The sequence below is a fragment of the Dysidea avara genome, chromosome 8, assembly GCF_963678975.1.
Source record: "Dysidea avara chromosome 8, odDysAvar1.4, whole genome shotgun sequence".
Lineage (NCBI taxonomy): Eukaryota > Metazoa > Porifera > Demospongiae > Dictyoceratida > Dysideidae > Dysidea > Dysidea avara.
In genome coordinates, this window is record NC_089279.1 from 6,836,719 (window position 1) to 6,978,121 (window position 141,403).

The following is a 141,403-nucleotide window of genomic DNA, read 5'->3' on the forward strand; positions in this document are numbered from 1 at the left end:
TCACGAGTGTAAGTCAACTCCAGTCTCCAGGTATAGTTAGTATAAGGTGACAAAGTCCTCCCAAATGACTCACTATCACCATTCCTCTTGGGGTTAAACCTTCTCCTCTCTATCCTACACTCTGATTTCTTACAGGTAGTAACCCCACATCCACCAGCCATACTATAGTATAGCCCGTATTTCAGGTCTATCGTACCACTTAATATCTGATCATTTGGTTTAGTCCAGCTCAATGACACTCTATTCTGTACAACATCCATCATGACCACTAAGTTCTGTGGAGCAGGCAGGTCTGGAATATAGCAGTAAATAAACAAAATACACAAAGGCATACTCTATGTATATACCTTTCACAGTGAGGTACACTGACTGTGAGACAGTCTCCTCACCAAACACAGCCACTACACACTGATACCACCCCTCATCAGAATGTAACAATGATGGAATCACCAGTGTGTCAGTATTCTGACCTGTCACTTCACTTGATACACCATCACTGCTACCAACTCGTCTCCAGCTGTATGTTATGGGATAGCTACTGGTGGCAGTACAATGGAGTGACGCTGGCAATGATAAGAAAGTAGTATAGTTTTGTGGTTGAGTGGTGATGACTGGAGAGGGATCTGTGAACACATCACACTATCATACACACTCACACACTTCACTATGACAACCATTAACAACGTACTGACACACACATACTCTTATTAGGAAATATTCTGTTTAGCAATGAATAGGATATAATATTATCAAAAATGCTACCAAATTAGGTCCTACACTACAGCATACACCACCATACTATTTGGCATCTCCTTGATTAGCATTGAGACTAAACAAACTACTTATAGCAATGTTTTTTGGTGGGAGCACTTTGTTTGGAATACATGTGAAACAAGTACGGTGTATGGTTACAAAATACGAATATGTTAGTTGTAGTGTTGACACTCACATTTGACAGTCAGGTCAATTTTTGTTTGATTTTGTGACCATTTGCTGGTCACAGTACAGGTATACCTTCCTGCATCATTGATATTTACATTTGGTACAAGTAGCCTGTTAGTATCTGTACCAACAGCATCAGGCTTTATGCTACTATTACGGGGTCTTGATTTGTCCCAGCTGTATGTCTGTAGCCCCAGTCCAAATGCTGACACAAATGATGTGACATTGTCTCCAACTGTAGCTTTAATCTTGTCAGAAAATGTGACAAGGTATATCGGAGCTGTTAATATGATAAAAAATGTTTCAAGTAATTTTCATACTAGACAAAGTATGCATGTTTACACACATACACTTTATACTACACACACACACACACACACACACACACACACACACACACACACACACACACACACACACACACACACACACACACACACACACACGCATGCACACATGCACACATGCACCCACACAAACACACTCACACACCTACCCATGATTCTAACAGTAGAAAAAGTGTCACTAATTAGCAGTGGTATAAAACAGTTATAACGTCCACTCAAACTTGGTAAGGGTCTCTTCAGTGTCAATGTTGATATTTTCTTGTTGTTCACAACTGAAGTAGTCACATCAGCCACATCTGACATTACCACTGTATCATTGATAGACCACATGATCTCCACTGCAGGTGAGCTAGCTGTACATGTGACGTTAACCCTCTCTCTACCAGTGAATAGTAACACAGTCAATTGAGTTGGCTCAATGGTTAGTTCCACTGATTGTCCCTCATCTACACACATGGATTATAAGAATGTTAACATTCATTACAAATATACACACATCACCAAAATAATGATGAGCATGTAGCTATCAAACATCTGTCATACAATGGTTATTCATAGAAATGTGTGCCTTTACACTTACCCATAGTCTTATATGCATTGTGAGTTAAATAATCTTGGACATTAGGATTCATGTAAAGTTAGCACCATGGAAATGAATGTATGTTTGCATGCAATTATGTACTTCTTCACAAGACTAGGTTACTATTCAAATGCAAACAGTATACGTAGTTTCAGTTAAAATTGATTTGCTACAGTACCTAAAAATGCTGTGGTAGTAGCACTGAAAAGTGTTAAATTTTGACTGCTCCAGTCTAAAAATAGCATCTGTAAGTGTTACCATAGCACTTCAGTTCTATGAGTTAAATAAAAGATGACGCTTGTGTTCAGGACCACAGCTGTACAACAACCTTCACAGTTTACTACATATCTGCAGCAAAGATTCCACCAGTCTTCAAAAATATACTGATCCAAAAAGTGATTTGAACTATTCACAATAACATTGCACTGTTAAAAAGGTGTTACTGAAACACCTTTTGAGGTGTTACATTCCCTGGGTTGTCTGTATACAATTGTATATAGATTGCTAATTGTGTGTTTCTTGTAACAGAAATATTTTGTGACTATATGTGAGATCACATGTTGACCAAAGCAAGGGGAATCACAAAACAAATAATATTTCTGCTTTAAGAAACACACAATTAGCAGTCCATATACACTCAGCGGAACCCATGCAGGGAGTGGTAGCAGGAGCGCTAATGATACAACACCTACTGCTATATAGGACACATTATATAATAGAACAACCCACATCCTAGAGTAGCCTAGTGTAATGACTGAGATACGTGATGTGTGTGTGTGGACGGGGGGGGGGTGGCCGTTTAATGGCTATGTTTTAATCAGTACCTCCTCATGGTGAGTCCTGGGCAGTTCATACAGTTTAGTATGAACTGATTTACAGTCTTGGAGTTTTGTGGTTTTGAGCACAGGGTGCCATGGCATCACTCTTATCATACCAAGACCGTTCCCCTGCAGAGGAATTGCGCTCCTCTCAGGATGAGCGCCTTTAGAGCTAATCAAAAACATCTGTTTTCATGTTGCATATTGGAATGTCATTGTTAGTTGTAGAGGGTTAATTGAAACTGCTAAACAGAAAGCTGAATCGGTTACTGCTAATGAAAGAAAGATTGACCGAGTTATAGAGGAGTTAAAGAAGGTTCTGAGCTGGGTTGAGCTAGGTTCTGAGCTGGGTTCTGAGCTGGGTTCTGAGTTGTCGGTACATAATAAAATAAATCATCTTGCTTCCTCCATTCTCCACAAACAGAGAAAGTGGTTTATTAGCCCTCAGCCAGCCGGAACAAAGAATTTGTCCAAAGAGTATATTTCACCAATGGAATACATAACACTTTAACCACAAAGTTAGCAGCTCTCACACCAATAGTTACAACCAATAACTCTAAGCGTGGTAGCGTAATTTCCTACTTGGTCTTTCCTTTGCCTGAATCAACTGGTACAAATCTCATCTTCGAGAAAACAAGACTAACTCAAACAAAATTCTGATACTGAATACAAAGGTAAACAGCTGCAGCATATGTCTTCTTGGATGCATCGTAAAACACTACAAGCTCACAACAAACAGAATCCTTGATACTTACAACAAAACATGGATATCTTCAATGTAGAGAGTGATCTCAATTTGTGTACAATACTTCTCCATCTCTGGGACAATGTCTCTGGCAATGGCTCATCCCATGTTACATCTTCTTTCCATAACTCTTGAACAAATACCTTACCATATAATGTCACAGGAGTGACTAAGCCCAATGGATCAAAGATTTCAATACTTCTTGCTTTGTGGTTACTGTCCTTGGCTCATTAAGATCAACATTTTTGATCTGTAAACATCATCTCAATGATTCCAAAGAATTCCAAAGGCTCTTACCACATTGCCTACAGTTTGCTCTGAGTCACTATTGGATAAAGTCTCAGCCAAAACAGGATACCACATAAATGTGGCAAAAGTACTGGTCCACGATAAAGGCATTTGTTGGGACTCTCAACCCCCTTCTTAGCTTTCACTGATGCATGGTATACGACTCACAATTTTATCGTGTTCTTTGTAGGGGTCAGATGAGGTAAACAGTACTTCAAAGTATTGTTGTTGGATTTAACAACTTTCGGCTCTATCACACCCAATCTCACTTGATTCTGAATAACATCATCACACTTCAGTAACAAATCCTTATCTCAATCAAAACATCTTGCCAAATATCACAAACTGTTCATAGCAATATAGAAATTCTCTGGAAGGTCGGGATCCTGACATTTCCAAGGCCAGGTAATTTGATATCTCCCATCTGCTGTGCCATAACTAGAAAAGAAGAAGTTGGTTGCTGATTATATGTACCATCTCCAGTTGAATATAAGTAACTCCCAGTCAAACTATAGCCAATTCTAGAAGCAATCCTGATAGTAACGCGGTTTTCTCTGTACCTATAATTGACCAAAAATAATCAGATTCAATTAACAAATCCACAGTACTGGGTTCCACATTCCTTGGGACTGTATCTGCCAACTTGTCTGGTGCTATAGATAACAAAATGTCCATGTCTGATGACTGCAAAGGACCTCTTTGAATAGAGTCAGTTATTTGGTCAACAACATTAGCATGAAGTTGTAAACAACATCTGTCCTTTGTCACAAGGTTGAACTTGACAACATAGTTATTGACATCTTGTGGCTTCCTGGCAGCAAAGGTCAAAACTGACAAGGTTTCTTTATACTGAGGAACCAGCTGTAATTGCTTAGCCAACCTGTCAGTCATGAATGTGCGATGACTATAGCACTATCTAAAAGTACCTTAGCTGAAATTGTTTTAATCCATCCCTCGTCTGTATTGGAACCACAGCAGTTTGAAGTAACACACTCTCTATAGAACTTACTAAAGTCTGGATACTTGTAGAACTGATCAACTGTATACCGTCTTCTTCATTATGAGCTTGACTATCACTCACACTGGCAGGAGAACCAGACACAACGACATTTTCATTCTTAAACTGAGGTGTAATTCTTAAACTTCTGAGGACAGATAGCTTGGTTGTGATGCCTGTGCTTTCCACAGTAATAACAATCATTCTTCTGGGCAAAGGTACAATCCCTGAACATATGACCAGGCTTCAAACAAAGAAAATATCTTCCTTGACTAAGCAGCTGTTGTTTACGATCATTTAACTCCTTGTACTGGTCACATTCATCATTAAAATCCTTTTTGAGAACACACAAGGATTCAAACAATTAGATGTACCCATACCTCTTCCTTTGACATTTGTAGCAAAAGCTTCAACTGATGACCCAGATGTGAGTCTATTATCCTTGTTGTCACTCCAATACCGATGAGGATTCTGATGGCTGCCACTGTATTTTGCTGTCTTAGCTCAACATACCCTTTAACATCAGCAAAAGATCTCTGAGCACTCTCTCGCACTTGTACATATTGGCTTAATAACTTTTGCAACTCCTTAACTGTCCATGCTCTCCCATACTTTTTAACATCCTCAAGAACTTCAAGTGGGAATTTATGGATCACATTTTCACCTTGATCTTCTAGTTGACGAAGAATTCTTTCAATATTTTCACAAACTCTCTTGATATCACTAAATTTGTTTGGGACAGTTGACAGATGCTGAAACTTCGCCTTGACAATAGATTCTTGTTTCCTAAATTTCTCCTTTGAAAGAGCAACTGCTATGTCATAAGTGTACGTAGGTTAGAGACCTAGCACGAGGATCTTTGTGAATTTTAAACATCAAGCAAAGCGAGGTTTTTAAAATCCAAGAAGATCCGAGGGTATGGTCTCTAACCGAATTAGAAAATGTATGTGTTTTATATGTGCATATAGGTGGAGTCATTGTGGGACTGGGTTATATGTTGTTCTGAAATCACCACACACTAATAAAATAATTGCGGAAGACTGAACATGCTATTGTCAAAGTTCTGAAAAGATCAAAGCTCATACTGCTTCCTTTCACAAGTTCACAAGCCTTTATAGACTTGGATCTGGGAAATGGCAGTGATTGATAAGGTAGACCCGGGTTAGCACTTGGGTTAGTGGTAGCCAGTGCTCACAGCAGTGTAAAGAACATATGTGTCAAAGAAGCAGCTTTTGTGGATTTATACAATGGGAACGAATTGTCACAAATTGTGCTTTCGGTAGCGCCACAGTAGTACGAAGAACAGTTCCGATTACGGACCTCACCCACATTACACATAGCGTAAAATAATGTTTCTACAAGGACGCTTATCCATTTAGGCCTTTAGTAAACTCCATCCATTGTTCAATAGAAGATGAAAACAGCCTTAAAACACTCTAGAAACAGATGAGCACTAAACAGAACTTTCCGTGATATTTTTGGACTTCTCTGTTCATCGTAACAAACATATGTACAATGTTAGATTCCTTTAGGCATGCCTATAAAATGAATAAAGTGGTTAACCACATGTTGGCCTGGGAGACTGGTTGCCCATTGCAGGCTATCAGCCTGAATATACTTGGAGGGAGCATTGCAAATCAATGATTGAAAGTGAGATTTGTGATGCTTGAGGTCTTTCTGCTAGCAGGTCTCTAACCATTTTAAGAACCTGCCAGCAGGTCTCTTGGATATTAAAGACTTCATTATCTTCCAAAGATCACAGCTTACTAGGCTAGGGAGGTGCATTTGACTCTCAGCTGATAATTCCAGGCTGGGGTCAACTGAAGGTTGAGGTATTGTTACAGATAAACTTTCTTGTATGGCTGCTCAAAAAATTTCAGACTGGGAAAAGGTCGACAAATAATTGGCTGCATCACGTTTTTGAGTGATGAATGTTATTCTTGTTTGCAACCTGGAAATAATCTCATTTCCATTAAAAATGGCTTCAATAAACCCTTCATCAGCTTGTGAATGTTCTCTCTCTTCAGCAGCCTTTGTGGTTTCGCCCTTTGTATTTTTCAGTACGCCAGTCCAGTCCTTGTTTAGTCTTGCGGTGTCCAACTCCAACATCGAAATATGACTTGAAGTCTGTGGATAAAAGTTTCTACTCTCATTTTGTCGCCGTTGAAGTTGTCTTCCTCTGGTACAGTTTCCAGTAGAACCTCTGCCTCCTCAATGGTTTGCTGTACACAGGACTTCGCTGGTCCAATAAGCTTTCGTATTGGTCCTGACATCTTGAATGGCTATCACACTTTGTCATGAAGAACAAGACGAAAATTCACTGTTCATAGACTGATATTGATGTCAGGACAAAATGAATTACACTGTATACAGCCTTTTATACACATTATTCACATGAGCATTATAATAACAATACAAGTCCAGCTTGAATATTATAATAACAAGTACACCAAAAAAAGAGTAGGGACCATAGCATTTCGATAAGCAGTACTGAAACAAGTTGGAGTAGTCCATGATATTAAATCACAGTAAACAATAAAAAGTGTTATATCCCTACTGTGCTCAAGATACCATATCGGAAATGCACAGAAGGGATATAATACTTCTTATTGTTTTACTGTGATTTAATATCATGGACTACTCCAACTTGTTTCAGTACTTTTTATTGATGTACTATGGTCCCTACTCTAGTTGAAAATTCCAATTTTTTTTGGTGTACTTGTTTGTTGACTTTTTTTGTAAATAATTATTATGACTGGTGAAACCACGAACACCGCATCTGAAATGGTGCCACGCCCCAGCTATGTTAATTAACATATGAAAAGTGAAGTATCTATTATGTTTCGTTGTCAGCTATGTTCAACCCCGTTACACAGCATTTTGAATCTAGAACTGTTCAAAAAGCACTTCTGTAATCTCCGCATAACGAAAGAAATGGTGCCGCATGCCCCAGTTATATCGATTATCATCAGGGATGAAAGGTGAAGTATCCACTATGCTTCGTTGTTGGCTATGTTCAACCCGTTACACAGCAGTACAAATCAGGAACCGTTCAAAAAGCACCTCTGCTATCAAAATAGCCACTATGAAAAATACGGACGATTTCCATTACGAAGGGAAGCCATCACGTGCTACCACCAAATTGACACTTTTTGCTGCCAGCAAAGATGAATGGGACACAAAGGAGGACACTGGTAAATCCATGAAGAATGCATTGTACGCACTGCGGTATGCCAAAAGGCACCTCTCGGGCCGAAGTGATGTCGAACAGGGAAAAAATCAAGTCCGTAGCCTTAGCCGTTATCGAGTTACGCTTGTCTGAAGGCATCAGTCAGTCAGTAGAAAATACCGTTAAATAATTGTTTTCTTTAAAATTCTGTAGCAATTTGTTTAAAGCATTCGGGTCAATCTGAAAGCTTGTTTGGGCTTAGTTTTATTAACCAATACTGCCTCATCGTCATCAGGGGAATTTAAGGCTGTTTTTTTGGGTGATGTCATTTTGTGGGCCATGCCTACTCCTTTGTGGTCCCTACTATACAGTTACTATCGTACTGTATGATAATAATTATAATGTCAATTTATAATGGTTAGTAATCTCCTCAACACTGCGGCTTGTTACTAAGGTGAGTATTTCTATGTGTGAAGACTACTAGAATTTTTTATTTACTCCACATTCTAAATTGTTTGTAGCGACAAGAGAATAAAGCCAAGGAAGAGTCTAGCTCAATAGGATGAGGAGGAATCATCAAGCAAGACAAGTGTTACAAGTGAGGAGCACCCTGCTGATCAAGAAGAGAATTGTTTACAACCAGTGCTTCAGAAAGCAGGAGGTATTACTATCAACCTTGGCACTATATTGTGAGACTGTATCATGGATTGTAACATGTGAACTGTATAGTTCGCAACAATTATACTAGATTGTACACAGTCTACTGAACATGTACTGTTTCTTTGATCAATTATCTTTTAAAAACACTGGTTTTGTTTGACCAATTGACAACTGCACCACAGGTTACTAAATAGTCAGTAACCCCATCCTAGGTTTCTACTGAATTTAGTAACCTCATTAAGCCTCCATGCAGACATCGAACAAAATTATGCATCAATTTTTTAAGTATGACTAGCAGCTGTTCAGAAAATACACTAGAAACACTACAACTGATAGGTGGTTGACTGAGTGTTTACTTGCTGATGATGGTGCTCTCTTAAATTGGCATCAACAAGCTCTGGTGCTGAGGCTGCTGTATGTGCATACCAGCAAGTTAGCAAGAACTTTAGTTTGAGAGCCAGCATACCAAAGACAAAGCACATGGTGACAGGCAGATCCATTGAGGAAGATGATTGAGAGCCAATCATTCTAGAAGTTGATCATGAGGAGTTTCAATATCTTGGGTCACTGACATGACAGCAGCAACAGGTAGAATGGATGTGGATGGCTCAGGCTTCCAAAGCTTTTGGTACTTTAAGGAAGACTTTTTTTATGGACAAAAATCTACATTTGACTATAAAGAAAGAAGACTTGTAATTCCTGTGTTCTGCCTGTGTTGCTATACGGTGCAGAGTGCTGGATCCCTTTGATGAGTTACAATAGAAAAATTGAACTTCCATCATATATGTATGTATTAGGGTGATTCTGGACATCTTTAACAGACAGCAGTGGTCTGAGCACATCACAGACAGAAATGAGAAGGTGAGAAATTTGGAGACAATTGTAGACAAAATTGGTTTGGTCATCTGGCAAGAATGTTAGACAACAAGATGCCAAAAAGTGTTTTGTTTAGTTGGTTGTCTGAGCCCCAACCTACGTGTGGTCCAAGGAAAGGGTGGAGGGATGTTATCCATAAGGCTTAGCCTACACCGAAGTAGCAAGTTGTGCTATGAGGAGGCTACAAGATCCACCTGTAAATGAACACAGCGAGAGGTGCTGTGCAGTGTCAGGTGTGTCTGAGGTGGTTTAAAAGCAAGGCAGTCCATAGGTGCAACTTACTGGCCAGAACTTGTTTTGCTGTCCCTTTTGGGACAAGCATAACCGTCTTTGGCAGCTTATCAACAGGACATGTGTGTGTGTGTGTGTGCGTGTGTGCGTGTGTGCGTGTGTGTGTGTGTGTGTGTGTGTGTGTGTGTGTGTGTGTGTGTGTGTGTGTGTGTGTGTGTGTGTGTGTGTGTGTGTGTGTGTGTGTGTGTGTGCGCGCGCGCGCGCGCATGAGAGTATATCCATAGCACCAATGTTATTACTTATGAATAGTTTCAAATCACCTTTTGGATCAGTGTTCTGACCCCAGATAGTAAACCATGAAAGTTGTTTTTTCATAATTCGTTTGTCCTGAACATTAGCATCATTTCCTTTCATGAGTATGCTAAAACTATATATGTACATACTGTTTAGAGAGTTTGATAATATTACCTTTATATCATAGAAGTTTAATAGATACTTAATTACTATATATGGTTTACAATACCAATGTGTACAACACATGACCTCACTAACATATGAGATGTACATACTGTGTACATACAGGTACCTATTATGGAATCTTTTGTAAGACACCACATGTACACTTTTAATCATAAAAAGTATTGTAAACCATGTAATCAAACAGCTTATATAAAAGGTTCCTTTGTGTATGTACACAGATAAGAACTTGCAGTACTTAGATCAACTCACTTGCTTACAGTATAGAATTTATATGTGCCCTATATGATTCTTGGCTGCATGGTCACAGCACTATTCATCTACTCATTACACCTACAGTATACGTAATGTGAAACTACTGTAGTAGTGGAAAACTATTACAGGCTGCACAGTTCAAGCTTGTATCATAAAGATTTTGTCAATTGTCAATATAAAAGGTTTGTGTGGTATACAACACAGACATTAATTTCACATCACTCACTGAAAGTAGACATCAACATGAAGGTTAATAGTAATGACCCAATCATCTTGTACAACTACAGGATGGGAATGATGACACATACAGTTTACCCTATCATAATTCCCTTTTGTAACTATTAACACAGAAACACCTTATACTATTCACCAAAGACAACCATAATTATCATTATAGGCTGACAAAAAAATAAATCTATTCAGTATTCACAACAGAGTATGGCTATATAATAATAGCGCTCTACTTATGAGAGAAAACCATCAATTATGAAATGGTGAAAAGAGCTACATAAATTACAGAAAGTATGATAGTCCTCGGTCACATGCGACCATGTGTGTGGTCCTAAGGAAGAACATGGCAAGGGTGTGAATATAAAATAAAATATAAAGTAGTTAATACTAGTTACATCCAGCCACTCTTTAATGAATATTTTATTCATATAATGTGCATGTACAGTTTTGTTACAGTCCAGAGCTATTCAGTTACCCGTTAGCCCTGCAATAATTTATAGTTCAGAAACACAATTTCTGAAATACCATGCACAAACTAGAGTTGTACTATGTTCTTAACATAACCCTGCAGCCTCACGGCTGGTTGATTACTAGCTAGGTCTGCCATAGTAGTTACTATAATATGCATATCTGCCCAAGCTACATACTGTATATGCCTCAGTGTATTTCTTACGCCTGAGAGAGTCACTCATGCACTGTTGTACCTCACTGAGTGGCATACATAAGTGACCAGCTCGAGAGAGAACCATCAATGATGATGAAAATAATGTATACATTTATTATACAGTAACTGAAAGTGTGGTGTGTCCTCAGGCACACGCAACCACAACATGGCCATGAAGACCATAAGGTGGGCGTGGCAAGGAGTGAAATTACAACAAAACACACAAAAATAAAGCAACTGAGTATGGCCCCGACTAGACATTGGGTGACCTGCAGTTCGAATCCTGGGGTTGGAGAGATTTTTTCCCTTACTTTGGCCCCTTTTCTGTTACACCTTTTCAGCTCAGTATAAGTCGCTAAGTCTAAGTCCTTGAAATTAGGTTAGGTAATTCTAAGGCTGCAGCACATGTTGCTGTCAGACCTTCAGGGCTGGTCACTGTAAAGCTCTAATAACAATAACAAAAAAAACAAAAAAAAAACAGCGAATAAACAAATAGTCTTATGTTTCTACCGACCACTCAGCACAGTTCCTTGCTAGAAATATTCTTCTAGATGCAGTAACTTAGATAGTCCAGCAGCTTCATCAAGTAACTTTCTACATTGAGACTGCGAGATTGCCGTAGCTTGTTGAATATACTGAGCCTAGAGAATTACACAGTGAGGAGTGATGATTGTAATTCCGGCATGGCCAAGAGCACTACTGAATTTCGATGGTATCATAGTAACAAGGAGTTTCTGACTCGACTTGCGTGCTGGTACTAGCTACGTAGCTAGTTCTAAGCTACTACGTATTTCTCACAAGTTCACAACTATCCGCGGCCGGCCAGTTCAAGCACTTTATTTATTTATTAATACTTTACAAGACTGCACTTAAAAGCGTAACTATTCACTATTTAGACCTGAAGGTCTACCAGTGTCTTACACTGATAACCACTTTAACAAGGTGTTACGTGCATTGCTGATGGACTGACTGAACAGCACTGCAGTATTGCAAAAAAAAAAAAAAAAAAAAAGTTGTTTCAGTCCCTGAGACGCGTAGCTATAGCTAGTTCGCTCACCTTTCCTTAACTAATCCTCGCTGATCCTTGAACAAATTATCAGCTCAGCGTGCTAGCTATCTGTTAATCAGCTCGTAGCACAACTTATCCACGTTCTTATTTTGACAAATAGTGCAAAGAACCTTATTTTGCTAGTACTAGATTTCGAAGCGTGACATCATAGGTTCCCTGGTTTTACTTATATCTATGGCGACACGCGCTATATGATTTTATTTTATTTTTAATAATCAATAATAAAAGAAAAGGTCTTCACACTCAAACAGTGGACAGAGATGCAAACTCTGCCCAATCCTGTGATGATGGAAATTGTAATTAACATAAATTTTTAATAAAAACTTAAAGTCCTTGCCTTGTTCAAAAAGTGGGCAGAGAAGAGAAGCAAACTCTTCCCAATCCTGTGATGATGGAATTTTTGCCATCACGCAGCATTACCATGTTGAACGCACCTTTAAAATTGAATTAATATTTGCGACAACTACCGTGTAGCCTAAATATTTCGAGGGGCAAGGTTGAGCAATGTAAAAATAAAGATTTCACGGATCCTGGCATATGAAAAAATTTTCAGGTATAAACTTTCACCGTTAACTCGAAAAAGTGCCCTCTCTAAATATTTTGGCTATGTGGTACTTAATCACGTGATATATATCTGTATATTCAACTGAATATTGGTACTATGTATACTGTGACCAAATTTCTAGTCGCTCCTAGTGATGTCCCACTTAAACAAAAAAATTAATGGCAAGGCCAACAAGACAATACCATCAACTTCACTATATCTTACCTATCTCATCCACCACAGCATACCAAAACAGCTATTTCTCAAGAACAATCAATGACTGGAACATACGTACTACCAACTGATACAATCGAAATTGCAGATACTGATCTATTTATGACTAGACTCCAATCATATAATTGTATTTGTGTTTATGTGATTCCTGAGCACACCAGCAGGGCTGACTGCTCAGTAAGTAAACAATAATAATAAAATTATGCTCTTTCAGTATGGGGATCCCTCTCACTCAAGCTCAAACCAACAGGATACAATGTCTTCCGGGGCATCCGTATAATTTTCTCCCTTCAGAAATATGATCATGTCTCTCAATACCTTTGTCATGGCTTACAGTAGCTACAGTAGTCTCTGTGCCCTACATATATGCTGCAGAACATACTATAGCTACCCCTTGATCATTTGGAGTACAGCATAGCCATAACGCATGATGTCCACCAACTTTTGCTAACACACCCAGCAGTCGATTATCAACAAACTTCATGCATACTACTTTAGATGTAAGGCTGCAGAATGATGGAATCAATTACTTAAAGAGATCATCACTGATGATTATAAGGATTTTGTGACAATCATTCACGGCCATCTGTGCCAGAGCTCTGCTCACTAATTAAAATAATTATATTACTGTATACTTTTTGTTGAATTATTATTTTGTTATATGCATTCTTTTGCTGTAGTATTTAGTGTATGTTTCAGTGCTTTGTATTCATATGTAGTTGTAGTATTGGGCCGTTATAGGACTCAACGTGACTAGCCTAGATAACTGATCATGACTTGTAAAGCACACATATTTATACAGACAGTACAAGTACAACCATACAATACAGTCATATGATAGACATGTGATGTTTGCACAGGATGCAGGGGTTACGCATGATAGTCATATGTTCATTTCTAATTTAAAAATCAAATCAATCAAATCGCCATCACACAAGGAGCAACATGACATCACGAGTCCACAAGTTATGGCCTTTTGTACGTCATTATGTGAAGAAGGAAGACAGAGAGATAGTTACAATCCCATCATTAAAAATAATTGGTGTTAGCATCATAGCTGTTATTTCTTGGCACCACTGACATCACCATAGCTCTTTTGGTGTGCTGCACCCTTTTTTATATATAGCTTGGGTTGATTTGCTATCACACACTTTTTGTAAAACCAGCCATAGTCAATCCAGCCGACTTTTATTCTTCTTTACTGTAGAAAGCAGGCCTGGTAGGAAGAACACACTGCAAGAGTAGAATAATTTTTGGTTAGAAATATTTTTGTAAATTATTGTGATAAAATATGTCATCATGAACTAAAAGGTTAACTTGTAATATAGCTCAAACAGAACTCTCTAGTTGTAACTCATCACAAACTCTATTGGTTTGGGTGACTATAGTAGTGTATACATCATACTGGGTGACTTGTAATGTACCTGAACTCTACTGGGTGACTGGTAATAGCTGAATTCACTATAGGCCAGCACAGGGAGACTTATAGTATAGCCGAACTCTTTACTGGGTAACATTGGTATTTAAGGAGTTTGGAAATATAAATATTAATTTCATAATGGAGTTATCTTGTAGTACTCAAGGGTATAGCTAGTAGTGATGATAGAGTTCATCAGATATAGATATCGATGTTTGATGGATTGTAACAAATGTAGAAGATGTCAGCAATTCATACCAGTATGTTGTTCTTTGGTAGATCATAAATGATAACTTTGTAGCTCTTCATTGCACTTTGTCAATAATATATCCCTCTACATCCTATAATGAATGTGACCACCATAATTATTGCGGCAGTACAATAAATTTTGATCTGAAGGATTTTCTGGCTTGGGCACATTGTGAGTCCTTTAGGACCTAAATATAGTAAAGGAGCTACTTTTCCCTCCCCTTTAACTATTACTATTTGCACTATATTATTTACTATTCTACAGCTATATTTATCTAAGAGATCACTTGAAAAATCATTTTGAGTTAATGCTGACCAGGAGGCATAAGATTATTTTGTCACAGCCAAACATGAGCAAGTAAAATTATTCTGTACCATCATATATCATTATATTATGGTCTGTTGTGATGAATGATATTTACTTTCAAAGTTATTGAGATGTACAGGCTTTGTCATTGTCACACAGTCCTTATTGCCAAGCACTGCAAGTATTCGTGTACTTTCTGTATATTTATTATTTATTAAATTGTGTACGTTCTGTTGGGAAGTGCATGATGTAAGGTGTTGTGTAATGCAGAAAAGGCTGTCTACTACGTGCATGTGACTGGCTTTATTGGCTGTTCAACTACATTAGCAGCCTTACAAAGGCAGTGACATTTAGTATTTAGTTGAACAATTTTTTATGGTCTATGGGTGACCACACAAAACTTCAAGGTTTAATCTACTGTACTTTAATGTACTAAAAATTTTCTGTTTGTTGGGATGCATGAAGCTTCATATTAATATGTATTTGACTAGAGACAGTGTGTACATTATACAACATTCTTATATTTTGGTACCTACTTTTCATGCATCACCTTGCATGGTGTATGGGTCAAACTAGAAAAGATTCTGAGTATAGCTGTGCATGATAAGCGTTGTGAAGCATGTGACACAATACAATGTGAACTATGGTTTAGCATTGCATGCAGTAGCAAAGTTGTCTGAAGATGTGTTTATGCAAAATTGATGGGGTCATAAGTATTAACTGGTTCTGTGCCAACTGGTTATGGATTAAATCAACAAGTCCTCAATCCAATGATCTCATTGAGGTACTGAATGGATAGTGCCATGGGTCAGTTCATTAAAGTTCTGGCTGATATATAATTATATCCAAAGTCAAATCACTTTTAGAAATAAGTTCAAATTATTTGCTTTTACAATACATGATATACTTGGTACAGATGGTAAAATTACGTGTGCATGTTTATTTGAAGGTCTGTGAGACACCTGGTCCTACAGCCTGTTTTAAAGTTGTTACAGAAAATATGTTATATACTAAAACCTGCAGCATAGGATTTTTCAAGTTGATAAAAAAAAAATCAAGTTGTTACTATACATTAGAGGTAACATCATCACGCTAAGGAGATGTTGTTTGTATTCAATGATGGAATTATTAAGAATAAATTTAGTCACTCTGAAGATTTTCACTTTCAACAAGTAGGGATGCCAGACTTGTGAGCAAAATACACACGTTGCATGCATGCATATGACCTGGGGTGATAAAGGAGTAATAATGAGATTAATAAAGTATCGAAACTATAAACCAAGACCACAGCACATACAGTAGCTAGGTCCAGTAAAATATCAATGTGTTCCAGGCTTGTCCAATGACTGAGTAGTTGATCACTTAAACTACCTCCGGTATATTGTTTACACTAGTCATGATCCACCAGTCCAACACTAACAGCCACATGTTGTACGTATGGATTTTGTATGATTTGGTGATGTTATTGGGGAGGAGCTGACCATCCTGTCCTGCAGCCACCTATGAAATGTGTACTTCATATGTATTTTAATGGATATGGTTGGCTTGGTAGAAAATTTGGTACTTAAAACTTCAAAATGAGTGTCAATATAAAAACAAACACAACAACACACAATCTGTTGATCATCATTATGTCACGGAATTTATACCATGCTAGATGGTTTGTGCTGGTATTGATAGTAATTGAAATGATCATTTTATCATCTATATGGTACAAACACATTTGATGTAGCGTGTTCTTTGAGGTAGTCTCCACCCATTTCTTGGTATTCTAGTCTTGAGATAAAATGGTGTCTGTTGTCTTGGTTGCCTGCCCACCAGCTGGCCCCTCTCCAAGAGTCCAACAACAAATCACCTATGGGATGGTATAACAGTATTGTAATACTGTGTTAAGAGAAATCTAAGTTTGTAAAATGGGATATTAAACATACAGGGTTGAAGCTGGGCCTGGTCATTTGGCTTCGTCCAGCCAGGCCTTATTCACTTTATAAAATATGATTTCAGGTCTGATCTGGATTAGTCTGGCACTGCCGACCCTTTTATGCTGCTCACTTTGATTAGTTGGGAGGCATTTGCTGTAAAAGGGTCTGGTCACAACCACATAATGGACTTGTGCAACTGGAATTTAATGTCTAAATCATGTGGGTTTTGTCATGGTGATGCTGACACCGTAGAATTATGGTTTTGAATCTTGCTATGAGGCTCAGAAGGAAGCAGAATTCCTTTGTTCAGGTTTCAGTCTCGAGTATAGCCAAGCTTTATACAATTTATAATGGCGCACTCCAGTAGGACCATGTATTGTTGCTGTAGATAATTTACGCTCAGGACAATAGCGTCTATGGTGCCCAACTAATCAAAAAGCGAGTGGCATAAAACGGTCGGCAGTGCCAGACTAGACCTGGATTATGCATTGAATCACATGGGTTGATTTGGCCTCGTACCCACTACCCAGATCACTTTTTGTGGAAGGAGAAGGGGTCTGTCTCCACTTAAGGAGAAGACTACTGAGCATAAGACTAGCATTGATTTTTTATCCAGAGGGGTCAATGTTCTTGAGTATATAATAGACAATAAAATAGTTTTTAAAAATGAAGATTCTACAGTAACTGTTGTTGTTTGTTATTGACAACATGCTGAATGTGAGGGTGAAAGCAAATTCACTCATGTAAACCTGCAAGTAAATAGTATACCATTTAACTGATGCATTTAGTGGTGTTACACTATTATTATACTTAAATACTATAACTAAGACAACAAAGTCCTACGCATATAGGGTACACCTGTATAGACGTTATCTGTTTACATAATTTTAAGTTGGTAATGGTTACTAGACACCATGTTTTTGAGGCAAAAATCAATGGGACCTATGCAAGAAAATGAAACTTTTTGCGAATTTGCACAATTGAAGAAAGACTTGGGAGAAACTGCTACAAAGAGTGAGTTAATTATAGTAATAGCCAATCAAAAAGTAGGAATAAAGGGGACAGGGTTAACTCTGCAGTACAAGCCACCAAGCAGCTGGAGTTTAATGGCCCTGTTTCTTCCAGCTGCAAACCGATATTACTAAGCAACGAATAACATAACAAATGCACCATAGCTTTCTTAAACTTGTAACTCACTTTTGCCTTATGCATCCACAAAAATAATCTGTAGTTATATGCATAAAATTTAGTGACTAATACAACATGAAAAATGCTATGAGTCAACCTGTTGCCAGTTTTTCATACAAGAGTACCTATGAAAGTACCAGTTTATGTTTCGTTAATGTAACTATACATTGTTCTTGCAAGATAATCTTCACCAGTAATTAATAGTGCCTGAAATGTAGGATTCTCTACATGCCTCTACTTTAATTACCATGTCAAATCTGGAAATCTGAGTCAGTTGGTCAATGCTAACCCAAACACTAGTATACATACAAGGAAGCCTGCACAAAGCCTGGAACTCAAATCTCTGGGGACCATGCACCTACAGTTGAGATAGCTTAAAAAGTCCAAAATTTTCATTGCATTTAGCACTTTTACAAAATTCCAACTACTCAAATAGAACAGTCATTTGGAACTGATGATGACTGGCCATGGAGTTCCACTGTAGTTTGAAAGGGTGACATTAGATAGTGACCTATCTAGATCAGGTGTCACTATACTAATCAATTTACCAGCTAAGTTAGCATGTTAGTTAACTCTTACCTGCCATTGCAACATGGAACTGGGATTGAAACGGCCTCATTGCCCTCAGCTCCATTCCCAGTCTGTCTCCAAACTGTGGGAACTTTGTGTTACCACCGGTAACAAACACATTCTATACATAAAAGCACAAGTCATAAAACAAGATCACAAGATCTTATTCCTTTACTTACATTAACCAGCTCCTGCTGAATGTGTGTAGGATAACAAGACAACACAAACTGCATAGTTTCAGCCACACCCCCTTGCTCCACCCCCAACATATTAGGCTGATATATCACCTCAGGAACCCTATGGGAAATGTAAAGCTTCTATGAAGTTGACTGACTGATTTATTAGAGTTTTGAATATCAAACAGTATACACACCTGAACTGCTCAATTCCCAGTAATAGTTGATACATACTTTGAGTGTTCATCTTCTCAACTGATGGTGTCAACCTGCAAGGAGATGGTATCTGTCAGCCCCTCTCCCTTATATCAGCCACACTTACCCAGACCCATATTTGGATAACACCTTATCAATTTCAACTAGCTCGGCTTCTTCTTTCTCACTCTCTGAATCTCCAACATCTTTGTTCTGTATGGACACATAACATAGAAACTGTCACTTTTAGGGTGAATGCTCTATTAGAGTAGTCTAGTGAAGTATGGCTGGAAAAACAAAAATAGAGATTATATAAAGAACACACACATTCAGAGGCCTACACTCCCTCTCACTTACTGACTACACACACACTCAATTACAATTTCTCGATAGATATGCCAGTCATCATCATTTTGTCCAAAGGTATCTTCCTTGTCTTTCTTCTTCCTCCCTGCAGCACACCCATAGTTAGTCAACCATTTAGCCACACACCCTACTTACCACCAGTGGACACTTCCTCTGCTAACTGGGATATGATCTTCATCCTCTTGTGAGAGGCAGCACTTCGTCTCTTTGACATTTCCTGTTTTTGTTGCTGTCTGATTTGACGTTGCTCTAACAGTTCCTATTGAAACACAAGATAACCAACAGACACTTTATAGAAGTTGGAAAAGTCATTATAAGTCAATTAGGGGTATACATACTAATGCATGACCTAAGCCCTAGTTAACTGCAGCATGTCTCACAAGTAAAGGTATGGTGTGGGCACTAAAGTCCCACTTGGACCTTTGTGGACAGTTGGCATTCGCTTCCACATGCATGCATGCAAACAACACCCAGTTTTCCAAGTTTATAAAGTACCATTTTTCGCTGACGCAAGATTGCAAGATTTTCTGGAGTCTCCACCTCCTCATCCTTATTATCTTGCCCTATCCCCTGATCACCAGTCTTGTTATTCAGTGACAACTCTAACTTGTCCATGGCTTGTTGTAGTTCCTATAGCAACACATATTAGTGTTATGGCATCATGTGACATTACACTACCTCATGTGATCCAAACCCCATCTTCTCCAGCCCCACCTAAAAAAGATCACTGATGCCAGCTAGTGTAATATTAACTCACCTCATACTCATCAACATCAGTTTCCTTCATGTTGACCAAATCTTTTAGCTCTTCCAGCTGTAACAACAGATTGTTACCCTAGTAATATTGCTATAAGCCCAGATGAATGTATGTTTATTGTTCTAGTAGCTATATACTGAAGGCCATAATTGTAATAGTAACACTACAAGTTTGTGTATGCTTTTAAAACTTCCTGGTTTTATTTAAGGAAATTCTTTTTCTTCACCAAATTAGTCCTGAATATTTGCTAGAATGATTGCAATAGTATTTTCTCTAAAATCAAGATATTCTAATAGAGCAGTCACATAACACCTTAGGGTGAGTTTGAGTATCTTTTATTCCCAGTTTTATGCTATATAGTATGTTTACGTTGAGCTGAATCCTGAAAAACAGCTAAAAATTAAAAGTGGATTTTTTCTCTCAACAGAGTTAACATTTCAGCCAACCAGACGATTATTTGTAACAACAAAGGTGTCAACAACAGACACGTACAGTTTGGCTCCATTACAAGTTCAAAAAAGGGCCGGAATGGACACTATGGTTTCCCCATAGTAAATGCATTGTGAAAATTTTGATTGGTCGTAAATATTATGTCAAACATTTGAACAAAAAGATTTTGAATATTTTTAGCGGGTCAAGCAGTACTACAGATGAGCCAAATTTCAAGATCGTGTGTAATTGCATCCATGAGTTATTAAATGTTTTTGAGGATTCAGCTCAACGTGAACATACTATAGCAGGGTGCACCTTCAATACCATAACTATTTTGAATATTGCCGTAAAATGTGTGAATAACTAATAATTATTCCTGATGTATTTGATACTGGGTAGGCAGTACCACTGATGTTTCCCAGAGGACTAGCTGATTCTTTTTGCCACAGATTATTCCCAAACCTATTCTAGCATAAGGTACACATGTCTAAAACAATTATTCTGCTGTCTCTAAATTCACTGCCTAATGTTTTTAGGTCCAACCTTTAAACAAGTGAAACCCTATCACTGTACCTTATGTTACTATGTGTACAAGTGCACAAAAAATGGAATTTTCAACTAGAGTAGGGACCACAGCACATCGATAAAAAGTAATGAAACAAGTTGGAGTAGTGCACAATATTAAATCACAGTAAAACAATAAGAAGTGTTATGTCCCTACTGTGCTCAAGATACCATAATGGAAATGCACAGTAGGGATATAACACTTTTTTATTGTTTTATTTTGATTTAATATTGTGCATTACTCCAGCTTGTTTCAGTACTTTTATCGATGTGCTGTGGTCCCTACTCTAGTTGTGTAATTGTTTGTTAACATTTTTTGTAAAATAAAATTATTATGATTGGTGACCCCACGCATACCACATCAAAAGAAATGGCGGCACGCACCCCAGCTATCAATTATCGTCTGAAAAGTGAACTATCCATTACGCTTTGTTGTCAGCTATGTTCAACCCGTTACATAGCATTACGAATCAAGAAAAGCATCTCTGCAATCATAGTAGCCACTATGAAAAATACGGTTACAAAGGGAAGCCATCTTGTGCTACTGACAATTGACACCTTTTGCTGTTTGAATGAGACACAAAAGAGGACACTGGTAAGTCCATGAAGAATGCATTGTACTACTGGGGTATGCCAAATGGCACGTGTGTTGATGTCGAACAGGAAAAAATCAAACCAGTAGCCTTAGCTGTTATCGAGTTACGCTTGTCTAAAAGCATTAGTCAGTCAGTCAGTAGAAAATTCTGTTTAATAATTTAAAAAAAATTCCTTGTTGAAAATGTTTCAGGTCAATCTGAAGGCTTGTTTGGACTTAGTGTTAGCTAACCAACACTGCCTCATCGTCATCAGGGCTGGCTTTTGGGTATATATTTTTTTTCATGTGCCACGCCCAAACCTCTGTGGTCCCTACTATCATGCTGTACGATGCCTAGAGCCAAAGCATTCATTTGTACGATAGGAAAAACATATATATGACATAACAGTAGCTATGTATGGCTTACGTACCTTTTCCATTTTCTTCCGTTTGTTAATTTCCCGCAACCTTTCAGCAGCTTTCCTTTTCCTCTGTTTCTCTCTCTCTTCCTTTGTTATTCCATCCTCCCCAACATCTCCTTCAGCGGCTGAAGCTCCAACCTAAACACAAAGTAAAGTAACAACATGTCACTCTATATCCATACTACAAACGACACTAAGAAGGGCATACATACTTTAGAGAATCGTTGACTTCACTTTGGTCCCATGTCAAGGATTTGCTAAGCACACAGTAGGTCATACCTCAGCTAAACAAGTACCTTGATTTCATAAATGGACTTGGCCCAAGCATTTAGTGAAAACATCACAAGAGTGTTAACTCTACAAAGCATAAGTCAAAGTTTTCTTATACCAAAAGTTATACACACTGTCGATGGATTATCCTTTCAATTTAGCATTTGATCACGAGTCATTTGTCACTTTTAATAAATGTCTGTGGGATTGTCTTCATATCTCTTTTGAGTGAAAATTAGACATCTATTTTATTATTCCCATCTACTTGGCAGTACATTCTGCTTGGAGAATGGCATAGTGGTGACCACAATAATAGTTAGGGGAAAATGAATAAGGATGGGTTATTATAACTTCGCTAGGAAAGCCAACGTTAATTTAACAGTAACGTATCCACACATACACAAACGCACACGCATCTATACGCACACACATACACTAAGCGCACGTGCACAAACACACTACACAAATACACACATACATCACACACACACATGGACATACACACACTGTCAGCCACACAAGCCACATAATTATAGTGACAGTTTACTAACCCTACCTGTGGGAAGGAGTACAGTTGGACTATTCTGTTTTCCCCTTCACCTTTACTGTATTTCAACAATTCCTCAGGGTATTCTAAAGCCATGTAAGTGTGGTGTTCAACCAGTTCCTACAGAATACATGATGGTTACCATCACCATGGTGATGGCTCATACCTGAGCACGAGAGATAGTAATTGCATTTTGGAGGTGTGGCTGCTTCAGCTGCATCAACCGTTGCATGTAGTAGGTACAGTGAGCTCCTCCTACACTGATTCTGCAAAAGTACAAAACAAGAATCAGTAATATCAGTACATAGAATACACTGCAGTGGCATGTATATTTCATAGGTTTTCAAATAGAATATCCTAAAAGAAGGCATCACTTACTGTCTCACCTTTTACAATGACTAGCATCTAGTTTATTATCTACTATTGGTAGGATATGAGTTGCTTGGTAACCTGATGTGATCACCAGACCAGTCTTAGCCCCACCCCCTAGTGACATCAAAACAAATGATCCTGATCGGTTGATCATAAAACTTACTACTGGCTTGATTGTAGTGGTAACTGAACAAGGCATCCACCCCATAGGCTACACTGGGGGCTGAGTAGCATTCAAACAGTAACTCTGACATGGCTAGAGTGAGAAAAAATTATTTAGTGTGTGTAGTATGTGTTAGCTAGGGAAGCAAATGTTATATTCATGCTTCACATAATGGGTGAGGTTCAGGTGGGTGCCGGTCCACAACTTCACCTGTGAGACATGGTACAACCACATATGGGATACTAGTCCTGCCCAGTATTGCACAGTGTAGGCATGACCATGTATACTGCAAGTCTATTAATAATTCGTTCTAGCATATTTACATAGATGCAGTATACAGTAGAATTACAATACAAAGTACACACACACACATACGCGTACACACGAAAGCACGCACACACACTTCACCTGATCTACAACAGTTTGGATTACAAGCAGGTTCAGTGATGACTATTGGATGATTTAGTGTGGCTTCTTGACCAAGTCCGAGGTGAGAGAAGGAATGATCTAACAACAGTTCCTAATAAGGGCATGACAGTAGGCACACAAACTCCCACCAATTCTCAGTGACACACCTGACAGCCATAGTGTGTGACAATGTTTTGGTCAAACTGCGTCCTAACCGATGATCTTACCACTTCAATGTTGGTGATGTCATTACCTGCAATCATGATGTCACCCTCGCCCTAATGTTGGCAATATAAAATTATTTTTTGGTCACCAATTCGTCAAAAAATATTACTACAATATATAGATTTTTTTACCTTCCTTCCTCTAGTACGTGCCACACAGTTGTGGAATTTCAGTCTTGGCTCCAACTCCCCACTCCATCCAACACGCATTTGAGAGGAGCCTAAGAACAACCATCATACAATACTTTTAGCTGCAGATGCATAACAAACAGCTACTTACCATTGTCAATAACTATGGCTGCATCTTTTCCTTTAAAATTTAGCTCATAATCGCTGTAGTAAGGGTCTGGTTGTGCCAAGCAGTCACTAAACCTGTAACACCCGTTGCTAGGGTCTGTTGCAGCATCACGTGCGACATTAAAAATTACAGTATAAACTTATTAAAACTCACCTAATGTCGACATCTTATTAGATGCGTATTTATCCAGCCAAGCACCTTTGGCCTATCGGTTGCATTTCCGTGTCTTGCTAGCAATATCAACACCCCATTTCACAATAAGCGCATCACAATAAGCGCATCACAATAAGCGCATCACAATAAGCGCGTGGTACTATATAGATAATACACGCGTTCTATGGTAGCATGCTACTATCCAATCAATCAATCAAGTTTCCGAAAAACGTAATTATTATTATTCATTGAAAACACACATGCCAAAAACAACAGTCACAACATTAAAAAGCAATACACACAAATTTAAGGTGAAAAATTGGACTAGTTTTACATGTGCTGCGTTACACTAAACGCTCATGGGCTGATACTTCACTGGGATAAGATTTTCTCAACACTGCTATTAATGAGTCAATCAATTCCGTTGCATTAACTCTGTCAAAAAACTTGAACATGGCTCGGTAGGTGGCCAAATTACCCATCTTATATCTCCATGCTAGCAATGTCTCTATTTTCTGATCTTCATAATCATCTGGTGAATTGTAAGTGATTAAAATTCTCTCGTCCCTGCCGATACCCAAGTGAATGGCAAACTGTTCCCATTGTATGATAAATGGAGCCAGTGCTCTGAGGTATTCCTCACTGCATGGTTTGTCCAGCACACAATCTGGCAGAACAATAGCATAAGTTGGTGATTCTGTTGGCCGGCTGACCGACACCCCCATAATCTATAAGAACACAATCACAATAAAAATTATACAAAAACCATTAAAAACATTTAACTGACTGAACACCTTCACAATTTATGAGAGAACACAATTACAAGAACTTATCAACAAAAACCATTAAAAATGTTTAACAATAATTCTTACACTAACGTTAGGTCATGTACAGTGCTATCAGTAAACACATGGACAGATGTTATATTCCATTTTCTGAACAAGTCATATGTAACATTATACTAACTTGACTTGCATGCAGAAGTGTGCTAGTAGTCAAAGTAATGTTGGTACAGTATACTAGTGGCTATCTTATTACATTGAAAAGATGCCATACTATTAACTATGATGGCACACAAATTGTCTTGCTGAATGACATGGTAGGGACAAGCCGAGGTGGGCCAAACTATATACGCAATGTTGAAAATTTTCACTCCAGTACAATGGATATAGAAAAAAACAAAATAGATATGGTTGATGGATACTATTGCAACTGGTTTCACTTGTATAATAGAGTAAATTAAATCAACATTATAAAGAAATTATACTTCTGTGTTATCGTTAACAGTCTCAGCAAACAACTACTACTTCCTCACTGAGCATGTTTCACTAGATACAAGACACAAAAATTTTGACAAGAAAAAAAAGTTGATGGAATTTGTCTACTTGTATATTGTAATTCATCAAACGGGGCTTAACCTAACGAAGCTTATTAAATGTGGATCTGTCAACCTTTACTTTCGTTGTTACTGTTTCCTATTGTAGGGTACACCCAAGTCAAAACTTCAGGATGTGTGGCATACTTTAGTTACAATTCTTGGAAAATTCCTTCAAACACTATGAAATCCCCACAAGAGATCAACCTTTTAGTTGATAAAAGCAATTGATTAAGTCATGAAACCATCACGAATTACTAGCAAGACAATGGGTATGACATCATTAGGGTGAGCAAAACTTGCGCCAATGAATTCTTTATAATTAAAGGAATAAAGTCTATGCGAGACAATATCTAGTAACATGCAACACACACACACACACACACACACACACACACACACACACACACACACACACACACACACACACACACACACACACACACACACACACACACACACACACACACACACACACACACACACACACACACACAAGGTTACAACGCAAAAAAAAGCACACAAAAACACCATGCAAAAGTTGCTAACACTTGTTTACAGATGATGCAACGCCACAATGGCGCGTACACCGTGTAAGAGAACTCACGTTGGCGACTCCCCTAGTCGTGTAACTTATACGGTGCTCTTTTTCTGTCACCTTTTTTTACAACTAGCGTAGATCCTATCATTGACAACTCAGGGTTCTCAACCCCGAGGCGTATCAGTTCCCAGTTTAAGCGCCTATAACCGTAATTAAATTTACGCCTGTGCGTGTAATCGAATACATAGCTATTTCTTGGCGCTATGACTCAAACTTCGATGTGTTTACTTCTCCTCTACATTGTTAATGCAGCAACGCTTCCAGATTGGCCGTACGCCGCTGTGTGGAACTGCGCTACTATATTGTGCGTCCATAAAGGTGTCCCTCTGTTCAACGTGACAAAATTTGACATTTTGCAAAACATTAATGATTCACGGATGGGACAGTACATAACCTTGTTCCCTGGGATAGGCAAGATGCCAGTGATTAACAATGGAGAGTACATTAATGGAGGAATACCTCAATTGGGAGATCTAGCAGCTCACGTGAGCAATGCATCACAGGATATACAACGGTTGATCCCAGATGAAGATTATGATGGACTTGCTGTACTTGACTTTGAGACATGGCGGCCACTATTTGAGCACAATTTCGATAGCATGTCAATCTACCAAAAAGCTTCAGTTGATTTAGTAAAGCAGCAATACCCTAATTGGACAGACAACGACCTTATTCTTGCTACTGCTAAAGCACAATGGGATGCTGCAGCTCAATTGTTCATGGAGAGTACTTTAATGGTTGGACATCAATTGAGACCTCGTGCACTATGGGGTTACTACGAGTTTCCACGTTGCTATGGGAACATAGTCGACCTCCAGTGTGACTCAGGTTCACAGGAAAGTAATGACAAACTGATGTGGCTGTACGAGGCAAGCACAGCACTGTTCCCATCACTATATCTCAGTGAGTGTGACACAGTTGTGGTACTAGTTCTGTTACCATAGTATACAGGTGCACTTCATAACAGCACGGGTAGCCACATGCAAGTTGCGTACATGAAGGAAGCACAGAGAGTAGTGTCCCAAAGAAGTGCCCCTATTCCAATCTATCCTTACACACAGTATCTGTATGAACGATCTCAGCTATTTCTGGATGATGTAAGCAACGTACTAGTTTGCCTATGGTTTTGCACTTATTACGTTATCCATTGTATAGGTAGCTAACGGCCTCTCATCATCTCGCTACTCCAGAAGGGATAGGCAGGTCATGGGATATTTATTCCAGGTTATAGGGCCAGTAAGGGATCGCAACGAGTAGCTTAAAAAATGGAATGTTTTACAGTACACAGTCGGTAGCCTGCTCTTCTATGTTGATCACAGATCCATCAATGCATCAAGCAGTTTGCCTGCCTGTAATAGCCTGCCTGTAATAGCAGACAACTTACTTTGAACTATGTACAGTAAATTGCAAGACAGTTGTCTGTTACAATTCTTTTTGCTGGTGATATCACGTGAAAAACAGCCAATCAGATACTTTGTAAGAATTTGAAAAAGTCTGTCCGCCTATCATTGGTTGGTTTTCATGTGAGTCCCATTCAGAATTTTTGTGCGATGACAACCGACATGCAAATCACTGTACGACAACCAGTTTTCCAAAACATGGTCACATGATGCAGGAAATTTTGGGTGTTACATCTTAGCAATAAATATTTTTGATCAATTACTTCACACCAATTGTAGTGGCAACAAAGTGCGTGATATGCAGAGTTCTAGGAATTTTGATTTTGGTGTTTTTTGTCAATTCTGATTGTTGACCAATTTTTACTGTCCATTAAAGTAGGCAAGCTAACAAATACAGTGACACTGGTTTAGTCCTGATCAGTGTTGTAGTGGCTTTCCTTGAAGACCCATGGCTTAGTTTCCACCAGTCATTGATCTGTACTCCCTATGATTTCACAAAGGACACTCTTGAAGTCTCTGTTTGGACATTATACATGATAACATACACACATTCTTTTATGTGAAGCAAATTAGTTTGTATTATAGTTAGGATTCCTATGAACATGTTCTCCAGGACGACTTGCTGCTTAGCTACCTTATCCCTGCTTTATCTGGAGCCAGTGGTGTGGTGATTTGGGGTGGCACAGATACCGTGGCCAATCCTTTCATCTGCGAACAAGCTAAACTGTATGTTGACCAGACTCTGGGCCCAACACTGCAATGGATTACAGAGTGGACACAACAGTGCAGCAGGGATCACTGCAGTGGCAATGGACACTGCGTAACCATCAGTGATTCTTTTAAAATAAACCCTTTTACAGAACCAACTGATGATTTAATATCTTGTGACTGTTATATTAATTACTCTGGGAAGAACTGCTCTATTAAATATGTAAATATCATTTAAAATACAATGAATTTTTATAAATATAAAAGAAAATAGCTGTGGTTACTAAGGACTGTTAGTGTGGCCCATAACCTGGCAACCACATTCATTGCACCAATAAAATTTGAGTTATGATGAAATATGACATCACTTCCTATAGAAAACACAAATCTGTTACTTTATTTCCTTTGATCTTAGGTGAACTCACTTAGAGAAGTAATCTAAGCGTTTTTGCCTGAGCAATTCAGCATCATTACTTGTGGATTGAGATGGCTCTAAAACAAAGTTAGTAAAGGCACGCATGGCTATGTAACAGCAAAAACATGCACACACTAACAGTAAAAACACATTCATAGATTATACACACAGCTCCCACTAAATTGTTAAATAAATTTTGTTGATGAGTAATTCATATTTCATTGATGGCATATGCTTGAAGCAGACATCAAAGAATTCCTCTCTATTCAACATAAATGTACATAACATGTGTAGGACTTTGCCTCCACATAAACTGAAACTATTGAAAAGTATCAAAGAGAACATTCAATAAACCACCTTTGAATACAATAATGGGCTGGTTAGTTGAAAGAAAAATTCCTAACTTTATATTGTTGCAAACACAGTGTGCTTTGGAATACCTTCATTTAAGCTAGCAGATATTGCCAATGCTAACTGTGTATCATAACTGAGATCTGAACGCCCAAGCGCACGGCCAGGTGCATCAAACCCTGATTTGTTCTTAGCCAAGAATGCTGCCATCTCCCTATCAGCTTCTGACACAGGCAAGTCTCCAGCAACAACAAATATAGAATAACCTAAACAGCATCACCAATGCCATCATTATAACAGTACAACAAAGTTTACCATCATTTTGTAGTTGGGCTAAGAAGAGGCTTAAATGTGTATCAGATACTTCCTCAGGAGCTGAACACAATGAGTCCAAGTTGACCCACTAGATTATACACTACATAATGAGGGCACACACACACACACATACAAAGTGGCATACTGTTGAAGCAAATTTTCTTATGGTAAACCAGTGTTCATCGAGATGACAGATGAAAGCCTTCTGTTCCCTACACACACACAAAGAAATAGTACAAGACTTAAGTGATAGTTTTTAAATGACTTACTGAGGGCATTGCTGGGCCTCCTGGGCGGCCTTAGATTGCAGGGGCAGTAACTCCAAGTTCCATACTGTCAAAGCTCTACTAAGTACCTGTTGGTGAAGGGAAGAAGAAAGGCAAAATGTGACAGACAGGCCAACAAAACACGTGTTAAATAATCAAGAATTCAATGATCCAGTTAAAGCCACTAGCTGCAAACAGGGCACAAGAAAGCATGGAAGCTGTATCAAATAATCAAGTATCAGTTTCAACAAAGTGATAGGATTTTGTGGCCAAAGTGACCTTAACTCATCACTTAAATTTACATACCACCAGGGAAATCAAACCTGTGACTTCAGCAGAAAAAATATATTCCGCACATTTCTACATGTGCGCACACTCTATGCCAGGAAATTTTGACAAAAAGAAAATGATGGCCAACTTTAAACATTGATAAGTGCTTCAAAATTATGTTTTTTTTTAAGCTGATGAATTGTGCGTTCATTTTTCCACCAAAATCTCTTGTTGCATAGTACAAGAGGTCTTGTTCAATGGACATCAACACTGCACAATTCACTTATGTCAATACACATACTGCAGGTTACCTGAACTGAGAAGAATCCGCTGTCATCCATGTTTGCTGATGGTTGCTATGCATACAAGGTGTTGATAAGCATTGTATCTGCTACTTGAGTGTTGTACCTGCATGTACTTCAAGAATTCTACTGACTGAGTGTCTCCCTCTGCCATTCTTTCCCGCTCAGCTTCATCCAACTCTCGGGCAAAGTTTGCCAAGTCAATTGGTGTGAAGTAGGGGCCTGTAGTTGTACCATAACATGCTCTATAGTACAGTATATCACGTGCACACCTTGAAGTAATGAATTCAGACAATGTTGCGCGCATAACGACCCATCTTGCTACATTGCATGATAGAAGGCTGTCATTTCTAATTAATGCACAACAAAGTTATTTTAATATCAAAGTGTTTTAAGATATTGTATGTAAAAAGGTACTAACCTTCTCGTGGAAGATTTTATCCATGTAACGCTGTGGACATTGAAGCACAGTGAACACTAAACGCGCCTGATCTTTTACAGCGACAAGGCTATGACGTAATTAAAACTATAGCACGCTTGTTTTCTAAGCAATCGGTTCCTTTGATCTTTCCTTTGTTGTGAACTCTGTAAAATGATTGGCAGCAATTAATTATGATGATCACAACATTCCAGAGCCATTGGCGGATCGTGTTACAATTTATGTTCCGCCAAAGCTGGCGATGTGAGCCGCTTATTAAGGCGAAGGATTGTTACGCTTGTAGATATCGTCCGCAAGATTTGATGAGCAGGAGTTTCGCGAGCCATTCGCTGTGTAAGTCCACCCAGTCGTTCGATAATAATTCTAGCTATATACGAACTTGGTGTATTGAGGGTCGCTTATGTATATTTTGTATGATATTCCGAACGCAGTGTCTATTATTAAGGGTACATGAAACTCCATAGCATTAGTGTTAGTTCAGCTGCAATAACTTATTACGCTAGATATACACACATTGGGGGGGATAAATGTGTATTTTAAAAATGTCAAACAATGCTTTCATATGCGGTTAATGCTACTTAGCTTTAAAACAATGTGCCCCAACCAGTTAAGTAGCTACCCTAACCACTTCAGAAGATATGCAGCGCGAGTTAAGCTAGGGTTGCATTGTGTATTTTAATACTGTGGTAGATATACAATTCACGTATTGTTGTTATGCTTGCAGTGTGTATCAGAGGCACCTATGGGGAAACACCATAGCAAATTTGGTATGTTTGTGTATAATGTGCATACTAATATTGTCCATAGTTTCTGCACACATTAAAACTCAATTTTAGTTTTAAATGTGTCCTCTGTCTCATCTTAAAGGTTTAGATGATCCATCTAAGAACAGTAAAGTACTACCAGGTAATGAGGCATGTAGTGTCATTTCATGTGCCAGTGAACACAGCAGAGACAATGTAACCCTATACAGTCGTGTAACAACCTTATACTATCAAAAGAGATCAAAGCATTGTGCATCACCAATAACACCTTTGAAATGTTACACAAACTAGAATGTAGTGTTGTTATCACCTTCTGTGCCAGGCAATTGACGCTCTGAAATGTGGTTGGAGTTCTGCATAGAAAAAGGGGTTGCCTCATAAAAGACACAGTGTATGTAATCTTGCACATGTGTAGTTTGTGGGTTGTGTCCTTTGACTCGATAGGGATAAAATGTCACTGTGGTTCGAGGGCTTGTAGTGTAGGCCTTTGATGTGTTGCACACGCCTTCACCCTACACCACAATCTTTCAATTTTCGAATGAATGGAAAAGGCATGTATTAGGCTTTATCTCTTAAAACATTTAGTATCCATAGCAGAACTCTTACTAAATGGCATACCATAATGGGGCCTGATCACTCATTTATAATAACAATCTTTGATGTATTATTTGTTATTCTTTCAAGGCTCCAATGTGGGTACTGAAAAGCTTTGAGGGGGCCACACGGCCTTTGTTGTGGGTACATATAGTTCTGTTATGCCACATCTGTACGCAGCTATCTCATTTGTTTTAGGAATGATATGCTTTCCAGCTCGACTGAGAAGAGCAAATAGTGTGGACAGCTTTGTAGTTCCATTGTTACCGGCTGCTCAATCAGTCATGTCAGTAGCAACGACAAACAATGGTCGGTCACTATCTCTGGAGAGCATTCCTTTACTGGATACTGTGCCACTATTAAGAGCAGCAGAACAGCCAAGTGTAGTGACTTCTAATTTATTGAGTAGCTCTTTACAAGATCACGAGCACAGCGACATGAGTAGTACTGACTCGTCATTTTCCGAGACAGAAAAGGAAACGGAGAAAAAGGAATCAACAACTTCAGTTGCAACCGAGGTTAGAAATTTAACAATTAGTCCAAGATATTGTTGTTTTGATAAGTGATTAACTGTGTACGCTGTTTTGTGTTTAGGAAACCATTCAGAGAAGCCAACACAGTTCACCATTCTTTAATCTCTCTGAGCAGGTAATACATCACATTTGTTATAATAGTTATCTACTAATTTGGTTGTGTATACAAATTTGTTTTAAATAGACTATAGAAGCCATTTGAGTGTCATGAAGTATAAGTATATTCATGTATGGTATTTGTTTCCTGTTAGCATAGCCAAATTGTGTGTATTGAGTTGTCTTTGATGTTCGATGGTGTTGGTTTTCACAGGAGTGGAAAGACTTTGTGGAATACGTGTGTAATAGAGTGGAGTCCACTTTGAGAACGGCACTCCTAGAAAAATATCAGACACACCAAAACCATCAGCAAGTTACTGATAGAACAAAAAATGTTAATAAGACGAGGAACAGAGAGCGAGTGTCACATTCCAAATTACGGATTAGTGAAAGAGATGTTGAACAATTTGATGAATTACTTCAGCAAAGACTACAGCAAGTAGCTCAGTCATGTTTTAAAGAAAAAGATGAAGTTGTGAAGACAAAAAGAACTACTTCAAGACCGCGAAGATCAAACAGTCACCATTCTAGTGCACCTCTGACACCGTCTTTGTCGAGACGAAAAAATGAGTGGCACTTGTCGGGGAGATCAAAGTCAGAAGAGGACACATCTCGGTGTGGTAGACAATGTGATGAAGAATTTCAAAGTCGGTTGGAAGAGATAGCTAAACAGTGTGATAGTAGAGGGATAAGGGGCAAAGGGATCACAATGACTGATGTGTCTGAAGCTCCCAAGTTGTTCACTCCAGTGAGACACAGAAAAGGCCACAAAAAGGTACACTCAAAATCCCTAGCAGACCAAATTGATAAGTCTATTGACAACAATGCCCCGGGGATCCCAGAAAATCGGCATAACAGGTCAAAAGCAAAGTGGAAGTCACACAGCATGGGAAGAGATTATGCCAGTAAGTATCCCAATGGACGGCCATTTGTGGTACAGCATAAAGAGGCTGAAATACAGCCAGTTAACAGTATGGTACAACTCCAACAAGAAGTGCATTATTATCATGAACATTTTGAAGTGGGTACATCGGCCAATGGAACTTCCCTACCAAGTGCCACTTGTGACAAGTTCTTTGGTAGTCACTCCCGGACAGGAGCACACCACGACTGTGCATGTTACCCAAACAATTCAGGACGCTTATCACCACAGACAGACATGGCTGTCTGTAATTTTGATCACCGACCATATGTAAGACATTTTCATCGTCATGACCATCATCATTTTCACATACTACATGTCTCAAAGAGAACACAAGTCTAATATTTTCATTTCATTATAGTATAAATTTTAACTGCAGATTTTTTTTTATTTAAAAAACCATATTACATGAGCACAATGATTACAACATTTCAAGTTAGTGGATGGTCTGGGTGATTAGTAAAGAGACCACATCAATGGGTGATAAGCCATATGGAGACGGTGTCAGATAACATTCGACACCTCTAAGAGGAATTGTCACCTCTTTGATGTGTAAAATGTAGTAATTAATGCAGCCCCCTGCTACCACTGATGCTCTGTGGGTACAAAGGTAGCTGCAATGTAAGATCACCTTGTCCAGTCTACTTCTTCCATGTGCATCACTATATAGAACAAGATACTTGTAGGCACTTGTAAGGTACACATTAAAAACCTCAGTACTGATCTTAACAGTGCCTAGTACTTATCACTAATTCACTTAAATTTTGTTGACTAACTTGTATCGTCCGTGGAGAGTATGTGGCAGGCTTTCAACAACAGTGTCCGGTTTAGTACTTGATTGATGTCAAGACCCTGCATAGAGTTAAGGTGCCAGTTACTCAGCCACACCCACTTGAAACTCACCTCTTCTGCAGCAGAGTAGTCAATAGGTAGTAACTTGGAAGTTGTAACTCTATGAAGCTTTAAAAAGTAATGTAACATAATATACCTATAGTTTAAATAACCATACTACCACCCACAGAAAAAAACCTGAGAACATTGTGATAAATTATTCTGTAACAAGCTTTAAAGTTGATAATTACTAGGTCTCTCTATAGGATGGATATTGAGGAAGGTTTTCCTATACATCTAATAGTGGTATTACTAATGTCCCTCAATAGAGATATATTGCAGGCATGAGATGATCCAGTTACATGCACACCTACCTGTACATGGATGGTGTAGTGTGGTAGCTCATGATCTGTCAAATACACAGCCAATTCTATAGTGATTCCAGGGCTGTTCACAGCAACTTGACACTGATTACAAAACAGCTCTCTAATGAGAGAAGACATACAGTGTAAAGATGAAAGTCAATTGATCATATTGTAAGAGTGCCAGCCAACAATGTAGGAAGATTTCAGCACACACAAGTGTGAAAGTGTTTCATCTCTACAAATTGATCAAATTAGCCGAACACCTCACCGTTCCTTTGATTCTTGCAGGTGTCCATTACAGGAATTACACAAAGGAAGATAACTGGCATTGTCTTCATCCACTGCGATGACTGTGCCTGCAGAGTTATGTCACCCGATGTGATTTAAGTTAAGTTAAACTTCTAAACTTTGTACATGTCAATTTGTAGTGTGCCCATGTGTAAAATTGTTTCTTAAGAAGTCACGGGAAATAGTTTGCATGACTAGTGGACGTACCTAACGCTAGATGTATTATTAATACCGCAATAATTCCTAATGCAGTGGTAAAACCCTGATATATAATAATACCACTTCCCAGACACTTGTATCACAGCTGTGTTTAGGACAATATCACTTTTATATATTGGTCTTCCCTCTTCAAAGGTGAGATGTTATTGCAACAAACATAATGTGATTGTAAACTGTGGCCTTAGTACACAGGGATACCTTCTAATGTTTGCTTATTTTAAGAACACCTATAAAATCTATTAACAGCTGAAGTGATGGGGTGGTGATACTGTCCTTATGATAAAAATGAGGCAGGTGATAAGGGAAGTGTTAATTAATTAAGAGTGCTGCACCCATCACTATCAAAGGCTGTCATGCCCTTGAAAGGTATCTCAAGTTATACAATATACATTAATTTATTTCCACGAACCTTTGACAGCTACTAGTTGGCCAACACTGCAATTGGTCTTACTCAGTCTTATTACAATGGGTGATATCCAGTCTTCAACAGTACATAATATCCGCTAGAAGATAAACAATGACATCAAATTTCTATGTCTAGCACGTGTATGTAGTGTGCGTGCGTGCGTGTGTATGTATGCATCCTCACAGGGTAGAGGTTATCAACATCAGTCAGGTTACCATATTGATCAGTGGGTACCACTAGAGTACAGCTATCACAGTAGACAGTGTAGTTACCTGTTACATGGAGGAGAACATGTATGTTCAATGGAGGTGGACCATGTATCAATCATACAAACTACACACACTACACTACATATGGAGGCAATAGTACATGTACCAGTATGTTCACCCCCACACATACAGTATACAGCAAACTGGTGGCTGGAATACACAACGTTACTGTGCTGTGAAAGTGTCAATTGACTTTCAGAAAAAATACTAGACACTCAGTGGTGACTCAATCCCTTGGAAGTGCCTAAGGGGTACTACACTGTGAAACAGAAAGAATGGCAACACATAACATACTATACAATACACTGTTCTATGGGATATGACAATGTACAGTCCATTAGACAGTGTAACAACGACAACCGCACAAGATGGATGGAACACCTCAGACCTAGACATAACCTTCACAGAGACGCAGCAATGCTTAACCATTTTCAAGTTGTTTACAGCATAAAGCTAACTCTAACATTCGCCTTAAATGAATTTCAAAAGCCACTGATAGCCTCCTGGTATTACCTATGCACATACAAATTCATAACCAGGCTAGGGAAAAGACGTCGTATCTACATAATTATGTAGCCCTTACTGCGTGATTTACTCCTGTGGAAATGTGAACCAGTCAACTGTTACTATGGTGAAGGTGTATGGCATTAGGATCGCCTTTGAACATGCTAAATTTATTGATTGTTATTTTGACTCAACTCTGACATGGTGATTAAAAGAAAAGCTGTTGAATTGTTATTGAGCAAGTCCCACTGATAGCCTTTATGTTTTATGACCTCTTATATACTTCAGTGGTACTACCAGTGTGAATTTTCAAATCCATACACAGTGTGTCTACACATACCATACACAGTACAATAACACACAGTGGTACACACACACTCTTCTAGCAGTTGTGCGAAACAGCTCAGCAAACCACAGTGCACCATTCAGGCACTAAAGTCTGTGCAAACATCCTCCTGGGACAAGAAATTCGTGGGAGGACTGTCCAAGTCTCATGACCCCAATACCACTAAATGAGACAAGGACAGTTGTACATTTGCTTCCCATGTTGATGTCAGGTCACTAGGTCCCCATGTGTAAACTAGTGAAGTTTCTTGCTCAAGGTAACAAAACAACACAAGCAATTGGACATCGCAGAGGAACCTTACGACCTTACGACTACCAGGCTGGTGTTCTAACTACTTGACAACACAAACTGGTTGCTATATTCATATCTACTACCACTTTACATAGTTCAGCTACCTACACAATTAGCCCATCACAACAATTGGTATATACTGTTGAATATAGTTACAATATAGATGGAAGATCATAGCAACTAAGTGTTGTAGTATGAAGCCAGTCTAGTCCATGATAATCAGAACACTTCTACACTGTACTAATGCCCAATACTTCCTATTACCTAAGTACATTAACAAATAATCTCAATGACTATATTTTAGAGTAACTGACATATGAAAATGATGCTTGATTACCCTTAAAATTCTTGAGCGTATTGACATACGTACAAGTAAGCAGTATGATGTGGGCAGTTTCTTTTGTTACATACAGGTCTATGGAAAAAAATTGTGAACTTTAAAATTACACCTAGGCACCTTTGTTGTGATCAAGATCTTTTTAATCTATGGGTAAAATTTCCTGACTAGAGTAAACAAGTGGTTGAACGAGCTTGTTGATACATATGGGATATTCAAAGTGGTCAACTTACAGACCTTGGAGTGACCTCAAACAGGGTGATCATCAACCTTGTTGATGCATTCACAACAAAATACAATGATCAAGACACTAATCAGAACTGAATCAAGCAATCAAGATAATCATTAATCAAGTACCGAGGCTAGTATAACTTACACAAAATATTACTACATACTAATATCAAGAAATTGACAAATTTTTGTTGACAAAGTAAACCTAAAGCGTTGCAACATGGTGATGATATGTAGCAAATGATTTACAATATTTTTCTCAATCCGAAAACAGTGATAAAAATATTTACTAACACTCGACTGATTACAATATCACATGACACCACCAAAAGAGTTGTGGTGTCAGATTGGGTGACATAAGGTGAAATGTTATAATACACCTGAGGTGTCAAAACACATGGTCACATTCCTGACCACATTACACATCATAGTTGCCTCAGGTATTGGCCTTTGATCCAAACTGTGAACCTGACTGTGGTGGAACGAGTCATGAATTTGGATTAGTACAAAGCAAAAACTGGTATTATGCCCACTGCTCTGTGGTTACGAATTCAGGACTAGACGAGTATGATGAAACACATCCATTATCACACTACTGTCATTCTCAGTGTTGTGCTCTGCTATAATGTATATTCAAAAAAAAGAAAAAGAAAAAAAGATGGACCTGCTACCACGAATATACATACACATTGTAGCAGAGTGCAACAATGTGTATTCATGGTAGCAGGTCCATCTCGTTTTGATGAACAGATAGGCACAGGGACTAATGAGTCCAGCCTGTTTTGCTTCTTGAACATGTGTCCAGCAATAACTGGAGCGGAGGGTGGTAGCAAGAACAGGCCATTTAGCCGGCCAAAGAAAAAATCATGTGCATGTTACACATGTGTACACGCACGCACGCACGCACGCACGCACGCACGCACGCACACACACACAAACAATAAAAGTGATTCTAATATTCAGCTGTACATGTGTGTACAGTACAAGGCAAAGCCTTCAACAGTCATGCAACCAGCACTGAGGCACCTGTGCATGGCTCAGGTGCTAGGAGTCAGCACAGTAAATCCTGGGCCAGTGGCCCACAGGAGGCTGTCAGAGGTGAATGTGTACCTTGTGTGGGCACTCGAAGTCCTACCTTCACCCATCATGTGAGACATGGACAGTTGGCATTAGCTTCCCTAGTTGACACCAGGTACCGATTGGTGTTAACAGCTGAGTGAGCTGCTTTTCTAATTGTCACCAGTCACCGCCACTTACCTTACCTGTACACTGCTGTGTAGACTGAGTTTCTTTCTTAAGGAAACAATAACAATAGCAACCGGATATAACTGGGTAATGACACACACACACACACACACACACACACACACACACACACACACACACACACACACACACACACACACACACACACACACACACACACACACACACACACACACACACACACACACACACACACACACACACACACACACACACACACACATGTGCATGCACATACATACCTACAGATCAGATGTATATACACCACATAGACGCTGCATTTCACAACCACCAAATATACACAAGCACCCATTACATCACAATACAGGTACAGTAAGATAAAGCTTTACAAAAATAATCACCATCAATAATATTGAGATGCACTGATGATGTAGGTGAAAATTTTGTAATGATATTATTAACTGATCTACACATGTCATAATGGAACTATGTATTGGTATGTATTAGAACTATTTGATAGTGTATTGGCAAGACATCGTATTTAGTGGAGACAACTTGAGACCTCCCTGCTCAACACCATACAATACCCATCATTTATCAACTAAAGCTGGCCTCAAACATGTGCATAAGCTCAATAAAAGTCATGAACGGTGACCACGATCTTTCCCTTTTCTAATACCTACACACTCGAGGATAGCAATAAATATATTTAGCACCATCAGTATTCATCTCTTCAAAATATTGTTTGCATCTTACAAACTGTAATAATACAGAATGTGCTCACATGATAGGAATCAGGACTAAATATTTGCATTTATGTGTTGTGATTGTTGTCAAGAGTATCAAACGGCATATTAACCTATTAAACATGATTGCATAACACAAATACTTCAGATATCATTTGTTTGTTTGTTTGTTTACACTGCCAGTTAATGGCTGCAGTATTAAGTCTACCAAGCAAAACATGGTAGCATTGAAGTGAAATAGATAATGTCAGAGTTCAGCTGGGACAAGCAGGTCACAAAAGTTGTGACAACACAATCACAAGTGTTACAGTTTTCTTGGAGGAGGTACAACACATGTTAAGCATTATTATTATAAAGAATATTCATATTTTGACTTCTAATGTTTAGTCTACCCTTGACAGGGATTGAATACAATTTTCTTCCATTTGTCCTCTGTTTCATGCTGTAAGCTCTTCATCATGTGATGGCATCTCCAATCATTTTGTATACTAATAATCAAACCAATGGGGTTCACTGTACTATTAAGTTATGCATTAGAAAAGCTTTCAATTGGCACCTAGTTTTCATTGATACCCTCCAAAAGTAGCTTTAAAATACTCTATACAAATCCTATTAGTTCACGTGAGTGTGTCGTACCTCCTCTGGACTACTCCAAACACGTATATACAATAACTGTTGAATACTTGATTGAATAACAGCAAACAAAGGCCCATTAACACGTACTATATTTCCACCGTGCTACTTTATGCATTCATTTATCACATACTAATCTGTTGCTCTTGGTCCTCTCGATGCAAGTATTACAGTCACCAAAGGGTCTGGGATTTTTCCAAGTTTCGCTTTCTATATACTCACTCCTTTATGGTATCCACTAAACATTTGCTGTCAATTGCTTCAGTGGTGCATTACTAAAGTTTTTTACAGCTTACCTGAATTACAAGCATCTCTGATTAAGACATAGCTCCCATTAGCTGTTGCTAGGCGATGGTTCAAAACACAACCAGGTTTGACATGGACGGTGGTAACCATGTTACTGCCGCTGGTTGCCACTAGCAACCGACAAATATCTGACTAAATTGGTGAATAAAGAAGAGTCAACAATCCCCACACTTTATGTAGCACCATTTTACCTCATTATTGAAGTGGATCACCATAACGTGTAGTGTAACCCGTGATGGGTGTGGCTGGGCCTGCAAATTGCACCAATGAAAACTGTTACAAAACATAGCTGCAATAAATCACCAGATCTCCTGTGGTCTTGAGAGACATGATCTGCTTAGCTCCTAAAGAATAATAAAAATATCTAATGTGAAAAAGTTGATAGAAACCTTTGGGCCAGCTGTAAGTATCCTGATTATCAAGGTGTTCCAGGTCATCTAGGGGAGCTTAACTAAGTGTCTGGGTTATACAGGTGCACTCAAGTTTCCATCACAAACTGAAATTGAAATAAGAAACTCATGCCATCTAGGAAAACCCTATAACATCACAGTATGGCATTACAAGCATATCTTATACCACCAGTTTGTCAATGAGAACCTTTGTCATCTAACTTTGACAAGCCTCTTGAATTGCTCAAACCTTACAGTACAGAGTTTCCAGCCACAAACAGGTCTAGTGTACCAATACAATTCACCATAGAAAGAGGACAGCCTCTATTTTGCATAGTAGTAGTGTTAGTACAAACTGCAGTGTTTTTAGAGAGGATGTTAAATAAATACTTTGTGTCTATTTTCATACCGTCTTATTTAGTCAGCCACGTGAAGCTGATCCACATCACAAGATACCTACCAGAAATCATTTAAGATGTATGTATGTATGTATGTATGTACGTACGTACGTACGTACATATACATGGGAAATACGTGGTGATTTTGTTGAACATTTTTAGTCTATTTACTCCTCAGGCAGTGTAAGGCAGACCATTTATTAGGTTTTGTTTTCGCATATTTTAGTACAACATATATAGTACCCAATAATAGATAGATAGATCCTTGAAGGGATTTACAATGGTAACTACGGTAATCATGAAATAGATTTTAGACAACAGAGATATGTGGCTAGAGCTGAGTAGCCACATCTGCCGCATATACTGAATATCTCATGAATAAGCTGGGTGGTGTACATTAGTGTGCATGCATCCACAAATTTGAAAAAAACAAGTACTTATCTTATGGCTTCTTGTTGTAGTACAAATATGGTGTGTGTTGTTGTATTCAGTTGTGATGGTTTTCCATTTTAATAAAATTATATTTTCCAAGGAATTGAGTATCTTAGCCAGTTTATCTTTGAAGTTTTACCTCTACATACAGTGATACCTGGAGCTTTTATGAAGTACTAATACCAAGCTAAGAGAGGTTCATTGGAATCTATTAGGCACTCAGTGACCATGTGTGAAACCGTCGACTACTAGGCCTCTTACCAGTACATTCCAATTGTTGCACATTCCCAGTAGTAAACAACTGATAGCAGAATGTCACTCCAGTGGGCTGTAATGAAACAATGTGAATATCAAACAAAAAGTTATGTTTGCGTTCCATTGAGCACTACATAGTCTAACAAATTTAGAATTATTTTGTTTTTAAAACTGAACGTGTAGGCGATCTTCTACACATGTGTGTGGTTACCTGAATTGCCATACCTACCACAATTAGAATGTCGCTACGTGATCTTTCTTTGGTAGCAATGAGACCAAAATTGAAGGTGATAAAATGCTTACTAAATAAGGAACAATCCTATCATACAAATAAAGTAGTCACAGAATATCATATCACATAATTCTTTCTGGTGGTGTAAATATAAAATCCATGCCATATATGTCTAGCATTCATGAAACAGCTGTAGCTGGTATGCATTGTTCACATAGCCAGTGACAGAGAGTAGGTAGTACATCTAAGAACTGTAACAAAGATAAGATCTTCTAGGAAAGACATCCAATATCTATCTTATCCTTCTTATCTACACATGGAATGTCTGTCGGAAACTAAAAATATTTGTAGCAAAAAATATATGCTACATTGCATACATTGAGTAATCCAGAAATCCAGTGGATTTGGTGTTAAAAGTCACGTACATCCCATGAGGAAAGCTTGCAGTGCGAGTACTGTCTCATTGTTTTTAACAAGCCAGCCAGAACTGCCTATAACCATATCATCTAATTGTTATTTATACATGTCTTATTATGGATATGTATTGAGAGTAGATATTCCTGGAAAGTCAATGATTTGCTCTGATTGCTCAATTACAATTGAGTTGTGAATACATAAACAAATTTTCATTTTATGTCAATGATTAATTACCAAACTGTTGACTGGTAAGTTGTTAGTTATGATAGAGTAGTAGTTCAGTAAATGGCTGACGAGACCACCTCACCATAGTGACCATGTCAAGTAGGTCCTAAACACAATGTGTACTTCATGACTCCCCACCTCATTATAGTGACCATGTCACATAGGGGCATCATTGTGAGACCACATTATAATTATATCCATACAGGACTGTGGTCCTGTTCCTTGTACAATACATTACACTCGTGTGTCAAGTGTCTACAGACATTTTCTAACCTTTTCAGCCATTTCTTGTAAAGATGAAATGAGTGAGAAAGTTTCTGGGTTGCTATTGAAATGTTAGAGTTAACACCAGGTGCTGTTAACATACGTTATCTTAGTAGTCCTGGCGACCACTCGTAGGTCAGTGAACCGATGTGTACACCCTTCACCACCAGATACCAGCTGCTTCCTGTAACCAAAGGGAACACAATTAAACAAGAGGGAAAGTCCCATGGATAATGTATGTCTATGGTACAGCCTGAATGCTTTGGGACCAACCAATACTGTCCTCATTATCATGTTATCCTGAATTCCAGGTCTGCAGTTTGCTCACCATTCTTCACTGCAGGTGACCTGTTCACTGTCTGCCAATATTTCTGACCACACACCCTCACCATCCTTCACAAGGATGACCCACCTGTAGTGACATCACATTACATCATCAGTGATCATATGAGCTCACCTGATGCTGGAGCCATCTTGGTGGTAGTTCCTAGCTGACTGTATGAGGTCTTGTGTTAGTGAACTACAGTAATGTGAGCGTGTGATTGGTACACTATACAAACAGTGAAACATTATCTCATAAATATTGATAAGAACAAAACTAACATTCCCTTCTGGTTGCAAACAAACAGTAATTTGTCAAACTTGTCAAAAGGTTTAGTCTTGCTCCAGACTAACTGGTGCCATACAATACAAAAGTTTGGCCATGAATGAACAAAATTATGGTCATAAATCAGACTCAAGAATACCTCTGACTTTCAGATATTCTATATATTTCATGCAACTAGAACTCAATCTGTCTCTTTTTTGTCATCAAGCAATTATGGTGTGTGAGTTCAATGCCCTTGATGATAGAGCACATGCAATGCTGTTGTAAACAAACTGTTAACCAGTAAAGGAGATAATATATGATGTCATATATTTGTTATAAGGCTTCACATTACAGCCAAGTGTTCCTATTGGTGCCGGCACCAGTGGTCTGGGCACCAGTGGTCTGGGATAAGACTACTATATATATATATAATCATTTATGGTAAACGATACACACACTACATGATAAACACTTAACACACCTGCTGGAGAACTGCTTTGCCACTCGATATGAAGTCTTGCGGCAAAAAACCCTCCATACCCTAAGATAACACTGACAGTACTGATAAGGAGCCTGATTGGCTACTCACTTGGCTGTTAATGCAAAACGGCCATATTGTGCCTGCTCTATGGCTTCTAACACTGAAAATGATTTGTTTTTATTTGTCCCATCTTCAGGCTCCTTAGGGGAATCCTTATTCTCTTGCTGCTGTTCATGCTGCAAAAAATGACAATGTACTCTAATAAAACAATCACTACTAAAGGACCATGCATAATGCAAAAAATAAAATCTTGATTATTTGTAGTAACACAAACGAGGTTTTAGTGTGTAAACTAACCTGACACCTTGATAATTGAAATTTTGGTTTTTCACTTCATAAAGAACTTTTGGTTATTTATAAATATTTATTTAGAAGCAAACAAATATTTTCGCAATAAGCAAACAAGTATTTTTTTGTATCATAATTTGAAACATTTGGGTAGAGCTGGGCGCTAGTAAAAAAATATCAAGTATCGAGATATAAATTTTCAAATTGTATCGTGATATTTAGTCTCTACACTATCGTGATGGTTCTAAATGACTACTAAGTAGTTCTATTCATGAACCATATTCTTGTATTTTCACAAGAAAGGAGCAATGATTAGGTGTAAGCAATGTATAAATTAGCAAGTTTGTTCACAAAATTCTCAATTGTACAAGCAGCTAACTACTGATCTGTCATTTAGATACTACCGTGATACATAATAGTTATACGGGCACAATGTGGAGTCTATGAAATTTATAAACCCGAAGGCCCGGGCTGTAGCGCACGAGCGAAGCGAGGGCACTACTAAGGGCCTGAGGGTTTATAAATTTCATAGACTCCACATTGTGCCCGTATAACTGCTTTAGACTCTATTTCACATTACACTCAGATTACTTACCTCATCCACGGCTGTTTCTGCTGTAGGCTTGGCAAAAGCGGCTGGTTTTCTTGCAATGATACTAGCGCCATGGCAACTATGCGTCCTCACGTGACAAAATAATAGTCGCTCGTTAAATTACTGCACGTGAACAATGCATAGCGATCGGATAAACCTAGATTTTGAGCATATGTTATATTGTGCCTGAAGGCATGGAGTATATTAGAAAACAAGGTGGAGTATATGAGATTTATTACCCACCCAAAACAGCTTAAATAGAGTCTAAATATCGTTATCGTGACATTTTCATTACTATCGATCGTCATGTGAAATTTTTGCTATCGCCCACCTCTACATTTGGGCATAACTCACTTGCTCTTGCTTATATCAAAGCATTTCAAAAACAGTTTTGGTGTTTAAACTTTAAATGTTTAGTAAGCTAGCCTGTATAATAAGACACCAATGGTTCTGCAATTCAAACCGTGGTAATCAGTTGCATAAGTTAAAGAACATTCTAGAATGCTCTTATCATGTGTTTGGTACCTATATAGCTATAAGGCACTTCTTGTAACATGCGCTTAAAAATACGGTGTGTTAATTGGGAGGTGATGATCAATAAATTATTAAATCAATTGATGAGGCTCAAGATAAGACTACAGTCTAAGAATTGATTGCAAGAAGAAAATTGGCACTACAAAGACCATGCACTTCAATCGTGGTGAGTTCTATGTACAGTGTAGCTGTATTTATATATGTAACAGTAAGAGATGGGGAGTGTCTTGTTCCCATTTCACTTTAAGAGTTGGCAAGACATTAAATCTTGCCTCATAATAAAATATCACCTAAAATTATTGTGGGAGATTGAACACATACCAAAATACTTTGTGGGACACAAAAATTTGGGATGGTATATATAGTGGAATGGCGGAAACAGCAGAATTGTCGTTTACAGATTATTGACAGCCTTAGAACATCCACTACCAGTTAGCTACTCACTGTTACATATATAAATACAGCTACACTGTACATAGAACTCACCACGATTGAAGTGCATGGTCTTTGTAGTGCCAATTTTCTTCTTGCAATCAATTCTTAGACTGTAGTCTTATCTTGAGCCTCATCAATTGATTTAATAATTTATTGATCATCACCTCCCAATTAACACACCGTATTTTTAAGCGCATGTTACAAGAAGTGCCTTATAGCTATATAGGTACCAAACACATGATAAGAGCATTCTAGAATGTTCTTTAACTTATGCAACTGATTACCACGGTTTGAATTGCAGAACAATTGGTGTTAAATGGTCAGGCTTAGTCTCAGGTGGCCATACTCTATTTTCTCAGGGTGGTATTTACAGATTTTCAATTATAAGCGCTTCCCTTGAAGGCACTTCTAGTAACATGTACTTCAAAATATGAGTGTTGACGATCGATGAGGTTTGAGATATGACCATATGAACTCTAAGAATTGATTATCACAGATGATGTTAAGCTGTAAGAAGACAGAAAATCGGCACTACAAAGACCATGCACTTCAATCATGGTGAGCTCTATGTAGCTGTATTTATAGATGTAACAGTGAGCAGCTAACTGGTGATGGGTGTTCTAAGGCTGTCCATAATCTGTAAATGATGACTCTGGTGTTTCCGTCAATTCCACTGCTTCCACCACTCCACTAAATATACCACCCCCAAAAATTTTACCATGGCAAAGTCAGTGATATTAGAAAGTCATTGTATGAGGCACTTTTGGGGGTTCAACCAACTGCCAAGTTGTGACAGATGCTAGTCTTGTGACCAGACTGCTTTTCCCCCTTTCGTATTTGGGTGGGAAAGAAGGTCTATTGTAATTCCAAGTCTCAAATAGCCATTTTATTCTAAATCTCAGTTACAAACAAGCCATGGAAAACATATTTTCTTGTTCCTTACGCATGCTGCTGACCTAAACACAAAAGGGAAAAAGCGGTCTGGGAACAAGATTAGGTTTCTAGTTGTTGGTGGGAAATAACAAACCTTTGAGATTCCTACTACTAAGCGTTACTACTACTACTACTACTACTATATGGTTCAAACATAAGCACTGAATTAACTGTTGGCTTGTTGAAAAACCTCAATAACAAGGCCACTTGTGTACTTTTATGGCCACGTTCAAGGCTTACGTTAATATAGTCACCTCAGTAATAAAGCTTGACCCATGGGTGACCCTAAAGGATTCACACCATATCAAACAACATCAACACATAAAACATGCTTGTAGGCTGAGCAGGAATATCAGTACATCTTAATAATCAGGGCATATTTAGCTCGTTTACATGGTGTCTAGTAGACTAAGTTCTAATGGACAAGAGTGCAAGAAAAACTAGGAATAGTTTGATTAGGGATCAATAAAAGTAGTGAAACAAGGGAGGTCACCTACACCTGAAGATACACTAGTGGATATTTTAATCTCTATACCCATGACTGAATTAAATGTCAATTAGTATATTTTCAGGTGTAGGCAACCTCCCTTGTTTCATTATTTTCTTTTCTATGATCCCTAATTTAAAATTCCAACACACTTTATTTCTTTTACATCTTTTATACCTTGAGCTGTCCACGAAGAGATTTGGGACACAAAGAGGACAAAGGTAACGTATGCATTACACATACAGCAGTATGTCAAAAGGTACCTGTCGGGCTGAATAGTGAAAAATCAAGTCTGTAGCAGTTACACTTGTCAGTCAGTCAGCAGTCAGTCAGGCAGTAGCTAAATTATTATTTTAAAGTTTGTACCAATCTATTAGAAGCATTTCAGGTCATAATGAAGGTACTTTTGGGCTAGTCTCGTGTCCAGCCAGGCTCGCGCTAATGCACAAACATTGTCTGGTAACAATGCTCGAGTTTCTTGGGCCCGGAAGTGCTATCCAGCTGAAATATTGGCTGGCTAATCAGAATCGAGGAGTTGCATAATCACATGAATGTATTGGAAGTTGATGAAAAAGCAGATTATTTAAAGCCATTTTATTAGAAGTATTCACCTACGTTGATCAAGAAGTTTGTTGTCAAGTTGTGTTTTTCGATCTCACCTTATAAAACCGAAGAGAGGTGACGCGATGTTTCACCAGTAATGAAATACTATCCTCTACCTCATCTACTAATAAGAGATCGCGTCTAGAAAATCGCCCTTTTCTGAGTTTTACTTTATTCCTAGCCATTTTTGAATAGTTTTTCACTGTTTTTAAGCGATTATGCAACTCCTCGATTCTGATTGGCCAGCCAATATTTTGGCTGGATAGCACTTCCGGGCCCAAGAAACTTGAGCATTGTCACTAGACAGTGGTTGTGCACTAGTGTGAGCCTGGCTGGGCACAAGACTACTTTTGGGCTTGGTTATACCTAGCCAATACTGCTAATAGTGGAGCGGCATAGCACGAAAAAAAAAAGGGCATTTCGTGCACTTTGTGATACAATTATGAAATTTTCCACACAAACAGTACTCCTTGTGATAATTATTTTTTGATATAGATCCATCACAAATTTGACCTCTGGTGACCTTTACAGCCATTGAATTCATCATTTTTGTCTTTATCTCCTTGAGGCATTATTTTACACTGTTTAAACATGGTTACAAATTAAAGGTCTTGCTGACTGATTTTTATTTGAAGTCAATAGGTGATTTCATCCCAAAGTTATGATACTTTATATTAGCTGTGAATTTCCATGTCCATCAGGTAATTTACACCCTAAGGACAACAATTTTTACCACTACTTAAAGTAATCATAACTTTGTGGTGGAATGAGCTATTCACTTCAAACAACAGTTGTATTGTTTCTTAGATCAACACCTTTAATTTGAAACTGTGTTTTAACAGTGTAAAATAATGCTTCAGGGAGATAAAGACAAAAATGCTAAATTTTCAATGCAAAAATGGCTATAAAGTTTGCCTAAGGCCAAATATGCAGTGGCTCTAGATTAAAAAATAAATGTCACAAGGATTACTATTTATGTGGAAAGTTTCATAATTGTATCAAAAAGTTCACAGAATGTGTACTATGCCGCTCTACTTACTATAAGGTGCCATGAAGGTAATTATGTGAAGCTGGTTTCTGGTTGTAATTTTTCTTTGTGAGAAAGTACAAACTTCCAATATACAGCTTCTAGCAAACTGTATGATAACAGGTGAGCTAGATGATAAACATCACAATAAACATGATGGCTGATTTATCTACGCATTCAACTTTTTAGCTACGTAAGTTGATTGTATGTTGGCCAGGACTCCTGTGATATACATGGCGGCTAGTAAAGATATCTCATGAAAGGTACGTACATATAGGCATATGTGCAACCAGTGGAATAAATGATATAGTTATATAGCAGCTAGCATATAGGGCAAGATACTCTAATACAACAGTCATTTGATCATGGCAAGCAAAGTGTATGTACAGTAGCTATGTACGGCAGTACTAAAGCATTCAATAATTGTAAACATGTCACACAAACTACACAGTAAATTACTGCCCACTCGGACATTGGTGAGGAAATGTTGCATTAGTATTATACCATAAAATGTGGCCACTGGCCTTATTACGAAGTGTATTCCAAAGTGTTTGCGTGTCCCACATGTTTGCGTTTATCCATATAAGCACCATATATACACCCTTGCTGAGATACTGTTCATGTCTGCAAACCTGCTAGCTGACAAACTGTGGCACCAATCAATGCTGTGTTTCTATATATTAGGGCTGAAACAAACAATACAAATACTTGTTCACTCATTAAGGATTTTGGTGCTTGGATAATAAAATTTATACTCGAGTACTTGTTAAGATCACGTGATCCAGCTCATGTGATGCTTCGCCAGACACTGTGAAGGCTGTGCAAAAATTATTGGTTTAAAAATGAAGTGAAGAACCAAGCGATAAAAGTAGTGAAACAAGAGGTGAATGATGGTATTACAGCATAGCTCTGTGGGAAGTCCCTACATCGGCATGTTGTAACAATAATTTTGTTCAATGCCAAAGTAGGGATTTCCCATCAAGCTATGCTGTAATACCATTATTCATCTCTTGTTTCACTACCTTTTATCACTTGGATCCCAACTTCATTTTTAAATCAATAAACCACATGTAGTTAGTTTGGTTGTTATAGCATACAGCTATACAAGTGTGACTCAGAGTGACTGCTGTATTAGGAGACAAGTTTTTCAAGTCAGCTTTTCACCTACCAGGGTGTGTGTCACTATTTCATATTTTCATTGTGTCAGCATTATGAATACAGCTAGACTAATAATAATAATAATAACAGGATGATTGAATAAATAGATTGGTAAGAGGTGTGGTCTCAGTGCTCTATCATTCTTAATCAACCAAGATCGCATTAATAGGCGTGGTATTGAACTATCGTGAAGTATCTACAGAGCGTAAGCACTTAATAAGTTTGCAATGCCTAAATATGCTGCTCAAAGAGGGAAAATTTATATGGTTCTATTGCATGAAAAAGCAAGATTGAAGATAAAAGGTACAACAAGGCACAGAGGGCACACACTCATCAGAACCCAAAAGACACATCCCACTGGTATAAACGGTGGCTGTGCGCTGCTTCATTGCCTTGCGATGTAGGCAGGCAGACAGGCAAGCAGACGAAAATTCGAGTTTCAGTAATTCTATATCCGGTCTCCTGTAAGTGTTTTCTTGTTATTTGATGTTAGATGGACTAATAATACTCTGTAAGGTGATTTTCATTGCATAAGATGGTTTTTAAAGGCTGCATTTTAGGCGGTACACATCATTTTGGGGCACCCCTACTTAAATAGTACTACTGTACTGTTTGCACATTAACTAGTGGAATACACCATCTGCTGCTCTCATGCAAACTGAACAGCAAATAGCTCCTTTGTAGCTGGGATTCCTTAGATGTTCCAGCATATGTAGTTTGACTAGTTCCAGTTCCCTTACCTCACAGCTATCATTTCTAGAAGGTTTCCTTTGCCTGTCAAAGCTGTATTCTGGTCTCTTTCACCTCTGCTCTGACTGTTCCTATGAACCTGCATTCACAATGTTGTGTTTGTGCTCATTTCCGCAGAGCTCTTGCTGGGAGCTTTCATTCGTGAGTTTGCGCTGTTTGGCCTGTAAATGTACACCATCCAAACAGAGAAGCCTCACTGTTGCTCTTTGATCTACCTCCTTCTTGCTCTAGAAGCACATGTCACTTTCTTCCACTGTCCATGTTTGTGTGTACATAAATACAGCACTCAGGGGTGTTATGAGGTTAATACAGCACATAGCTTCACCTCGTGATGTATTACATGCCAACATGCCTCCTTGTACTGTATTTTCTGTACACATGTGCATCGGTGCTTCAACTATAACATGTGACTGCAATGGAAATCCCACCAAGTACAAGTAGCTGTTCTCAAAAAACACATTAGGTAAACTTGCAATAATGGTGGCTTTTTGGCTAGATGGACTGCATATGGGATGTGCTAAAAATAAATTCATTGGTGCAAGGTGGATGGTGATTAATCTGTAATCTGGTATCAATCAAAGGAACACAGACAGACAGACAGCTAGATAGAATAATGCACTAGTTCTATTTTTAGTGTACATGTATGCCAGTCATGAGACATGAACTGTCTACTTGACATCACATGTAGGACTAGGATTGCTAGCCTAGTGGTTCAAATACAAAGAAAAGAATTTGTAGAAAATTTGTAGAACTGTTTGAATGTATTAGATGAGCTAGACTGTTGCCACAGTCCCCACAAAAACGAAATCTCAGAAATTCCAGTGTACATTTATCATGACATTATTACGTGGGTCATTTTTTACACATTGGGAGTTCTAACAGGTATTAGTTCAACCCTCACAATCCCTTTTGTAAAGAAAATGATTTGTAGAAAATTTGTAGAACTGTTTGAATGTATTAGATGAGCTAGACTGTTGCCACAGTCCCCATAAAAATGAAATCTCAGAAATTCCAGTGTACATTTATCATGACATTATTACGTGGGTCATTTTTTACACATTGGGAGTTCTAACAGGTATTAGTTCAACCCTCACAATCCCTTTTGTAAAGAAAATAATTTGTAGAAAATTTGTAGAACTGTTTGAATGTATTAGATGAGCTAGACTGTTGCCACAGTCCCCATAAAAATGAAATCTCAGAAATTCCAGTGTACATTTATCATGACATTATTATGTAGGCCATTTTTTACACATTGGGAGTTCTAACAGGTATTAGTTCAACCCTCACAATCCCTTTTGTGAAAAATTTTTATAATACAATGGAACCTTTATGAAAAGGATTCTCTAGAATGAATCTCAAGGACAAAATTTGGTCCCAAGAAATTTATGTACTTCCAAAATGTGTCCTGGTACTCTTACAGAAATATTCCAATGTATATTTCTTCCAAAGATAACAGCTATACAGCATATCAAGGTATAGACAAACACACTGACAGACTACCTGATAAAAGCTGGCATTAATGTTAGGTGACAACTGCTCCAAAAATGACACATCTTTATTGTCTGCAATAAAAACACAAGAGTGTATGTGACACAACAATCATTGTTTCATCATCAATCACTGCATGATGTTCAGTAGCATAGCTAGCAGCTATACACAACTTTTGAATGTAGGGAGGGAACATTCACCGATACATACATACATACGGATATACAGCAGAAAATATTTCCTTTGTGTGTGTGGACAAGAAACCTTTTTTTCTCCTGTACAAACACACATAGAAGTGCTTTGAGGCTTTATATATTAAAATTTGTAACTAACACAAAGCCCCAAATATTATCCTATGTTGTAGCTCACTGCTAACCAAATTTCAAACAAACAGCTTCTTAGATAAAATGATCAAAGAGCAAATACTATTCACAAACGACATCATTCTTTCAATATTCACAGCCAATATACCTGGCTGGCCAATGGTGATGGCAACAGATGTAACATCATCCAACAGATAGTCAGTGTAGGTGCCAGCATCATCAGTGAATGGCATACAGAAATGGGTTGAGAGTAGGACCAGATGGGACCCCTGAATTGTGATACTCTGCCTACGTATAAGATTATAGTCATCTCACACACACGCACACAGCTACATACCAAGGGGGACATACAAACACACAACTTCTAGACTGCAACTTCAACACTTTGACAGTTTCAGCATCAAACAATATAGTGATCACTTCACCATTGTGTGGGCGTGTGCTACAGCCCGACTCCTGGATCACATGAGCTTGAGCAATAAACACAGAGTAACTAGCCATCAAACTGATCAACTTCACCCCAAGGGAACCTGCAGGAACAGCTACAGAAAAACACAAATTTACAGGCCATAATAGCTTTATGGTGGTGTTCATCACCTTGGTGATCATGTTGTCGAAACACTTGGTGATACCAGAGTGTCTTCTCAGAGCGTTGCTGTGACAACAGGCGATCTAGTTGCTCGGCTAGGCCACATCTGAAGCCACAGAGATGTAGACAGATAATTTGTATAGCATAATTATATGCAAATGCACACTAACATACACATGGAAACAATATCCATACACAACATACGGTGTACAAATTCATATAGAACGGAGTCTTCACCTAGTAGCTACGTGTGTACCTCTCTACACAAGCCAGCATTACATTGCCCATTTAAGGGTTTCATAAAGTAATCCACTAATTCATCTATTTAATACAGGTAAGGCCAAGAAAGTTTGGACAACGATGGACAAACTTTGTGATGAGGACACAAACACACACACACAAACACACACACACACACACACACACACACACACACCACAAACGTACACCAAAGTGACAACATATGTTAGCAATTACTCAATTACACCCAAATCCAAGTCCACATACTTATAAAATTTTACCGCACTTTGTTGCATCATGCCGCAATTACAAAACCATTACTGAAGATCATAATAAATCCATAAAACAGCTACAATAGAGTTGGCGATCGTCTGGCATGTAGCCTTGGTAAAACTGCACCCTAAATGCTGGATTTTTCCTTTGTACACGACTTAGAAAAATCTTTTGTGCAAAAAGGAACTTGTGTAGAAAGGTATGGATGCAATATAAATAGGAGGTATGATATAATGCTTTTTATCTCCTACGTACCTTACAAATGACACTCTCCGCCTAGCAACTTTACTACACCCACTTGACGACCCCTTCACTGGCGTTGTGCTTTTGCTCTCTGGTGTAGCCATGACAACACCTTTCAGCCAATCGCTGGTCATTATTTGGTTGGCAGTACAGACATCAGGAGAGCTAAAACAATACAATATTGTACACCAATCATTTAGAACATGGGATATCAGCACCTGTTCATTATCTATTGGATAGTTAAGTGACAGATTCCTTGGGGGCAACATAATGTACAAGCAAATAGAAGCCCATTGAAGGAAAAAAGTGGTGACATATGGACTGCATACATGAGGCAAAGCATTTGTGCTTAAAATCACTTATCATATGAAGTGCTTGAATGTGCTTTCAAGTAAGCACTTACACTCCGGAAGTGTTTGTGCTTGTACCATTTTGATAAGGCACTTGTTACCGTACAGCAACCAATCTGATACCAATACAACCCTAGCAGTTACATAGAATTTTCTTAAGTATTGCAGTGCTTACCTGGCCACACTGTTGATGCTTGGGCTATCTTCATCCCTTTCTTGCAACAAAACCTTTGAGTCAGTCCCTTTATTAACACCATTAGCATCCACATCAATGGAATCGTCACAATCATCAACACGACTCTGCTGATCACGACCATCAACATGGTCAAGATCAAAATCATGATGATCTTGATCATCAGCAGTATGGTCAACATTATCATCAAGATCAATATCATCTTCTGATGATGATCCAAACTGATCAATGCTCTCAGCCAACACCTGTGTAATGACAATAGCTTATAACTAGGAACACAGCTCTCTGGCAGCAGAAGAGCTACATACCCAATTACACCATGTAATTAACTGAAACAATTAACTTTATCAGTTGTACAGCAAGACAGCTCTATCCCATGATGCTTTTGGTGTGTTGACTGATGACGAATGAACCTTACTGGGTACTTGTGAGGCTTCAAACCTTCAGCACAGAATATAAATTGCTGAGTCTACCTTTCATCTGATATATTACTAGTAACTTTTATGCCTATCCTGAGCTTGTCCTGACTGCAGTACTTAATGATGGCAGCAAACAAGATAATTGTAGTTGTTATTATCTTCAGTGTATTGGCTACAATGCTTCTGCAGATGTGCTCAGCCGCACCCTACTATCCACCGAAGACATTTACAAATGTCAATCTTCCGGAGATAGATACTGATGATGGATCTGGGAGTGGATCAGGATCAGGAGATGTTTTTTCTGATGACGAAGATTATGGCAAAGAAGCAAGTGGATCGGGACAAGAAAGCAGGGAGCTTACAGCAGAACAAGTGTGGAAGTTGTTCTGGGACATTGTGAACAAGCATGGAATGCTATATACAGATACAAATTAGATAGCTCCTCAATACCACCAGAGACTAGCAGCCTCCTTGTAGCTCCAGTTACATGAATCTGACTTTGTGCGTGTTATAACTGTTACTGTGTCATGAATTTTTATGCTAGAATTATATGTTTAGTATTACTGCAAAGCTATAATTGTATAGATTTTTTTTGCTAAGTATTTCTTAATTTTCATTTTGGAAAGTGTACACAACTAACTATAATATAGACATGGCAATAATGTTAGCCAGGAGGGGAATTTCGAAGGCAGGCAGCTGATATACTATTAAAAGATTCATTATCAGCCATGAGACCAGTTGGTATCCACGTGTATCTCTGTCTTAAACAACCATATTTTTGTTACTACATATTGCACTTAGAACTCACCTTATCATAGGGAGTCACGTGATGGTGAGAAGTGTTGGCAGCGGGACGTTTCCTTTTCCTAGAGACTCCAACTGAGCTGTCGCTATGGCAACTGTCACTGCTGTCTAAAATTGAGTCAACATCATGTTGAAGAGATGATGTTATCTGTGGCCTTTTGCGAGAACTCCTTCGGCTATGCCAAGGTTCAGACTGAAGTGATTGACGTGCAAAGGCGGAAATTCCTTTCTTCCTTCCTTCCATTGTGCTAAAAACTCTTAAATTACTTAGCATTCATTTTGAACCACTCGCACCCATGTCATGGCGTTAATTGTACTGACCAAGGAAACAATACGGACACAGCTGATTATTCTAAATAGTACGCATTACTAAGTGTGGGGAAAACACCTAGAGTAGCGCGAAAATGCGGTAGACGAAGGACCATGCAAATACTCATACAACTAAGCGAACAATGTGAGGAATGGTGTATAGTGGAGCTCCAAGGTATATTAGAAACTAAAGATGGAGTGTCGTTGGCAAATCTTTGGATAGGAGATCTTCACTTTGACGCTGGCGGCCGCCCGCAACTCATAATTGGTCACCATTTGTTAACCGGCTCGTGTGTCAAGCTGGACAAACCGCTGGCTGTAATGAAGAAGATAACAAAGCAGCCATTATTTGGTGAAGACGTAGAGAACTGCACTAGTTATGAAATAATGGCACTTGTGAAAAGGAAAATTATCTTCAAGAACAGACCCAAGCCAATCATTTCAAAGACTGTACCAATAAGGATTTAGAATAGATTTGTGTAATTAGACTGTAATTGTGTAAATAGTTGAAATAAAATGACACCTTGGTGCTAGATGATGAACACTGTTAATGAATGAATCCAAGGTAGTTGCTTATGCTCGTGTCTGTCTTGCTCGTTCTGGCGAGCCTGCAGACTCCATTAAGACAACTTCAAGCTCAATACGATGTGACGGGGAACTGTACGAGTTCTACAAAGTGTATACTGGGGTGGACAACACTGTAAACATTTACCACGAGTCAGTGCAGCCACTTATAAGACAGTTCCTATCAGGTTACAATGTGTGCGTCTTGGTATTCGGTGAGAGTGGATCAGGGAAGTCCTACACATTGGCTGGTACAGTCAATGAAAGAAATGCATTTTTCCCTTTAGCTGTGAATGACATATTCCAAAGCAACACACGTGGTATCAGGATTGAGGCTTATGAGCTGCTAGGAGATGCATTAAAGGATTTACTAAACAGCAACAGCGATCATTTCAACTTAGCTGCCTCGTCCAATACTGTCAGAGTTAACAGGTATGACCACACTGCTGGATTTGTTGAAGGGCTTACCTCCCAGGTTGTTGAAAGTGCTGAGAAGTGTACGAAGGCTTTTAAGACTGCCTGGGAAAATAGAACACTGGACCCGTCAAGTTCCCGAGGATTCAATGCATCTAATCCTCATGCAACAGTCGTCATCTCACTAATTGCTCGAGACAATATAAAGAAATTGTCCAGTCGGCTGACATTTGTCAAGTTACCATGTTCTGATGGTTTGTCAGATCAGCCATTAACCCGTCGTGGTCACCCAAGCCTGTTACGCCCATTACGAAGCTTCAAAAAATTAGTGATGGATCTCTCAGATATTTCCAACCCATTGAATGCAAATTATGTTGACTCAAAATTGACACAAATTCTGCGTGAGGCACTTGGCGGCAACTGCATCAGCTGTGTGTTTGTGACACTAAATCCACTTATTAAAAAGGATGGCCAACTGGAATTGTTATTGAGGTGTGCTCGAAACCTTCAAGACATTACAAACTATCCAATAGTTAACACCAAGGCTGCAGTTGGGCTATTGAAAATGTACTACAAATTGTTAGAGTGGGCAGAGCAAGGAAAAACTGGTAGTGATTTACCTAGTACCCAAACTTTTGACGAGGCTCAAAATTATGCCAAGAAAGCAGAAGACCAGATGGGGGAGATCAGTACACTGAAAAATAGAGTTAAAGAATTGGAGTCAAAGTTGGGACACACAGTTAGCGAGCGTGCTAGTTTAGATAAGAAATTGTTGCAGAGTAAAGAAGAATTGTTAACAGTGAAGCGAGAGTTGTTATCAACACAGAGGCAGGTGATACAACAAGGTACTGACAGTGAAGATGAGATACACAAGAAGACGCAGGAGTTGCTGTTGCTTGAGAAACAAAATTCAGAGTTGATGTCCGATCTATCACGATTGAGGTTGGAGAGTGATACAGTAGTAGGTCGTACAGAGAAACTTCAGGTGCAGAGAGACAAGGCTACTGAAGATTATCTTCAACTTAAACTAAAACATGATGTTTTGTCCCAGGAAGTAAATAATAAGACAGGTGAAAATGATGAGCTTAAAATGCAAATGGTTTCCTTAATTACAACCAAACAAGCTCTCGAACGAGAAATTGAGAGCTACAAAGTGGAGTGTGCTGCACTGAAGGCCAGAATTGATGGCTTCACTTCTGGATATCAAGCTAGTAATCACACAGCTACAAATGGAGCTCATTTTGAAAATGAGAATACCTCATTGAAAGAAAGAGTCCAACAGCTGGAGACTGCACTGGCAAATATTCAGTCTAAACCACAGGCAGAGACTAAAACAGTCATCATTCCTTCTCCTGGAATGGAACAACAGTTGCAAACTTATAGTCAATTGACCCAAAAACTTCAGGAAACAAATCAAATACTTGAACAGAAACATAAACAATTGAGTGAGGTGTACAGATCACGTCTAGAGCGTTACATTCAAGACATCACCAGTCATATTCAACAGCAAACCAGTGTGTCTTACCACCAACACAATGCCACTTTGCTCAACTCCTATGCCACTGAAATGATACAAAGCATGGCAGAATCTTATAACAGCAGAGAAGGTGAACTAGAAACATCTTTGAGGAAGGCACACACACAATTTAATGATTTGCTATCTTATCTCAACCAGGTGGCCACAGAGAATGCCACCCTTAAAAGATTACTAACAAGAAATGGCATCAGTGCAAACACTATGGAGCTACATCCACCAAATCTTGTCCTGAACAAAACACCAGATGTACTGGCGTCCACAAGATCTCTTGATCAAATAAACAGCTCTTTGGACACTGCTCTGAGAAAGCTAAGTCACATTAGCCACGAATCACCATCTAATTTTAAACACCATTTGACTGAGCTATATCGTCAACTTGTTAGGGTAAAAGGACAACTTTTAGTAACAAAATCTCCATTGCTAGCTAACAGCATTGACAGAAGCCATCAAGAAGAAAATTACCAGGTCTTGCAACAGCTGGAACAACAAAATGCATCACTACTTTCAAGATGTAGCATCGCTGAGGCACAAGTACAAGAACTTCAGAAATATATCGCCAAGGTTCTTAATGAGAGAACGATATTAAACAAGTGAATAATAAAGTTATGTATATACATTTTGTAGAATAATACATGAATTACAATACCTATTCTATCCATAGTTACAAGCAGTGTACCACAGAATCCAGTTAACCTACAGAAGAAAGATAAATTATGGGATAAGGGGCTAGTGTATGACTAAAGTACATCAGTATGTACCTAAATAATAGACCTGGTGCCACAGCTATTCATACACTCGTTATAGTACCTAGACATAAATGCTTACCACAAAGAAAGCTGACGAAGTTAACATTCCTTCCTTGAACACATCCCATGCACCTCCATAATCTTCTTCATCCTGTGCTTGATACACAGTAGCGTACAGGTATATGCCAACACCATTAATAGCTAAAAACCTGGAGTTTAAGACCCGTGCAATTAGCGCCACAAAGATTAATTACTTACAAAAGTAATCCTACAATACCGTGGAGTGGAAGTACGCCCCATACGAAGCCGAGGATTACTGCTAGTAGTTGTCTGAGCCAGTGTATAACGTCCATAAACTGATCCTAAAATGAGCAACTCTAAATTTCTCAATAATCGCATTACCGATACTACCTTGTCATCCCACGTTTGACGAGGGCGGATGGCTTTAATCACGATCGATATAAACGAAGGTGGCCGAGCTGTTTTAACTTTCTTCTGCATTTTGACTTCGAGTGAGCATCAATTAGAGCAAGCAACATTTAGTGGTGCGCATTAGTTGGGATAGATTCTAATATTTCAGTTAAATTTATGACATGGCAGATAGTACACAGAACGACAAGACGGAGGAAGCCACAGGCCAGTTAGTCACTCATCCGCCTGCTGCCCTTCTTGAGGGGCTAGGAAGCCAGGGGAAATGTAAAACAGACGAGTACAAAACCTTTGAAGAGCTGCAGGTAGCAGAAGGTCAAACCAACCCAATGATTTTAGCCTGTCAGCAATGTCGCTCCAAAATACTTCGAGCTGGAAAAGCAACTCTGATAGCAAAGGAGGTAATTTAAAGACACCGTACATACTTTAAACTTAAGTTTTGTGCAGGTTTTCTTGCCTCTAGTATCTCAAAAGAAAGCTATAGGCACCCAGCCGGATGGTGAAACTGTAAAGGATTATTGGTTGGTTAATGAAATGATGACATTTGAAAATGTTGGCTTTTCAAATACTGTTGGTACATCCACCAAGTACCTCACTTGTGCTGATTGTGAAATGGGACCACTTGGAATACACGACCTGCAAAACCCTCAAGAATTTCTTGTGGCAGTAAGACGAGTCAAGTATGCTGCAAATTAATTTGACAATAAACACAATGTGTATTTTACTATTTACAATGTAAATTAATATATTTTACACAATTTGTTCTATGTACAAAGTTAATTTAAATTTGCTAGTGCAGTGACATTGGGTATGACACTACTAGTAACAGATTCAGCTACTACAGTGTCTACTGAATCACTATCTGTTGCTTGTGCTTCATCAGAAGTTTTCATGCTCTTGTTTGTGATTGTACTTATACCGTATGAGAATCTATCTGGTGGAACAATTTTTCTTTTTCTACGTGTCCGATAACGTCTTGTTACAAGCTGGGAGTGAGATGATGGTAGACAGTCCCCGTCATTGTGGGAGCAGCATTGAACATCTGGTACTTCAGTCATGTGGGTGCTGCTGTTGCCTTTCTTTTCAATCAGCTGCTGAAGTCGAAGAAATGGTGAGCAGAAATCACAAGACAACACGTGTATGCACACGCACACACACCCACACACCTGAACTACAGTTGGCAAAGGCAAATTTCTGTCAATACCTCCCAAAAGCTCTTTCAATATCCAACACATTTTCTTATACAGTTCTCTTGTTAATGGTTGCACTGATAGACCAACTAAAGACAACTTTCCATTGGACAAGATTTTCTTTACTTCAGTAGACCCAAGCTTGTGTGCATTTTCTAAAACCATCTTGTCAGAATGATCACCAGACCTGCAACTATAGTTATCAAATAACTGTCTGATGAGGCAGTGAGCTGCCTGTATCCTATCACTGACTGGAGAGCAACAAGCTACATAGATCACCGCCTGAAAAATAGACATACTTTACCTGCCAGTTACTTATTCAGAAATACATCATCACTTAGGATAGCAAGTCAATATTATGAACATTATGGAGGACAGGACAATACAACATACCTGAGACTTGAGATAGACCAGTAGTTGACTATATTGTTGTACAGAGATGACATTGGGGTATAGACCATGAAGAAACTCCAGTAGGTATACTGCCTGATAATAGTTCTCTAGGTCACTTGACATCACAATTGCCCCCAGGGTCTGCATGACACGTCTCGTCCGACTGACACAGTGTAGAGACTTGGGAGCATAGAGATCAAGAGAAGCTTCATCATCCTGTGCTACAGGGAAGAGTACAGCAAAGACGAAAATATATCACACGACTGTCATGAATAATATGTGTAGCAAACACAGCTGAAGACAAATAACTCACCACTAGAGCTACAGGCAGGGTTGCTCACTCAACATATGTACATTATTACTTTTCAGGTAGCTAGAGGAATTTTATTGCTCTGAAAAGTCCTTCTACCATCCATGTGATGACGCGATCACACTTTTTGCCATAGACCACAATGCATTTATTCACCAGAATCACATACTTATTGGAACATTTTATGCATATGTTAAGGATTTTTAAAAACACAATATACAAAGATTTTGCAAAACTTTACTACACTTCTTGGCATGTTGTCAGTAAGGGCATCAAGTCTTTGAACTATTTACGTAGATCAATGTTTGGTTGCAGCCGTGCAGCTAAGTGTGCCGCATACAAAGCTATCATCCGGCCAATGCTAGAGTATGCTGCAGTCGTATGGAATCCCCATAATTTGGGAGATATCCAACTACTAGAGTCCCTACAAAAGCGGGCAGCTCGATGGATCTGTGGGAGTTGCTGGAGTCCATCTACCAGCTCTTGGACCATTTCTTCGAATGATTGTTGCTCCCAACTTCACCTTCCTTCTCTCCAGTCAAGACGAAGTTTCCTTTCGGTCAGTTTCCTCAATGACATATATCACCAGCAAACATCTATTACATTTAATAGTCACTGTTCATTTAATTCCATAGCATCTACCAGAAGTCACCATCTTTCACTAGTCCCTCCACAGTCCACCATTAATTCTAGGAGATATTCTTTTTTTGTCAACACAACTTTCTTCTGGAATACTGTGCCATTACATATCCTTGAAGACAGTAATCGAAAGTCTTTCCAGCATCACCTTTATAATTACTTATGTGTCAAGTAACTTCTTAATCACTGTTTTGTGTTTTGTTGTATACTGTTTAGTTTGTAGTGTACTGTAGGTATATGTATATGCATGTTTGTTTGTTGTAGGCGGACACCTTGTACAGGCTTTGCCTTTTGTGTATGCCTTCCTTTTTGGTAAATTGATAATAATAATAATAATAATGTACCACCCATTTATAAACTGTATTTCAGGTTGTTTGATTTTAATTTAAACTCAATACATTTAGCCATAGATACTACTGTCAGTGTAGTTGGCAGAGCTGTTCTAGTCTTGCGTGGCCAGACTGCTCTTTTTCGTGTATTGGGTGGGGGCCGGGAAAAAGGGTCTGGTGCAACTCCAACAGCTGTTTACTTCTGAGCCATCCCCAGACTCTGGAGACACTAATTGAATAACATTGGCCACAAAGGAGGCACTGATTACGCCAGTAAAACAATGAAATATTCATACATTTCTGCTCCAGTTGTGAGTCTTGTTACACGATGAGGATGAACTTTCAAGACACTATAAAAGAGACATCGGAGCAAATTAAGATTCATTTAAAGGATAGACAGATCGAAGCCATCTCGAGTTTACCTACTGACTCACCGGCATCTAGTTCCTTTGTGGCCAATGTTATTTAATTAGCCTCCCCAGTGTCTGGGGACGGCTCAGAAGCAAACAGCTTTTGGAGTTGCACCAGACCCTTTTCCCCCACCCAATACACGAAAAAAAAGCGGTCTGGCTACGCGAGGCTAGAGCTGTTCTTGCATGTGAGACCATGAAGAAATCTCAGACTGAAGTACTCTAATAGAACATACACACCAGTAAACGATCGGACATTTTAGCTGTTACTACGCACACAGAATACCATGATTGCATACTTCTGTTAGTGTCAAGTGCTACTTTTCGAGAAAGAAGCAATTCTGTCACAAGTGCTTCAGCCGTTTCCGCCATTACTTCACCAACCTTAGCATCACGCCAGGAGGACCAGTCCATCTCTGGACACTTGTCCGGATCAGCTGGAGGAAGCACCGTAAACATTGTGCATTAATTAGAAACTTCGCTTACTATTCGTGAACGCATTAGTTTCAGATACACACTCATGTGATTGTTAAATCCCTATTGTCATCTCACTCCGTCGCCTCGCAATTCCTGTCTAAATTAGCTTTCACGTGATTCTATATTGCTAATTAGCAGGACCTGCCTGGGGCATAGGTGATTGCTTGCAACTGTATATATTAAGGTCTTGATATAAAAATCAACAAGTTCTTCATTATTTTGTGTTCCCGATACTGAAACAGCCCTTGAAACAAAGTCACTGGGTAAAACAATAAAATTCACAAAACATAAATATTTTACTAAAATGAGTCATGGCTATAATGCGAGGGGACTTTAAGAGGTCATAGTTCCATTCATGTTCATCTATTTCAAATGTGTCTATCAAGTGATTCTACTACGCCTGTTTGGTTTTGCTCGTAAAGAGGGTGTTCCTCGTGTCTTTTTTCGACCACGGCCATGTGTTAACATGGGAGCTTTTGGTTGGAACTGGTCCGTACTAGATTGTGTAGAGTGTGATGATGGTTGGCAATCCTTGTCATTAACAGTATTGCTGTAGCTTACATCTACATAGTCTGTAAAACAAACGTTTAAGTTTGATCCAATTGATTGTGATGATGGTAAATCTTCTGTCTGACGTGTTGAGCTTGGACCATTCTCATCATGTTGCGGGTGATCTGCTAGGGATGGCTTCTTGTGTGGAGTTTGTTGTTCACTGTTAGATGTGAGGTTGTGTTTCCTTAGGTGATTGTTGATTAGCTGAAGTAGGGAAAGAAAGAGAATAATTAATGTGGTACGTATGTGTGCGCGTGTATGACAACTGCACTACAAACACACACACGCACCTGAACTATAGTTGGTAATGGTAATTTGTTATCAATCCCTTCTAAAAACTCTTTCAATATCCCACACATTTTCTTATACAGTTCTTTTGTTAATGGTTGCACTGATAGACCAGCTAAAGACAACCTTTTCCCATTAGACAACATATTCTTTAGTGTAGCAGATCCAACTTTATGTGCATTCTCTAAAACCATCTTGTTGGTATGATCACCAGACCCACAACTATAGTTATCAAATAATTGGTTGATGAGACCACGAGCTGCTTGTATCCTATCACTGACTGGATAACAACAAGCTACATAGATCACTGCCTGGAATTCAAAGTACATCTTAATATACCAGTTTGAATAACAAGTAGATAATTTTACATTTCACAGTAGTGTACAATAATATACAGTCATCACATGATATAATATATATATAGATATTTTGGTTTGGAAAATTAATTTCAGAAAAGGCTTAACCCAATAATAAAAGATCAAGATACTCTAATAGAGCAGTCATGTATTATAATATAATGACAATTTCATCTTAAGACAATATAGACATTAGCAATGGTGACGTCATTCCCACAGGAAATAATAGTTTTATGTACAGACAATCCTCATTACGGGTCCAGACTTTCTGTGGTCATATCTCGCTAACTCTACTTTGGTTCTTCATTACATCAGGTGAGTATTATCAAATCACGGCTGTACGGAGGCAGTTTGTCTTGAACTTCATCACTATGGTTGCCCAGGCATGGCACCAATAATTTTTGTGGTGCTATTGCTAAGGACCAAGGCAAGGTACAAGATTTGTTTCGACATTAAATGACTCCACAATGACTGAATACTTGAAATTAGGCTGAAACTGACCACCACGGGACCTGTCACCAAGACAAGTCGTACCTGTAACAAGAAATATCCGTAGTGATGTCACCATTGTGAATCCCTATATTATCTATGATTTTATATGAAACAATACAATGTAATTTCATCACTGTAAAGTCAAACTTAGTTTTAATAACATATTGCTCAAGTAGAACCATGTTACCAAGAGTAGATAAAAACTAAAGGTAACTGTTTGTAACACTCATTTAGACAAGGACACCTCTCTCAAGAGTGCTTCATCGTGGCCCAAGCTGTCCAAAATAGAGAATTTGTAATAACCAACATACCTGAGACTTGAGATAGACCAGTAGTTCACTATACTGTTGTATGGAGATGACATTGGGGTATAGGCCATGAAGAAACTCCAGTAGGTATACTGCCTGATAATAGTTCTCTAGGTCACTTGACATCACAATTGCTCCCAGGGTCTGCATGACACGTCTTGTCCGACTGATGTAGTCAGTGGTGGGGGTATAAACATCAGGACAACCTGCATGGAATATAAACATTATATACTAAACTTTAAGATGACAAGTATTTGGGACTACAATGGTAACCATAAAACCTTGCACATAATACATGATCAGAGAAATCATACAGCATGGTAGTACTGTGTATAAATGATCATGAAGGTCTGGGTTTTCTGGCCAAAAACCAACCTCACAATACCCTCATGGTGCCTTGGCAGTATTGGTTAGGTATAACCAAGCGCAAAAGTGCCTTCAGTGTGACCTGAAACACTTCCAATAGGTCAATACAATTTTTATATTAATGGAATTTTCTACGGACTAACTGCCTGATGCCTTTCAGACAAGTATAACTCGATAGCAGCTAAGGCTACGGGCTTGATTTTTTCATGCCCACCATCGCTTCAGCCCTTTTGGCATACTGCAGTACATACAATGCATGCTTCATGGACTTACCTGTATCTTCCCTTGTGTCTCATTTATTTTTGCTGACAACACAAGGAGTTGCATCACATGATGGCTTCCCTACATGAGTTTTCCTCCGTGACTGGATTGATTGCAGAGGTCCTTCCTTTTCATAGTGTTTGTTGTTTGCAATGCTGAGCAACAGGTTGAGCATTGCTGAATATGAATGAAGTGTAATGGCCACTTTGCTATTTCAGTAACTGATAGTTGGGGTACACGTTCAGACAAAAACAGTAAGTTTGCTACCATTCTTTCTTCTAATGCGATATGTGCAGTCATAAAAAAAGTAAACAAACAAGTATGAGGCAAGATTAGGGATCACAGAAATGAACCAAGGGAGGTCATCTACTCCTGAAGGTGTACATTAATCCTTAATTTAGTCATAGGTAATTTAATGTTCACTAAAATATCTTCAGGTGCAGGCAACCTCCGTTGTTTCCTCTTAATACTTGTTGTACATAAGTGATATAGAGTCAATTTCTTGTCAAGCACACATTTGCTGTGGGTCAATATGATGGCATTACCCAAGTCTGTTAGTTAAAATTTAATTAATGACATTGTGGAACGGAGGAGGGATGGGAAATTCTGCTGCTTGACTGACAAAAAATGAATAGGCTGTTATATCCTGTGTTATTAGTTGATGAACCTGCACTTTTAATTGACATTACATTGTTGCTGAGATTGTTGTCCCTAGTTTCATACCCAAACATTTTTTCCCCCTAAATACAAAAGGGGAAAAAAGCAATAATGCAAGGACCTCAACCTGTTAGTTAACCTGTGTACAAGTTGTAATTTCTCTAATAGAACACACAGAGATCAGCTATGTTGTATCTGATATCATATGTGACTGAAATTTAGAAAAACATTCCAAATTGCACATTAGAAAAGGATAGCAAGCAAGTGTATGAAATTTACACAAGATGTGCATCAGTCTATGGACCTTATCCGCAATGACGTCAATTAAAGCACAAAATGGCGGCCGATAGTGTGGACACTTTTGTACAGAGGCTATTGGGAGAGATGGCGATTCGCTATGTTAACGTTTACATACTGCAGTAAGGGGCAAGGTGAGGTATACATACTTAATTACAAGGCAAATGCGCATGATTTTGCGTCGATAGCAAACTTAAGTCTGGCTTCGTCTGGTGGGACTATTTCGCATCGCCACATCACGCTAACTAGCCTTTTACCTTTATTATCCAATAGTTCCATGTCGTGAAATCTGCAAACAAAGCTCATTTTAGTGATTACATATGAAGTTCCCACACTAAACACGGCCATTTTGTCAATTATGACGTCATTGTGGATAAGGTCCATTACCTTTCAGACCACTTCCAGTACTTGTAGCATGTAGAGTTTCCTGCCAAATAAGATAGAAAATGTGAGCAATTGGACAAGCGAAGTAGTATCACAAGTGCTCAAAGGGGAGTGTTTGGTGGGGGAAATGCTGCCCAAATACAAAAGGGAAAAAAGTGGTCTGGATACAAGACTAATTCGAGCTCTCCACACCACCCAGAAAAGACATCTGTTATAACCAGCCTCGAGTAGTTTGAGTATTACTGAGGGTCAAAACTAGTAGTACAATAGTGTAGCTATCCACTAGTGGTGTTAGTTTGATTTTGCCTGATGTGCGATTGGGAACGGTCTTGTAAAATTATAGATAATATACGACGAACGTATAAACGCAAACATTATCTATGGTAAAATATACGTACACGTTCGCGTACACAACACTGAACACATTTACGCGCCTATCGATGTAATGCCCGACTACCACTGATACGGGCTGAGGGTGGGGAAAGGTCGGGGATGGTGGGGGAATTGATCGCTAAATTTCCCCGACATAGTGGAAATTCACTCAGACAGCGAAGATGTGTGCTTTCAGTTTAGAAAAGAGAATCGGGTGCTAGCTATTACGTTTATACTAGAATCCACTCGAACTAACTCATCACTATACCAACACCACACGACCGCACAAATCCCCAGTATTCCCGGGGTCTGCAGGTCGAGACTTGGTCGGGGTTTGTATCGCCAGTACTCCCCCAGTAGGTGGGGAATTGTAATTTTCAGAAATGCAAATCCCCACCTCAGCCCGTATTAGTGATAGTCGGGGATTACATTGATAGGTGCATTAAAACACAATAATGGTTTACCCTTTGAAGTATCACTAGAAGGTAGTGCTACTTTTCGGGAGAGGTGTAGTTCTGTTAGAAGCTTTTTCGCCATTTCCTCCGTAACTTGACCAACTCTGGCATTGCAGGTATCGCGCCAAGCGGTCCACTCCATTGCGCATTAATTAGAACATTCACATCACGTGGTCTGAAAAGAAAGAAGGGGTCACCACCAAGATGGTAAGGCGTTGGTAAATAACGCATATAGTTCTGCTTAGAGCCAATGTATATGCATAACACGTTCTTTCTTCAGCCGCAGAGTCGTACACTAAACATTTCCGAAGAGCAGGAAAAATTGTTGGATGAGGCGCTGTCGGTTGTGCGCAAGAGCTCTTTTGAAATGAAACAATGCTTGGTGAGGAAAGGATTAAGATAAGTAAGTGGTAATTGACACGTTGTGTAGGATAATAACAAGTTGATGGATGGACTTAAACATGCTTCAACCATGTTGAGTGAGCTACGAACATCGCTTCTCTCTCCTAAAAGCTACTATGAATTGTGTATCCTTAACATGTATAAAGTATTGTATACCATTGTTTTGGCCTTTTTGCTAACCTTATGGCAACTATATTCTTTCTTTTTTATTGTTTTGCTTCATGTTGTTGGCCCTTAACTGCAAACTCTAGTTATGTACATTTCTGACCAGTTGCACCATTTGGAGCAGTTCCTTTGTGATGAGTTCTCCAAGGATAATAAACTGCTGGCAGACTTGTACGAGCTGGTACAGTATGCTGGAAACATCGTACCTCGTCTGTAAGTCCAGCTTTTTTTTAACTTAGGAAATTTTTTTCATGTAATTTTCCCCTTGTAGATACTTGTTGGTAACAGTTGGTATGGTGTACATCAAATCCGGTGTTGGGTCAAAGAAAGATATTTTGAAGGATTTAGTTGAGATGTGTCGTGGAGTACAGCACCCACTAAGAGGATTGTTTCTAAGGAATTACCTCCTTCAGTGTACCAGGAATATGTTACCAGACCTAGAGACAGAAAGGTGAAACAGTGTGTGTTGATGTGTTGAGATGTTTTGTGGCTAGTGTTATTATAGATATGCGACTCTTAATAGGGATTGGAAACGGCATTACGCGCCCAGTATACTACCTGTAATTGATGTCACTGGTTAGATATGAGGCGCGTTTCGCTTGTTACCGCTTTAAAGAGCATGAAAGACTAACATTTCTCTTTACTGTAGACATTTAGTAGAATATGAAAGTTCTTGAAGGTTGAGCAATACAAGTTGCTTTGGCAGAAATCACTGACTGGCCTTTCCTACAGAAGAAACTTGTCATATCGTGCCGTTTCGGTATCGCTTCTACACCAAGGTACGTTACTGTAGCAGCTGTGTACGCCTTCTGGTATTGATGATACGTGGCTTTTTAGAACTCCTTTGGTCATTAGAATTGAACAGTATGGTTTGTAAGCCACACCTCTAGTTTAAACACTGCGCATTTCCTTAGTTACAACTTGGCTAGGTGTTGTTGTACCGTCATGTTTCTGTTCTGCTAACTCTGCACAGCTGCTGTCTAGTGTGACTGTTTGTCTTTCAAGCTTTGATCTAATGCCAAAGCTGTGGAACAAAGCTAGTAGGATGGCAGCACACTTCACTCTTAGGTTCTAAATCACTCTCGCAAAACCTTTAAAACTTCATTAGGGGCCAATTAAATTAGTATACGATACAAATTACGGAAACCACCCGTAACATTCGAAACAAGCCCATTTCTGGCGTGTGATGCCGTTTCCAATCCGTATTAGGAGTCATATATGTATGGTGTAATTGGTAGCCGGCCTGTGGAGTTAATAAATTACACATTTGTATTTTAGTGTGCAAGCCAGTATGTATAACAACTACTGTACTCTTTTATATAGTACCGTATAGCGGATTTTTATCGCGCGGGCGTTTTGGGCACTTCGCAATATTAAAATTCACGTCATTACCACGTGGAGCTTTGTTTATCGCGAGGTTTAACCAGGTGCTTGTTTGTACATAACAGTTTTTTGATCATTTGCTCGTTCCTCTACACAACACGGTTTTCTTCACCAAACATCACTGAACACCGCTTCCTTCCCTGTTTCCTGGCAAACTTCAGGCGCCTGCATCAATTCATCATGGATACAAGCATAGATACAAAGAAACACGGCAAAGAGAACAAATTTCACTGCTTTCCATCTCCTACGCGAACATTTATTACGAGTAAAAAGTTCACACGAGGAATTTAATGTCTCAAATTTGTCACCTCGCGAGATTAAGTGTCGCATGACTTTATGTTCGCAAGTAAATTTGTTCGCGAGAAAAACCTGCTATACGGTACGTATTTGTTGAGTCTACAAGTTTTAGTTAGCTAAGAAAAGTAGCAATTCTGAAATTGGTTCTTGTAGATTTTACACACGATTACTGTTTATGCTTGGCATGTAAAAGTTATTGGTTGCATGTTCACTGTACTCACTATTACATTTCTTGCCACCATATCAGCAGTTTAATAATCAGCCAAAATTCTTTGTGATATTCAACAACCTATTTGTCGTGTTGAACACTGAACTATCTCACCTGAAATTCATCTTACAGTGTAAAACATGACTTTATTATGAGAACAAGTGATTTCAGACCTTAGTGTAGCTTGCAGTAGATGTGCTATAAATGTAGTTTGTGGAATGATTTTTCACAAAGTGTCATTTATTATCACCACTTTTTATAGATGCAATGTATCCATAATTTTCAGGATACATTCATATATGGTTCATATTTTCTGGGTTCAGGATACATATATGGTGAAACGGCTTATAATTAGTCACTGCCAAGGCAGATCAGCCATCAAGCAAGTGTTAAATGTCTTCATTTTGAAAGTACAACTGACATAAAAATTGGATAATAACACAACTGACACAAAAACATCTTACTTCAGTTTCTTTATGTAGTTTGTATAATACGTCCCGAGTGTGCAAAAATTGGTGGAATGCTCTCAAATTCACTATTCAGTGCAGTTTATGTGTGTTATCTGCTGCTAGTTTATACATGTTGCCAATTCAATACCATATGCAAAAAACAAGGCTGTTAGCACAATTATCAGTACATGTATGTACCTCTAGTTGAAATACTGGCTAAGTCAACTCTTGCTCCAGCAAGCACTATGCAGAGATTTCCGTAGATGCGTATAGTACACTGCTATTATTCCTCCATGTTGTACCCTACCTCCATGTTGCACTATACAGAGATTTCCATGCATGCATATAGTACACTGCTATTATTCTTCCATGTTGTACCCTCATAAGTTTTGATTGAATTGGAATGTACAAAAGATCTTCATATTTTGTTAGAGGTTTTGCCAGCACAGATCAAATTGTAACATGCAATATTATATCTGTTCACATAAATTCTATTTTCCTGGCATCCAGTGGTCCCAATCAACCTAGACACCATGTATGTAGATAGAAATATTATGTAGTGTGCTACAAATGGAGCACACTACACTAATAGTAGGACCATGAAGGTCGGTGTATTCCCATATCAAAAAATATTTATCCCATAATTCTTGACAACTTTGCATTTACGATCAAGCCCAAACGTGTTTTTCAGAGCAGCCTGAAATGCTTCTAACAAGTTGCAACAATACAAAATTTTATAAAATCAATGGTTTGTTTTTCACTCTTTATGTTGCTTCAGGCTTTGGTGTACTGCAGTGCATGTGTATTATGGACTAAACAGGTGTACGTTTGTAATTCTTTGTGTCCCATACTATTTTGCTGGTAGCACTAAGGTGTCAATTGATGGGGTAGAATGTTGATGGCTTAGAAATTGTCATGCCTTCAACAGTCAGAAGTAAGAAGATTGATTGGAGCGAGCCCCACAAATGGCAGTATCACTCGTACGTCCGACCCATACGTCTGACCATTCCCGAGAGTTTACGTAACGAACACAGACGGCCCCACACTGGTAGTGATCAACTGTACGTATGACCGTATGTCTGACCATTCCCGAGAGTTTACGTAACGAACACAGACAGCCCCACACTAGTGGTGCTCAACTGTACGTACGACTGCACATCTGACCGTTCCCGAGAATTTACGTAACGAACACAGAAAAAAGCCCCACATTACATGGCTTACACTTGTCTCACAACTTATTCTTATATACATTGACATGGACAATGAAGACCGTCTTGGAAGAAGGCTGGGAGAAAACGAAACAGGGCGAGGAGGGAACACTGGCTGGTGAATTCCCGGGTGAATGCTACGTGTGTCACGTTCACGAAAACTTCCTGGCCGTATTTGTGCCACTTGGCTTAGAATTTGTCACGTGGGTTACAACTTCTTATCTACATAGACATGGACAAAGAAGACCGTCTTAGAAGAAGACAGGGAGGGAATGAGACAGGGAAAGGACGGCAGCAAAAATGCCACATGAAGCACAAGCAAGTAGACACCTGATAGATGCCATGCACACTCGCAGAAGAAAGCATGCAGTTGGCCAATGAAACTGCAGAAGACAGGGAGGTAAGTCCTAGCTGACTATGCTTCCACACAGTTGTGTAGCTATTTACTGGCAGGCCACTGAGCCTCCCAACTTGAACTTTTTTCACCTTCCTCCAGCTACCTCTAGAGTAGCCTGAGCATTTCTGTACGTATAGCTACAAACACACATTAAATGCTATTCATGGAAATACAGTTGATGTTGCATCACTTTTTACTCAACTCAGGTTCGCCCCATCATGCTTTTAGCATCTGTCTAGTTAAGCTTCATATACTATTCTCTGTGTGTAGGGCCGAGTAGGCCTGGGCTCTAACTAGATCTAGCTCTAACACTGTATTGAAAGAGTAAACATCACTTTGAACATTTTGATTATATTTGTTTTTGAATTGATGAGATTTGTTATGTTGAATTAAAACCCACAAGTAATTGTTGTAGGTAGTATTATAAACTGAGATGGAAGTTGCAATCAATGTGTATTACAACTGACCTTCCTTTATCATTTATCAATGAAATTTTTATGGAGGTCTTTTATCACAAAATCTTGGTCATAGAGTATGGTACTACAGTGGAAACTGTCTAAGCCGGTCACCTTCGGGCCAAGATTTCTTGGCCTTAATAGGCACGTGGCTGCTTTAGACAGGTAAATTAGTGTATAAACTTCTCACCAGGATAATTTAAAGCTGGTCTTTTTAAAGAGGTGGCCTTTCTATACAGGTGGCCGCTAAGACAGGTTCCACTGTACTTATTTAATTCATGGACTTAGCTTTGTCCTCCCTTCACTACCGCGTAGGAATTAATTGGTAGCAACTCATCATGGCTTTAGTTCTTTAGTTTCTGTGGATTGGCTGCAGAGGCACCTCTTGCACTGTTCTTTGTGTTTAATGGCTGAAACTGAAGTGGAATGGTCACTTTGTGTTTCAGTAATTGATAGCCAGGGGAGACGTTTTTCATACTGTTCTTCATTTTAATGCTGTATAGCTAGGTGAGCCCATACAAATACCCTTCGTCCTGTGATGTCATATCATTACTGAGATACTGTATAGCAGATTTTTTGAGAAGGAAAATTTTTGCAAATTGGCAGCTATCCACAATAATTTTCCCCCTCGAAATGTACAAAATGGCATTGTTGAGTATTACAAGTAGAAGGAAAATTAGGAATTTTAAGGTGGATTAGGGATCAAAGAAAAAAAAAGAAAAGTAGTGAAACAAGGGAATAGCTAAAAAGTGGTGAAACAAGGAAGGTTGCCTATACCTGCAGATATACTAGTGGACACTAAACTTCAGTCTAACCATTGGGTATATCTTGTTTCACCACTTTTTAGCTATTCCCTTGTTTCACTACTTCCTTTATTTTCAGCTTAAAATTTCCAACTTTTCCTTTGTTTACTTTTTTTATTATAACACAATTATGTCAAATGAACCAGCACATACTGTGTTAAAAGAAAAAATGGTGCCAGGAATGCCATAAAAGTTATTTTGTGTGTCCCAACAACCAATTAAAGGAGGTGGCCATTACACTTTGTTTTCAGCTAACCCATTACACAGCATTACAAAGAACAGTACAAGAAGTGTCTCTGTAATCATTCCAGTCACTACGGAGTGACAAGTATAATAGCCAATACAGCTACAGGGTAGCTGTATTGCGCTATCACAAATCGACACCTTGTGTTGTCAGCGAAAAGAACTGGAGCACAAAGGCAAGTCCATGATGTGTGTATTGTATGTACGTACGTACATATGTACGTACTGCAGTTGGCAAAAAAGCAAAGTGACATACGTTAAACATTGAAAAAATCAAGCCCGTAGCTTTATCCATTGTTGAAATATACTTGGCTGAAGGCATCAGTTAGTTAGTCAGTGTAAAATCCTGGTAAATAGAAAGTTTTTAAAATTCCATAGAAATTGTTTGGAAGGGTTTGGGATTGGTCTGAAGACATTTTTGGGCCTTGCCGTGCCTACTGCTGCCAAGCTGTCATGAAGAGGAAATTGAGGCTGGTTTTACAAGAACTCCCTTGAATGGTGGTAATTCACAAAAAAAATCCCCCCTCGAAAAAATCCAGCTGTATGGTAATTTCAATTGACACAATGAACCTCATTTACTCTACTAAATGTATCCTAAAGGTAGACCTGTTAGAATTACTATTGCACTATATTCTATAGGGAGACCTGTTAGAACTACTATTACACTATACTAGGTGTACCCGCGCAAAATGCGCGTGATACTAAGACAATTGTGAGCTATTGTGTGAATACATGAAAGTGTGTCATCCTGTAGGGTGCAGAGTGTGTCATTGTAGGCAGCCTGGTCGGAGTGATAATTCCATGGTAATTTGCCACACCCACTACGAAACTATCCTTTGTTGACTGTTTCATTTTCCCTTGCACTGATGTTGCTAGTCTCCTCCGTTTCAGGTCTGTCTATAGTCCCTGACCTGCTTGTCTACTTGTCGCAGTAGCTATACTTCGTCTAGCTAGGCCTCAGGACGTCTATCTTGTAGTGGACAGCACAGCAGGGTGCAGAGTGTGTATTTCCGGCTAGTCTTCCTTGTGTAGTCTCTGTTCAGTAGCCCGATAGAAATAATCATCGCTCGTAGACTTGCCACACCCACTACGAAACTCTCCTTTGTTGACTGTTTCCATCTCCACTGCAGTGGTGTGCTGGTAATACTCAATTATAGGCTTCCCTGACTCCTGCCCGTCTTCATGTCGCTGTAGTTATACATCGTCTAGCGCACAGCGGTGTAGGCCTCAGGACGTCTATCCTTTGTAATGAGTGCAATAGGGTGCAGATTGTGTATTCCCTATGAATCTTTCATGTGTAGTCATTGTCAAGTAGTCGTGGACTGGCCACACCCACTACAAAACTCTCCTTTTATACTGGCGAGTGTGTTTGCCGGATGATAGCGTACACACCAGATCACATGATCAAATTCGCTGATGTGATTGGTTAAATCATGAAAAAGTGATTGATCCTATCTCACTGTAAGCTTTTAGGTATTAAATTTTAACCATGACGTCATCTGATTTCTATTGGCAACGTGTGTATACCGGGATGCCGTATACGCGTATCGTAAACTTATAATGGCCATTGACAGTGATAAGTATCTTGCAACCAAAGTTAGCACGTAATGATAGACACGAAAACCACCTTATGACACATTGATTTGGACGGGTAGTTGATTTAGCGAGTTTGAAGCTAATCGGGGGAAAAACCTGGGAGGAGTTTGTGTTTGAAAATTTTATGGCCTCGATTTTAACGTTTTTCGTTCTGTCGGCCACAGGGGAGAGAAAAGTCTAGTGTAGGCTGGGGGATGGGGAAGGCTGATAACACGATAAGGGTCTCAAGAAAGTTATGGACGAATTCGCGTCTTCCTCGGGTAGTTACGGTGGTTTAAAGGGTATTTTCCATAGTTCAACGAATCGCCACCAATCATGGAACATGAGATTTGTCTCAAATTGTAGAATTGAATGTTACCGATCCGATTGAAATCCGACCAAGAATACTGATCAGTGCTCGAAAAACACGTGCGTGGGTGAAGAGAATTAATATATAGATTCTATAGGGAGACCTGTTAGAACTACTATTACACTATATTCTATAGGGAGACCTGTTAGAACTACTATTACACTATATCCTATAGGGAGACTTGTTAGAACTACTATTACACTATATTCTATAGGGAGACCTGTTAGAACTACTATTACACTATATTCTATAGGGAGACCTGTTAGAACTACTATTACACTATATCCTATAGGGAGACCTGTTAGAACTACTATTACACTATATTCTATAGGGAGACCTGTTAGAACTACTATTACACTATATCCTATAGGTATACCTGTTAGAACTACTACTAGACAGATGCTAACAGCATCGTGGGGCGAGCCTGAGTGTATATATTTGAAGTATTGATGGCTACTGAAACAATGTGAGGAATTCTGGAATTGCATAAAGAGTTCATACTATTTTATGGCGGAGAGTGTCTAAGAATCAATATAGCCTGTGCAAAATCACTATGTACACATCTGCAAACCTTTCATTGATGGTATGATAGGTGTTGATAAGGTCGGGTCTTTGATCTGCTACTTTAACCACCTCTTTTTACGTCATTGCAGCTCTTCAACGCCGCATATATTTACGGTTTCTATGCCTTCTCCTTTCTGCCTCTTTAGGAGTTTCTGCATCCCTTCAGAGCCTGTACTGCTTCCTCCTACGTCGAAGACGTTCCTCCGTATCCACTGAATAGTTACACGAGGCCAGACATCACTCACATGGCATAACAGTAATCTACACTGATAGCTCTCGTGAAATGAACCATTACACATACCAAATATGGATTAACTCTTCCGTGAAATGAACCATTACACATACCAAATATGGCTAAGCAGTAATCTACGCGTTAAGTCCTCCGTGGAATGGACGATTACACGCACTTGTATGGACTACGCACACCGTATAAGGACAATGGTCTGGAAGCATGTGTAAGGTATCCGCTTTATATCGTAATTTATTGTAAACGTGTTCATTACACCGCTGACTCCCTAGTGTGGGGCTCGCTCAGGCTCGCCCCAATTACACTATATTCTATAGGGAGACCTGTTAGAACTATTATTACGCTATATCCTATAGGGAAACCTGTTAGAAAAACACTTCTTATTGTTTTGCTGTGATTTAATATCGTGCATTACTCCAACTTGTTTCAGTAGTTTTTATCGATGTGCTATGGTCCCTACTCTAGTTGAAATTTTCAATTTTTTTCTGTGTACTTGTTTGTTAACTTTTTTTGTAAATAATTTTGTTACAACTGGTGATCCACTCATACCGCATGTGAAATGGCGCCGCATGCCCAAGCTATATCAATTATTGAAAAGGTGAAGTATCCGTTATGCTTCATTGTCAGCTGTGTTCAACCCGTTACACAACATTTCGGATCAAGAACTGTTCGAAAAGCACCTCTGTAATCCATGCATGCTGAAAGAAATGGTGCCGCGCCCAGTTATATTAATTATCGTCTGAAAAGTGAAGTGACCATTACGCTTCGTTGTCTGTTATGTTCAACCCGTTACACAGCAGTACAAATCAAGAACTGTTCGACAAGCACTTCTGCCTTCAAAATAGCCACTACGAAAAATACGGATGATTTCCATTACGAAGGGAATTAAGCCATCACATGCTATCGCCAAATCAACACGTTTCGCTGTCAGCAAAGATGAATGGGACACAAAGGAGAACACTGGTAAGTCCATGAAGGATGCATTGTACGTACTGCGGTATACCAAAGGCACCAGTCGGGCCGAAGCGACGTTGAACAATGAAAAAGTCAAGCCCGTAGCCTTAGCCGTTATCGAGTTACGTTTGTCTGAAGGCATCAGACAGTCAGTCAGTAGGAAATTCTGTTAAATAAATTATTTTTAAAATTCCGTAGCAGCTTGTTGAAAGCATTTCGGGTTGATCTGAAAGCTTGTTCGGGTTTCGTTTTACCTAACCAATACTGCCTCATCGTCGTCAGGGAAGATTGAGGCTGGTTTTTGGGTGATATTATTCCGTGGGCCATGCCTACTCCTTTGTGGTCCCTACTATACAGTAACTATCGTACTGTATGATAGGGAGACCTGTTAGAGCTACTATTATACTATATCCTGTAGGGAGACCTGTTAGAACTACTATTACATTATATCCTATAGGGAGACCTGTTAGAGCTACTATTATACTATATCCTGTAGGGAGACCTGTTAGAATTACTTTTACACTATATCCTATAGGGAGACCTGTTAGACTGCTATTACACTATCCTATAGGGAGACCTGTTAGAACACTGTTACGTTGTTTTCATCCTACAGTGAACGTGATGGCACAGTGGACAACTCTATCAGTTTTATTCTACTCAATTTCTCTGAGATGAACAAGTTATGGGTGCGGATGCAACATCAGGGACACTCTCGAGAGAAGCAACGTCGTGAGCAAGAGCGACTGGAGCTTCGGATCCTGGTGGGTACCAACCTTGTACGACTGTCTCAACTAGAAGGCATTGATGTTGACAAATACAAGAAGGTGTGTGTAGTGTTGTGTGCAGGCGTAGTTGTGTAGTCAAGAGATGAAAGTCACATACACTTGTCTTGTAGGTGGTATTACACAACTTAATGGAGCAGGTGATAAAGTGTCGTGATGCCATAGCTCAGGACTATCTCATGGAGTGTATCATCCAGGTATATATGATGATGTCATCGAGTGATATTATGTAGTGATGATGTTTTGAAATATATCATTTTATAGTCTATTTGCCGTTGAGTAAATGGTTTCATTTTAGGCATCTGAAATTGAAAATACCATCTTTATGTAACAGTTTTTAAATCAAACAACTTTTGCGTATGGTGTGTGAACTTATCACCTAGTACAAATCCTTACATTGACAGGTTTTTCCAGATGAGTTTCATCTCGGCACTTTGGACATTTTTCTGAAGTCGTGTGCTGAGCTACAACCAGAAGTGAATGTTAAGAATATTGTAATCAGCTTGATCGATCGTCTTGCCAACTATGCTCATCGTACTGACACTGAAGGAATTCCCACATCAATACCACTGTTTGATATCTTCTCACAAGAAGTGTCTTTAGTAATACAGGTGAGTATGGGATGGAGACTTGTGTTTAGCCTCTGTGTGTATGTGTATGCGGCATAACTAATGAACATGTAATAATTGTAATATACAGGAATGAGGGCTTTGCCTGATATGTATGCCTGACTGCCTGAGGGCAGAGGGCATACATATCAGGCAAAGCCCGAATGCCCCATGTTACAGCTAATATGTAACACTTATCAGGCTGATAGCCTGTACAGGGCGATCAATCACCCAAGCCAATATATGAGTGCAGCCACTGGATGTATTATATATGCATACCTAAAATTTTCTATTATGGGTCAGCAGCTAGTACGTTGTGGTTACGTTCGGTTATGATGTATAGACATATCCTAGAGATATCACGAAGAATTTCGGTTACGCGAGTTTAATGTTTTTATGCTATTGAATCGTTTATGGGAGTTTACTAAAGGTCTAGATAGGTAAGCTTGCTTGTAGAGTGGTTACTCAGTGCAGAGTGGTAACTTCATGATGGGGGCGTGTCCGTATTCGAAAACATGTGGAAACAATCAGTGAATAAGCTATAGCACTAGTTCTCACCTTTGCCCTACGTTTTTCAACTAGTAGGATGGCAAGGATAACAAAACGTTCTCCATCTGAGTGGTTTTCAAGGCGAAATCCAAGTCATGCATCCTAATCACTGGAGTATTAATCGATCCCCACAATCAATTTCGGCCTCAACATCTATATAAACACTGCCCAGTTGTAGCCCAGCAACATTTCGTATGTAGCCAGTGCAGCTCCTTTGATCTGAGGTGTGAAAGTGTTACATAGCTTGTTGTTGATGTGTAGGCTTGGCCATGCTTGCATGATAGCTTTTTTTTTGGCTGTGTGTTTATGTACAGTGGGAGTGTGTGTGATTAACATCCAATCATCATTTCCCTCCAGAATCGAGCTGACATTTTACCTGAGGACATAGTAGCACTACAAGTGTCTCTTCTAAACCTCGCCCTGAAGGTCTATCCTGATCGCATTGAATATGTAGACAAAGTGTTACACTACACTACAGACGTCATGCAGCAACGAGAGATCTCTCAGTGAGTTGGTCTGCTGGTATAGTATATGAGCGCAGTACAGTAGAACCACCATTATCTGAACACTTATGTTCAGCCTGTTTATTTAAATACATGTTCATAGAACATACACTGTACACTTTCTCTAATAGAACATACATCTGCTGGTGAAAATAACATTAATCAAGAGTACTCAAGGGTTCAGTTAATCGTGGCCCTACCGTACTGTACTATATTGTAGTGTAGAGAGTGTCTGTATGAAGGAAATTTCACCGTACGTGTATGTACTTTATTATTGGTAACAAATCTGTTATGAGTTTTCTGTGTATTTACAGGTGTATTTACAGGTGTATTTACAGGTGTATTTACAGGTGTATTTACAGGTGTATTTTTATGCATATGAGTATTTTTGTGGGTGTGTAGGTGGGTGCATGCGTGTGTGTAATCTATGTGTGCGTGTACGCATTTGCTTTACAATACATAGGGTGGATAGCAACAGTGCTGCCGGCAAAGAACTTACTAAGCTGCTCAGGATCCCGGTGGAGAATTACGATGACACATTGTGTGTCTTACAACTGGAGTACTACCCGAAGGTGTTACAACTGTTTGACTATCAGGGTCGTAAACAGTTAGCAGTTCACCTGGCCACTACCATAGTGGAGAAGTGCATGTACATAACCACACCAGATGCTGTAAGTGATGATTTTATTTCTGAAGATTATCTTAAAAGTTTTCCAAGTCTTCTGTAAACCCTATGAAACTGTATGGCTAACTGCCAGAAATTTCAGTCCTAAATTTCTATGATCTTGGGATAGTCCTGTACTTTGAAATACAGTGGATCCTTGGGTACCTTAACGTCAAAATGACTCCTCAATTAGAGTGTCTGACCATCCATGTATGTTGTAATAGAAACATTGAATGGTGGCCTGTTAGCTGCAGGTATAGACAACTCATTATTTCTATGATCTCTACACAGATTTAACCCTTAAACCCACATAATCCAGAAAACTGGATTTAATAAAAAATGAATTGAAAACATGCAATACTTTTGCCTATTCACATAGGTGGTTACAAACAGGCATATCTCATGAAACGTTAGTTCGATCGCTTAGAAACACAGATTTTAATGATTGGCAAAGAGTAAGCTATCTAACTGTGTATGAACTTTCAACATACAACAAAGAACTCACCCACTACGATGTGCTGTGTCCTTTCATCTTCGTATTGTCATTGTGACAATAACTTAATCACGTGATATCTATATATCAACTAAATCGCCATCACGTGATATCTATATATCAACTAAATCGCCATCACGTGAGGATCAAAGTGACACCAAGAACAAGTCGATACGATGAAATACGCCGAGTTATAGCCATTTGTACATTGTTATGTGAAGAAGGAAGATGGGAGTGATTGTTCTTTTGCTCTTTCAAAGTGAAGCGGAAAGCTCTGGGTTGGATGAACACGACAAAGTATGGGACCATTTAAACCAAAATTTAACAGTGGTGTTTGTTGTTTTTGGATAGCTTCAACAGTTTCTGTGTTATGGAATTTAGTGTTACAAGGGAAACATGCGATTCAGTTTACTGGATTATGCGTTTTCAGTGCTTGCATTTTATAAACAGCTACAGGTTTAAGGGTTAAAGTGCCTAATATTTCGATTGTATCAATATAGTGACCACAGGTGACATGATGTTGATATTGTATGTGTGTTGTGTTTCAGTCGGAGTCACTGTTCAGCCTGCTGGCACCTCTGATTCAAGACCAGTCTGATCAACCCAAGGAACCTGTATGTTATATCATGTGACCTCATGATGTGACCTTTTCCTTACCAGCCTGACCCTGAGGACTTTTGTGAAGAACAATGGTTGATGGCTAAGTTGATACACTTGATGAAGGCTGATGTTGCTGACCAACAATATGTGGTGGGTGTAGTTGGATTTTCAATGGTGACATCACTATAAGCAATCCTTGTTACGAGTGTGATTTGTCTTGGTTATGTGTCCAGTAGTCAACATGTCATCCTTAATTCTCAATACATTGACCTTCATTTGTATGAAGGCTTAATTAATAAATTGTGGCTCCTTACAGCAACACAATTTATTGGTGCCTTGAAACAGTCAGGATAGATCTGTTACTCAATACCTGGCCTTGGAATGTTCATTGCCCGTGTACAAAACTATTGGATCATATGTGAATGACGTCACTGTTGTGGATATATATGTACATACGTATGTACGCACATACACACTTTAGTACACACGGTGCACAACACTCACTAAAATATAGTTAATACTGTTTCAGATGTTGAATACTGCTCGGAAATTTTTTGGCACTGGAGGTGACCAGAGGATTATATACACTCTACCTCCTCTGGTGTTTGCAGCTTACAGGTTGGTGAAGACTTATCAAGGCTTGCAAGAGGAGGTTAGTGTGATGTCTTTGTGTCCTTGTGTTACCATCACTGCCATGTGGTATGTAGGATGATCGGTGGAAGAAGAAGTCAGAGAAAATATTCAAGTTTTGTAGAGAAACTATATTCGCTCTTATTAAGATTGGACCAGAGATCTGTCTGAGGTTGTTTGTACAAGGAGCCCTGGCAGCTGACCAGATTCAAGATGAGACCATCACATATGAGTTCATCAGTCAGGTATGAACATACACTTGTTGCAGATTTCTAGACTGTTATCTTACAGGCATTTTCACTGTGTGAAGGAGACATTTCAGACAGCAAGGCACAACAAGCAGCCATCATGTTGATAGTGGCTGTTGTAGAACAACTCACTTGCCTGGGAGAAGAAAACCACGAGACATTGAGGACCAACTCTGCCATGGCATGCTCCCGTATGCTAAAGAAGCCAGATCAGTGCAGGGGTGTGGCAATGTGTGCTCACCTGTTCTGGTCCGGTAAAGTTGCATCCTCTGAAGACACTACCGGAGAACAGGTCAGTATGACTGGTAACTAAGTGAAGTACTGACATGAATGAATTTGTGTGTGAAAATTTTAAGATGAATATATAATCTTAGTTGTGACTGAGGCTTGTTTGTGTAGTGTCATGATGGCAAGAGGGTTGGCGAGTGTCTCAAGAAATCAGCTCGTATTGCTAACCAGTGTATGGATGCTTCAGTACAGGCACAACTGCTAGTGGAATTACTCAACAGCTACATGTACTTCTATGAGAAGAATAATGGAGAGGTGTGTATGTTGCGTGTGTGTGTACGTACGTACATGTGTGCATGCATGGTCCACTTCGCTATGCTGTTGTGAGGCAGCATACCTGAAGCACAGACCTGGTATTTACAAGGCTCCAGGTTTGATGCTCCATGATGCCTTGAGCAAGAAACTTCACTCACATTGCTCCAGTCTACCCTTATACACCCTGGTGGAGGCTCTGCACAGTAATAAACACAATATCCAGCTATATAATGGGTACCTGGTGGCCTGGGAAAGCAAATGCCCAAGTGTCCTTGTCTTGCTAGATTAGCCTGGAGCATAGTACATGTAATTGACTGGTGCACAGCTCACTGAACAATAATCGCCATTTTGCATGGTGTTTTCTAGGCTCTGTGTGTGCGTGCGTGCGTGTGTGCAGACATGTGTGTTTGTGATTCCTTGATTTTACGATTCTTAGATATCACCTTCAGTGTTGAAGCAGCTGATTGAGAAGATCAAAGAGACGATCAGTCGTTTAGACAATGATGAAGAGGCAAACATGATTAAGACACATTTTACTAACACAATATCACACATAAAGTTTCTACAGTCATCTGGGGATAGCTCACGTTACGATGGCATTGGAGTATAGTAAAATTTTGAACTATTAGTGACTGTTATTATTTCAGTGTCTACACACACATAAAAATGATGTTTGCTGGATTGTATTTTGGTGTTGTAATTTACTATTAATTTAAAAATGTTTGCTACTTTTTTGTAATTTAGCTAAGGGTATACAATGTTTTATTTGGTGTCTCATAAGAAACATGCTGGTTAAGGTTTGGTACCGGTGACGAGTCCAGGACGATGTAATGATCTTAACCAATTAATCCTATGATGTGTTAGTATTTTTAAATTTTCAAGCCTTGATGTGAGTTACGTATGATTAATAGTAAATCAGTCATTTCTGTTCCCGTTTGGTGTTGGTGTGACCGATTCACTGTTCAAGTACTCCTACACTTGTAGTGGTGACACATCGTCACACTGGTAATTCATTATGTAATTGTGAATGCAGAAGTGTATCAACCTGCCTCCTAATAGATCTCAACTTCAAATTCTCTGTTGTCAGCACCTTACCTAGATAATTAAGCACTCACAGGTATATAATCACCTTATTTCAAAAACAAACTGCCAAGCACAGACAGTTGAGGATTAGGCCCAATAAGCCCTCAAGTAACAACATTTCATCCCCTATAACAATTTTGACACTCTGATTCACTGCAGCCATCAATTTCTTTATCATTCCAAGTTCCTAATCTAGAAGCAGTCAATGTCTTCATTAATTCGGCATCACATTTAGCATGACATATGATTATATGTGCCTACAAAATTATATCCACAGTTGACATCAAAAGTAAACCTCACTTTTAAAAAAAAGATAAAAAATTGGTCCTGTGCAGTGCTCCAAGACTCCTGAACCAACAATTAATAGACCTTTAGAATATATACATATCCTGTAATTAGCAACTAACTTCGAACTCTATATAATTATTATATTGCATTATGTAATCTCAATTCTTAAGGGTTACTGTTACTAACAAACCTTTGAATAATATTAATTGAATGATGTAATAATAAACACCATCAAGTAAGGACAAGTAGTTAATGCCTTTGTAAAAAAAAGGTTTTACATATAACGTTAGTTACAATTATTAATACCAAGGTGTGCAGTGTGTCTGCACTCTATTATCCAGTGTACCAGTTCAATAGCAAGTGTTCAGATAAGAAAATAAAACCCATTATGATATGAGTTCTATTCTCTGAATCTGTTGATCAGGATTCAGATAATTGAGGTCTGATATGTTTGCAAAGTAGCAATAATATTTTGTAAATGAAAGTATATGACTTTTTCAAAGATTCACATCTGAATGCTTCATATTTTGCAATAGGTACTGTTAGAGGAAAGTCAAATCAGACAGCAACAAAATCAGGAGATGTCAAAGAGACAAAGTTCTGCCTCTCACAAGAGGATGAAGATCATATCCCAGTTAGCAGAGGAAGTGTCCACTGGTGGTAAGTAGGGTGTGTGGAGTGGGGCAATGACTGGTGGGGGAGATTAAGATATACATTTAAACGAACAAAGCTTGGCACATCTACTGAGAAATTGAGTAACTGACTATATACCATTTACAAGAGACCTTATACAATTTATATGAACTATGTCACCTAATCCTTCAAATGTGTTATGATGTTCACAACTTTATAATTCACAAGCCAAGTACAATTGTAAACAGGTAACAGGAATTGTTATCTACATTATTGTTACATAATATGCTACCACATGGTAATGGCTATAGTTAAGCTTTGCTTATCACTCCACGGAGCAGCGGACACTTCCAGAGAGCACTGAAGGGTGGCTATACATATAGCTGCTGTCAAAATGCTTATGCAGGGCTTACCCCCTCTAATATACCTGTATAGCTAGCTACAATGTGGCTATTTGCAATCAACTGATCAGCGATACTCTAATAGAACAGTCACCCTAATACAACTGTTAACTTATGTAAGCATTTATTTAATAGTGTTCTGACCAGATCTGCGAAAAGGGGTCCTCCACACACATCCAATTCTATGAACTTGGAGTGCCATAACTTAGTGTTCAAAAAACATAATTATAAGCCTGAAATTTTCTCTGCTATGTTGGTGCTCACATTTAACAAGTCAAGGACTTTTTCTATCTGAAGCTATGAATCATTAATGTTGGTAATTGCATGTGTGTGGAAGACAAATCTGGTCACATTATTTAAAAAGCTAGGATTAATGTCTCAATTCTACTAGATTGATATATATACTCTAATAGAGCAATCACCTTAATGCAACAATCTGATAAAGCTCACCCCTACACTCCTATTGTACAATGTGCTTTGCACACTATGGTGTTCCCTTACTCTACAGCTAAATCTTAGCCTGGCATAACAAAAGGTCTGGCTATATACATCACTGATCCTCCTTCCCCACTTGTAAAGGTTGTTTTCTTCACCTCAGCTTATGTGATTATATCAGAGTGAAAATAGAAAATCAAACCAAACAAGAAGCTGTACTTGACATTCTCTAGTTCTTGTTACATCACCCTATAAAAGTATTATTTTTCTTGACATCTTCAGGGTACAAACAGTATAGGAAATGTACTTGTACTGTATCATTAAGATGGAGAGCTTTAACTGTTTGTTGAGGAGCTTCTACATTAACATCATCAGTGGTAATCTCAAGGTGAACAAGAGAAGTATTTTCCTTCATTGTGGTAGTAATGACATCATAAGTTTCATGGGATTGTCAGTGTTAATTCTGAGTACCTGAAGCTTGTTCCCTTTCGCTAGTTTAGTGATTTAAATTTCATAAAGTACACTTTAGGGCAAACAGTGCTTTATTGCCCATAAAGAGTGCTTTATTGTACCGCAAACAATGCTTTATTGCAATAAAGCACTCTTTGTGGGCAATAAAGCACAGTTGCCCATGTGCTCTAGTGCAGGCTAATAATCCCACGACGCTCATGCCAGTATGACTAATAGGTGTGAGCAATACAAATAATAAAATATCGATACCGATACCAGAATGTCCGATACTTACGTATTGAGTACTTTTTATGAAGAATCGGAAATTTCGATACCTGGTGATTACATGATATTTTGCTTACATTGTGCATGAAAAACTTATCATGTTATGGATGCAAACACTAAAAAAATGAAACATTTCAGCCATATAAACCCCAGGTACCTGGGGTTTATAAATCTATGTTTCAGCCATTACTGTAATATAACACAAACTTTATTCAACCCACCAGTCTTCACTGAGAAATTTTCAGCACTGTGAGGTTCACTAATTGGCTGCTAAGCACAAAAATCACAAGTACTCAGTATCAGTATCGATACTCATCAATACCATGCTTGGAATTGTATCGAAGCAAAATTTTCTGGTATTGCCCAAGCCGGTGAAGGCTGATAGCCTTGCCGCACTGAGTGGTCAATCACCCCAGCCAATACGAGTTCTACCTACTGGATTGCTTTTATAGACATACCAAAATGCTCTGATGATGGGTGGGAGACGGTTAATGTTACTGTTACATTTGTTAATGTAAACGGACAAGTCCTGGAGATATCACGGAAATACTTCACCATGTGTCACAGTAGAATCGATTGTTGGTCAATATGACCCAGTTTAACAACTGGGTGTATCCTGAGGAATGAGTAGAGACTGATCATACTTTAGAACTTGAGCCAGCTGCTGTTTGGATCTTCATAGTTTGTAGGGTAATTTGTATGCATGCATCTACTGTTTCCAAATACAAATTAAACAGGTGACAGACGGACATACACTGCCAGCAGTCAGCAGCTAAACAACCTGGAAGGCAAAAACATAAGTCACAGGCCTGCAGTCAGTGAGGAATTGCAATTGTTAAACTATATAGTTTCAGTGGTGAATGGATTTTTATTAATTTGTGAAAATTCACAGGGAGAGTAAGGCTAAAGAGCCTATAAGAACACCCCCAAACAAATAACGACACACAACACAAAAATATTTACATAACGCAAAAAACAAACAAACAAGAAGTTAGCTATATACATGCAAATGATTAAGTACAGTAGAACGAAAAACCTTATGTGAATTTACATTACATACAGAAGCTGGTAATTTATTCCACAAGAAAATTATATGTACAAAAATAGAGTAACGATATGCATTAATCACCGATGACTTAGTCTAGAATGAGATTTTGTGTTGTTACAATTAAATTTGAAGTGATCATCAAAAGTAATCGAAGTTCGGTGATGCATCAAATCATACAAAAATAACAATGATATGGTGATGAGCCATGTGTAAATGGAAGGCCAAGTAAGTTGAGAAAGGCAGGATCCTGATGATGGTGACCATGTAAATGTAGAAGGGTTAAAGTGACTACCATAAATCCAGCGAGCAGCTCAATTCTGAATAGATTCAAGTTGTTTGAGGTCCTTATTGTAATGAGGCAACCAAACTGGACAGCCATATTGGATTAGCGGAAGAACAAGAGCACAATATGAATGACTTTTAGCAGATTGTGAACAGCAAAATAGTAAACAACGTAGCAGATTAAAAACTTTAGTAGCTTTACTGCAAACAAACTTACAGTGATCTGTCCATGTCAAATGTTGATTAATTTAAACTCCCAAACATTTCACCACATTACCTGACTGAAGGGGTTGACCATAACAAAGGTATGTGAAAGTAGGAGGATAACGCTTGTTGGAGATACAAAGAGCTTCACACTTTGGAAGTTGCAAACGCATTAACCACTTTTGGCACCATTTAAGGAAAACATATAGATTTTCTTGCAGATATAAACAGTCAGCATTTGTAATAATCTGATGGTACAAAGTGAGATCATCAGCAAAAAGCTTTAACTTACATTTAACAAACTATGCCAAGTTATTAAGATACAAAATGAATAGCAGGGGACCAAGAATAGTTCCTTGAGGCACTCCCGAAATCACAGGTAGCCAAGTAAATGAACCATTCAAAACCACACGCTGTCTATAGTCAAAAAACATCTGAACCAGTTCAACAATTTTGAATTTGGTTTTTTAAACTGCTATATTTAGCATAGCCAAGGTTCAACAACTACCCCATACAGCCCGAGATACAGCCGTAATGTCAGTAGGAGTCTCTCATGATTTGATCTTTCACCAAGCAAACGCACACCTCGTACCTCCCAACGTACCTCTTCAGACGTAGTAGGCCAACTAGAATGGTGCTTTCTCTAATTAAAGCCCATGTAATTCAACGTATTTGTAAATATGGTAAGGTTTCCACTCAAAACAGGAAGGTGCTTCATATTGTTGTTTTTGGAGATTTTCACACAGAATTACCTTTAAGATAAAGCAAACAAGTGCTAATTTGTTACTGGAATGTTTGCAGCAGTTGTTATCTGCACAATTTTAACGCATAGGCGGCGGAAAGGGGGGGGGGGGGGGGGGGGGGCTAGGGGGCTGAAGCCCCCCCTCAGAATGATATCACACCGAAATTATCTTTCTTGGAGTGGGGCTGAAAACCGTGATAAGATCGAGATACTCTAATAGAGCAGTCACTCTAATAAAGTAGTCAGTGTGTAGTGAGCTATGTAAGGATTATTATGTAGTTTATCAGCTAAAAATGGTAGCTGATGAGGTGGAAAGCTCTTGTCAGTTGGTTGTGACCTTTTTTTTTTTTTTTTTTTTTTTTTGGTCTCACCTTATTAAACTATAGAAATAAGTCTGGGTCAGCCCAGCCCCCCCTCATATCAACTACTTGCTCCGCCGCTGATTTTAACATATGTAAATATCCAAAAAGTGGTCACGTGACCAAAATCCCTTCATATAGAATTTCCACTTCAAACTAAGACGATACTTCAGTCTTTTTCATTTTTTCTGACAATTTTCATGCAGGCTGACCTTAATATAAGTAAACTAAACAAGTGCTAATATATTATTAAAATTACTTTCAATATCAGTGCAGTTTTAACTGTAAATAGCTACCTAAAAAGTGGTCACGTGGCCAAAAATCCCATTACAGTCATAGACGTGTGCTATAGCACTACAAGGTGTAGAAGTCTTCATTATAAGGCAAGGAAATACACTAATTGTGGCTTTGGTCATCCCAAAATGCAATGATTTTCTAATAAGCTGCCTAATTTAACTATTATGATATTTGTGGTCACGTAACCACTTTTTGTATGTTTTTGTGTGTTAAACTTATGCTGATACCCAATGCTACAAGCATTCTAATATTAAATTAGCAACTGCTTGCTTTATCTTAAAGGTCAGTCTGTGTGAAAATCACCAGAAATAACAAAAGGAAGTACTTTACTATTTTGAGTTGGAAACCCTAAATATGCCAGTTGGTAAAAAAATAAATACCTGAGTGCGACCATAGATGGGTACAGGCGCGGTTTTAGGGGGGTTTCTGGGGTTTCCGGAAACCACTCAGAATTTTTATGATTATTGTAATTAAAGCACACCACGCGACATTTGATTTTACTCCATGTGCCACGTGGCAGAACTGTTAGAAGAAGATGAGAAGCAGTTTGGCGAATACAGAAGCTCAAAAAGCCTGACTGAGGATAGGTAAGTGATCTGTGTATATTACTTGTCTAGGAGAGCTAGACAGTAGCTCAGGCGGCGGAAAGGGGGGGAGGGGCTAGGGGGCTGAACACCCTCTCGGTCTGTTGAGGGGGTCGCGCCGAAATTATCCTTCTTGGAGTGGGGCTGAAAACCTTTGTAAAGATCGAGATACTCTAATAGAGCAGTCACTCTATAAAGTAGTCACAGTATTAGAGCAGTGATTAGTGAGCCATGTAAAAATTTTTATATAGTTTATCAGCTATAAATGTGTAGCTGGTGAGGTGGGCAGCTATTGTCAGCTGGCTGTGACCTTTTTTTTCTTCATTTATCTGCTCCTGGTCAGCTCCCCTCATATCAACTACTTCTTCTGCCACTGCAGTAGTTACCCTTTGCATGGATATCCATGCGTGAGTCCCTATGCCTAGTGAAATAGCAATTACAATTATACAGTGTGGCTTTGTGAAAGAATGTTTTTATAATAGCAAGGCTAGTGACTTCATTAAATATAGTTAGATGCAGCTCATTATAAAGAATTGTGAGTTATCAAATACTGCTAGCTAATTAGAGTAGTGTGTTCAAATGCTCAACCTCAGCGTTAGCAAGTACCAACTACGTAGTCGTGCTTAGTATTGCAAACAACAAAGAATGAGGTGTTTACATTATTACGCTATAGGATATAGTGCTAGCAGTTAATCTTGTGCATGTCTGTAGGTTCTGATGTTTGTGAAGGCAGTCAGGAGAATATGAAGAAGAGATTGTTTGTGTGATCATAGATTCAGATGACAGTTCTGATGAAGACACAATTGAAGTATCTAATGAAGCGACAATTGAAGACATGGGTGCAAACAAGGACTGCATTAATTCTTAAGATTGTTCAAGTACTATTCTACTGCACCACCTTATAAACCCTACTAGACCAAATGATTTTAGTTCATATGTTGGTAAAAGGTTAAGTGATCACAAGTGGCTGAATGCAATTACCAATCATTTTAAGCCAACTAAAGGTACTTGCTTTCCATCACACACAAATATGGGAAAAAGTAATCCTTTCTTTATGCTTGGCTTCATTGGCTTAGCACTGATGAACATCCATCACCATAATAGACATTGACATTGACAAAGTGATAACTATCTTTGCTACAAAACATTCCGGGTGCATGAAAATGGAGAAGATTAATAATTTTTACTTTTATATTGTTGTGTAGCTACGGTACTTTACTACCTCTGTTGTACATGTATCTCTTATAAGAAAATAAGTTGTTTTATTCAGATTGAATAGAATTTTTTACACTTTGTGAGCATAGTGAGATACCTGAAAATGCATTCAGATTCAATCTCAACTGTCATAATTTTTAAAAATTTCCTGGGGGGGGCATGCCCCCAGACCCCCCCTAGAGTGCTCATGCTTCGCATTTCGCTGAGTGCACTTTGTGCACTGTGCGGTGACTCCAGTGTGCCACCCTTAAATCACCTGATTATCAGTGTGCAAATCATACACTATGGTCCATAATTATTTTTGGAAACCACTCAGCAAAATCTCTAGAATCGCCCCTGGATGGGTATATTATCTATGGTGTGACTTTCACCCCGAGTTTCACCCTGCTGCCCTGTTGTACCTAGGCATTTTCGTTGTATAAACTATAGAGGCGTTGAGCGAGCGATAGTGTGACGGCTCAGAGTGTGCCACATCCTTGCAGTCTATTGAGTTAATGGAAGCCGAGTTGGAAGCTTCCTTGCAGGAAAATGTACTACGTAACGTTGTCATCACAGGAAGAGAACTAGGCAGTGGTTCGTATGGTCGGGTTATAGAAGTTAGTGTGAGGGAGAAATTATACGCGGCAAAGGAAATTCATCCCGAACTTCTGAAAGACGTAAGTATTCAGGAATACGAGGCTGCAAAGAAGTCGTTTCTCCAAGAGTGCTTTACTTGCAAGCAAATTCATCACCCTAACATAGTGCAAATGTTGGGAGTGTACTACCCCAAGTTGGATACCGCTGGATTACCATTGCTCGAGCCATTGCTTGTGATGGAACTGATGGATATGAGCCTGACCCAGTTCCTTAAAAATAAGCAGCTGCAGGAAGAGGAGGTTTCTTTTAGTACGAAAATATCTATTCTAGTTGATGTTGCTGCAGGCTTGCAATATCTTCACAGTCAGAATATTCTTCATAGAGATCTTTCTTCTAACAACATTCTTCTTACAAATGATTTAATAGCAAAAATAGCCGACCTTGGAGTGGCAAAGGTTGTTAAGCAGAGTAATTACTCTAAATCAAAGGGATATCTAGCACGAGCACCTGGTACCATATTTTTATGCCACATGAAGCATTGCAAGCAACGTCAGATTACAGCAAACCAGTTGATGTATTCTCACTAGCTTGTGTTACCTTACATGTCATGTCTAGCCAGTGGCCTATGCCAACATCACAAGTAGTACTTGTTGGTAAAAGAATGAAGGTTTATACAGAAGTTGAGAGGCGACAAGATTATCTCAAGTATTGCAAACCACCAGATTTACAAGAGCTAGTGAAGTCATGTCTCCATCATATCCCAAAAAAAACGGCCTGAAATTTCACAGGTTTATATGGAGTTAACAAAAATAAAGGTAATTAGCCATAAAATAGACATTTTATAAGTGTATCATAATGGGGATCGATTTATTCACCCAACCTGATGTCAGCACGTGATTATTTTTATTGTACAGGCGCTTATATATTTCTTTACCATGGTCAGCGTGTTGGCGTGTTTTTCAACAAAACATTACTGGTGAGTGATTGGTGATTGTTTCATTGTGACCATGGCCAGGACTTGTATCTAGTCTGACACGATCACAGCGAGATGACATCTGTTTTGAGATCAGCAAAGTAACCAGATTGAGATAGCCGCTGAGCTGGCTTGATAGCTTCAATATGGAAGGTACATAACTAGTTTATGCGAGGGTTTATGTCACTGGCACAATATGTGTGTACCAAGTATAACCTCATGTAGGGCTGAGGTAATCACTTTCTGAGTTATTTAACTCCAGTGTAGTTTTAGCAGCAATTCTGTCCCCCAAGCAAGAGTAAAATAATGTCCTAAGTAATGCAGTGTCATGCACACTCAACTTATGCAGGTCAGGCAGTGGTGGGGAATTGCAATTATAGTTATTAGACAATTCTTCACAAGTTCAGTCTAGCCACCATAGATAATATAGTACAGGGATTCGCAACAGTGATGTCATTTCCGTAGGAACTAATAGTTTTATGTATGGGCAATCCTCGTTACAGGTTTGATGGTCTTGGTTACGGGCTCAGAATCAGCCTCGCTTCACAAAATATAACCTTCATACAAATCTTCAGTTATTGGGGACTTAGCTGATGCTTAAAAATTCTTGTACCTTGTCACAATCCTTAGTAATAGCACCACAAAAATTATTGGTGCCACCATAGCGAAGAAGTTCCGAGACAAACTGGCTGCAAACTGCAGTGATTTGATAACACTTACTTAATCTAGTAGTGAATAGGAAACTGTCATGGTAAATTCAAGAAGAAATGAAATATAGTTAGTGAGATATGGCCACTCAAAGTCCCTACCCGTAACGAGGATTGTCTGCAGTGATGTCACCGTTAGGAAACTGTCATGGTAAATTCAAGAAGAAATAAAGTATAGTTAGTGAGATATGGCCACTCAAAGTCCCTACCCGTAACGAGGATTGTCTGCAGTGATGTCACCGTTAGGAAACTGTCATGGTAAATTCAAGAAGAAATAAAGTATAGTTAGTGAGATATGGCCACTCAAAGTCCCTACCCGTAACGAGGATTGTCTGCAGTGATGTCACCGTTAGGAAACTGTCATGGTAAATTCAAGAAGAAGTAAAGTATAGTTAGTGAGATATGGCCACTCAAAGTCCCTACCCGTAACGAGGATTGTCTGCAGTGATGTCACCGTTAGGAAACTGTCATGGTAAATTCAAGAAGAAATAAAGTATAGTTATAGTGAGATATGGCCACTCAAAGTCCCTACCCGTAACAAGGATTGTCTGCAGTGATGTCACCGTTAGGAAACTGTCATGGTAAATTCAAGAAGAAATAAAGTATAGTTAGTGAGATATGGCCACTCAAAGTCCCTACCCGTAACGAGGATTGTCTGCAGTGATGTCACCATTGCGAATCCCCACTTGTACTATGTTATCTATGACTACAAATCCTACCTGGAAATCTGATACATGCATGTGCCTCTACCTTGAGGACAACTTAAGTAGAAATATCCATGGCCCAACCTGAAGTATGTGGGGTGTGACAATGTGTGTCCACTCTCTACACACGTACAATTAAGCGTACACCTTACACTGTTATAGCCTAATTGAGTACACTTGACCGTTCGTTGTATTGTAGATCGTAATTACCTTTAGCACCTCCAAGCTACATGTTTGTATAGTATTATATAATTGTACACTACTCATACCATAATGCACAGCTCACACACTTCTTAGTTACAAATTTTAATCCAACAGGTTTCACCATGCAGCAAAGAGGCCTGATGATGGAGTCATTCTTAATGATGACTACCACCTACCGACATTAGTTCACCACCATACAATCCATGCTGGACTCCTTTGCTGAGAGAAGAGCAGACAAAGTTTTCAGCCACCTTGTATGGTTGGTGAGTTTGCTAGTATGCAGTAATTGCAGTGTAACATAGACACTTTAGGATCAACCACCAATGGTGACTTTTGGGCTAGTTTTATGAACTAGAATATCTCTACATTCTGAAGGTGTCCTATTTACAGATTCCACTACACACTAGCAGACATGACATAGTAGGCATACACATACTACACAAGCCATTCATACATGCCCACATGCATGCACACACACACACATACAAAGCAAACATCTATTTCCACGCACTGGGATGCCTGTGCACCTCTCAGACACTTGCATCTTGTACAGCAAATCCTCCTGGGGCAGGACTACTGTCCAGGTCTCACAATCTGTAGTTATATGACCCAACTACCATTAACTGAGCTGCCACTAGAGCTGCCACTAACTGAGGCATGTTATGAACTGTGTTGGCTATGCTGCCTCACAACACACACGCACTTGCATACTATACGCTAACACCATGTAGGTTGTAGATGATACCTCAGTATAATTTAATTTTTTATATTCAATAATGTAAGTCATGAACTGTGTTGTTTCCTTTGATCAACAGAGAGAGTGGAAGATGACTGTACACTACCCTACAACATGAAATCTTTCTCTAGAATAATGACAGTGGTCAAGTCAAACTGCCAAGCAAGTGATCATGTTAGAAGAATACACAAAGCTTCAAGGCAACAACCAGTGATGATTACTATTTATCGACTGCATGTGTAGCACAAGTATGGATAGCCTTATTGGAATGAGAAACACTGGAACAGTAATAGTAACAGAACAATTATGTGTGAACAATGATGAGGTCCAAACAGACTAGCAGAGTGAAATTAGCAAGAGTCTCTGGCCTGAACTGGTTGAAAAATGGGCAGGACTGATATCAATGGCATTTTCGTGCACAAGTGGAAACCGTCACATAATATAGTGGTCACCTGTATAAGGTTATTCTGATGGAAACTGAAAGCCAACCTTAATAATGCTGACAATTCGGCTCTTTAGTAAAAATGGATTTTGTGATGTAGCTGTTTATTATCTGTTTGTCAATCTGGTGTCTTTGTACACGAAATTATGAATTACTAAAATATGTACATTCTTTTGTGCAAAACAAACTGCTGTGTAAGTAAGGTTGTGAGGGAACATTTAGAGCTACAACAGAATTCCATGATACTTTTTGTCCCACAATCATTTGTTTCAAAATTTCCATAGTATGGAGAAAATCTGTTCATAGTGGCACCTTTGACTTTGGTCTGCCAAACACTTAAATAATTAACTCTTAATCACCCTGTATAAGCAGACCTATATTTGGGAAGTATTATATACTATATCATGGGTTGCAAGTTTACACTGCTAGCTTTGATTACTATCAATTCTTGCACTAGTAATTCTGCTGTGTTAGCTATTTGTCCCATTACACTGATGTTGCTGTCATCTTGTAAGCCTGGTGTCGATGTTTCTTCCTGTCATTGAGCATGGTGAAACTTGTCAAGCACCAACACAGTTAGGCATGTTACTGGTAGAGTTACCCTCTCCTCAATACATACCTAAAAATTTAATTAGGAATACACAAAATTAATACTAAATCCAAATACTACATATATGTTAGAACCTTGCAGGTTTGGCCAGTTTGTAATTTTTATAAGTACTATGAATGGGTGTAACTAATCATGAACTGGACTATTGAACTGAGTCCGACTGACATATTTTTTTGTTTTTACATAATATGCTAAAGTTGGAGTGTCAGTAGCTAATGGCCTTCAGGGGATCTTCAGCCTGCTGAGCTGAGCAGTGGAATACAGCTAAACTTGAGTAAAATTTAAAAGTGTCAATATCATTTTCTACAACATGAACATTTGAGTGTACATAGTATAGTGGTGTATGTGTGAATGTGTGTGGAGTGTAGTGTGTGTACACCTCTGCCTGCTAGTGTACAGTGGAATTCATAAATAGGACACCTTCAGAATGTAGAGGTATTCTAGTTCATAAACTAGCCCAAAAGACACTATTGGTGGTTGATCCTAAAGTGTCTATGTTACACTGCAATTACTGCATACTGGCAAACTCACCAACCATACAAGGTGGCTGAAAAGCTGAAAACGTTGTCTGCTCTTCTCTCAGCAAAGAAGTGGATTGTACGGTGGTGAACTAATGTCGGTAGGTGGTATATAGTCATCATTAAGAATGACTCCATCGTCAGGCCTCTTTGCTACATGGTGAAACCTGTTGGATTAAAACTTGTAACTAAGAAGTGTTGAGCTGTGCATCATGGTATGAGTAGTGTATGTGTAGTATTGTATACAAACGCATAGCTTGGAGGGACTAAAGGTATTTATGACCTAGATAGCAATATCCACACAGCCTTATACAGTGACACCATACTAAACAGTCAACCAGCTACAATATCAAACGGACACATATATCAGAGTTGAAACCGGGTCAGTACTGCTGACTCGAATGACGTTCTATCTGGTGGATTAACTGAAACTAAGGCATGCACCAAGAGCTACACTATCAGTGCTCTAGATCTACTGGTAAGATAAGTACATTGGTAACTAAACAGGTAAGCTTTTATAATTAAACATCAGTTATTAAGCATGGCTCTGTGTAAGTTTATACAAGACAGCAAGGTTGTGGCTCCCAAAAAAGAAGCTGGCCTGATACACCATGACTGGTACATTCCTACAGATTGCAATGTACAAATGAACACGACTCCATGTATAACCCTGATCAGTGGATATGGCTCACAAATTGGGATGAGGCTATTGTACATGTTAATACACTTCTACATCATCAAACTAAATAATTCATTTTACGTACAATCTAGTCCACGTTAAACCTAAACATTCCATAAGTCCAGATGACCTGACCTGGTTTCAACCCTGGCATGGACCCACATATACATAGCAGTCATCCCGAACTTTAATGCACGCACACTATTAACTAGACAGATGCTAAACAGTGTCATTGAAGTGTGAGGCTTTTTCCATGTTGGATGTGTAAACTTTGTGGAACAGTCAGACTGACTGTTGAAGTGAGGAAGCCTGTACACACATACAATCATGTGAATCAAGAAAAAGGCGATACTAGGACATGTACAGTTCTTTGATCACCACATTAGTTAAATATGTGTAGTGTGTACAGTACAAAGAATGATCAAGTGTACTCAATTAGGCTATAACAGTGTAAGGTTTATGCTTAATTATATGTGTGTAGAGAGTGGACTTACGTTATTGTCACACCCCACATACTTCTGGTTGGGCCATGGATATTTCTACCTTTAGAAGTTGTCAGTCCTCAAGGTAGAGGCACATGCATGTATCAGATTTCCAGGTAGGATTTGTAGTCATAGATAATATAGTACAAGTGGGGATTCGCAATGGTGACATCACTGCAGACAATCCTCGTTACGGGTAGGGACTTTGAGTGGCCATATCTCACTAACTATATTTCATTTCTTCTTGAATTTACCATGACAGTTTCCTATTCACTACTAGATTAAGTAAGTGTTATCAAATCACTGCAGTTTGCAGCCAGTTTGTCTCAGAACTTCTTCGCTATGGTGGCACCAATAATTTTTGTGGTGCTATTACTAAGGATTGTGACAAGGTACAAGAATTTTTAAGCATTAGCTAAGTCCCCAATAACTGAAGATTTGTATGAAGGTTGTGAATTGAGGCTGATTCTGAGCCTGTAACCAAGACCATCAAACCCGTAACGAGGATTGCCCATGCATAAAACTATTAGTTCCTATGGAAATGACATCACTGTTGTGAATCCCTAATTGTACTATATTATCTATGGTAGCTAGAGTGAACTTGTGAAGAATTGTCTAATAACTATAATTGCAATTCCCCACCACTGCCTGACTTGCATAGGTTGAGTGTGCATGACACTGCATTACTTAGGACATTATTTTACTCTTGCTTGGGGGACAGAATTGCTGCTAAAACTACATTGGAGTTAAATAACTCATGTGATTACCTCAGCCCTACATGAGGTTATACTTGGTACACACATATTGTGCCAGTGACATAAACCCTCGCATAAACTAGTTATGTACCTTCCATATTGAAGCTATCAAGCCAGCTCAGCGGCTATCTCAATCTGGTTACTTTGCTGATCTCAAAACAGATGTCATATGTGCATCAGGGGATCACGCTCAAGATCCAAGTGTCCGTGTGTGCCTCCAACAGTTGATCTTGCTTTTACCCCACTTGTTTTTTCCACTTCAGGTAGCATGGGAAGGGCTGCTACCACCACTTATAAACATCTTGCCCGCCTGCTGAGCGAGAAGTGGAATTCCCCATATTCTGTGGTGATGGGCTGGCTCCGTTGTAGTTTGGGGTTTTCCTTGCTCCGTTCTTCAGTTATGTGCATCAGGGGATCACGCTCAAGATCTAACTGAGTGTCCGTGTGTGCCTCCAGCAGTTGATCTTGCTGTTGCTGAGGGGCACCTGCCTGCCCATTGAACCCTGGGCATGCTGTAGGTTATAATTAATTTTTCAATTATTTTCTTAGCATTCTATAGAGATGTGTGGGAGGAAGGGAGTGACATTAGGACCGGGGAAAAAAAATAAAAAAAACAGGTGTCATCTCGCTGTGATCGCGTCAGACTAGATACAAGTCCTGGCCATGGTTAAAACAGTCACCAATCACTCGCCAGTAATGTTTTGTTGAAAAACACGCCAACACGCTGACACAGTTGACCATGGTAAAGAAATATATAAGCGCCTGTACAATAAAAATAATCACGTGCTGACATCAGGTTGGGTGAATAAATCGATTCCCATTACTACGGGTCGAATTACCATTAGGCCATTATTTTATAATATTAACACACTGATGTACAGACCTTGTCCAAATTGTCTTTCTTTCTTACTACAAACAATTCCTTCACCAGCTGATTCTACTCTTCGTGACCGCCAACTGTTTTTCGACAGTCAACTGAAAGCCCGCTGCTTTGATGAAGTCGATAGAACACGATTGCAACAAGGTGGATCCACTGCAGTAATTTGCTAAGGAAAACAACAGTTCTCCTGGGGATACATAGTGCATTGTAGCATTTATCAACAAAAAAAATATAACGATTTGGTATCACGTGTATACTTCTGAGCTTGCACAGAGTATAAATAATGGCTTACCATGCGGTAGCCTCAGAAGGATGCGGGCGGTGGATGAGAAACTAATAATCACCAAATAGGGGCCTTATAATATTTTTTGTCGCTTACATTATCTATGCTGCCACGTGCTGCCATTATGATTATAATGACGTCATTGTTAATGCCATACATTCCTGGCCTGCGCCCGATAGACTACTTTAGTCTATGACTAAGTGACATATACCCCGATCGTAATTGCTAGTCGAGTATGAATCGAATCTCTTCGAATTCACATATCTCAAGTGACCAGTTACAGCGAGTAGAGCTGCATCAAGTGGTGAGCACAGGAAGAGAACTAGGTAGGGGATCGTATGGACGAGTAGTGGAAGTAAAAGTGTGCGACACCCCATGTGCTGCCAAAGTGGTTCATTCCATTCTGCTGGACAGCGTCAGTACTGAAGAACACAGAAGGATAAAGCGATCCTTCCTAACTGAGTGTATTAACTGTAGTCGTATCCACCATCGCAATGTAGTACAAATGATTGGTGTTTATTACCCCACACCAGACACTGAACTACCATGGCTTGTACTGGAACTGATGGACACCAGCCTAACTCAATTCCTGACTGATAAGCAACAAGACACAGTGGCATTCTGTACAAAATTATCCATACTAGTTGATATATCAGAAGGCTTGCAATATCTACACAGTCAGAATATTCTTCACAGGGATCTTTCTTCTAATAACATTCTTCTCACTAAAGAGTTGGTGGCGAAAATAGCTGATCTTGGAGTGGCAAAGGTTGTTAAGCAGAGTAGGCAATCTGTGAATAAGTGGCACACACTGACACCTGGTACTCTTGAGTTCATGCCACCAGAAGCACTAAACACACCACAGTATGGTAAACCAGTTGATGTATTCTCACTAGGTTGTGTTGCCTGTCATGTCATGTCCCATCAGTGGCCTGAACCAAACTGTTTAATGTTTATACAAACAGAGGTAGAAAGACGAGAGGAGTATCTCAAGTTTTGTATTTCATCAGCTTTGAAGAAACTAGTTGAGCAATGTCTGGATAATGAACCGAGAAAACGACCAGATGTTTCAGTGGTACGCAGAAAATTGAATAAGATTATAAAGGTAATAACAAATAGTTGTAGAGATATCATTTAAAAGTTCTTGTCTGACCAGGAAATGAGCCACAATAGTAGAGACCAGAGTGGTCAGCATAAAGAGCAACATTGGTCTATGAAGCACATGTTTAAAACTGGATCTAGGCTTCCTTCATTTTCAACCAAAAGAGTTAAGTTGACTGATCCTGTATCATCTGATGATGTGAGTGAAAATGAAATACATGTGTAGTGAATAGTGATACATTGTGTACAATGCTTTGTTATAAATAATTAAATAGAAAGTTATATGAGCCTATTCTGCTTGCACAGAAATATTTTATTTCACTTCATACTCTATAAGCAGTCAAGCTACTGTCTACCTCTTAAGCACACATCACTTAACATTGTTGTAGTCGTTTCTTGATCAACCATCACCTTTGATTTCACAACCTTTTTCACCCTGGCTTTTTAGGGAGTTGCACCCTATTATATTAGAGCCACCTGGCTCTATAAATTTACATTTTACCTATACCATTTTGCTGTTCCATTTTTAGTTTTGGTAGTAGGATAACTTATAATACCCCAATACATCATGTGTAGTAATGTTGGGCTTGAAAAGCATGGGACAGTTCTTTAGAATTTAAAGTTTCCTCATAAACTGTTGAGAAAGTGATTAAGAATTACATTGCTTTAAATTAGTTATATCCTATCTAATGTTTGGATGTATACAGGGGGGATGGGGGAGTCAATGAGTGAGATATGTATGTAGCAGTACACAACACAATTTATAGTGTTTTGTAAAATTGGCTGATACAGTGGAACCTCACTTATACGGACCCAACTTGTCCGGATTCTCGTTTAACCGAACTAAGGGAATGACTGCTCTATTAGAGTAGTGACTGTTCTATTAGGGTAGTTGATACTTTAAAATGTTCTGTTAAGATTATTTATACACAGTTTCAGAGATATGAACTTTTTCAGACTTATGGACCACACCCTGGCCCCAAGGGATTCGAATAACTGAGGTTCCACTGTAGTTTCTGCCTTTATAGCTAATTATATACAGTATGATAGCATTATTCAGTACAATAGTACTGTATATTAGGGATTGTGAAGATCTGGCAAAAAAAATATCACCCTAAAACCAGCCTCACAGTACCATGGCGCCTTGGTGAGGTATAAGCAAGTCCAAAAGCAGTGCTTCCGACAAGTTGCTATAGAATTTAAAATATATATTTAGCAGAATTTTCTACTGACTAACTGCCTGCCTGCCCGCCACCCTGATGCCTGCAGACAAGTGGAACTCGACAACCACTAAGGCTACGGGCCAGATTTTTTCACTGTTAGATGTCGCTTCACCCTGACTGATGTCTTTTGTCATACCGTAGTACATACAATGCATACTTCTTGGACTTACCTGTTATCTTTGCTGACAGAATTCACAGTAGCACTGAGAAACAGCTTCCCAAAGTCTGTAACAAGAATTGAGTTTTCCTTTGTAACTGGATTGATTGCAGAGATCCTTCTCATAGTGTTCTTCATTTGTAACGCTATATAATGGGCTGAAAATGGAGCATAATAGTACTTCGCTTTTCAGTAATAATTGATAGTTGGGACATGTGTTCAGACGCAAAATTAATTTAATGCCATTTGTGGTGTCATTCTTCCTTTTGATGTTGTACATGTGGGTTCTCATTAGTCATAATTATGTTATAAAAGTAAAGAAACAAGTAGAAGGAAAAATTAAGAATTTTCAGTTTGATTATAGGGATCATACCATAAAATGTGGTGAAACAAGGGAGATCACCTACACCTGCAGATATACTACTAGACATTTAATCCCTAATTATAGGGTAAAATGTCTTGTTTCACTACTTTTTGTGGCTAATCAAACTGAAAATTCCTTCTGCTTGTATTACACATAATACTGAATGATGCAATCCAATAAACTATATATAGTAGCAATAAAGTCTTCTACTTTTGTTTATGATGCTGTTGACTCACATTATGGCATTGTCAAAATGATGATTAAACATCTTTTTAGCTACTGGTCATCATGCTGTTAAGGGTATTTGCTATATGCACATCTAGTTGTCATTTGCTGGGACTAGTCTTTGTTTGTTGATGAGAGTGGGGAGTCTTAATGGTTTGGCGGAATGGCGATCTGGCTGGGGTTCCACTGCATTGAGAAGGATGGAGGGAAGGAGGGCTGGGGAGAAGAGGGATGGTGGTGGAGGTAACTGGGCACTTTAGGTTTAGGGAGGCAAGAAATATTTAAAACCTGCTCCCCTTCATTCAACCTTTAGCCCTCCAGCATGATTATCTGTTTGTTGAAGCCATACAAAATAATGTTATTCACACTACAAGTGCTAGATTTGTTTTATAACCAAATTCATAAATTTTCATTTTTCCTGCAACTGTAGTTCATTGTTCAAAGTCCTTTTTAGTAGGGCTGAGCAATACTGCTATTTTGGTATCACAATTGATACTAAAGTGCACTATTCACAATACCAAGAGTCCATAATAATAATATTATGGACTCTTGACAATACCGAATAGTTCATGATACTTACAAATAAGTCAACCATAGCTGTGTTACATGGTGTACTGCTCAGTATCCCTGCAGGAATTCCTTATAGGTAATAGCAAACTAACCTCTATCACCAACAACAGTAACAGTTATTGTAACACATGCTTTGAGGTTATGTTATGGTGTTCACACCTCTCTGCAGGGGTAACCAGGTTTGCATAATAAGTAAGTACAGGCATGGTATGACAATAGTTAATAACAAAATAATTTATCGTGATATCAATACTTTCAAAATATCGCGATATATTGCTAAAACGATAATATTGCTCAGCCCTACTTTTAGCCCCATTTCTAATAGCTACAGAAGCCCATGAGTACCACAAGTCAGTCCTTATAGGCTCCTGCTTAATACACATGTCACATATAGCTATAGTCAGTTCCACTTCTCACAAGTATCTCCTGTTGTGTGTTGTGGAGTTGTATGCTGCATAGATGATTCTAGGGGGGGCTACGGTCTAGTCCCACCCCCTGGGTGAGAAATCAGTGTTAAAATCCGTTAGTTGGTTTTATAGTAGTGTTGTAATTGTAAGGCATTAACATTTTTAATTGCTGTTATTGTAGGATTCTAAATATGAAATTAAATAGGTTGTTAACAACAGACCAAACCCCATATGAAGTTGTTTGTTATTGTTGTGTACTATTGTTACTTGTTATATTATTTTGTATATACAGTGATGTATACATGGCAAGGATTTTTTTAACCAGGCACGTGCCCACAGCTTGTTGAAGGCCACATGTGGACATGTACCTTGCTTCCTGAAATTCTTTTCAGAAAAAATGTGTGTATGTATGTGTGTGTGTGTGTGTGTGTGTGTGTATTATGTATGTTTGTTTGTCTTTCCACACCCACATGAGCTAAAATGTGACCCATTGAGCGAAAACTGGTCTTTTTCGCACATTCTTCAAATTCCATTTTATTGTTCTCTATTATCTATAGTAACAAAGGAGTGGACAGTCAAAGTTTTAGCCTTTTGTGATGAATAGTCTTGGAGTTATAGCACTATTTAGTTGGAACAGGAATAAATTCAATTTGTACAACAGCAATATGGCAATAAATCACAGACGCTTATTTAATCAATCATAACTCACAGCTGAAACAAGCTATGAATGTTCAGTACGAACTGGCAAACTGATAAAGGTATAGGTTTTCCCTGTACGTCTCTGTGCGGACAAAGAAGAAGGCCATTCCAACAATGAAATGACAACTGTAACCTTTGCACCATAAATATGCACCAATAACTCACACACCTTACGCTGTATAAACATGAAACAAAGATTTTCTTACTCCCTATGAAAGGCAAATCTGATGGTGTATAGGTTTTATTGTTATTAGAGCTTACAGTGACCAGCACCGAAAGTCTGACAGCAACATGTGCTGCAGCCTTTGGGTTACCTAACCTAACAAGCTGGAGCTATAGACCTAAACATTACTTAACCTACAGTAGCTACAATAAGGTACCACAGAAAATGGGACAAAGAAAGGGAAAAATCCCTCCTACCCCAGGATTAGAACTGTAGGCCACCCAGTGTCTAGTTGAGTGCCACACTCAGGCGGATGGATTTTCTTCCTTTAAACCTAAGTATTTATTGTTATTACTTAACAATAAGACTTAGTATTTCTTGTTATTGATTTGAGATTTGCTTCAGTGCATACTAATGCGATTAAAATGTACATAAATTTTTATGTAGCACACATATTTTATTTCAATAATTATGTGTTTTTATTGCAAAATAGAATTTTGCAAAAATGACTGGTTTTTGCTCAATGGGTCGTTTATGTGAGGCAGTTTATTCGTGACAGCTTGAAGTACAGGTAAGGCAAGTTTTAGAAGATGTTAAATTTCTTTCACAAAGGGCTATATGGGCATAAAATGGCATACCTAGCCCCAGAAATAATAACCCCCTTCAAGATGAAAGTGGGCATGTCCCATAGAACAATCATATACTCTAATAAAACAGTCGCAGAGTAACATAATAATAAACAACCATTTGATTAGTTATCAGTTAAAAAAATTACAGTCCACACAAAAAGTATACCCTGTGACACCAAAGTGCATTCCATGACACAGTTTTTGTGTGCAAAACACACTTCATTTTTTAGAATGTAAAATACCTATTCCAAACAGAGTTGCCAACTCCATCCACACTCTAATTAATGTGACAATGGAAATCAGAGGCCTACAGCAGTGTAAGTGGAAACCTAATAGTGCAAGCTGGTGCTCACAATATGTAGCAATAATAAGTGCAAGACACACTCAGTGTATGCACTTCCCTTTGAACTCTAAAGTTTAAGTAGAGATATGTTGCTAGGGAAATCAGTAACTAAAAGAAATTGAAATTCTTACACTTTACTGTTTACAATTAACTTTTGCTCTTATATATATAAAAGAGTCAGGTTTAGTATTTATTGTTTATGGTATGTACAATCGATATCACTGTTGTGGTGGAACTCATCATATAGACCACTATACAGAATGTCAGTGAAGTTGAACTGTTAGATACGGCGTGCTCAGTAGTAGACAAGGTTGCCCTTGAAATTACACACAGCATGGTGAGTGACTGATGGACTGTAGATGAAATGACACAATAATATGATCATATCAGGATAGTAACCAACTGGTAGATGTATTGAAACATGCCTCAACAATATTAAGTGAGCTGGGAACATCACTTCTTTCACCAAGAAACTATTTTAGTCTTTGTATCCTTGTGATCTAAATACACACAATTATGTTATGCCATTTTCCTTGACTAATGTTTAGTTACGCACATATTTCACCAGTTGGATTGTTTGGAGGAGTTCTTGACTAATGAACTAGCAAATGAACTGTCTAAAGAGACTGAGGTGGAACTGCATGAACAAGTGGAACGTATTGATGATGATATAGCTCGCTTGTGGGTTGCATTTAGTTGGTAGGCATAATTTGTATCTTTCATCTCTGCATGCAGTTACCTATTGATCACAGTCAGCATGGCGTATGTGAAATTAGGAGTGTCTTCAGAGAAAGACACTTTAAAGTGTTTAACAGAGATGTGTTGTCAAGTACAGCATCCATTGAGAGGATTGTTTCTGAGGTATTACTTGCTTCAATGTACTAAAAATATTCTCCCAGATAATGCTGAAAGGTAAGCAGTAGCTACTATGTATATTACAATGATTGTTAGAGGGAGATAAGTCAGTAGTTATGTGACTTGAGTCTGAGGCAATGAGGGTAATAACGAAGTCAGTCCTTGAAAATAGGTTAGGTAATCCTAAGGCTGCAGCACATGTTGCTGTAGACCTTCAGTGTTGGTCACTGTAAAGTGTTAATAATAAATACTTTAGGTTTAAGGAAGAAAATCCATCCCTCCTGGAGGAAGACTGAGTGTGGCCCCGATTAGACATTGGGTGACCTGCAGTTCAAATCCTGGGGTTGGAGGGATTTTTTCCTTACTTTGGCCCTTTTTCTGTTACACCTTTCCAGCTATATGTCATTAAGTCTAAGTCCTTGAAATTAGGTTAGGTAATCCTAAGGCTGCAGCACATGTTGCTGTAGACCTTCAGTGCTGGTCACTGTAAAGTGTTAATAATAATAATATAGATATACTGGTATATAGCTACTGCGAATCACATCTTATAAACCATCAATAAGCAAATTTTGGTGATGATTCTAAATAGACTCAAGTAGCGCAAACATACATCATGGTCACTAAACATTAAGCAATACCCAGTCTGCCTCTTCTTACTAGTGCAACATGGCTGTTTTCAAGGTTTGCTCCCAACCAATTGACAACCCATGCATTGGGGTGATAAATTAGTTATCACCTAACATAGAATGTTGATACTCCCGTTCACTGGGATATATATAATTACTGTAAAATATTTTTCATAAAGTGAAATTGATGGAACAGTGGACGATTCAATTGACTTCATTTTGGCCAATTTTTCTGAGATGAACAAGTTGTGGATGAAGTATCAAAGAAATTCACAGAAGACTAAGGAGTGTTGTAAGCATGAAGAAAGACAGTTGCACATCCTTGTGAGAATGAGCCTTGTTCGACTGTCTCAACTAGAAAGCATTGATGTTAACAAGTATAAAAATGTGTGTAATTGCATTTTAAAGCCAAAAGCTTTACTCTCATCTTTAGCATGTTCTACATTACATGATGGAGCAAGTGATTATTTGTCAAAATGTCCTTGCTCAGGACTATCTGATGGATTGTATTATACAGGTGAATATTGTAAAGACTATTTTTTAAGTACTGTTAAGAATTCAAAACCATACAGATTACCATAGATTTGTGCAATGAATCATCCCCACATCCCAAGTCTTTTTTCACCATCTACATAGCAAACTGTTGTCCACACCAAAAAAATCCTAGCTACATTAATTGAAAAGTATTATTAATTTTTTTTAATTTGGTTTGTTTTTGTGCTTTTCCGGTAATTTCTTAGGAGATGTTGTTAGTTGGGGTGAACGGGGGAGTATAAAATTGCTTCTTGTTGGAATGGGGTTGTATGTAGAGTGTTTTGTTATAGGGAGTTATGTATTATTGTTAGTAATGTTGGACGGCATAAAATTAATTGAGGGATTTGATTTGGGGGGTGTTTTGAAGCAAAATGTGCTTTTACAAGGAACTCGAGATATTTGAAATAACTAGAATTGCTTGTGCAGTCAACTAAGAAGTGTTGCCATAAGTGTGGTATTTGTATTGTATAGAAACCTGATATGTATGGACACCAATAGGTAATTCTAAGGGGGTATGGGCCTCTGGTGAAAATTAAGATTTGAAAAATTTTATGGACCAATGCCAACTTATGCTTCAACTTCCCAGAGCATTATGGCTAATAATACAATATAGTCAGTATTATTGATGGCTATGTGGGCTCAAGCATTATAGCTGACAAAAATAAAAATCTGGAACACAATGCTATTCCAGTGCCTCTCTTGAAGCTCGCAATACATGGGCATGTATTTACCAGTTACTTTCATGGATGCACCCTTTCTATATACCACCAAGCAAAGTGAATGGAGTGTGAGGATAGCACATTTTGCACTGTTTATCTGATGTGTTAGCATAATGTTATTCAACAAAAATGTTATTTGTTCTTATTGCTATAGGTATTTCCAGGTGAATATCATCATGAAACACTTAATATTCTGTTGAATTACTGTGATGAGCTTCACTTCCAAGTCAACATGAAAAGTATTATTGTTTGCTTAATAAATCATATTGCTACATATGCCCACTACTGTGCTACTGAGGGGACCCCTGCGTCACTGCCATTGTTTGACATTTTTTTAAAGAAAATATCTCAAATTGTACAGGTGAGTAATTCCAGTATTGCAAAATTGAAGCCATCAGTATTGAGGAGCTCCATGTCCTTTTTCTGTCTGAACCACTTTTGTACCTCTAGTAGCTATAGCAACCATTGTAGCTTGTCCATGTGACTCAGGCTTAGCCAACATAATAGACTGGATTACTATGCCAGCATAATGCTAGCATATTAGGTGGATGTTTCAAATTATGGAGCTTGATTCCTTGAAAATAGATTGGTACTCTCTAATAGAGCAAACTGCACAAACTGCTTGAATGCATTTTGTACATAGCTCCTTAGATCAATACTCTCTAATAGAACAGCCACTTTGTAGTGAAATGCTCTAATTGAGCTTCACTGTAAGAAATGTTGCTAACCTAGGACCATAATACAACCAAATGGGAACACTGAAGAGCATAATAGGTGAAAATTTAGGGAAATTTCTGAAAGCAGATTAGGCGAAATTTTGAGCATCTTTGGCTCAGGCCTATTACTTACTCTGTGATTCCTCTGTATTTATTTCTACCAATTTTCCTTCATTAGTCATTTATTGTCCAATTTGCTGTTACCTCTCTCACCAATCACTCTCAATATTGGTGTCTATTGGACTCTTTTTGGTGATATTGCTACATTTGTGAAAAGGCTATTTAAGCATATTTATAATTGTGGAGAATTCAACTTGCTAGCAATAACAGCTGCAAGGAGCATTTGGTTTTTATTTATTATTTTTGTTTGTTTGTTTTCAGAGACATCCTGACATGTTGCTAGAAGATACAATAGCAATGCTGGTGTCCCTGATTAATCTTGCCTTTAAGGTCTACCCTGACCATATTAATTATGTGAACAAAGTGTTACATTACACTTTTGACCTGTTACAGCAACCAAGCTTAGATCAGTAAGTTGAATCACTTGACCACTATTTATTATACCATACATTTATGTTGTATGGATATAGCAACAGTATCGCTAGTGAAGAACTTGTAAAGCTTCTCATGGTACCATTGGAATATTGTGACAACACATTGTGTGTCTTACAACTGGAGTACTACCCAAAGGTGTTACAACTGTTTGACTATCAGGGTCGTAAACAGTTAGCAGTTCACCTGGCCGCTACCATAGTGGAGAAGTACATGTACTTAACCACACCAGATGCTGTAAGTGATTACTACCTATCAATATGACTCATGTATTGTTTACATTTACTTAGCTGAAGTCACTGTTCAACCTGCTGTCACCTCTTGTAAAAGACCAGTCTGATCAACCCAAGGAACCTGTATGTTATATCATGTGACCTCATGATGTGACCTTTTCCCTTACCAGCTGCCTGACCGTGAGGACTTGTGTGAAGAAGAACAATGGTTAATGGCTAAGTTGGTACATTTGTTGAAGGCCAAAGTGGCTGACCAACAATATAAAGTAGAAAAACTGCTTACTATAAGTTGCATGTATAGTATATTAACATTGTTGATAGATGTTGAAGACTGCTCAAAAATTATTTGGCACTGGAGGTGACCAGAGGTTTCCATACACTCTACCTCCTCTGGTGTTTGCAGCTTACAGGTTGGTAAGGACTTATCAAAGCTTGCAGGAGAAGGTTGGTGTTATAAAACTTATCGTTCTGTCATATCATTGTAACACTATAGGATGGTCAATGGCAGAGGAAAGCAGTCAACATATTCACATTCTCTTGTCAGACAATATTTGCTCTCAATGAGATCACACCAGAGATCTGCCTGCAGTTGTTAATACAAGGAGCCCTGACGGCTAATCAGATCCAAGATGAGACCAGCACATATGACTTTCTCAGTCAGGTGTGCATGTATCTCTGTTCATGGTGCTTAAGTTAAAATTTGTGAAATGTGAAAATATTTAACTTCATGTAGTTAGTTACATTAGTGGAATGCAATCAATTTTTACAGTGCTCCCTTGATTATCTGACCCCCTTGGGATCAAAACATGAAAAAGACAAAATACTCTAATAGAGCAGTCATTTCTACTGTTTGGATAACCGAGGGAGCACTGTATATTTCCTGTACAGAAAACTCTTTGTTCACTGGGGCATGTTTTATTTAGCTGTAATATATGAAATTCTATATTCACACTTTCATCCATGTTACACAGGCATTGTTACTGTGTGAGGAAGATGACTTAGATAAGAAGGCACAACGTGATGGCATCATGTTAATAGTGTCAGTAGTAGAACAGTTAACATGTCTGGGGGAGGAGAACCTTAACACAATCAGTGAACAGTTAATAGCAAGTTGCTCTGAACTGGCAGAAAAGCCAGATCAGTGTAGAGGTATAGCGTTATGTGCTCATCTGTTTTGGTCTGGTAAAATGATGTCTGAAAGCTCATCTGCAATATCTCAGGTTAGTATTTGTAATTTCCACAGGGAATTTTAATCGAATTTGTCGACTTTGAAATTCCCTGCCAATCATCAATATTAGTTTACCTGCAGACATTATTAAAAGACGTATCAAAAAAATTTTCTGGAATCATTTTATAACACACTTTAGTTCTGATGACCCACATAAATTCCATTACCTTTGTCCTTGTGGCAGTTGTGTCAACAGTCAACCCGTCATGAACTTTGACCACCTGTAGTAATATTAATAACTTGTAATCTAATTTATTTAATAGATTTACTTACTGTAATTCCTACATAAATAGAACTAATTTAATTATTATAATTACTTTTGTTTTTGGGCACTGGCACAGGATGCCAGTGTGCCATCAGTGCATTATCAAATCAATAATTTATTAATACATACACACCTCTGTACATTGTACCTTTTTGCACTGAAAAGCTTTAATAAATAAATAAAAACTTTAAGACATCACCAGAATATACATACATGTTTGTTGGGATAAAATTCAGGCACAAAAGGACACATGAAATATTTAAACCATGCACAGTTTTCCTCTTTACAATGGTCATGGCTATAAGGTAACCTACACGAGTAAATCTGTTAACCTAATCCAGCAAATTCTTAACTGAAACCTATACTGAAATCATGATGATTTATTATTGTGATTTCACAGAAACTATGCGCACTTACATAAATGTGACCCCATCTGGGAAAGCCGGTCTTATCACCTATTTAAAAATATCGAGAAATGCCAGTTTTAAGTATTTAGTGTGTTGTAGCTTGCCAATGGTTGAAGCTATGCATACCAAATTTTCACACATTTTACACCACCTTACCTTCCAGGGCATCCACTGTGCAAGTAGCCAACAACCAAGTTTCCTGCCATTTTAAATAGCTTTTAAACCGTGGTTGACTGTCGCAGGCGAGCTTCAAAAGAGGAGGGAGGTGGGGGACTGGAAGGAGGGAAAGAGGCTGTTCAAAAAATCGAAAAGGAAGTCATAGGTATGAACTAGGCCAAGTTATGGGCCGTTCAGGTCTCAAAACTGGCTAAAATGAAAGGAAATTCACAGCAGAGGTATCAAACGGTACAGTTATACCGTTTAAGTAGGAATCCATGTGAAATTTTCGCGCGTTTATTCAACACCATGGAGCTGTACAGCCACATACAGCCATCCCAAGGCTGATCAGACTTCCATTAAGGCCCCACACTGCATGTACAGATCACCACTGGGCTTGGGAAAAGCAGCCAGCAAAACCAGACCACTCAAGTCTTGCTGGTATTGATTGTGAAATTAGGTAGTTAATTCTTGTAGCTTTGTGTTCTGGGTGAAAATCCAATCTGCTGACATGGGGGATAAGACCGGTTTTCCCAAACTGGGCCACAAATACTGTACTGTGTGTATAGGTATGCACAGTGTTGTAGATACACCATGAATACGGTATATAACTTGTTTTGTATAGTGTCGTGATGGTAAGAGGGTGGTTGAGTGTCTAAGAAAATCTGGATGTGTTGCTGTAACTTGTGAGGACGCATTAGAGCTCAAAGCACAACTGTTAGTGGAATTACTCAACAACTATATGTACTTTTATGAGCAAGGGAATGAAGAGGTTAGCAGTTGTTTGGATGGTGTGTTTGTGTGTGCATGTCACAAGTAATAATGGGATATATGCAGCACCTGATTCACAAATTATGATAGGATTAATTTTAGCTGTGTATATCATCTGGTTTTCATTAACTATGTAGCACGAAAACATAATTTATGTACTCATGGAGATTTCAATGGCATCTTTTGGTTTGTGATAATGGACAGCTGAGAGTTATAGGTATAAAATATTCCAGAAGTTAAATTGAGTTGCAAGTTCTATAGATCTGCATTCCATAATAAATTTTGTAATGCAGAGTATACTTGGAATTTTGTTTCATATGTTTATCCCTAGCCATCAGGTCTCCAGGGAGCTCTGGCCATAAATATCAGACCACTAACATTTCTTTAGCTGATGAAGGTTGAAGAGATGCTTTGAAGCAAGTTAAAAATTGATTCCAAAATGCCAAAACCAACAATGCTACTACAAACCTTATCTTTTACCAGGGAGTAGCTGTCCTCTTGCCATTTGCCTTGCTAGAGACATCATAGACTTTACTACATCTGTTCCTATATGTTCTACCAACTTGTATAGCCTTACCTTTGCTAGAAACATTTGCCTCCATAATAAGTATGATCTTGCTTGTTCACAATAGATTGGCTATCTTGGAGGAAAAGTACCTTCTTTAGTATCACATGATCCTGACAAATAATTATGTTGCTGTACGTACTGAATTGTTATGCAACAAAGTGTAAGATCAAAAACTGGAAGTACTATTATTACACACTTTATACGGTAGTCCCTCCATTATCCGGGCCCTAGGTGTGTTTAGATAATGGAAAGTTTGAGCCCATACATTTATATGTTAAAATACTCTAATAGAACATACACTTTAGGCAAAATTATCTAATAGAACACAGTTCGTATAACAGAAAGTTTGGAAGGGACTAAGATATAAATCATGCATAGTCTGGCAGAAATTTATAATATAAGCTGATAGAAAATATAGTTCATTAATTTGATGAATGGTCAATTTTGAAACTGGTGAATATTTGTTATCCAGCTATGGTACGTATAGCTACAACTTGATTGTGTATATGTGTGTAACAATTTTTGTTGTCATTTCCAGATATCATCATCAATGCTGGGAAGTTTAATAAGTGATGCAAAGAAAGCAGTAATTAACTTAGACAATGATGAGGAGGCAAACATGATCAAGACACATTTTACTAACACAATATCACACATAAAATTTCTACAGTCATCTGGGGATAGCTCATGTTATGATGGCATTGGAGTATAGCAAAATTTTGAACTATTAATGACTTATTATTTCAGTGACACCATGTGCTTGTTGGTTTGGTTGCATTTAAATTTTAATACTGAATCGGCACTAAACCACCAGGTCAAAGGACCCACAACGCTGCTACAAAAGTACTAGACCTAAAAGCTAGGTACAAAATTATGAAGGCGACTGGAAGCTCTAACAGTAGAGAAATCTTACATAACTGTTATTAATAGTCACTTCTAAATTGTCTGTTTAGAAACTAATATTGATGTCACACTTACATTGGTTGAAACCTGTTTACCATACAAATGTGTACAATCAGGACAAAAACCATATAACCTGTTCTTCCACTTTCACACTAAACATACTATAAGAGATTGATCTTTTTTTAGTTCAGAAATCAACTGGAAAGGTCAAATGTTATTTAGTATGATAGTGCTATATAAATGGTAGGAATCATACATTTTTCCTACCAAATGTTGACAAAAAAATAGCTGTACATGTATGTTACCCTTAATTGAGTGCTTCACCTACTCCAGTAAAGCAGTCACCCAAATGTAAAGCGACTGCTCTATTAGAGTATCTCAATATTCTAAGCTACTATATATTCATACTTGCTAGTAATTGCCTCTGTGGCTGCAGAAAAATACATGTATTTATCAGGGATTACTCCAAAACATTTTAGGGCATGATTTCAGGAATAATAGGTGAAGAATAAATTGCTAGAAAGTAGAAAGAGTAATAGGGAGATTTAAAAGAATATTCCGTGGCCCCCATCTCTAGTTAACAAAAAGATTTGACATGTGGTCACCGAGTAGGAAATGATCATGATGCTAAGAGCTGTATATTATCACTCAAAACATCAGAAGCCAGTGAAATCATTAGATATAATGTTATAGGATTCTATTCACATAATATACTATAGCTAAAATTATATTATAGTGCTGAAATGATTATTTGGTTATATATAGGCCTGAATCAAATATGCTCAAATTTTTCCCAAAATGCTTTCACCCATTATGCTCTTTCAGTGTTCCTATTATGCTTGCATTATGCCAACATTTGTTACAATTGTCTTGGATTCACATGATTCAGTCCTACAGGTTCTCGTTCACGGACTCCAACAGCACTTACCTGACAATTTAAACTCTTCCAGGATATCTTGCTATAGTGTCTGCCCTCCTAGCACCATTCCAATCAATCTTTCCTGCACCCTTAGCAACCTGACTTAGTGTTGGTTCCAATGATTACTTTTGAACTAACTATCCCCACCAATACCCAGCAACATCTTTTGGCTGCTAGAGCTTGGAAGGAAGATCAGCATGACTGTTTACCAATATTACCTTCAGCTTTCCAGCTTATCTATTAATCTCATTTCCATCGTGATTGGTGGTTTAGACCATTTTATGCCAGACACAGTTGCTCAAGTGACCAATGCTTGTGAAGTTACAAAGGAGACAATAGATCTCTGTTTGAGCAGGCTGCTAGCATTGCTGTCTCCTGCTCATACATGATTTTTAATTCTAGAACCTCCCCGGACTGGGATCTACCAGTTTGCCTAAACTGAACTTTTCTGCATGCCATAATTATTATTTTATTGTAATTTAATAGTGTAAGTCTTGCCAGGGCTCTTGTACTGTCCACCCAGTGAGTCTAGATCCCTGTACATACGTTGTCTACTGTCTTCTTTTTTTTTCAAATATTTAGTCAGGGAAAATGGCATCAGCAAGTCTTGGCAAAATAAGACACCTCTCTCTCATCAGTAAATGCTCTATTAGAGTATTTCACTATAAAGTGACTGTTCTATTATGCATTTGAGTGCTCTATTGCAGTTTGCACTGACTGCTCTATTAGGGAGTATTTTCATGGAATTAAGCTCCATAGTTTGAAATATCCACCTAATATTCCAGCATAATGCTGGCATAGCACTCCAGCCTATTATGCCTTTTATTATGCTATCATATTTGGTCGGCGCAGGCCTATATATGTGGACACAAATAGGTTTTTCAATAGCACACAATAAAGTTATGCTTTTGTTGATCAGCACAAAAGAAAAACCAAGAATTTTAAGGCAGTACGCATGTTTGGTACAATTACATATTGTTCAATTTCAGTATTAGTCTTCTTTCCTTATACAGAGTTTTTGCTTTTTGCATGTTCTATTATAGAGTTACTGTGATTGACTGTCCTATTAGAGTATTTTGATTTCAACAATTTTAATTCTCCTACAAGCATTGACTACCAAGTAAGTACAGATGGTAAGGAGCAGGTTTTAGTGCTAAATTTTTAGATAGCCATGCTATATCTATAATGTACTTTAACCCCTTATCAACTTCACTTCTGGTCCAAGTTTCTCATTCTATGTATAGCTATACCTGCTTAGCCTTAATTTCTTTTTGCCTTTTTACACTTATTTTTGTTTCTTCTAACAGTCACTAAATAGTACTTCTTCTCTGATGTGCTGGTGTGCCAAATGAACACTCAAGTTTCTTCATGGGTTTTTTCTTTTGGAGGCACACATGGAGTGATACATAGGACCAGCAGCTAGTACTCCAATATGACACCTTTGGCCTATACAATAAAAACATTTTAGTAATGGGAATATTTATTTATATATAGTGCATGATATCTTTCTACAAGAATAACTTTAGCACATTAGTTGGCTTTTCCTACACTATTAATGTACGTGTATAGTGTTTTAAGGACTATTTTTAATCATCTGGATATATAATTATATGTGAGAAAGTGGACTGCAGAGCATCTACAAATAAATGACCTAGTCCACTTAACCACAGCTAAATCCAGCTAGTGTTTTTTTTTTGTTGTTTTTCAAACGGTCAGAAAAACCACAGAGATGATATAAAATAAAAACATATACACATCACATCATTAGCTAGCTATTCAGGTTCCAGACTGTTAGAGCAGGCCAAGTCGATTGCCGGATCAAGCAAATTATGATGCCGAAGATGGTGAGATCTTGACCCTCGTAAACACATTATTGCTGAACGAAGTAAGGAATAGGACAGCTTACACCTAATCCAGAATAATGTCTGACTGTAAGGATGACTGCGTTTTTAGGAAATAAGTGTAACAAGTTGTTTGTAAACTACAGTTGCTGCCGGTCCCATTCCACCACAGCAGGAGAACACTAAAGGAGAGAAAGCACCCCTCTCAACCTCACGAACTCGCTCATCATACATACGCTTTTTGTCAAGTTCAGCATGGCGAAAGCATTGAGCCAAAGGGGAAGAGACATAAGAGGAGGCCAAAGTGTTAAATACTTTTATATCAAAAAATGCCATCCTCCTATCCTGTCCCCAAAAACTCTCAGCACTCACATCAAGGCGGGCACCATCTTCAACATTAGTAGTTCTGTAGTGGAACTGCTCTCCTGACAAAGACTGTAAAGGTGGTTCAGTGCGAACATTATGACAGACCTCTGACAACAATACAGCTGTGATATCCCGCAATTCATTATGTCTGATTGTAGGAAAACCACCAAACGAACAACTGAAAGCATGTTCAACAGTCATAGGTTTCCCACAAACACAACTGACTTAAAGGTAATGAAGAGGGTTGCCAACCATATCGAAGACAAAGAGCATCATGAAAGGTTCCTTTATGTAAAGCGTAGCCATGATCAGATAGAGGAAGGGTGGTAAGCCAGTTAGATGAGACTTTCTCACTAGAAAGTAACAGCGTGCTTTATTCTGAAGTCGATAACTTTCTGGTCTTCTATCAACTGTGCATTTGTATACGTATGTTAACCCCATGATGACTTACAAGAAGCTTTAATTTACACTGCAACATGAATATTTAATACAATTGCAGAAGCACTGCTACTGCAATTGAAAGGAAGCCCTGCTAACCAGCATCTGTTAACAGCCAAATTAAGGAAAAAATAATTAGCTATTGAAATTAGCACCGTTACAGCAATTATAGCAATAGCAAAGGAAATGCTAAGTAGGCTACATGATTTAGCTACTAGGTTATAAAGTGTTCTGTATAAAGGGCATTCCATGCACAGTTGGTAGAAAATATATCAGCTAGCTATAGCTACAGCTCACAAATTGCCTTACAATTATTAATTTATAACTGTGAGGCAATTTGTGAGCTGTAGCTATAGCTAGCTGATATACAGCTATTTCTGTCACTATAAAAAAAGTTTATATATGTAATCTCTAGTCAATGATGTCTAGATCTGATCAAGAGAAAGCGCTGAAGTGATCATGCATGCACTTGGCTGCTTTAAAGATTTCACGAAGAAGAGTAGCAAGGGGATTCATGGACAAAAGAAACTTTAAGTAAAACGTATTTTGAAATCAGATGCGTAATCACTCAAAATGTACTTTAATAGTGGTATGTGGTCTGTTTCTTTTTCTCAGGTGTACATGTAGTGGTGTCTTTTGATAGGACAGTGACCATAAGTAACTGTTAACTTTTAGGGCCTCAACCTGCATGTAATGCACCTATCAATGTATTGCCCCACCACCCACCCCCCCTCGGGCGTAAGTGGGGCTTTACAGGGGGGATTGACACGAAACTGCTGCCCCACTATGGGGCATTTGACGATCGTTCAGTAAGCACCCAAATATTTTTTGTTGTAACTTCCTTCGCTATGTCAAATCCCGCGTTGCAACTGGGGCCAACGGTGGGGATTTGATACGATAGGTTTGCCCTACTATGGGGCATTTGACATTCGGCTGTGTCAAATCCCCACCATAGCCCCATATATGCCCCCCGAGGGGGAGGGGTAGTGGGGCAATACATTGATAGGTGCATAACCTGTGACCATATTATCTATGCTGTGACTAAAATCAGTGAGATCAGCTGTTGTTCTATAATTAAGACAGAAGAACTGACGCACCCACTGTAAGGCTATTTGTTTCTATAAATGCATTGGTATAGATCACGTGAGCAATGCGTGTGAGACCATAATTAACAGATACCGTGTTTTTCAGGTTTCTGGCGAAAATCAAAGCATTAACGTGATCAAACACGTGATCCGTGCTTCGAACTAGCAAGGCTTACATAATTTGCAGCATACTAGCAATACTTGAACATGTACAATGATCGGCAAAAGGTGCGAATATTCACTTTAAATGCCTTGCAAGTTCGAGATATTTGAATTACAGATCACGTGTTTGATCACGTTTATGCTTTGATTTTCGCAAGAAACCTGAAAAACACGGTAACTAACCACATCATGTGTAACTACCAAAATTAATGTGTGAGCGAGTGTGTGAGTGTCGCGCATCTCGTCGCGCATAGTCTTATGTTGTGAGTTGAAGTGTTTGAAGTAACTCTAATGACTTTAGTACGTAATTTAAAGCAAGACTGAGACGGGCCGCAAGATGATTTCCGAAGACGGAAAGCTTGACGGAAAGCTCGAAGGACAGAACCAACCACAACTCCAACTTGTTAAATTTAACGACACTAGTTTCTCAGCTAGCATCGAGTCTGCTCTAGAGAAGCTGAGCAAAGAGAAGAGGGGAATTTACAGCAGAAAGTACATCGAAAAGAAAGGCAGGCAGAAACGAGGACAGAAATCTGCGCGAAAATTAGTGAAGGTTGCCGTCACCGAACTCGAGGTCACGGATACAACTGCTAGTAAGAGCCAATCACAGCGACTCCAGCTTTACAACCGTCGTCGCAACCATCCAAGCCCCATCGATGAAAGCCAGTGTCAGCCAGGGCCTGCATTCGACAGTGGATACATCAGCCTCCCTGCATCTACTAGAGCTGTGTCAGAAGCATCATTGTCGTTGTCACCAGCGTTTGTGGATCAGGGGCTGTCAGTGTATACCCAATCCACTTTGGATTTGGAACAGGTGTTACAGACTTTAGTTACTTCAGTATCGCAAATCAAGGCAGCACCTCAGTTTGAGACCACTTTAGACCACCCCACTGCAGACCAAAGCAGACTAATCTCACCAGACAATAACCCATACTCTACCATACCTATGGACCTGCACACTGCATGTTTCATAGGGCAAAATGGAATAGTCAACCAAGCGGTATTGAATAAAGAGGATCTTAATAAACAGAACAATAGTGGCTGGACACCGTTAATGTATGCTGCCTGTGCAGGCCGCGATTCTACCATACTGTTACTAGATGGCGGTGCAAATCCCAATTGTGTATCGGCAAAGAAGTTAAGTCCTTTAATGGTGTCAGCTAGATCTGGTGCAAACAATGGGTACATTTGTTATGGCTTGTTACAAGTGAGTCAATGTCAGTCCAATTATAGGTATACTAGTGTAAAAATAATTTAAAAAATTAAAATATAGGAATAGAGATCGCTGAAAAAGTAAAGAAACAAGAGTCAAACGAGCCAGCATGTTAAACACACAGAGATCTCTATTTGGACCCAATGGATATGGTAGAAACTAAGGAAAAAACAGTAGTTTCTTCATAAATCAGGGGTAGATAAGTACTGAGAATGCTTTTATATTAATGTTTATTTGAGTCCAAATAGAGATCTCTGTGTGTTTAACATGCTGGCTTGTTTGACTCTTGTTTCTTTACTTTTTTCAGCGATCTCTATTCCCATGTCTTAAATTTTTATGTTATTTTTACACTAGTTTGTTTACTTTTTATAAATCCATTTATGGATAGCTAACATGATAATAAGAGTTGCTAATACTAAACATACATCAAGTTAGTCATCATGTATAGTAGCTGTTAAGTAGTCAGCTAATATTATTTAATCCAAAACAGCCAAGCTGTAAAAAAAGAGTGCAGCCCTCCAAAAGGGTATGGTGAAAAAAGATGTGAAATCCAAGGTGGCGGCCAAGAAATGGCTGTGATGGTAGGTTAATGGTAAAACTTTTAATAACGACAATTCAGGTGAATTTTGGTACCTTGTAGAGAGTTCAGCTACAAACAAATCACCCTGTAGAAAAATAAGTTAGAAGAAGTCGCAAAGGAACCACCATGTAGGGAGTTCAGCTACAAACTAGTGACCCTGTAGAGACATCAGCTAGAAGAAGTTACCTTGTAGAGAGTTCAGCTACAAAGAAACCACCACGTGATCTAAATTCACCTGAATTGTCGTTATTAAAATTTTTACGTGATCTAAATTCGCCACAGGGTGAATTCTCTACAGGGTGAATTTAGATCATGTGATGGTCTCTACAAGGTAACTTCTTCTAGCTGATCTCTATACAGGGTGAATTGTTTGTAGCTGAACTCTCTACAGGGTGATTTGTTTCTAGCTGATCTCTTGATTTCTCTTCAGGGTGACTGCTCTATTAGGATGACTGCTCTATTAGAATATCTCGATGTCGCACTTGCTACACCAACCTGGTGTTATAACTCCGTGGCTTTAAGTCTGATTCTTCTTCACCATTGAAGAGCCTTTCTAAGATGATTACTCCATCTGTACAGCAATTTTCAAAGCATTACCGTAGGCGGGGAAAGTTACGCGTGGGGAAAGTTTCGCGAATTTCGCGATTGCAGTAGCTATCGTGAAACTTTTCCGGTTATCTTCTACATGCCTGTATTTGTACAGTAATAAATCAGTATACAAAATCAGCATCGCGAAACTTTTACGCCGGTATACAAGGTAGAGTACAATTCGCGAAACTTTTCCCACACGTAACTTTCCCCGCCTACGGTACCCCAAGTGGTTTTTCTGGTAGGCGTGGCAAGTAGTCGTTTTTTATTAGCTAATCTCGATTGCATAATTGTTACACACTGTTGGTTTTTTTGTTGTATCTTCCTGGTTTTTAGCTCGATTTCTTTCAAACCACAAAAGGTTTTAGGTTCAATAGTTAACCTATTCACCCACCGATTTTCAGCTTCTTTCCTTAAGCGGTTTACCCTGTATAGGCATGACAACATATTGGTGTTATTTTTCGTGAATAATCGCTAATAACTCTTTGCCGGTTTATCATATTCCAGCCAAAGTTGGTACCAAGATGTGCCTTTATACCCCCCTTCTGTGTGCCAACTTTCAAGGCAATCGGATATGGCGTTCGCGTTTTATAGCAGTTTTGTAAGTGTGCGAAAAGAAGAAAAATTAGAAGAAAAAACGAAGAAACTAAGCCAATTTTTGAAGTCACATATCTCAGGAACGCTTGAAGCGATTTCGCTCAAATTTGGTATGTGGAGTACTGAAGTTGGTGGGTGTGTCCACAGCAAAAATCGTCTTGTTTCATCAAGGCAGCTACGGAGGTGCAAAAATTGCATTTTCGTTCTTCCTGTCAATATACTCGCGGGTGTTGCACGCTGGCTTCTTGGGCCGCACGTCACACTACCGTGTATCTTGATCAGAGTTAGCAATGTCTATTGAAATATACTTTGTACTTTGACATATCCAACTATAGGCAGTGTATAGCATGCTGTGGTCGGCAATAGTATGGCTTCTGATTTGTGCAGCTACATGTATATGTGATCACAATAAATCAAGTGTGCAGTGGTACACAACAACATTGTTGCTCTGGTATGACTGTGGTTAAATATAGTTGATGATATAAGGTTTCCAAATGAACTTGTTAATATAAATAGATTGGATTAACACAATTAACACTTTGGTACCCTTGCAGAAACTAAGTCAGAAGATCCCATTGTAATATGCATTTAAAAATATGTCGTGGACGTGAAGAAAGACATAGGAAGGAAAGTTATGTAGTTTTTATCCCCAAAAAGTACTCACATTTTGCTCTAGCCCTGTGGAAAAATAATAATAAGATGAACAAAATGGCATATTTCAAACATGTACTTTTATTTATTCCTTTTGACTTCATATTTTCCAGTGGACCTAAACTTCTCCAAATTAACTTCTAAGGATTCATTTGTGGTTGGGAGAGCTTCCTAAGGTGGTGTTTAGGTGTGTGTTCTATTAGGATTTTGGCCAAAAACATAGGCGATCTCTATTATGAACTGTTCACGATACCCTATGATAACTACCTGTGCTCCAAATGTGTGTGTTATTGCCTATACCTGGTTTATAGCATGGTGCCGATATTGATGCAAGAGATGGAGATGGGTGTACGGCATTGTTGCATGCTACAAGACATGGCGAACTTTGTGTTGTCCGTCTATTACTCGACCATGGTGCAGATTGTGAAATAGGGTCAGTGTTTGTGTCAGAGGTTAAGTGCTTTTAGAATAAAATCTTATTTTCTGTGGATGATGTGTCAAGGGGTGGCATATGCATTTTTAAAGAGTATACATATACTTGATAATATTAATAAACAACGTAAGGGTTAGTGTTTCACTGATTTTGATTAGAAAACTAATTTTGGTTTCTTATGCATTGCCATATTACCTAATCTAATGACTCTGCCATTTGCTAGCTTAGCAGTGTAACTGGTAATGCTCATTGTGCAATTAAGGTATATAAGAAGCATTAAAATTATGTTTCTGCCCTCCTCTGCATTTGAGTAACTACGTACGTATACTGTAGTTAGCAGTAATTATTTTGTGATGTGTTCTTCCTTCCACTCTCCCCATAGTGACAATGATGAAGTGACCCCTCTCATACAAGCTGCAATGGATGGAAATGAGATTATTATTAAATTTTTATTGGCTTATGTGAGTATTACTATTAGTGTATAGATGGTGCTGTATAGCTGGTAATTTTAAGGTATCTTATTTTTGGATGTTTTGAAGAGACCCTTCCTTTTGAAAATTGCCACAAATAAAGTAACTTGTCTTCCATGTGATCCATTTGATCACGTAGCATATATTCTTCACATTTTAGCTCAGTATTAATGGTAGTAATGGTTTAACTGTGTCATTAGTTCGCTGCGCCAATAGCCAGTAAACAGCTGATCCAGAATAATGGTCATTGTTGGGAATTAGCTATATGGTTGAACTGGTGGCACGTATTCCCACTGCACATATCTTCATAATTTGTGACACGGATTTCCATTAATTTTGAAATCCACCTGGACTTTACAGTTCGCACTCTTCAAAATTTAAACCCCCCGAATTGCCTCTTCTGCTTCACAACTAACCTGCTATACAATATTTGTACGTACATTGGAGGTATACTAATGTTTACCGCACCTTACTGTAGTGGACTGTGTCACTGTGTTAATTATGACAAACCAGGGATGGAGGAATTAGGTAGGCAAGTTCCCACCCAACTTTGGTGGTAGCTATTTGGAGTGGCCTGCTTGAACTATGGATGTTATACTCTAATAGAGCAGTTAATGATTTGCTCTATTAGTGTATTTCTTCAGAGTCATCATACAGTATGGTAGTACTGCATAGTAGTGATCATGGAGGTTAGGACTTTCTTGCCCAAGAATATCACCTGAAAATGAGCCTCGCCTTTCCTTTATAACAGCTTGGCAGTATTGGCTATGAGTCCGTAAATGTTTACAGAGTGACCCCATACCCTTCCAACAAGTTTCTATGAAATTTTATTTGACTGATGCCTCCAGCTGAGCATAACTCGCCTGTGGATAAGGATTTAATTGCTTCACTGTTTGATGTGGGACCTACCTTTGTCCTCCTTTGTGTCCCATTTCTTTCTCCACTAGCTCATAGGTATTGATTGGTGGTAACTCACAGCATGGCTTCAGTACTTTTTTTGCATTGTGACTAGACCAATTACGGAGGCATTTCTTGTATTGTTCTTCATTAAGTTTTGTAATAGCTGCATTAGCTTATTCCACTAGGCATGTGAAAATTGAGCATAATAGGCTGGCAAAACACCAAGCACTATGACGGTATGATTGGACAATTTTCAAAACATTTTAATTAAATGTGTAATGCACAAGTACTGTATTGTAGAAGGTTTGGGAAATTATCACCCGAGGGCAGACACTAGTCAGAAACCTAAAGGCACATGCCATGCACACATGAGTTAAGTATTGTGGCAATAATAGTGGCTGTAAATGATACGTTGTTTAGCCTCTAGCCTCGTGACTGCTCAGGCAGGGAGGCAAGAAAACCAAAAAATTGGTTTTTGGCATTTTTTTTTTTACAAAACAGGTTGATGTTATCCTACTTTTAAAAACCTGGTGGCCATGCAATTCCCATTCTAACTAAATAGGCAATTAATCAACCATGTATATTTTCATGCTATTGCTATTATTAATTCAGCTAGATAATTGGATTTGTAAACGCTGTAATTTAGCATATTTCGTAATTCATGAATTATTTTGTAATTCTGTAATTGCATTGCTATGTGCTGCTAACGAAGCGTAACTATAACAAACCACTTTAAACAGCAAATTACACACAGAAGTATCTTTTCATTTTATAGTGTGTCTATCGTGTTTTCTCACACAAATTGTTTAGAGAAAGCCTTGAGGCTGCCCTTCATTTTCGTTTGCGTATGTACGGGTAACGCCCCCTTTCAACTTGAAGGATACACTATTTCTGGTAGCCTAAGAGGGTTGTTTTGAAGTTGTTAAACATCTATAAAACTGAAAAGGAAGACTGTTTATGGAGAGTTGCTATAATTGTATTTCAGACCATCGAGAAGAAACCACTGCAGAGCAAAGTATATGTGTGTGGTAGTTTAATACAGACTTAATTTAGCTTTCAATTCTTACAACCTGGCTGCTTTTAACCATTTAACATATTTGCTCATGTGGGTGTGTATGGACAAACATAGATAGGTAGGTACACACATACACTTTTACGAAAACAACTTCAGTAAACCAGGCATGCGCCCACAGCCGGCCTTTGCTGTGGGCGTGCGCCTGGTTTAAAAAATACATTCCGTTAAGATGCCTTTTGCTGTTTAAGGTATTTTTAGAGTGCTTTTCAGTATTCATTATTTGGGTGATCCGTACTAAACAGTAGTACTGTATTACTTACTATGTACAAGAGTTGACAATATGTACAGCAGTTTGCAATGTTCATTGCAAACAATTTGGTAAGTGTCTTCATTGTGTACCTACACAAGATCTGTAGAGGGTGTACTGGACAATCAGTATCGGTTTGTAATTTGGCTTGTATGGTCACTAAATATATTGAAGGCTAAAAGAGGTATCAGCACAACTCTAGTAGAAAGGCCCTGGACAATAGTAGGATCCAATGATCTGGGCTGGGTGTTTTTCTGCTTCACTAGCTCTGTCTCTTAAGCAACCTTGCCTGGTATTCTCAGCACATTCAGAGATGGGAGTGTTAATATTAGCCACACCACAAACATGTAGACTGTTACCATGGCTGGCACAAGGTGGTTGAAAACATGGGCTCACACATGCACAACTTGCAGACACACAAAACTGTTGGCTGGTTTGATGCTGCTTTGTTTTCAATGAGTATAAATTAACTGGTTTTGTTGTCATGGTAGGGAGCAGATGTTTTCCACAGGACTTCTCAAGGGATGACAGCACACGATATAGCATTAAGAAACAGACACGCGGTGGCTGGTAAAATGTTGAGGGATGGGAGTTTTGGTGTCTATGACTTTGAGAGTAGTAGCAGTAGTAGTGATTCTAGTGATGGGGTAATTTTTGCTAGAGCAAGGAACTCCCTTTCAGTGGATAACTACAAGAACACTGAGAACACTGGTAAGTGACTAGCTTCTCACCACCAAATTATTTTGCTTAATGGATATTATGTATCCAAACCTAAAGTGTTACGATGTATATACATTACTAGATGAATAAAAAATTGAAAATTTTAAGAGGGAGAATAGGGATTGCTGAAAAAATCCATGAAACAAGAAGGGATTGCTGGGATGGTAATGTAAACCACAAATCCCTATTTTGACTCTCTGTCATAAATCTTTAGTTACATGCTCTGTCATTTTGAAATGAAGGATTTGTGGTTTACATTATCATCCTAGCAATTCCTTCATGGCTTTTTTCAGCGATCCCTATTCTCCCTCTTAAAATTTTCAATTTTTTATTCATCTAGTTTATGTACTTTTTATTAATCCAGTGATGGATTATGGATTCTTTGATTGATAATGAAGACTGTTGTGAATAGTGTAATTTTGCATTGTGCATAGTAATGCTGTCAACATTTCAGTACACACATGAAACTGATCAAATTGCAGTGTGCATACAGACTGAGAGTCTCCTAATATGAGCTACAATTTACATTACTGGTGCCTTTAATAGCTGTCAAATTCAGTGCAAGGATTGTTGTTATATGCTTGACTACATTATTAGAGTATTTATGCGACTGCTCTATTAGAGTATTTAATCTTTAATCTGGATAACCCACCCACGTACAATAATTATGGAGCGAAAAAAACCAAATTCTTCAGCACAGACTAAGCTTCCTGGCCTATACTGAGTTTAATAAGGACAGATTCTATTAGCCACAACCAAAAAACCTAACTGTGTGCGATCTTGTATGGCTTCTTATACGTAATTGCATTTGGCAAGAAGAAATGGCCCAGTTTAGGCTGTTTCCATCCGAAAACGAAATCAAAAATAGGTCATGGACAAGAGGAAGGACTCAGTAAGTGTGGCTATATAGTTTTTAGCACGAAAAAGTGGATAACTTGTACATGAGTGAAACAAAATTATATTATGAAAATAATAATGGACTTTATCCGCAATGATGTCATAATTGACAAAATGGCCGTGTTTAGTGTGGGCACTTCGTACATAATCACTAAAATGAACTTTGTTTGCAGATTTTATGACACGGAACTATTGGATAATAAAGGTAAAAGGCTAGTTAGCGTGATGTGGCGATGTGAAATAGTCCCACCAGACGAAACCAGATTTAAGTTTTGCTATCTATGCAAAACCACGCGCATTATTAAGTATGTATGCCTCACCTTGCCCCTTGTTGCAGTATGTAAACATTAACATAGCGAACCGCCATCTCTCCTAATACCCTCTGTACAAAAGTGCCCACACTATTGGCCGCCATTTTGTGCTTTGATGTCATTGCGGATAAAGTCCATAATATGAAGATGAACAAAACGGCGAATTTTAGTTGTGTCCCAAATGCACATACTGTTTCCTTTTCACTTGATACTTACTAGTGGAGCAATACTCATTGCAAATAACCACCAGAGTGTTGTTTTGAGTAGGAGGATGCTTTCCAAGGTGGTTTTTAGGCGTGCGTTCTATTAGAGTTTTTGCAAAAAACATGGGCGATCCCTATTATGAACCCACTATCGTGGTTCATGATATGTAATAGTTGTAATATGGGCACTTGTAATTTGCCTGATATATACACACTTGTGGTCCTCATGCTTGTTTATATATCAGACTAATCACAAGTACCTGTGTTACAACTAAAATGTTTCACTTGGGTAGCTGACATGCAAGTGTGGGAAATGCTTCATAAGTGCATTTAAGTGTTGTGAGATACGTCTGAAAGATTGTATCTATATTGAATAGCTGTGTAGTCACTGATATAATACAATACATGATATTGTACATCTTTCTAAAAGTGTAATTAGATGCATGGGCTGCTACTAAATTTTCATAGCCAAGTACCAGCTATATCGCATTGCACTGTTATATAACAAGCTTTATAAAATAGCTGTAAGCAACTTAGCTACACTGTTATAGTGCAAAAATAGAGAACTTCATATTAAAATTAATTAAATGTGTGGGCAGCTGATGAATTTTCATGGTATATTACCAGCTATTACTCCACTGCACTGTGATATAAGAGTCTAGCAAACTAATAAGCAATTAAGCTACCCTGTTAACCAGGCCTTCACATTTCTGTGATTGCACAATCAAAATATTGAGATATCCGTAATTGGTGTCACGCTACAGCCAGGGTATTGCGATATTCCAATGTATCGTACATCACTAATATTAGGCCATGTGAATTTCAATCTACAATGACATGTTACCAAGAGTTCATAACTTGCTTGTATTATGAACTCTTGATGTCACTGAGGCTGAACATAAGTGTAATGGTACAAGCATGCCATAGGCTGTGATTATGGGTGCATAATTAAATACAGAAACTGAAAGACGAGCTCATAACACACCAAAGTATATCTTTTAAAAGCATTTACAACACTGATGGCTAAGGTGGTTCAGCATGGTTCCACATGGCTTCAGGATTTGAAACAAGCAAGCTATCATCACAAACATACAAAAAGAAACCTATGAAACATTTGTTCTCTACCCTTGACAACAAACAGGGATGTGAGTAATGCGTGGTATAAGTTTAACCTTTCAGAGTGAACTCTTCCTTCACACTTGGCCCAATGGCACTGGATTTGTTGTTAGACACTATTAACCTGATTATCAATGCTACTTTTCATATCAGTTCATTAGTTTGTGTGTTAGTTCTACTCATGATATCGTACTTGTTTACTACTGCTTGCCTGACCAAAGTTCAACAAGTCTAATGAAGCTTGTAATGACAGTGCAGCAAATGCTGTGATTATAGCCAATTAGAGCTATCAGATAGTATGGTAGCACAGTATATTGGAGATTTGCACTTTCTAACAATAACTATTGAGCAGAATAAAGCTACCTCACAATACCTAAGTGTCACCATAAGTGCTTGCTATGGAATTTTTAAAATGTTATTTAGCAAATTTTCTACTGACTGACTAACTACCTATTAACTTTATAATGGTGAAAGCTACAAACTTGAGTTTTTCACCATTAGACATTGCTTCAGCCTGACAGATGCCTTTTGGTATATCGAAATACGCACAATGTATGCATCATGGACTTACCTTTGTCCTCCTTTGTGCCTTTGTGTCCCATTTCTTCTCACAAGGTGCTGATTATACAGTAGCTAGCACGTGATGGCTTCCCTACATTTTTGTAATCATATTTTCCATAATGACTGGATTGATTGCAGAGCCACTTCTCGTAATATTCTTCATTTGCAATGTTGTGTAACAGACTGAACATAACTTACAGTGTAGCATAATGACCTCTTTACCTTTTCAGTTGGGTACAATGGTATGCGCTTTCATAAGTATGTTACAAAAGTAAACAAATATGTAGAAAGAAAAATTAGGAATTTTAATAAGTTTGATTAGAGATTGCCTACACCTGCAGATATTCTAGTTTGTAATACTCTCATATAGAGGTATGCTTAAGCACTGGAAAAGCATTTGTATCATACATAGTGTGACTCAAATTGCCTTTCCAAGTATGTGTGTGTGTGTGTGTGTGTGTGTGTGTGTGTGTGTGTGTGTGTGTATGTGTGTGTGTGTGTGTGTGTGTGTGTGTGTGTGTGTGTGTGTGTGTACAAGCGTACGTGTATTGTAGTGTGCTTGCATGTGTAGCGTAGCATAAGTGTGGTGTGTATGTGTCATACCTATTCCATTCACTCACAGTGTATCATATCTCCAAGTGTGTGTTGTGCATATTTACCACCATTGTGTCTCGTACTTGCCTCCCATCTAGCCATGCAGCAGCACCATAACCAATCAGAACAGCCATCATTGGGTGAATTTCTGAGTTCCTGTGGGTTGGAGAAGCTATTGCCATTATTTGAGCAAGAAGAAATAGACCTGCCTATGTTACTGACTCTTGATGAAAAAGATTTGAAGGAAGTGGGAGTGAGGTGATTGTTAGCTATTGTCTATGAAGTGTTGCTATATAGTTTACCTTATTAGGATTTTCGGCCCTAGAAGACGTCTCTTAAATGCCATTAAACAGTTCACTTTTATTAAGACTTCTTTGCTCATGGATAAACCCGATGAACTGACTACAACCAATCCTAATGTTGCCAGTGATGGAGATAGATCAAATAAGCTGGTCAATCATGATGTATGTCTGTTAGTCTATCTTGTGTTAATCTGTGTTTATGTTCTCTGTAATTGTCGTTTGTGACTGAAATTAATAAAACCCGACTTTGGCACACAAAACATCACTGGTAGATATGGCATTTAATCATTGTATCGTAACTTCCCAGTGTCTACGCAACTAAATTTCATACCAGTTAAGTTACTGTCTGTTTATTAGCCATCACTGTGTGAGTGTGCATGAGTGATGACAATATTGAAACATCGCTAAATGAAGTTTAGTATGCAATCAAATATTTTTAAGGATAAGAAAAAAGTACCTGCAATGCTAGGACATTCAATATTGGGTGCTGTTACATACTTATGTAATTTACTGTGGGTGATAGATTAATGTATATATAACAAGCTAAGTAAAGTTACATGGCATATGGTACTAACTTGTTTGAAGGATGATCCTGACAACAGACCTGCTGGAGTAGAGATGTGCTCACAGATGACTGATGTAATCAGAGCAATTAATCCATTGGAAAATGGTATGTCTAGCATAGGCATAGGATAGTCCATTTGTACTAAAGTTTGAATTACATACGTATGTTATAGCAACTCATAACTGTGATAATTGTAATTGTGTTGCCTTCAGTCCATCTTTGTGAAATGTGTATATAGCTATGGCTGTGTTTGTATGTCTGTGTGCATGAGTGAAGAGTTTTGTCAAAAGCAGTCTGTGTGTTGTTGTATAGATCTAAACCTATTAAACATCTAGACAGGTACATATTTAAGCTTTGCTCTATGGCAGTTTCACCGACCTGATTTAAAAGGTGGATGCTTTGTACCTCTGAAATTACACTTTAGCCACAATCTTTTTGAAAAACCACAAAACTTGCAAGCTATTAGTAACAGCTGGGCATGAATTAGTTTGAAAGTAATAATTGTGAAAGAGTTTGTGCAATAAACATGATATGCCAAGTATAATGTGTGCAAAAGCATGTTTTTTGTTGTTGAAAAAATTGCATTGTAATCCATGTAGGCGTTAACCATACAAGTATAAAAAAAATAGGAATTTTAAATTAGAGTAGGGACAGTGTATAATGCTGCAATAAAAAGTACTGAAACAAGCTGGATCGGAGTAGTACGTAGCACAGTAGGGATATTCACTTCTTATTGTTTTACAGTATTTGGAAATTACGTACTATACTCCGATCCAGCTTGTTTCAGTACTTTTTATTGCAGCACTATACACTGTCCCTATTCTAATTTAAAATTCCTAATTTTTTCTTGTATCTGTTTGTGAAGTTCTTTTGCAAGCTCATGACCAGTAAATAGCCTGCTTTTCACAAAACCAGTCACAATATTTTAAAAGAGTTAATCACAGCACTATTATACTAGATTATATAACTCATACAATAACAAGTGATCAGTGGGCGTGGCTCTGCATAAGCCTGCAGACAATAATGGACTTGGATTCGTGCATACCTACGGACTGATGAATGGGCATGGCTACCATATGTCTATATACAGACAGTAATTTACATAAGTGGGCGTGGATTCGTACATACCTACAGACTGATGAATGGGCGTGGGTATCATGTCTACAAACAGTAATTTACGTAAAGTGGCATGGCTCACGAAAGAAGCAGGGATACGCTATGACATGTATTTAATTTAGCACGTGGGGTCAGACCCGAATAATCTGTAAAGCAGGACCTGGATGACCTGACTCGGTTTAACATTGTTACTAAATAAACTATATTAGTTTTATTGACTTGCACAGTGCTATATAGTTTGCCATGAGTTGCTCTCTCTGATCGATATCAACAGTGAGTCATGTATGCGTGTATTCAAATAGTTTGGTGCAACCGGCGACCACGTGTATTCGAATAGTTTGATGCAATATACACTGGTAGATGGAAGCCATACTGTAGTCTATTAACACTCAGTGGTAGAACCTTGCCATGGTAAAGAAGGATAAAAGGTGAAACAATAGCGCAAGCATTGTACCAAAGGTTTTTTCTTAAACGAACTAGAAACGTTTCTGCGAAAGAATTAGGCCTGTAGCTGTAGCCAGTTTCCACTACGCTTGGCTGAAGGTGTCAGGCAGGCAGGCAGGCAGGCAGTAGAAAATTCCGTTGCATAAATTAAAAAAAAAAATTCTGTAGCAACTTGACGGAAACGTTTCGGGTTGATCTGAAGACATTTTGGGCTTGGTTTTACCCAACCAATACTGTCATGTCGTTGTGAGGAAAAGTCGTGGCAGGTTTTTGGGTTATATTATATCATGGATCACCCCCACACCTTTGAGATCCCTACTATACAGTACTATCGTACTGTATGATGAATAGAATAGAAGTGTTACCTGATTATTTGTTTGCAACAGAATATCATGCAGTTGTATTGCTCTAGTGGGTGACCTAAAGGATCTTTTTGAAGTATTTTAAAGCTCAATACTGACAATTGTACTTGTGGAAATTGTGTTGTCCACTTTAGCCACTGCTGACCAGTATGGGTAGAGCCCCTGTATTACATACACTAGTAAAGATATTTTATAAATCTTTTTATTTCCATACAGTGGAGAACGTGTGTCGTGAAGTAACTCTTACTAGCAAGAAGAAAGAAACCAACATCCCTTACCTTCTGTTCAAAAAATTAGGGTTGTTAAAGAAACTTGATGTCAGTAATCACCATATCACTGATGAGGGGACTGACTTGATCACAATGATTGTACAAAAGAGCGTTTCACTGGAGGAGTTTGATATTTCGCATAATAATTTGCATGCAGCTAGATTAGTTAAAATCAGTGAAGCTTTGAAGACTATTACTTGTTTACACATCTTCAGAATGAATGATAATGATGTCAGTGAAGAGGCTGCAGATTTTATTACAGCTGCAATTGGTAACAATCGTTTTATTGAAGAGCTGAATCTTTCTTGCAATAAATTGTCCTCCATTGGACTGCTTAAAATTGTAAACACATTGTCAATGAGTGGTACTATAAAAATACTGGATATCAGTAACAATTGCAACTTAGTCAATAACATAGAAAGTTTGGCCACTGCCTTGGGTAAATGCTGCACACTACAAGAACTGAACATATCCCATAATTCACTAATGTTTAGTGGTGTTGTTAGGATTGCTCAAGAATTAAGAGATCTTCCAAATCTTCAAATTTTAAACTTGGAAGATAATACTACTTGTTTTTCTTCAGAATGTGAATTGTTGGTGGATGTAATTTTATCCACTAATCAAACACTGTCCAGCTTAAATGTGTGTGGCAGAAATATCAGACCAAGATTCACAGTGGAGCACTTGAAACCTCCACAAAGCCATGAAAAATGCAACCATTTTGCAATACAAAATCTTTATTTGTCCCATTATCTCTTACTGGACGGTAGTTTGTTTTTAGTGAACAGCCCTGGGGAAACAGTATCAAACATCCATAGTGATTTCATTGAAGTCACAGAGACATGCCCTTTTACCAGTAAAGATATGATGTCTTATTATGTCGATCATAGTGGAGGTACATTTTACAACCAAGCTCACAATTTTGCCTTTGTTGTTCCTCCTGGAGCTGTTGCACTAGGAGACTGTGTTGAAATACAGGCAACTGCAAGTCGTTTTGGTCCTTACCAACTTCCGGATGGAGTTTTCCCCATCAGTAGCTTCTTTTGGATTAGTGCTAATTACACTTTTAAAATTCCAGTGTATCTTCTGTTCAGTCACCATGCAAGTTTTGAAAGTACAAATAAGGTTCATGAAGTGCGTGCTTTGGAAGCTTGCATACAAAGCGGTATCACATATACCAGTGATGGAAAACTGTCGATGAAAGAAGTGACTGATGGTGTCTCTTTTGATTGTGCAATCGGATACTGTGTTATTTCTACCAATCATTTTTGCTCATACTGTTTGGGAAAGAATGACATGAGAGTTCCAGATGAGGTGTTAGCATCATTTTATATGTACAACCACAAAGGAATTTTGAAAGCTGAGATATGCATGTGTCATGTTAACAGAGAATGTATTGAGGTATATATTAATGTTTGTATATGTGTTGCCACATCATACATTCATATAGGAGGTTAAAAAGCAGTACAGTGAAAAAAAGGCAGAACTAGTGCAAGCAGTTAACTTTTCAACTAGTTGTAACCAAAGTTTGACTGTTAATGTTGACCCTCCAGAAATAGCAGGCTGGATAGTCACAATTCAAAGAGAAAAGGTCAATTTTAAGTAACACCCAGTATGAACGTGTTTAACTTCTTGCATGTCACAGATACGTCATGAAGATTTCAACTTTCATAAGTATGACCAACCTACACTAGAAACACTGGAGGAGATGTGTTGCTTTCCTCCACGATTTGTTGTCAGCTACAGCAGAGATGACCCTACTGTAAAGCTACATTCAACTATCATTTTGAAGGAAGTTAATGTGTTGTTTCCGGTAGATTATGATGCTGATCCCATAAATGGTAATTGACTATTGAATAAATTTGGTACAGGTTTATTAAGTCTTATTGGTAATATATATACACTCTAGTTGTACAAACATTCCAGTATGATTGCTACCAATGTTAGTTATGTAGCTCAAGAGTAACTGATGAATGTATTACCATGTTTATCTTTCAAATAATTTACTTCTTTACTCATGTCTTATGCTACAAATGTACTTAAATATCATATGCGTTCAATTTTTTGTGGGACATAATTTTTGTGGATTTCATGGTTGCTTTTCTCCCCACAAAAATTTCATCTTTGAAAATTAACGATCATTAAGTATGCTACCTTGCAGTGTATATATAATAGGTAAATTGAGTGAAAAACAACTAATCCACTAAAATAAAACCACAAAAATCCTGATCCATAAAATTTAGTACCTCAAAAACTTGTACATATATGGTAGTGTGCTGAATATATGGTTTGCATTTTTCATGTAGTGGCCATGGCTACCCTTAATTGGGATTATAAACAATGTCTGCGTATAACAACTTAGAGAAACATATAATTATGCACAGCTTATTCAACATGAATATTATTGTGTTTACCACGTATGTTTCTAGGATTTAGTTCATGGATAGATTGTCTGGGGAATGTGTGTATGTATCGATATTTACTGCACCATATCAAACATTAGCATTTTATTTCTTATAGGAAAATCTACTTCTACTATCAACTTGCCAAGAAGCATACAGCAAACATTTGGTAGCAGTGATGTGGCACATTTCTGTAAGGATTGTAGCTAGCCATCATTGAATAATACAATTATTGAGAATAGATCCACAATTATCTTATAATTGCATTAAATGTAAGTAGTAGTGAAACAATAGAGATCATCTATAGCTGTAACTGTACTATATAGCCATGTATAGCTGGTCATAGTAATTGTACATATAACCGTGGTTACAGTAGGGATTAACTGTGCTGCAGGGGACTATTAAATACTTGTAAGCCACAAAATGGAATGCAAAAATTACTTTCAAATCCTCCAGCACAAGAAAACATTGACTCACTACCCAAGAATCAATGCCTTTGTGCTAGGGGAGAAGAAATACCTATAGACACAAAGGAGGACAAAGCATGATGCAAGCATTGCAGTTGCTGCATGCAGTGGATGATCTCAGGCCTATGTGACATTGAAAAGTAAAAAAATCAAGCCCATGGTGCTAATTATAGTTGAGTTACACATGCCTAAAAGGCTTAGTCAGCTAGTTGTTCGCCATGCAGTTAACAAGTTAGATGGTTTTATTAAGACAAATTCTGTTGGAAGTATTTTGGGTTACTCATTATCCAATACTGCCAAAAGGTGTCGTAAGCAGATTGAAGGTGATGATATAACAACCAATGAGCATATGAATATGTTGACTGCTTATATAAATTTAATATTTAAAGGAATTCAACTATGGTTGAAACCATAGGGGGTGGAAATAGGGGGCCATGCGCCCTTCCCCACTTTTATTGGACAACGCAGATCAAGATACTCTAATAGAGCAGTCAGTTACTCTAATTAAACAGTCAATCACTCTAAAATAGAACAGTCACCCTTTAAAAGCTGCAGATAGCTACTTACTTTATTTGTTAAAACATAATAGAGTCTAACAGTCCGTTCACATTGGCACAATAGCACGGTTCAGTTCGACTCAGTTCGGTATGGCCCATTATTGCCTCTGTTCACACTACACAGTCTCGCTTGCTAAGTCATCTGGTTTTCCATAAGCGCATAATTAAATATTTATTAATTTGCTTACTAAAATTGGATGCAGCTCTTGCCCTTCAAGTCTCTTGTGCTGGAATTCTTTCATTTCAACAAGACAGCAATAGATAGGCGGCTGTGTAGAGCTGCAGAAATTGCGTCGCGAATCGAAGTGAGTGAAACAGTAACTGGCACAACGACAAGTAGTTCATAACTGTCACTATAGACTTTCTTTCGTGCTAAACCTCACGTCGAACAGTGTTTCTGAGCCCTTCTTCATTGGATGATTTTATTATTTAGTACGCCTGGAGACGTAATTATCGTACTGTACCGTGCTGGCCTGGTTCAATTGGGTGGGCTGGCTCGGTTCGGTTGGGCCCGGTACAGACGGTGTTCACATTGCACTTTTTATCGAGCCGTACCGTTCCGAACCATGCTACTGGGCTAGTAAAATAAGGTTTCAGAGCTTCTGAAATGTGAAAATTTTTACTGGGAACAAGCCCCATGCAAGACCCCCAAGAATTGCAACCACATCTGTTGTATGTGTTTCAAATTCCACTGTATAAATTTCACCATGAAAGTTGGCCCCTTCACTCTTTAGCCTGCTCCACCCCCCACACTCCTTCATGCCTTTGATACTTATCAGCTCCTGCCATTAAACAGTACTACCATACTGTATAATAAGTTTGTTGACGTTATTTCATTATTTTCTACAGCTAACATATGCCATGTCAAGCCGGACCTACCAATGTTGTCAAAGTTTAAAACACATCTTCACCAAGATTGGTTATATATCGGGTTTAGTTTAGGGATTTCTCAACTTCAACTAAATACGATCAACAAAGGACAAGTTAGGTCACAAGACAAGTGCTTCTCAATGCTGGAAAAGTGGTTGCAACTTGACAGCTCAGCATGTTACTGCAAGTTGATTTCTGCTGTTGCTGATGAACAGAATTTGGAAGTAGCTGAATACATCAAAACTTCAGTGGAAGCTAAAATGGGTATATAGTTGATTGCATCTAAAATAAATACTATATAATTAGAACATGCACAAATTAAAAAGATATTTATTGCTAAAAGATGTTGATGTTGACCCTCCTCTAATTTTCCTGAATGGCTAAACCCTTTGTGGTTCAATACCTGTGTCAAATTGTTATCAACAGTAAACATTGGACCCGGATCATATATAAGTGGAACACACCTCATAGCCATAGTTCATATATTTATGTAGTTTTTATTTCATAAACTTAATAGCCTTTGATATGCCTAACATATTGCCGATGTGCTACCTGCACATATAACAATGAACTGTTCTCTGATACTCTTCCTTTTTGTATACACTCATAGGATCATACTCCAAGTTAACAACTTGTAGTGCTACTCACTGTGAACAAGTACCTTCTAACTCAGGTGATAAGATGTTTACAATGTACTCACTCCTTATTTGTAACTTCTATTAGCTGAAGAGTTGTCTATTTCTGATATGAGACTGATTGATGATATAATTGTACCAAAGGTGTCAGCTTCCTGGCATATGGTACTCTTTTACTTAGAATACAATATTGCTTTTAAGAAGGAATTAGAGAAGAAACACAAAGGTGATCCCCGACAGTGTTGTACTGCTCTCTTTGAGGATTGGATCACTTCTAGTAGAGGAGTAGGTCCCAAGACTTACACTAAATTGTTTGAAGTACTTGATCAGGTTCCTGAACTTGTTAGTGCTACAGCTGAAATAAGACAATTGCTGGGAAAGAAAGGAGGGTCTAAGACTGGTATGTTCTTCATGCAGTTTGTGGCATGTTATAAAATGATTTTCAAGTTTGTATTGGCTTGAGTTAGTTGTGCTTTGTAACTACCTATCATAAATCACAAATGAAAAATAGCTGTATGGCTAATTTAAAACAACAAATTATTTTATCATACAGCATACAGTACTTAGTAGGGAAAATAAAGTTTGCACCTTTCTATGAAAAAAACATTGAAACCAGTCCACAATACCTTCGTGGGTTGGTTTACGAATGGAATTAGTGGAATTTTCTACTGACCAACTTATACATACTGATGCCTTCAGAAAAGCATAATTATATCAATAATGCTACAAGTGTTATTTTTCACTGTTATAGATGTCACTTCAGCCTGACAGGTGCCATACCACAAATTACCACATCTTTGTGTCCCATTTTTTTTGCTAACAGTGTCAGTTGTTGATTTTCAGTAGTAATTGTTTTACACCAATATCTATTATTGTCCGTAAATTTTGCACCACACCTCCAACAGTCGAAGTAAGCAGATTGGCTGTATGCTAGCTTTATGTATTGTTATCTGATTGTAAGGCTATGTAATTGGCAGGACATAGTTGAAAACTATGGGAAGCAACTACTGTACTTTTAGTAATTAGTATAGGGTACACATTTTGTGTCATATAGTTATAACTAGGGCTGAAAAAATGCAGCAAAACTCGAGCACTTGTTAAGGATTTTGGTACTCAGGTAGTAAAATTTCACATGACCCAGCTCACATGATGTTTTTGTCATCATGAAAATTAATGACACCATGAAGATAATGGTTGGTGTAATTTAGTGAATATTACTTGTCAAGATCACTAACATCAGTACTTTAATACAACTTGTGTATCATTGCTGTTACTTGAAAAAATTATAAACTATATGCTTAAAATCTGGTATAAACATGTCACATGAGTACAACTACAACTAACTAGTATTTGTGAGTACCTAATCATTAACACTAGAGATTACTCAAATGCTAAAATCTGTAATCGTTTCAACCGTAGCTATAACCTCACACATCTGATGCCACTGTTTCCTTTGATACAGTGTTATAGAAGTACGCTAATGATGAATATTTATTATGTTGACAAACAATCATGGTGCAAATGGAAAAATTAGGAAATGTACAAGCTAGTAGGAATCATCACAATGAGAAGTGCTTAGGGGGATGATCACCAGGCTAATTATATGGGTTAAAGTAGGAATTGAATATGTATTTCAAGTGATGATTCCTCTCACTTTTTATTGTGATGATCCCTACTACAGTAATAGATCTAGATGAGTTTCTGAATTCTCAGTTGAAATCCCCTAAGTAGTTCAGTAGCAGTCCAACTAGCTTTAGTAGCATTGTGTTGACAATTTACCA

At 38.5% G+C, this 141,403-nt stretch overlaps 15 protein-coding genes and 3 long non-coding RNA genes across 28 annotated transcripts in view; 9 read left to right on the plus strand and 9 right to left on the minus strand.

The window, feature by feature from the left end:
• LOC136264581 (protein sidekick-1-like) overlaps positions 1-12,461 on the minus strand; it is a 24,125-nt gene extending 11,664 nt beyond the window's left edge. Inside the window, exons 1-6 of the mRNA XM_066059346.1 lie at positions 12,338-12,461; positions 10,612-10,666; positions 1,439-1,735; positions 950-1,222; positions 348-623; positions 1-292 (exon numbers count right to left, since the gene is read on the minus strand). The exon at positions 1-292 is cut by the window's left edge and continues 56 nt beyond it. Coding sequence (XP_065915418.1) covers positions 1-292; positions 348-623; positions 950-1,222; positions 1,439-1,735; positions 10,612-10,657 — 1,184 coding nt within the window. The 5' untranslated portion in view covers positions 10,658-10,666; positions 12,338-12,461. The remainder of the gene's footprint in view (positions 293-347; positions 624-949; positions 1,223-1,438; positions 1,736-10,611; positions 10,667-12,337) is intronic.
• A 4,310-nt stretch (positions 12,462-16,771) lies between these two features.
• Positions 16,772-24,836, minus strand: LOC136263339 (actin-related protein 5-like). Its single transcript, XM_066057856.1, has 20 exons — positions 24,702-24,836; positions 24,531-24,644; positions 24,383-24,471; positions 24,194-24,304; positions 24,027-24,138; positions 23,619-23,711; positions 23,470-23,569; positions 23,250-23,349; positions 23,093-23,203; positions 22,276-22,404; positions 20,275-20,331; positions 20,196-20,231; positions 20,013-20,147; positions 19,653-19,776; positions 19,532-19,602; positions 19,279-19,364; positions 19,154-19,225; positions 18,960-19,077; positions 18,790-18,901; positions 16,772-16,955 (listed from the first exon to the last, which is right to left on the minus strand). The coding sequence occupies exons 1-20, from the start codon at positions 24,712-24,714 to the stop codon at positions 16,801-16,803; spliced, it is 1,938 nt and encodes a 645-aa protein (XP_065913928.1). The 5' UTR covers positions 24,715-24,836; the 3' UTR covers positions 16,772-16,800.
• Positions 24,837-24,920: 84 nt separating this feature from the next.
• LOC136263348 (uncharacterized) lies at positions 24,921-27,007 on the minus strand. The gene is made up of 2 exons (XR_010704572.1): positions 26,684-27,007; positions 24,921-25,429 (listed from the first exon to the last, which is right to left on the minus strand). It is a non-coding gene; the product is annotated as an uncharacterized lncRNA (long non-coding RNA).
• Positions 26,826-29,094, plus strand: LOC136263341 (hyaluronidase-1-like). 3 transcript variants are annotated; one of them, XM_066057858.1, is made up of 4 exons: positions 26,826-27,580; positions 27,629-27,774; positions 27,833-27,913; positions 28,691-29,094. In XM_066057858.1, the coding sequence occupies exons 1-4, from the start codon at positions 26,881-26,883 to the stop codon at positions 29,021-29,023; spliced, it is 1,260 nt and encodes a 419-aa protein (XP_065913930.1). In that variant the 5' UTR covers positions 26,826-26,880; the 3' UTR covers positions 29,024-29,094. The 3 variants fall into 3 exon arrangements, with proteins under 3 accessions (XP_065913930.1, XP_065913931.1, XP_065913932.1); XM_066057859.1 differs by having other exon boundaries at positions 27,833-27,901; XM_066057860.1 differs by lacking the exon at positions 27,833-27,913 and having other exon boundaries at positions 26,827-27,580.
• LOC136263345 (ataxin-3-like) lies at positions 28,997-31,283 on the minus strand. 3 transcript variants are annotated; one of them, XM_066057867.1, is made up of 10 exons: positions 31,126-31,283; positions 30,977-31,025; positions 30,811-30,926; positions 30,714-30,758; positions 30,136-30,221; positions 30,012-30,078; positions 29,867-29,954; positions 29,641-29,817; positions 29,211-29,277; positions 28,997-29,173 (listed from the first exon to the last, which is right to left on the minus strand). In XM_066057867.1, the coding sequence occupies exons 1-10, from the start codon at positions 31,147-31,149 to the stop codon at positions 29,038-29,040; spliced, it is 855 nt and encodes a 284-aa protein (XP_065913939.1). In that variant the 5' UTR covers positions 31,150-31,283; the 3' UTR covers positions 28,997-29,037. The 3 variants fall into 3 exon arrangements, with proteins under 3 accessions (XP_065913939.1, XP_065913940.1, XP_065913941.1); XM_066057868.1 differs by having other exon boundaries at positions 28,997-29,156; positions 31,126-31,282; XM_066057869.1 differs by having other exon boundaries at positions 30,977-31,054; positions 31,126-31,209.
• LOC136263340 (uncharacterized) lies at positions 31,248-34,487 on the plus strand. Its single transcript, XM_066057857.1, has 6 exons — positions 31,248-31,476; positions 31,868-31,910; positions 32,011-32,049; positions 32,700-33,019; positions 33,096-33,149; positions 33,345-34,487. The coding sequence occupies exons 2-6, from the start codon at positions 31,886-31,888 to the stop codon at positions 34,392-34,394; spliced, it is 1,488 nt and encodes a 495-aa protein (XP_065913929.1). The 5' UTR covers positions 31,248-31,476; positions 31,868-31,885; the 3' UTR covers positions 34,395-34,487.
• LOC136263337 (DNA repair-scaffolding protein-like) lies at positions 34,416-56,915 on the minus strand. Of its 2 annotated transcripts, XM_066057854.1 has the most exons (24): positions 56,527-56,915; positions 55,282-55,544; positions 54,769-54,921; positions 54,009-54,106; positions 53,749-53,953; positions 53,560-53,699; positions 53,101-53,162; positions 44,842-44,969; positions 44,734-44,793; positions 44,121-44,183; positions 43,992-44,075; positions 43,767-43,847; positions 43,673-43,724; positions 42,532-42,598; positions 41,355-41,395; positions 41,243-41,302; positions 41,042-41,183; positions 36,345-36,433; positions 36,165-36,258; positions 35,517-35,604; positions 35,258-35,369; positions 34,956-35,012; positions 34,829-34,904; positions 34,416-34,714 (listed from the first exon to the last, which is right to left on the minus strand). In XM_066057854.1, exons 1-24 carry the CDS (start codon positions 56,794-56,796, stop codon positions 34,680-34,682), a joined length of 2,520 nt encoding a protein of 839 aa, XP_065913926.1. In that variant the 5' UTR covers positions 56,797-56,915; the 3' UTR covers positions 34,416-34,679. The 2 variants fall into 2 exon arrangements, 1 of the variants encoding a protein (XP_065913926.1); XR_010704568.1 differs by lacking the exons at positions 34,416-34,714; positions 34,829-34,904; positions 35,517-35,604 and having other exon boundaries at positions 34,953-35,012.
• Positions 56,916-57,251: 336 nt separating this feature from the next.
• Positions 57,252-60,002, plus strand: LOC136263335 (coiled-coil domain-containing protein 78-like). The gene has a single exon (XM_066057853.1). It carries the CDS (start codon positions 57,382-57,384, stop codon positions 59,938-59,940), a length of 2,559 nt encoding a protein of 852 aa, XP_065913925.1. The 5' UTR covers positions 57,252-57,381; the 3' UTR covers positions 59,941-60,002.
• LOC136263347 (GEL complex subunit OPTI-like) lies at positions 59,945-60,644 on the minus strand. Its single transcript, XM_066057871.1, has 4 exons — positions 60,504-60,644; positions 60,351-60,454; positions 60,172-60,301; positions 59,945-60,039 (listed from the first exon to the last, which is right to left on the minus strand). The coding sequence occupies exons 1-4, from the start codon at positions 60,591-60,593 to the stop codon at positions 59,998-60,000; spliced, it is 366 nt and encodes a 121-aa protein (XP_065913943.1). The 5' UTR covers positions 60,594-60,644; the 3' UTR covers positions 59,945-59,997.
• LOC136263346 (guanine nucleotide exchange factor MSS4-like) lies at positions 60,615-61,323 on the plus strand. The gene is made up of 2 exons (XM_066057870.1): positions 60,615-60,922; positions 60,969-61,323. Exons 1-2 carry the CDS (start codon positions 60,686-60,688, stop codon positions 61,215-61,217), a joined length of 486 nt encoding a protein of 161 aa, XP_065913942.1. The 5' UTR covers positions 60,615-60,685; the 3' UTR covers positions 61,218-61,323.
• On the minus strand, positions 61,198-64,423 carry LOC136263343 (uncharacterized). 3 transcript variants are annotated; one of them, XM_066057862.1, is made up of 4 exons: positions 64,279-64,423; positions 64,092-64,229; positions 62,105-62,325; positions 61,198-61,993 (listed from the first exon to the last, which is right to left on the minus strand). In XM_066057862.1, the coding sequence occupies exons 2-4, from the start codon at positions 64,204-64,206 to the stop codon at positions 61,298-61,300; spliced, it is 1,032 nt and encodes a 343-aa protein (XP_065913934.1). In that variant the 5' UTR covers positions 64,207-64,229; positions 64,279-64,423; the 3' UTR covers positions 61,198-61,297. The 3 variants fall into 3 exon arrangements, with proteins under 3 accessions (XP_065913934.1, XP_065913935.1, XP_065913933.1); XM_066057863.1 differs by having other exon boundaries at positions 61,198-61,612; positions 61,688-61,993; positions 64,092-64,388; XM_066057861.1 differs by having other exon boundaries at positions 64,092-64,388.
• Positions 64,424-64,514: 91 nt separating this feature from the next.
• Positions 64,515-69,245, minus strand: LOC136263344 (uncharacterized). Of its 2 annotated transcripts, none has more exons than XM_066057864.1 (4): positions 69,067-69,245; positions 66,269-66,471; positions 65,112-65,420; positions 64,515-65,025 (listed from the first exon to the last, which is right to left on the minus strand). In XM_066057864.1, the coding sequence occupies exons 1-4, from the start codon at positions 69,197-69,199 to the stop codon at positions 64,651-64,653; spliced, it is 1,020 nt and encodes a 339-aa protein (XP_065913936.1). In that variant the 5' UTR covers positions 69,200-69,245; the 3' UTR covers positions 64,515-64,650. The 2 variants fall into 2 exon arrangements, with proteins under 2 accessions (XP_065913936.1, XP_065913938.1); XM_066057866.1 differs by lacking the exon at positions 69,067-69,245 and adding an exon at positions 66,905-67,175.
• On the plus strand, positions 69,116-85,136 carry LOC136263338 (vacuolar protein sorting-associated protein 35-like). Its single transcript, XM_066057855.1, has 17 exons — positions 69,116-69,264; positions 69,338-69,439; positions 69,488-69,584; positions 69,711-69,837; positions 69,896-70,075; positions 79,391-79,601; positions 79,673-79,756; positions 79,964-80,170; positions 81,074-81,222; positions 81,683-81,890; positions 82,925-82,990; positions 83,037-83,126; positions 83,506-83,628; positions 83,684-83,851; positions 83,898-84,146; positions 84,254-84,397; positions 84,834-85,136. The coding sequence occupies exons 1-17, from the start codon at positions 69,262-69,264 to the stop codon at positions 85,005-85,007; spliced, it is 2,382 nt and encodes a 793-aa protein (XP_065913927.1). The 5' UTR covers positions 69,116-69,261; the 3' UTR covers positions 85,008-85,136.
• LOC136263349 (uncharacterized) lies at positions 84,838-90,171 on the minus strand. 2 transcript variants are annotated; one of them, XR_010704574.1, is made up of 3 exons: positions 90,111-90,171; positions 85,781-85,849; positions 84,838-85,672 (listed from the first exon to the last, which is right to left on the minus strand). It is a non-coding gene; the product is annotated as an uncharacterized lncRNA (long non-coding RNA). The 2 variants fall into 2 exon arrangements; XR_010704573.1 differs by having other exon boundaries at positions 84,838-85,737.
• A 3,026-nt stretch (positions 90,172-93,197) lies between these two features.
• On the plus strand, positions 93,198-94,057 carry LOC136264716 (tyrosine-protein kinase Mer-like). Its single transcript, XM_066059493.1, has 2 exons — positions 93,198-93,853; positions 93,895-94,057. The coding sequence occupies exons 1-2, from the start codon at positions 93,198-93,200 to the stop codon at positions 94,055-94,057; spliced, it is 819 nt and encodes a 272-aa protein (XP_065915565.1).
• A 101-nt stretch (positions 94,058-94,158) lies between these two features.
• On the plus strand, positions 94,159-97,235 carry LOC136263609 (uncharacterized). Its single transcript, XR_010704725.1, has 5 exons — positions 94,159-94,255; positions 94,308-94,405; positions 95,982-96,130; positions 96,683-96,803; positions 96,847-97,235. It is a non-coding gene; the product is annotated as an uncharacterized lncRNA (long non-coding RNA).
• A 4,242-nt stretch (positions 97,236-101,477) lies between these two features.
• Positions 101,478-115,559, plus strand: LOC136263910 (vacuolar protein sorting-associated protein 35-like). The gene is made up of 18 exons (XM_066058533.1): positions 101,478-102,357; positions 102,409-102,552; positions 107,381-107,470; positions 107,524-107,620; positions 107,682-107,814; positions 107,869-108,045; positions 108,794-109,001; positions 109,048-109,131; positions 110,022-110,228; positions 110,965-111,113; positions 111,174-111,372; positions 111,426-111,491; positions 111,539-111,634; positions 111,690-111,812; positions 111,862-112,029; positions 112,340-112,588; positions 114,050-114,196; positions 115,302-115,559. Exons 1-18 carry the CDS (start codon positions 101,488-101,490, stop codon positions 115,473-115,475), a joined length of 3,381 nt encoding a protein of 1,126 aa, XP_065914605.1. The 5' UTR covers positions 101,478-101,487; the 3' UTR covers positions 115,476-115,559.
• A 5,124-nt stretch (positions 115,560-120,683) lies between these two features.
• The window catches only part of LOC136264067 (uncharacterized), a 22,872-nt gene continuing 2,152 nt past the window's right edge, over positions 120,684-141,403 (plus strand). Inside the window, exons 1-14 of one of the 2 annotated variants that reach the window (XM_066058751.1) lie at positions 120,684-121,684; positions 124,418-124,539; positions 124,922-125,000; positions 127,723-127,942; positions 131,732-131,891; positions 131,944-132,097; positions 132,521-132,605; positions 134,639-136,092; positions 136,142-136,282; positions 136,337-136,532; positions 137,212-137,286; positions 138,967-139,251; positions 139,598-139,660; positions 139,711-140,022. In XM_066058751.1, coding sequence (XP_065914823.1) covers positions 120,815-121,684; positions 124,418-124,539; positions 124,922-125,000; positions 127,723-127,942; positions 131,732-131,891; positions 131,944-132,097; positions 132,521-132,605; positions 134,639-136,092; positions 136,142-136,282; positions 136,337-136,532; positions 137,212-137,286; positions 138,967-139,251; positions 139,598-139,660; positions 139,711-140,022 — 4,216 coding nt within the window. In that variant the 5' untranslated portion in view covers positions 120,684-120,814. The remainder of the gene's footprint in view (positions 121,685-124,417; positions 124,540-124,921; positions 125,001-127,722; positions 127,943-131,731; positions 131,892-131,943; positions 132,098-132,520; positions 132,606-134,638; positions 136,093-136,141; positions 136,283-136,336; positions 136,533-137,211; positions 137,287-138,966; positions 139,252-139,597; positions 139,661-139,710; positions 140,023-141,403) is intronic. The other variant, XM_066058752.1, reaches the window with a different exon arrangement.

Excerpts from the sequence above, each read along its gene's own strand:
- LOC136263910 (XM_066058533.1), top strand. The coding sequence starts at position 101,488 with ATGAATCGAATCTCTTCGAATTCACATATCTCAAGTGACCAGTTACAG. Across the intron at positions 109,002-109,047 it reads ATGTTAACAAGTATAAAAAT|CATGTTCTACATTACATGAT; the intron begins GTGTGTAATTGC and ends TCTCATCTTTAG. Across the intron at positions 111,373-111,425 it reads ACTTAACCACACCAGATGCT|CTGAAGTCACTGTTCAACCT; the intron begins GTAAGTGATTAC and ends ACATTTACTTAG.
- LOC136263335 (XM_066057853.1), top strand. The coding sequence starts at position 57,382 with ATGAATGAATCCAAGGTAGTTGCTTATGCTCGTGTCTGTCTTGCTCGT.
- LOC136263346 (XM_066057870.1), top strand. The coding sequence starts at position 60,686 with ATGGCAGATAGTACACAGAACGACAAGACGGAGGAAGCCACAGGCCAG. Across the intron at positions 60,923-60,968 it reads CAACTCTGATAGCAAAGGAG|GTTTTCTTGCCTCTAGTATC; the intron begins GTAATTTAAAGA and ends AGTTTTGTGCAG.
- LOC136263340 (XM_066057857.1), top strand. The coding sequence starts at position 31,886 with ATGGGGAAACACCATAGCAAATTTG. Across the intron at positions 31,911-32,010 it reads GAAACACCATAGCAAATTTG|GTTTAGATGATCCATCTAAG; the intron begins GTATGTTTGTGT and ends CTCATCTTAAAG. Across the intron at positions 33,150-33,344 it reads TCTTTAATCTCTCTGAGCAG|GAGTGGAAAGACTTTGTGGA; the intron begins GTAATACATCAC and ends TGGTTTTCACAG.
- LOC136263341 (XM_066057858.1), top strand. The coding sequence starts at position 26,881 with ATGACTCAAACTTCGATGTGTTTACTTCTCCTCTACATTGTTAATGCA. Across the intron at positions 27,775-27,832 it reads CTCAGCTATTTCTGGATGAT|GTAGCTAACGGCCTCTCATC; the intron begins GTAAGCAACGTA and ends TCCATTGTATAG. Across the intron at positions 27,914-28,690 it reads TATTCCAGGTTATAGGGCCA|GACGACTTGCTGCTTAGCTA; the intron begins GTAAGGGATCGC and ends CATGTTCTCCAG.
- LOC136263344 (XM_066057864.1), bottom strand. The coding sequence starts at position 69,199 with ATGGAGTGGACCGCTTGGCGCGATACCTGCAATGCCAGAGTTGGTCAA. Across the intron at positions 66,472-69,066 it reads TTCTAGTGATACTTCAAAGG|GTTGTCCTGATGTTTATACC; the intron begins GTAAACCATTAT and ends TATTCCATGCAG. Across the intron at positions 65,026-65,111 it reads CATTACCAACTATAGTTCAG|CTAATCAACAATCACCTAAG; the intron begins GTGCGTGTGTGT and ends TCCCTACTTCAG.
- LOC136263347 (XM_066057871.1), bottom strand. The coding sequence starts at position 60,593 with ATGCAGAAGAAAGTTAAAACAGCTCGGCCACCTTCGTTTATATCGATC. Across the intron at positions 60,455-60,503 it reads GTCAAACGTGGGATGACAAG|GATCAGTTTATGGACGTTAT; the intron begins GTAGTATCGGTA and ends TGCTCATTTTAG. Across the intron at positions 60,040-60,171 it reads CTTCGTCAGCTTTCTTTGTG|GTTAACTGGATTCTGTGGTA; the intron begins GTAAGCATTTAT and ends TTTCTTCTGTAG.
- LOC136263339 (XM_066057856.1), bottom strand. Across the intron at positions 23,712-24,026 it reads TCCAAACTGTTGTAGATCAG|CCATGTCAGAGTTACTGTTT; the intron begins GTGAAGTGTGTG and ends TTCTCACTCTAG. Across the intron at positions 16,956-18,789 it reads GTTCCATGTTGCAATGGCAG|GTGATTTGTTGTTGGACTCT; the intron begins GTAAGAGTTAAC and ends ACCATCCCATAG.
- LOC136263345 (XM_066057867.1), bottom strand. The coding sequence starts at position 31,149 with ATGGATAAAATCTTCCACGAGAAG. Across the intron at positions 29,818-29,866 it reads AGCCCAACTACAAAATGATG|GTTATTCTATATTTGTTGTT; the intron begins GTAAACTTTGTT and ends GATGCTGTTTAG. Across the intron at positions 29,174-29,210 it reads CGCTTAGATTACTTCTCTAA|ATTTGTGTTTTCTATAGGAA; the intron begins GTGAGTTCACCT and ends ATAAAGTAACAG.
- LOC136264716 (XM_066059493.1), top strand. The coding sequence starts at position 93,198 with ATGGAAGCCGAGTTGGAAGCTTCCTTGCAGGAAAATGTACTACGTAAC. Across the intron at positions 93,854-93,894 it reads ATTACAGCAAACCAGTTGAT|CCAGTGGCCTATGCCAACAT; the intron begins GTATTCTCACTA and ends TGTCATGTCTAG.
- LOC136263338 (XM_066057855.1), top strand. Across the intron at positions 81,223-81,682 it reads CAGCAACGAGAGATCTCTCA|GGTGGATAGCAACAGTGCTG; the intron begins GTGAGTTGGTCT and ends TACAATACATAG. Across the intron at positions 84,398-84,833 it reads ATGAGAAGAATAATGGAGAG|ATATCACCTTCAGTGTTGAA; the intron begins GTGTGTATGTTG and ends TACGATTCTTAG.
- LOC136263337 (XM_066057854.1), bottom strand. The coding sequence starts at position 56,796 with ATGCTAAGTAATTTAAGAGTTTTTAGCACAATGGAAGGAAGGAAGAAA. Across the intron at positions 44,970-53,100 it reads TTAATGCCAGCTTTTATCAG|CATGAACAGCAGCAAGAGAA; the intron begins GTAGTCTGTCAG and ends CATTTTTTGCAG. Across the intron at positions 34,715-34,828 it reads ACTCTCCACGGACGATACAA|TGATGCACATGGAAGAAGTA; the intron begins GTTAGTCAACAA and ends TGTTCTATATAG.
- LOC136263343 (XM_066057861.1), bottom strand. The coding sequence starts at position 64,251 with ATGTTTACGGTGCTTCCTCCAGCTGATCCGGACAAGTGTCCAGAGATG. Across the intron at positions 62,326-64,091 it reads AGCACTTGACACTAACAGAA|CACAGGATGATGAAGCTTCT; the intron begins GTATGCAATCAT and ends TCTTCCCTGTAG. Across the intron at positions 61,994-62,104 it reads TGGTCTATCTCAAGTCTCAG|GCGGTGATCTATGTAGCTTG; the intron begins GTATGTTGTATT and ends TCTATTTTTCAG.